The sequence below is a fragment of the Colletotrichum acutatum genome (assembly GCF_030867785.1).
Source record: "Colletotrichum acutatum strain CBS 112980 chromosome Unknown BDZ83scaffold_81, whole genome shotgun sequence".
In the NCBI taxonomy this organism is placed as follows: Eukaryota; Fungi; Ascomycota; class Sordariomycetes; order Glomerellales; family Glomerellaceae; genus Colletotrichum; species Colletotrichum acutatum.
In genome coordinates this window covers 1-131230 of record NW_026849075.1, presented here as the reverse complement: position 1 = coordinate 131230, position 131230 = coordinate 1, and the positions used below count along the sequence as shown (strand labels likewise).

The 131230-nt window shown below is 53.2% G+C and overlaps 34 protein-coding genes across 34 annotated transcripts; 16 read left to right on the top strand and 18 right to left on the bottom strand.

The window, feature by feature from the left end:
* Positions 1-886: 886 nt before the first annotated feature.
* On the bottom strand, positions 887-1578 carry BDZ83DRAFT_654032 (uncharacterized protein; the record flags this gene model as incomplete). Its single annotated transcript, XM_060510688.1, has 2 exons — positions 887-1427; positions 1466-1578. 2 exons carry the CDS (start codon positions 1576-1578, stop codon positions 887-889), a joined length of 654 nt encoding a protein of 217 aa, XP_060362384.1.
* Positions 1579-2937: 1359 nt separating this feature from the next.
* BDZ83DRAFT_430938 (uncharacterized protein) lies at positions 2938-3628 on the bottom strand. Its single transcript, XM_060503048.1, has one exon. It carries the CDS (start codon positions 3521-3523, stop codon positions 3071-3073), a length of 453 nt encoding a protein of 150 aa, XP_060362383.1. The 5' UTR covers positions 3524-3628; the 3' UTR covers positions 2938-3070.
* A 2424-nt stretch (positions 3629-6052) lies between these two features.
* BDZ83DRAFT_430922 (uncharacterized protein) lies at positions 6053-6572 on the bottom strand. The gene has a single exon (XM_060503047.1). It carries the CDS (start codon positions 6394-6396, stop codon positions 6088-6090), a length of 309 nt encoding a protein of 102 aa, XP_060362382.1. The 5' UTR covers positions 6397-6572; the 3' UTR covers positions 6053-6087.
* Positions 6573-21903: 15331 nt separating this feature from the next.
* Positions 21904-24923, bottom strand: BDZ83DRAFT_430791 (ubiquitin interaction domain-containing protein). Its single transcript, XM_060503046.1, has 11 exons — positions 24860-24923; positions 24176-24666; positions 24004-24113; positions 23875-23947; positions 23653-23822; positions 23542-23579; positions 23385-23458; positions 23228-23288; positions 22956-23140; positions 22668-22858; positions 21904-22456 (listed from the first exon to the last, which is right to left on the bottom strand). The coding sequence occupies exons 2-11, from the start codon at positions 24575-24577 to the stop codon at positions 22063-22065; spliced, it is 1698 nt and encodes a 565-aa protein (XP_060362381.1). The 5' UTR covers positions 24578-24666; positions 24860-24923; the 3' UTR covers positions 21904-22062.
* A 2903-nt stretch (positions 24924-27826) lies between these two features.
* Positions 27827-30634, bottom strand: BDZ83DRAFT_654029 (uncharacterized protein; the record flags this gene model as incomplete). The annotated part of the gene is made up of 5 exons (XM_060510687.1): positions 27827-29154; positions 29651-29696; positions 29972-30036; positions 30234-30287; positions 30352-30634. 5 exons carry the CDS (start codon positions 30632-30634, stop codon positions 27827-27829), a joined length of 1776 nt encoding a protein of 591 aa, XP_060362380.1.
* Positions 30635-31130: 496 nt separating this feature from the next.
* Positions 31131-31649, top strand: BDZ83DRAFT_583211 (E3 ubiquitin-protein ligase RBX1; the record flags this gene model as incomplete). Its single annotated transcript, XM_060505633.1, has 4 exons — positions 31131-31238; positions 31291-31369; positions 31432-31502; positions 31551-31649. 4 exons carry the CDS (start codon positions 31131-31133, stop codon positions 31647-31649), a joined length of 357 nt encoding a protein of 118 aa, XP_060362379.1.
* Positions 31650-31882: 233 nt separating this feature from the next.
* On the bottom strand, positions 31883-32347 carry BDZ83DRAFT_721469 (microsomal signal peptidase 12 kDa subunit; the record flags this gene model as incomplete). The annotated part of the gene is made up of 3 exons (XM_060512386.1): positions 31883-32083; positions 32151-32210; positions 32297-32347. 3 exons carry the CDS (start codon positions 32345-32347, stop codon positions 31883-31885), a joined length of 312 nt encoding a protein of 103 aa, XP_060362378.1.
* A 1574-nt stretch (positions 32348-33921) lies between these two features.
* BDZ83DRAFT_583207 (cora-like Mg2+ transporter) lies at positions 33922-35839 on the top strand (the record flags this gene model as incomplete). Its single annotated transcript, XM_060505631.1, has 2 exons — positions 33922-35213; positions 35263-35839. The coding sequence occupies 2 exons, from the start codon at positions 33922-33924 to the stop codon at positions 35837-35839; spliced, it is 1869 nt and encodes a 622-aa protein (XP_060362377.1).
* Positions 35840-36433: 594 nt separating this feature from the next.
* BDZ83DRAFT_583329 (Tim10/DDP family zinc finger protein) lies at positions 36434-36873 on the top strand (the record flags this gene model as incomplete). Its single annotated transcript, XM_060505646.1, has 2 exons — positions 36434-36551; positions 36707-36873. 2 exons carry the CDS (start codon positions 36434-36436, stop codon positions 36871-36873), a joined length of 285 nt encoding a protein of 94 aa, XP_060362376.1.
* Positions 36874-37123: 250 nt separating this feature from the next.
* On the bottom strand, positions 37124-38595 carry BDZ83DRAFT_430282 (ribosomal protein L23/L15e core domain-containing protein). Its single transcript, XM_060503044.1, has 4 exons — positions 38493-38595; positions 38227-38272; positions 37894-37961; positions 37124-37768 (listed from the first exon to the last, which is right to left on the bottom strand). Exons 2-4 carry the CDS (start codon positions 38249-38251, stop codon positions 37388-37390), a joined length of 474 nt encoding a protein of 157 aa, XP_060362375.1. The 5' UTR covers positions 38252-38272; positions 38493-38595; the 3' UTR covers positions 37124-37387.
* Positions 38596-38720: 125 nt separating this feature from the next.
* On the top strand, positions 38721-39626 carry BDZ83DRAFT_583210 (nucleolus protein; the record flags this gene model as incomplete). The annotated part of the gene is made up of 1 exon (XM_060505632.1): positions 38721-39626. One exon carries the CDS (start codon positions 38721-38723, stop codon positions 39624-39626), a length of 906 nt encoding a protein of 301 aa, XP_060362374.1.
* A 742-nt stretch (positions 39627-40368) lies between these two features.
* Positions 40369-41719, bottom strand: BDZ83DRAFT_430523 (enolase-phosphatase E1). The gene is made up of 3 exons (XM_060503045.1): positions 41515-41719; positions 41353-41393; positions 40369-41147 (listed from the first exon to the last, which is right to left on the bottom strand). Exons 1-3 carry the CDS (start codon positions 41558-41560, stop codon positions 40509-40511), a joined length of 726 nt encoding a protein of 241 aa, XP_060362373.1. The 5' UTR covers positions 41561-41719; the 3' UTR covers positions 40369-40508.
* A 6158-nt stretch (positions 41720-47877) lies between these two features.
* On the top strand, positions 47878-48241 carry BDZ83DRAFT_754456 (uncharacterized protein; the record flags this gene model as incomplete). Its single annotated transcript, XM_060514481.1, has 3 exons — positions 47878-47943; positions 48026-48114; positions 48187-48241. The coding sequence occupies 3 exons, from the start codon at positions 47878-47880 to the stop codon at positions 48239-48241; spliced, it is 210 nt and encodes a 69-aa protein (XP_060362372.1).
* Positions 48242-52607: 4366 nt separating this feature from the next.
* BDZ83DRAFT_583193 (kinase-like domain-containing protein) lies at positions 52608-54578 on the top strand (the record flags this gene model as incomplete). Its single annotated transcript, XM_060505628.1, has 1 exon — positions 52608-54578. The coding sequence occupies one exon, from the start codon at positions 52608-52610 to the stop codon at positions 54576-54578; it is 1971 nt and encodes a 656-aa protein (XP_060362371.1).
* Positions 54579-56594: 2016 nt separating this feature from the next.
* BDZ83DRAFT_583244 (transmembrane amino acid transporter) lies at positions 56595-59054 on the bottom strand (the record flags this gene model as incomplete). The annotated part of the gene is made up of 7 exons (XM_060505638.1): positions 56595-56748; positions 56812-57206; positions 57263-57328; positions 57383-57543; positions 57603-58015; positions 58078-58767; positions 58888-59054. The coding sequence occupies 7 exons, from the start codon at positions 59052-59054 to the stop codon at positions 56595-56597; spliced, it is 2046 nt and encodes a 681-aa protein (XP_060362370.1).
* Positions 59055-62077: 3023 nt separating this feature from the next.
* Positions 62078-63350, top strand: BDZ83DRAFT_629375 (uncharacterized protein). The gene is made up of 2 exons (XM_060508756.1): positions 62078-62707; positions 62781-63350. The coding sequence occupies exons 1-2, from the start codon at positions 62310-62312 to the stop codon at positions 63283-63285; spliced, it is 903 nt and encodes a 300-aa protein (XP_060362369.1). The 5' UTR covers positions 62078-62309; the 3' UTR covers positions 63286-63350.
* Positions 63351-63487: 137 nt separating this feature from the next.
* Positions 63488-65827, bottom strand: BDZ83DRAFT_430011 (WD domain-containing protein). Its single transcript, XM_060503042.1, has 5 exons — positions 65540-65827; positions 65406-65487; positions 64447-65338; positions 63926-64393; positions 63488-63871 (listed from the first exon to the last, which is right to left on the bottom strand). The coding sequence occupies exons 1-5, from the start codon at positions 65670-65672 to the stop codon at positions 63644-63646; spliced, it is 1803 nt and encodes a 600-aa protein (XP_060362368.1). The 5' UTR covers positions 65673-65827; the 3' UTR covers positions 63488-63643.
* Positions 65828-69289: 3462 nt separating this feature from the next.
* BDZ83DRAFT_629362 (uncharacterized protein) lies at positions 69290-70091 on the top strand. Its single transcript, XM_060508755.1, has 2 exons — positions 69290-69656; positions 69708-70091. Exons 1-2 carry the CDS (start codon positions 69484-69486, stop codon positions 69823-69825), a joined length of 291 nt encoding a protein of 96 aa, XP_060362367.1. The 5' UTR covers positions 69290-69483; the 3' UTR covers positions 69826-70091.
* Positions 70092-72425: 2334 nt separating this feature from the next.
* Positions 72426-73593, top strand: BDZ83DRAFT_583247 (fatty acid hydroxylase superfamily protein; the record flags this gene model as incomplete). Its single annotated transcript, XM_060505639.1, has 3 exons — positions 72426-72673; positions 72748-73329; positions 73389-73593. 3 exons carry the CDS (start codon positions 72426-72428, stop codon positions 73591-73593), a joined length of 1035 nt encoding a protein of 344 aa, XP_060362366.1.
* A 1009-nt stretch (positions 73594-74602) lies between these two features.
* Positions 74603-74989, bottom strand: BDZ83DRAFT_583293 (uncharacterized protein; the record flags this gene model as incomplete). Its single annotated transcript, XM_060505641.1, has 1 exon — positions 74603-74989. The coding sequence occupies one exon, from the start codon at positions 74987-74989 to the stop codon at positions 74603-74605; it is 387 nt and encodes a 128-aa protein (XP_060362365.1).
* A 3017-nt stretch (positions 74990-78006) lies between these two features.
* On the top strand, positions 78007-78871 carry BDZ83DRAFT_654016 (ribosomal L28e family protein; the record flags this gene model as incomplete). The annotated part of the gene is made up of 5 exons (XM_060510686.1): positions 78007-78058; positions 78150-78244; positions 78315-78338; positions 78446-78570; positions 78688-78871. 5 exons carry the CDS (start codon positions 78007-78009, stop codon positions 78869-78871), a joined length of 480 nt encoding a protein of 159 aa, XP_060362364.1.
* A 2414-nt stretch (positions 78872-81285) lies between these two features.
* On the top strand, positions 81286-82662 carry BDZ83DRAFT_654015 (malate dehydrogenase; the record flags this gene model as incomplete). Its single annotated transcript, XM_060510685.1, has 7 exons — positions 81286-81298; positions 81358-81389; positions 81464-81574; positions 81653-81740; positions 81800-82259; positions 82312-82456; positions 82522-82662. 7 exons carry the CDS (start codon positions 81286-81288, stop codon positions 82660-82662), a joined length of 990 nt encoding a protein of 329 aa, XP_060362363.1.
* Positions 82663-82792: 130 nt separating this feature from the next.
* On the bottom strand, positions 82793-84325 carry BDZ83DRAFT_429851 (transport protein particle component). The gene is made up of 4 exons (XM_060503039.1): positions 83771-84325; positions 83520-83637; positions 83324-83413; positions 82793-83256 (listed from the first exon to the last, which is right to left on the bottom strand). Exons 1-4 carry the CDS (start codon positions 84148-84150, stop codon positions 83125-83127), a joined length of 720 nt encoding a protein of 239 aa, XP_060362362.1. The 5' UTR covers positions 84151-84325; the 3' UTR covers positions 82793-83124.
* A 750-nt stretch (positions 84326-85075) lies between these two features.
* BDZ83DRAFT_583322 (MIZ/SP-RING zinc finger protein) lies at positions 85076-87073 on the bottom strand (the record flags this gene model as incomplete). The annotated part of the gene is made up of 7 exons (XM_060505644.1): positions 85076-85523; positions 85573-85798; positions 85871-85976; positions 86050-86357; positions 86409-86477; positions 86529-86756; positions 86923-87073. 7 exons carry the CDS (start codon positions 87071-87073, stop codon positions 85076-85078), a joined length of 1536 nt encoding a protein of 511 aa, XP_060362361.1.
* A 1366-nt stretch (positions 87074-88439) lies between these two features.
* Positions 88440-89725, top strand: BDZ83DRAFT_629300 (uncharacterized protein). Its single transcript, XM_060508754.1, has 2 exons — positions 88440-88959; positions 89014-89725. Exons 1-2 carry the CDS (start codon positions 88657-88659, stop codon positions 89260-89262), a joined length of 552 nt encoding a protein of 183 aa, XP_060362360.1. The 5' UTR covers positions 88440-88656; the 3' UTR covers positions 89263-89725.
* A 5-nt stretch (positions 89726-89730) lies between these two features.
* Positions 89731-93225, top strand: BDZ83DRAFT_429501 (GPI ethanolamine phosphate transferase). The gene is made up of 8 exons (XM_060503038.1): positions 89731-90341; positions 90396-90440; positions 90495-90786; positions 90840-90967; positions 91020-91390; positions 91443-91678; positions 91738-92000; positions 92058-93225. Exons 1-8 carry the CDS (start codon positions 90130-90132, stop codon positions 93091-93093), a joined length of 2583 nt encoding a protein of 860 aa, XP_060362359.1. The 5' UTR covers positions 89731-90129; the 3' UTR covers positions 93094-93225.
* Positions 93226-93356: 131 nt separating this feature from the next.
* BDZ83DRAFT_754443 (nuclear condensing complex subunit) lies at positions 93357-96581 on the bottom strand (the record flags this gene model as incomplete). Its single annotated transcript, XM_060514480.1, has 2 exons — positions 93357-93811; positions 93869-96581. 2 exons carry the CDS (start codon positions 96579-96581, stop codon positions 93357-93359), a joined length of 3168 nt encoding a protein of 1055 aa, XP_060362358.1.
* Positions 96582-97087: 506 nt separating this feature from the next.
* BDZ83DRAFT_654010 (RNA recognition domain-containing protein) lies at positions 97088-99382 on the top strand (the record flags this gene model as incomplete). The annotated part of the gene is made up of 1 exon (XM_060510684.1): positions 97088-99382. The coding sequence occupies one exon, from the start codon at positions 97088-97090 to the stop codon at positions 99380-99382; it is 2295 nt and encodes a 764-aa protein (XP_060362357.1).
* Positions 99383-99878: 496 nt separating this feature from the next.
* On the bottom strand, positions 99879-101987 carry BDZ83DRAFT_654009 (magnesium transporter NIPA-domain-containing protein; the record flags this gene model as incomplete). Its single annotated transcript, XM_060510683.1, has 2 exons — positions 99879-101098; positions 101162-101987. 2 exons carry the CDS (start codon positions 101985-101987, stop codon positions 99879-99881), a joined length of 2046 nt encoding a protein of 681 aa, XP_060362356.1.
* Positions 101988-103717: 1730 nt separating this feature from the next.
* On the top strand, positions 103718-104887 carry BDZ83DRAFT_654008 (uncharacterized protein; the record flags this gene model as incomplete). The annotated part of the gene is made up of 1 exon (XM_060510682.1): positions 103718-104887. The coding sequence occupies one exon, from the start codon at positions 103718-103720 to the stop codon at positions 104885-104887; it is 1170 nt and encodes a 389-aa protein (XP_060362355.1).
* A 14036-nt stretch (positions 104888-118923) lies between these two features.
* Positions 118924-120857, bottom strand: BDZ83DRAFT_654006 (uncharacterized protein; the record flags this gene model as incomplete). The annotated part of the gene is given in 7 exon segments (XM_060510681.1): positions 118924-119187; positions 119296-119517; positions 119584-119635; positions 120090-120221; positions 120449-120548; positions 120568-120725; positions 120766-120857. The coding sequence occupies 7 exon segments, from the start codon at positions 120855-120857 to the stop codon at positions 118924-118926; spliced, it is 1020 nt and encodes a 339-aa protein (XP_060362354.1).
* A 2439-nt stretch (positions 120858-123296) lies between these two features.
* Positions 123297-125915, top strand: BDZ83DRAFT_754438 (uncharacterized protein; the record flags this gene model as incomplete). The annotated part of the gene is made up of 1 exon (XM_060514479.1): positions 123297-125915. The coding sequence occupies one exon, from the start codon at positions 123297-123299 to the stop codon at positions 125913-125915; it is 2619 nt and encodes an 872-aa protein (XP_060362353.1).
* A 1594-nt stretch (positions 125916-127509) lies between these two features.
* On the bottom strand, positions 127510-128889 carry BDZ83DRAFT_429117 (uncharacterized protein). The gene is made up of 3 exons (XM_060503035.1): positions 128859-128889; positions 127891-128587; positions 127510-127755 (listed from the first exon to the last, which is right to left on the bottom strand). Exon 2 carries the CDS (start codon positions 128415-128417, stop codon positions 127923-127925), a length of 495 nt encoding a protein of 164 aa, XP_060362352.1. The 5' UTR covers positions 128418-128587; positions 128859-128889; the 3' UTR covers positions 127510-127755; positions 127891-127922.
* On the bottom strand, positions 128302-131007 carry BDZ83DRAFT_429152 (uncharacterized protein). The gene is made up of 2 exons (XM_060503036.1): positions 130809-131007; positions 128302-130202 (listed from the first exon to the last, which is right to left on the bottom strand). The coding sequence occupies exons 1-2, from the start codon at positions 130866-130868 to the stop codon at positions 128484-128486; spliced, it is 1779 nt and encodes a 592-aa protein (XP_060362351.1). The 5' UTR covers positions 130869-131007; the 3' UTR covers positions 128302-128483.
* Between the last annotated feature and the right edge of the window lie 223 nt (positions 131008-131230).

The window sequence follows — 131230 nt, the reverse complement described above, 5'->3', positions numbered from 1 at the left end:
TATAGAGAGAGAGAGAGAGAGAGAGAGCGTGTGTGTGTATGTGAGAGAGAGGAAGGGAAGAGAGTGGAGAGAGAAACAACAGTGCAGCGAGAGGAGTGCCTTGGGTATCCATCCATCCGTATGAGAAAGAAGACTGGGCAATGGGAGGAGAGGAGTAAGTAAGAGACGTGCGGGCAGAAAAAAGAGAAGAACGACAGAGAGAGAATATTCGGTATGTGTGCGTGTGTGTGTGTGTGTGTGTGTGTGTGTGTGTAGTGTGTACAAAGTACATACCCATCCATACCTTGGGTGTGGGTGGTGGGTGATGGTGGTGGACCTGGAGAGAGAGAGAGAAAAAAAAAACGGACGTGCCAGATGCTGGGGGAAACGCTCGGCGATCAGAAAAAGCAGAATGGGAAATACCTCGACCAAGTTCCAGCGGGGACCAAGCCGGCAGGGCAGGCAAAGGCAGGGTAGGTATCGTATCCGAACAAGACTAGGTAGAGAGACAGCGAGAGAAAGAGAGAGAGAGGCAGAGATTCACTGCCACAGAGAGAGACGGGTGAGAGAGGTACTGCTGTGAGTACCATCATCCGTACCTGCGCCAATGCCAATACCAGTTAATGCCAACGCCATCCTTGGTGTGGAAGTCACAAGGCGTGCAAGAGCATGGACTTTTCCCCTGCTGTTCTTTCTGCTGCTGTTGCTCATCAGTGCTCACTCACTCACTCACTCACTACCTTGGGTTACCCCCCCCCCTTCTGTTTCCTACTTCTCATAGGATACCAACCTACGGATACCCATGCAGCACAGCCTTGAGATGGGTACTTGTCAAGACCAATGAATGAGTGGGCGACATAGATGGCACCAGGACTGGACTCGACTCGACTCGAGTCTAGTGAGTCGATTAGACCAAGCCTGCCAAGACTTGCTGCGCTCTTTCTACCCGTACGGTATCTCTGGGCGTGTTATTGCTGTGGCTCTTCCACTCTCCAGTACCTTGTGATGCTATCTCATCAACCGCCATCTCTGGCTTGGCATTTGTGCCGGTGTTGGTATTGCTATCCGTAGATGCTTGGCATGAGTTGGCCGTTCTGCTGTAAGTCGGCACTACCATGAGCACATTATGCCGAGGACCAGAGGATGCCATATGGCGTGTGCAAGGTCGTAGGCAGAGACCAGATGCTAGTCCTAAGCAACTGCTTCTATTGTTATTGTCGTCGTCGTCGGCCACCTCGTCATCCTCATCCTCTTCCGCCTGCCTCGTTGCAGTATTGGTGTTGGTGTGGGAGGCATGGTCAAGGTTGGGTGAGGGAAAGAGTCCGACAAGGTTAAGCTCAAATGCCTCAAGGTAAGCTTCCCACACAAGGACCAAGAGGGGGTAAAGAAAGAGCTTGGGCAAAGCAAGGCGACGGGATCGAACGACAACTGCTGGCCGGTGCTTGATGCTTGATTCGGGTTGTTAGCCATAGTTTGCCTGATTTACTTTTTGGCTTTTGATGCCAACTGTTTGGCGGGTCGACAAGAGCGAATCTTTTTCTCTCGTATTTCTGCTTGACCTCTTTTGCCGTGCCCGAAGCATTGGTTTAAGCCAATCATCACATCTTTCGACGACGGGTGTCGATACCAAACACATCACCATCTGCAACGGAACAATACTGAGTATGATTGCGACAGTGACAAGGAGCGCGAGAGCCGAGACGGACAAAAGTAGCTGACACTTGGTATGAGCAACGGCAAAGACACATGAGGGCAGATAAAACATGCAATGATGATGTTGAGGGATCTGGGTATGAGGAGAAATAGTGGCGCTGCGGTAGGTGGTCCGGCGTCATGGCAGAGTACAGAGGAACGGCTGTGCAATTGCAGAGCTGGACACCTAGCCATACCTACCTACCTCTTCCTGGCAGCGGGGAGCTACCCGACGGCAAGGAAGGGGGAGTGTGACGCCTATGTGTGTGTGTGTATACGTTTGGAGCCTCTTCCGCTCCGATACTCAAAAGACCGCTTGAGGGCCTTGCGAGGCCATGCGGTGCTGAGCACCTGCAAGTTGAGGGGAGTAGTAAACCACCGAGCGCCCAGTGTCCGTGAGGTATCAGTGCCAAGTTCGTGCTCGGATTGATCCATCAAAATCGGGAAGGGAAATGGTCGACATGGACGAGGACGAGGGCAGGGACAAACACGGCAACGAACGGTTAGATTGAAGGGAAGAAAGAGGATGGATAGACAGGAAAGGCAACTATGAGCTAGATAGGATAAGGTCGGATGGACGGGATGGGATGGGATAGGCGTTAAACGGTCGGGTGGGAGTGAGAAAGGAAAAGGTGAGAAGAGAAGGGGGGGGGGGCAGAGAGATGAAGATGCAAGATGGGCACGGCCAAAGGTATCAGGAAGAGGGAAGAGGCGTGCCGGCGGCAACATCGATGGTTGAAACGAGAAAGATGGATGGCGCAGGTGATGCAGTATCTGTCATGTCATCGGCAATTACCGGTTGCCATTGATGTTGAGTCTTCATGCTTTGGAAATCTGTATTCGTACCTTAGCTTAGGTATGGCGGACGAGTATGGAAGTCGCAAGAGGTGATGAAAAGACCTCTTCGGGACGATGCGCACGCCCCACCAAGATGCTTCTGTCAAAAGGAAGGTACGAATACAGAGCAGAGAGTATGGGGACGTATCGTCAATAGGAATTCTTCTTGGGTTCTCTCTCCCCCCGTTTCCCCCTTGCAGTTCCCGTCACCTTCCAAGTTCCCACTCTTTATTACGGATACATTGTTCTTAGGTTGCCTTGACGGGAGAATTAAGACATCTGGGCCCCGGGTCTAGCCAACCCACTCAAGGGAGAGATGAAGGCATGCACGTGCCTGCTAGTGCTGCTTCAGCAGATTGACTACTTCTCTCCTGCGTAGTACACTACTTCCGCTCCATGCCTCATGTAGGACTGTATAAGGTAAATTGCAATGGGCCAAGAGGCATGAACCGCCAGGTAAAGCACGGCGTCCGACATGCCATCGCTTGTGACATCCATCCCTCCCAATACACAAGGACTCTCGACACTGACATTATGATTGATACCTCTGATACCGTAACGTCTACGGCGACCCAACGGCTGGCCCTTGCACCATGCCTTGGCTGCCTGACCTTATGCTACATACAACACTGGATGGAACCTCCTCACCCATGACCCGCCAGCCAAGACGAGAGCACGGTCGAGCCGATAGAAGGCGGCAGCGGTGGGGGGCGCCGTGGCAAGACGAACAGAAGGTTACGGGAAGGGAAAGGCAGCGCAGGGAGACCACAGGCGGCGGGCTCGGGAGCCAAATGTTGAAGAAAACAAGGAGGGCAACAGAAGAAAACAAAGCCAGCCCGTCGTCCAATTCCAAGCTTCCTTGTCTTGCTTTGCGTGCCGCGTGAGAGCCCAACTTGAGACAAGGAACATGTCTGCGCCGAACATGTAAACGATCGCTAACTACACGCACACAAGCCATCAGATGCGCCAGAAGTAACGAATGGCCCAAGGATACCAAGTTCATTGTAGCTGTCATCAAACAACCAAGCGCTCAGACGAATAATATTCAAAGATAAAATACATTATATTCGAGGGACAGCAGACAGTAATCAGAGACGTCGGAGTGCCTTGTATCTGTAGAGGAGAAGCAGGTCTGGACGCCTGCGCTGAAAAGTTGGGGAAGAATGTAGAGTAAAATCAAAAGACAAGGGGGTCGAGGGGCCGCTAAATTTCATCTCGACGCATCCATGGCGACAACCAGCCTCTTGGCTACGGTACCTGGTCCCCTACCTGCCCGTTGGCAAACCTCGCCCGTTGAGAATTATCTCATTTCGTTCAAGGCGAGGCTAGGCTACGCCGAGGGGAAAGATTCAGCAAAAGAACATAACCATGGCAGGGTATGATGCGAGCGAGGCTGATTGATGCCCCCCTCCAAGAAGGACTATCGGTGCAACTGCCGCGTCAGTCATACCACGGTTGCGCCCCAAGATGCTTGGTTATGGACGAAGTGATGACACTAAAATGGAAAGCGAGAGGGGAGGAAGAAGAAGGAGAAGAGAAAGGAGGAGTGCGTAAGGACAAGTGAACAATACGTAAGATGAGGCATCATCGACCATCGAGACAAACTTCTTTAGGTGAGGCGAGCACCATTGAAAACGCTTTGGCTCAACATAGCCTAGGTGTTCCTGTATAGTAGCAATAAACAGTGGATGGGTGGGTGGGTGTGAAGGAGTGATCCCGACTGCAAGGATACATTTCATCTGTAGAACCATTCCACGTTGTTCCAACACTACCTTGGCTTGGGTAGACCGCAAGAAGCGGAGCATCGAGACCACAAGAGGTACGTATGGACCCGTACGTGCGTCCCTGCGGGTGATATCTTCTTGGTCTTTCGTAATCGAGGACTGCCACCGCCAACCACGTCTATATCGGCAGACGGGCTCTTTTACCCCAATTCCGAAGCGCGTCAGGGACAAAGCCGAAAGACAAAGCCGGGCAATGCAGAGTCAGCTCCCATCTCGAGAATCCCTCTTTCGTCCTGGTTTCGTCCCGCAGTCTCTGGTGTTTGTCCCGACTGCGCCGGACTGAGACTGGACGGTGCTAGGCTGATGCCCCCCCCCCCCCAGCTTCAATCTATACTCCATCCGGTGCTTGGGTAGTATACGAAGAGTTCATCGTGTCCTCAAGGTACTACTAGGTAATGACACAGGCATATTAACGCAACTCATTAACTACACGTCAGATGCTAGTAGAAGTAGCGTGATGTGGTGTGCGGCGGGTACAACTAGAGATTGGCTCAAGCACTTGCTCTCTGGAGACTCAAGCTTTCTCGCCGTCGTTGACCAATGCACCTTTTCTTTTCCTTTTCGCCAATAACCAGCCGTGTGTGCCTGCTGTTGGTGGAATTGGGTTGTTTTTGACATTGCCAATCTTCTTACCGTCTTGGTACCTTTCCGGTCCCTTGCCCTCCCTCGCCCGCTTCCCGCGTGGCATGCTAAATTGACCGCGGCTTTGCCTTTGGTCGATGTCACTCTAATAGATTGTTATCAAGAAAACTTTACTCCGTATTACCACGCCCCAGTGGTTTGGTGTAGCCTGTAGGCTCAGATGCCTGCTGCTTTGCTTCCCACCCAGCGCGGCTGAAAAGTCGCGCTTCTTGTGCTTAATTGGAAATAGAAGAAAACCCACGTAAATTTCGACCGCACAGCGCATAACGGCGTCTGGCAACAGACTTGTGTTTGGGATTTCTAGTCGATGCCGATAATCGCACTTGTGTCGCTCGCGAATATCGTCGGCACGGTGCCGGAACCATTGGGGCACATATCCTAGCATGTACGTCGCCGTGAAGAGAGACAATAATACGTACTGTGAAGCCAGAGCGAGGAAGGGGTCACTCGGTGTCGCGTGGTACGTCTTAGGTAAGACAGATGGGCACACTTGGGATGGGTGACGGTGGGATCTGACTCCGTAGTGTACCATACCTGTGCCGATGCTGATGGCTCGTTTTCGCGGTGCCAAACGCCTGTGGCTTTGCGTCAGGGAATCAGGGTAGTTGGACAATGCGTACCGATGGAGACGAAAAAGGCCTGCCGTGCCTGCGAGCCCAATGGAAGAGTACAAAGTACGGGATACACGAGTGTCAGTGTGTGAACGGCACAGAAAAGGGACGAGAAGGGGGGGAGGGGTACCGTGGCTTGCTGCGTCGGCTTCGCTGATTTGCTTGAGCTAGAACTCCGCGCGGGTATTGATTCGTGCCTGACCAGGGGCCAGGCTTCAACCATAGGTAGCTAGGATCAGTGGAAGGGTTGTGAAAAGACCTGGGGTGATGAAGATCGATTCGACTTCTCGTCAGTCGATACTCCCAAATGTTACAGAGTTGATGATGATGGAACCGATGTTCAAATTGTGTCTTGCTGCTCTTCATCCCCAGCCGAAGCTCATGCTCCCATATTCGCGTGTTCTTACTCTGGTATTCCCAAGTGGATTTCTGCTAAGAAACTCGTGGGATGGCTCTACGAATACACTTGGTAAGGACACACAATAGTAGATACTTGAGTAAGTTTCGAGGGTTGAGGAGACGAAGAGACAACGGCATGGCTTTCAAGCCGTGATGCGCCATGTGTTTGAGTGGAGAATGGGAACATCGTGAAGACATGGAAGCATGCGCTCCCACTTGGAGCCAGCTAAGTATTGTCGGAGTATCCGTATACAGTAAGGCACAAATGGGACGACACCACACAGCACTAGAGTCAAGGTAGGCTCATGGCGACAATAGCTGTGTGGACACCATGCGAAAGAGTGCCAAGATATGATTGATTGTACATTAGGAATAGTAAGGCAGATAGAAGGAGATGAAACATACAGATACGGGGCTCTACTATGGATGGACTCGTCGCGGCAGCTTCGCATTGGAGTGCAATCCGAGCAACGAACGGCGGGTCCGCGGGTTTGCGAGTCCGGCCAACAGCCACAGGCTTAAGTCAAGTAGGGACCAACGTCTGAATAGCAACAGGCCGAATTTCCATTAACGGGAGAGAACACCCATGTCAGGGCTCCCTAGATCAACTTTGCCAGGTACAAGCTCGCGGCAGAATTGCGTCTACGGGTACGGATAGACTTGCATATTTACCACCTTAGCTATATCCGTGGGGAGGAGTTCGCGGATAAGGTGAGGGGGATGGTCAGAAGGAAAAAGCAAATAAAGATAGGGAAGATGAGAAGAGAAAAAAAATAAAGCAGAAAGACTATTGCCATCAAGCTTGTCACTTCGGACAGGGAACAGGGTGAACAGGATCTTCCATGTCGTCTGCAGAGAGCAGACGCAAGCCGAGCCAGTAAGTTGCGAGCTGCAGAACAAGGGACCACAGGCCACCCCTGCTCATAAGCACCCAACGCCAGGAACCCAGGCGGGGTGGGAGGCTCAGGTCCCCGAGAAATTGAAGAATGATCAACACAAGGGTGGGAATAGGGTGGGTGGCCGATGGAAGGCTGTGCGACGTGCAGGTGAAAGAATGGATGGCTGGATGGTAATGTGAAGTAGGTGGTGGCGTTGGTGGGGTTGTTGTTGAAGGAGCGAAAGGGTGAAGCGGGAGCAGAAGCAGAAGGAGATGGATGGGGGGGGGGGGGCGTGGATCACATGAATGATGGTGTGGGATGTCTGCCAAGTCCATAAGTCGCGTTGAGAAAGCACGGTTTTGAAACACACGTGACCTGACGACTGCAGTACGTACCTCCCTCTTACCTTACCTGAGCTGGTATGGATAGGTATCCGCACTCCGCATTCCGGAGTGAATGGGAACAAGTGGGAAGAAGACAAGCGCAGGACTTTTCGTGACTTCCGAGGTAAGATCGGGCGGATCGGAACAACACACTCCTCCGCCCTTTTCTCTTCCCTCTTGCCGGGCCTCATTCTAAGAGCTCCCTGCCTGCCTCTGAATGTGGATAGGATATCAACTTTCCTGCTCCTGTCTCTGCCTTTGTCTCAAACAAGGCTATCTGACAAACACAGCGGTCTGTCATTCCATCCTACATACTTCCTACGCAACGCTATGTGCAGATAATGATATCCGTACGAGCTTCTTCTTCTTCCAAGACACCAAGCCATGTTACTTGCTGGGAAGACTACGGCTGACACACGGCCTTGTTGAAATGGGATACTGGGGGGTGTGGAGTCAAGACCAGGGGAGCTCACACCACCGGCACTGTATCGTCATCCTCCATTTTGAGAGTCCTGCCTACATACTTTCCGAAACCGATGGCTACAACGACAAATTTGACTACAACCTATCACATTGTCGTATCAGCTAAAGAACAAGGTGCCGAACTGACCGAACGGCCGGGAGTAGATCAAAAATTGGTCGCCGGGCATCATGCAACGTCTAACTTACACAATTGTACACAACTCCCTCCATCAATCAAGACTTCATCTGTTAGACAGCAAGCAAGCACTGGTTCATTCACTCACCTATCGACTGTGTGAATGAAGCCAGGCAGCTCTATTTTCTAAAAGAACCTAGGCACATACCCAACGCAAGCTGGACCGTCTCATCGTACCTTGAGATGGTGTGGTGCAAGTGCCCACCCGACATCCGAGAGCCCTCTCTCGCTTGACCAACTGCTCTGGATTTAGCTTCAAGAAACACCCAGCATGTTCCTCGACAAAGCTAACCTTATTGGTTTAGCAAGGCGAGCCGATACCAGTCCTGAAGATGAAGGGTCAACGGGAGAAACGCTGCGGCATAACTTCAACATGTTCTGATCCGCCTCATTGCCATCGGCGGGGCGTAAAGCCATGGCATGCTCATGGCAGACATCATTGTTCATAGTCGGAAGCACTTTCTACGTTCAATGGCGCCACATTATCAGCCGGGGCACATTGACTGTGCCCAATGGACTTTCCTTCCTCTATCTTACAATATTGCCAGATCTGCACACGATGCCTCCAAAGTCAATGGCTAGCTAGATTCTGAAACTAGGCACGGGAACGTGCATGGCCTTTCATGGTAAGCCGCTGGCAGGCGGTGTACAGACATACATAATTACGTACGTGTGTGGATGAGCCGAGAGTGATGCACGATCTGTGAATTTGGTGCTCAGAGGTAAGCCATATCTGTATCTAGTCACATACATTCCAACCATGCCTGTGCCTGTACCTGGCAAGAGTTCGGTCCGGTTGGGTCTGTAGCAGGCTGTTGCACGCAGAAGTCAATTCGACTGGTGGTAGCGGATGAGGCCATGCGTCCAAACACGCACGTTGGTTTGCAGCACGACAGGTTACCGCGAGTCTGGGCGGAAATTTACCTACGTGTCAAAAAATACCAAGACTCATCCAATTGCATCGGTCAAAGCTACATGGTCAGTTGGCAGAAAACGTTAGCATACTGCGCACAGCAAATAGCCGGGAGCGGGAAAACTCTCGAGATATGATCCACGGCATTCACGACTATCTCACTCACACGCCAGCCAGCGTTGTCGAATCGTTGCCAAGATTTTAGAGCAAGCTCTTCCGCCGCCTGGTGATGGTCGCAAGACCCCGGGCCCAGGGCGATCAGGACAATGCTGTGATTATCTTGGGATTAAGCAGGGGAGCTGTGTCGCGTCAGTGACCGGGAAAGGGGATCGTGGAGAACGGCAATATCCGTTTGATTCCATCGAGACATGCCCCCAGCGTTGCTGCGACTGCTAGGGATGCCAGCTTGAGCTAACGTCGGCGGCATGGCAAGTGAGGGTGCCATATGGGCGACTGTGCGCCCCGGCTGCCGCAGCATCATCCGGCACCTACCGTGTAGAGCGTGTGTGTACCTTACTGGATTGCGCCCGCGTGGCTTTGAGGAAGGGAAGGTCGAAGCCAACGCGCCAAGGAAACCGAAGTGCATGTGGCAGTACTCCGTAATGATGGAAGCGTGTGCCTGCCCGGGCGCTTTGTACGCATGATTGTGGGAGTGCGCATACGGGCTGCCGCACAGCGAGATGATCAAGCCAGATCTGATTTCCCTTCGGTACAAATGCACGGGCGTGGTGTATGCATACCGTATTGCCTGTCCTGGGTACGAATACCCGTGCCGTAGAGGGATGACAGTGTGAGTACGAAGTATGGATATGGATAGCTGTCGTGAACATGGATGGACCAAGGCAGAAACGAACTCCAACAGTCTCCATCCAGCTTGCCGCAAAGGTATGGGGTGTGATTGAGCGACGGCTATGCAATATCCAGGCCAAGGTACCCCCTACCCCAATCAATCTTTGTGCGCAGATATGCGGCATCCCAAGGCGGCGCGTTTCAAGGTTCACCCATACATCTGGGCAGTTCCATTACGCAACGGCAGGCTCTTCATCCAGAGTCCTGGAGCAGATTACATTGGGCATCCAGGTATCCGCTGAATTGGTTTTATTGGACACAGGAGCTACGTCCGATGATGGATGTGTGATGATGGTGGTGCACGGCTGAGGACAACGGGCGCGCGATGCCTGGAGTTGAAGGCAAATGGCTCATGCTCTGAACGGCCTACCTAATGACCCGACTACGGACACTAGAGGTAGAGGGGCGTGCTGGTGATTCGGCGTTTGTCGGCAGGAAACCGGCGATGGACTTTATTTTCAGATGCCGCCGCCTAGGAGGGTTGAGATTTCGGGATGCAGGGCATTCTTGGCATGTTGATGCCTTGGTGCCTTGGTGCCTGGATTTATGCCCTCAGTCACCTGCAGGCTGCAAGTGGTGCCTGAAATATTTGCAGCCTGGCCGCTCGGATACCGATCCTCAGGCAGCCCGGATGCGGCGCACATAGTACCCAAACTGAGGTAAACTGATGGGGACTCGTCCATAGGTACTCCATACCAAGGTACCGAAAGAAGACTAAGAGGTTCATACTCCGTAGACAGCAGGCGATTATGACCTACGGTCTACCTGCCTTATAGTCAAGGGACGTGGGTACCTACCTCACCGACCTACCTACCTTACCAAACGGATACAGATATCCCATCTCGCACAGGTGCAAAGTACGTATCCGTACATGCCTCGTCTGGTTTGAGGCACGCCACAGCAGAAACTAGAACTTGGAAGAAGCTCGGGGCATCAGCGTTGCATCTTGGTCCGCATCGCAGCAATTCAACATCACTTGCAGTTGCGTTGCAGTCCTGCAGTATTCACCAGTTTGACTTTCTCCATCTCTCTCAACGCCCACAGATAGCCGTGCCTATTATTGACAGGTGAGCACTTTACTTTGGCCCGACGTGTGCTTGGATCTGAAACTTGACACCAATAGCATACCACTCTTCCCCTCTTTTCTTTGCATCTTGGGCTTCATCTCACAGCAGTTATCCTTGATGGTTTGCCTGCATCAACCACCAATATCGCAACTCGGCTGTGCGGGGCCCGGAGCCGGCCCCGACGACACATCCTCCATTTGTTTCTGCGGCCGGACGGGGAACACTGGGGTTGCAACTGGAAGGGTGTCCCCTACCACGCCGCTACGGATACCTGGCAGCAGCACCCATTCATCTCGCAACCCACCCACCCAACCTTCAACCTTCGATCACCTCTCGCATCTCATCTCATCCTACATCAGAACCGGCCAGACGTACGGATACTGCTCGTGCTGTCTGAAAACTCTCCATTGAGGCACGATGAACGCTCCCGCATTGGCAGCCCGAAATCGACGAGTTTCTCCCTGTAGCATCCTGGACCTAGGCATCCCATCAGGTCAAGCTGATGCTGGAGCCGTAGCCGGAGCCGGAGCTCAGACAACATGAGTTCCAACCAGCAACTGGACTCTTCATTCTTCAACGGGATACCCGTACCATTCTGCCATGTTTCCAGGATGTGTCCTCAATGGACTGCATGTCCCAACTCACAATCCATCCCCACGTCGAAAGGGGCAAATTGAGAAGACAACGCAAGTACCGTATTCATACCTTGCGAGGGCGAGCGAGACTCGAGAGCGGGAGCGGGAGTAGAAATGTCTCCTTCGTAGCCCTGCTAATTAGCCCGACCCCCTTCCCCGGGGAACTTGGAAGGCCATGACCAGGGCTAGCCCTCTTATCCCGGTTCATTGTCTATCCCCTCGAGGCCTCAAATTCTGGACATCGCTCCCTGGGCCTGGGTCCTGGCTCCCTGTGAATACTCCCTTATAGTAGCCGAGGGGGGCAGCGACTGCGAGCCTGGGTTCACGCTCAATGACCAGGGAAGAGCCTGAGACAAGACCTACACTACCAACCCTACCACACCTACCTTGCCTGACCATCTCACCGACGGCCTTCACGTTTACTACTCACACGGACCAATGCAGTAATCAAAGCCCGATGTCCGTGGGCAATAATAGAGACTCGGCCGGACGGACTTTGATCAAGGACTGTAGATATGCAAAGACTGGACCACCACTGGCCATCGGCCGTCGGCGATATCATCCTGGCTTGAGCCGACCAATCATTTACAAAAGCGACGAAGAAGCCAAACAAGGCCGCCAATCGCCTCGGTTCCCGACCTACCGGAAGCGTGCCTAGGATGCCGAACCGGCACTCTGTCCTGCAAATTCAATTCTGATGACGGCACCGGCTCTTGAGTCTTACTGTTGGGGCTAGAGCTCCACGCCTGTCTCAGTGAATGCGCTGGGGTCGCCGTTCATCTTCAGACTCCATTCGGCACCACAATACCTACTCCAACTCAAACCCCATGGTCGGTCCTACGTTGATCGAGTATCTGTAGGCAAATGAGCAGGTTCCTCAATTTCGACTACCGTGTGAGTTTACTACCCCAATTTGGCCAGTTCAGTCTCACTCCGGGCAGGCTTCACTCGCGCCCGCCGCCAAGTAAACGAGGCTGGGGTTCTTAGCTCAGCCCCGGAAAGACGATGGGGATGAAGTACGGATGTAAACAGCATCCGCTTAGTCAACAGACAAGAAACCATCCACAACAGACGCTGACAATGGCCTGCGTCCGCATTGGAATCCCTACGCCCCACGAGTCTGATTCTTGATCCTTGGACATGTCATTTCTTCTCTGCTCTGCTCTCATTCTTGGCCCTTGAGTTACCACATTGGTACCCTTGAGCGGGCGCGACGCATATCACACTGGAGTTGACTAGTGTCTGGGGCCGTGGTTTGTCTGCCTGCCTTGTGTACGAGTGGCCTGATTCTGTATCGTTATTTAACAAAATCTCGCGTCTAGTGGTGTCATAGCCTGATCAGCCTGAAAAGGGCCCGAGCACGGTTCTGGCTACTCGACCGCTCGCCTTGTTGTCTGACCCTTGGTTCGCCTCACGTGGTGAGGGCCTTTTGAACAGATGGGAGTTGGGTCACCAGAGCGTTTCTCACACTAGGTACCCAGATCCCAGGCATGGATGATGGATGGGGGTTGACTGCAAGATGCACTAGGCGGGCAAGACAGCAGGCCTGAGGCGGACGCGGGGCTCCCGCACTCCGCGGGTCTCCGCGAAGCGGTCGCAACGCCAGTCGTTCGGCGATACTGCTTTGTCGTGTCCGAGCAGCCGTTTGTTCGACCCTAGACTCTTTCACCCACCCGCCCTAGCTAAGTGGACGCTGATGCTCCAGCTCAACCGTCTCATCCCCTATCGACATCAATAGACCATGATGCCTTTCTTGTCGTGGTCTTTTCCCCCTCACTTCAATCCCCTCCCTCTTAGAAGAGACCAGGTGTTTCTTATGTACAGATGAGGGGGCCGAGAAGGGTTCAGGTTCGAAGACCTGGGTTTGAGGCAAAATGGGGCTGAAAGGCTGTCCGCTTTCGACGCTCGAGGGTCGAGAGTTCGAGGGTCGAGAGTCGAGACGACAGGGCCGATATAAGCAGAGGGGCAGAGAAGGCGGAGAGAGCGAAAGCTAGAGAATGAACGGGATGGTCTTTTAGCTTTCCTTGTTACACTGGGGTTGCTATCGAGCGCATGGCTATACCCTTTCAGAGTCCGATACACCCATAAGTGATCAACAAGATATGGACGGAAGAGGCACGAGAGCGAAGAAACCCCATGCTCTCCTCTCGTCCCATCCTACTGGGCCATCCATGCCCACTTCACCGGCCTCACATTCGTCTTGGCCACCTCTCATGCGCCCGCCCGCTCGCTGAGCTCCCCGCTCCCCGTTAGCAAGCTCCCCGCCGACACGCGCCTTGTAGCCTCGTCAAATGCCTCACGTCCCCGACCCCGCCCATGGCGCCTTGTCGCTCTATGTCGCACTTGTTCCCCGAGAACGCTTGGCCTGGTCCTGTGGCGATGATGGGCAATGGCGACGTTTCCGATGATTCCCGCCAGGCAGGCAGGGGCACCCAGCCAACCTGATCACGACTCGCGGAGGCACGTCCGTAACACCCAAGAGCTCCATCATCTACGGACACTTTGCATACAATATTATCCGTACGGAGTAGTGTGCGGATACCATGACTCCATCTCAACTTCTCAAGGAGTCAAGTCCTTAACGCCTATCCTCGGCCCCTCACTTGGTTGCCCTATCCCGGTACGCTAAGGTACCGGTAGCGCTCCAGTTCTTTGCTGGTCATGTCCAGATTGAGCTAGGTTGAAGTCGACCAAGCTACCTCCTACTCGTTGATGGCTCAGATCCAAGCCTCGAAAGACATGGTGTACACGTCCAAGGTCGCGCATCTGTTGCCATTGGTCAAGGAGATGTCGAAGACCTGAGCTAAAACAAAGCCAAACAAAAATGGAATGACGGCCAGAACCGAACCGGCCGAAATGCCAGTGCGGCTGCAGACTTTAGGCCTGCATAGGAGATGTTTGACGTGTCGTGGTTTCGCAGTTCACTGTAGACCAACACGACAATGGCGTGGGCACAGCGAATTTCTCCATCTAGACCCGATGCATTGTTGTCGTGTTAAGCCTTCCGGTGTCGCACCTAGCCTGCTCCACGGGAGGCGTCTTGTCTGCTGTGCCACGTTGAACTGCAGCTCGAGCACGGCACAGACACCTACCCGCAGCTGGGAGAAGATGGGGGTTCTGGACTGTGTGGTAGACAGAGAAAGATGGTTTCAGCCAAATCCGGCGCGTAGCCTTGACCCCATTGGACTCCTGTCGAGTGGTGGTTCCAAGATACAGTCAGTGTATTACCATCTTGCTGGTCTTGTCTTACCCGACTTTAGCTGTCCCAAATACGGGGACATGGCTCTATCACTGCGAACGAGTACGGAGTACTGTGATACATACGGTTACACACACACACACACACACACACACACACACAAACAGTGTTTCCACATCCTGGGGGCTGGAGAGAATAACAGAGTGTCCGAATGTCTGGCTGAGCTTACCGGTAGCTTCTCGCCCCTTGTCTTACCCACAATGGCCCGGCATCTCACCAACCTGTCAGACCAGGATCCCATATGAGCCAATGACGGGCCTCCTTAACTCTCCGTACGACAGATGAGAGAATGTCATCGGTCCATCGTTCTCTGTTGTCAGCAGAGAGGCTCTGTTTCGACCCCGACCTCGGTGTAAGCGTGTCCCGAGGGGCTGTCACGGTCCACCGTTGACCGTCCAGGCCACGAGTGGAAGATGCGAATCGCCCTGCGACATTACTCCGTACTTGCTTATGAGAATGGCCGGCCGCCTTCACCATTTCTATATCAGCGTTGATGAGCCTCACTCCACTGCACCTCACAACGCGTAGATGTTACTTGTGTTTCCTCATCTTTTGCACCCAGCTCACCTCACCGATATTTCCACAGCCTCACAGGCGGTCTGTCGGTCTGTCTGCCCTTCTCCGCTTGACTTATTTCCTGCCCTTTCCTCTTTCCACCCCAGTCATGGTGCTATCCAGATTCCCTGCCCGTCACGACCCATCTCGGTTTCTCTTTCACGCTCCCTGTCTCCGATTTGCATCGTGGCCCCTCACCTCTCCCGCTTTTGCTATTTCAGTCAGTCTCTCGACTCTCGAGGACATCTGAGCTCAACCGAGGCCAAGACAAGGACATGTCAGATCAGCCAGGGGGGTACTAAGTGACCAGGGGCGAGGCTCTTGGCACATATTCAAACATGAGGGAATCGACCGTCCCAGAGGGGGGATACCCCCGTCTCTCATCATATATAGCCGTAGTCAAGTGACTTGGGTCCCAAAGGATACCCACAGACAGCCTGGTCTGCCATTCGCATCACTGCCATGTTGATCCCTTGATCCCAGCTCCCGCCCGCAAGGTCGCCAGCAGCCAGGCGAGCAAGCAACAGCCGCCGTGACCGCGGCCGCGGCCGCCGCGCCTTGTAACAACCTTGGTATGGGCCCTGCACATGGCCTTCACCGCAAACTGACGGCGGCGGGCGGCAGCAACGGGTGCGGAAAAGATCCAAGCCATCTTAAACTTGCCGCCGTGCCGCGATTATCTTGGCGTGGGACATGGGGGAGGGGCCTTGTCAAATTTGTCACTCTCAGAAACTAAGGGACCGTCACCAATAACACCATGGAATCGTGGAACAAATCTAGGTACGGATAGACGGATGAGAGGAGCATTCTAGACTAGCGTAAAGGAGCAACAAGGTGTTGAGACTAGTTGAACCCTCGTCGCACATCGTCAGCAGTCTGACAACGTCTTCTTGTCTGTGGCGGTGGCCATTGAGTCTCGACTCTGGCATCCATCACCAAGCTTGGCATCAAACAGCTTGGCGTGGACTTGGCTGGTCATGACCACAACCTCCCCCCTCCCTTCTCTAGTATTGACCTTTCGTCATCATCAAACCCCGCCCCGCCCCTTTGGCATTGTGACAGTATCAGGTCGAGTGTCTCGCTTGCCGGTCTTCCCACCTCCCTTGCCCATCTCTCCCTCCGCCTCCACCTCCCGGACGGACTGTTACGTCTGCCCGCCGGGCTTCCGGAAGGCCGGTGCCGGCACAGCCGCCGGCGCCGAATGACCACCACCTTCAGTCACCACCCCTCCCCGGCCCTTGGTATCCTCCCAAGCCATTTTCCCCTCACTTCTCGAACCATGGTCTATTAATTCTTTTTCTTGGCTCGCCATCAAGGTGATCCTACGTGATGCCGTGTGATGCGAGATGTAGCGGCTCGGGCGTGGCGGAGCGAGGGTAGACAAGTCGAGTATGGATACGGGTACTCGCGATAGCGAGGCGCATGATGATGAGCAAGTTTTTGCCAAGATCCAAGCCTCTCTCTGCCAACTTTGCCAAGTCCTCCTTCTCATCACCCAAAGTCCCAAGCCCTCTCTCCTCAGTAATTGATCACCTTGTATGCCGCATATGCGTACGCGTGCCACGAAAGGAAAAAAAGTCATCGTGCCAAGATATATCTTGGCGCGCCTCTTATTTGAGAAGCGTTCCCCCCCCCCCCCCAAGAAGCCGCTAGACCTGTGGAAATGATACGATAAATGCTTATGCGGCTACTAGCCAGGAGCGCGAACAAGCCACCGCTTCGTCTGTTCGTCGTCATCGGGATGGCTAAGGCTCACGGTCCAATGGACTTTCTCTATGCTTGTCTATCCGTCGCCACCCTAACTCCCCGCCATGATCTATATCGCCTAGTCTGCGGCAGTGTTGCATGAGCTTCGGGACCCCTCCCGCCAGCCTGACGTTACGGTAGGTACATGATCCAACGCCACACCAAATGTAATGGTGTCCTTCACCAAAAGCCAAGACAAGCGCGATATCGCCTCGCCAAGTTGTGTACCTACGCATGTGTGTGTCCATAGCTCCGACTCCATCTTGGCACTCGAGGAGGTCGAGAAGTTGGGGCTTGGCTTTTTGGCGCCTCGCCTTGCCCACATTCTCTCTTAGCATGACCGGGGCTAAACCGCAACAAGATCTAGCAGAGAAACGCGAGCAAAAAGACGTCTCATGAATAAGACAGGGAAGTATTCGGCGAAGTTGGTCAATCTTGGGCTCTTGGCGGCCCCTAGCAATGAAGGGCCAAGGGTTTGCAGCAAGAGCACACTCGATTCCCAGCTAGCAAGATTAGGCGATGCGGGCAGCGGATGCACCTCGATCGGCTTCGCCATATGCATACTTGTTGATCACTCATCAACATGCCTAGCTCCCCGTCTACTGCGTAGAAAACAGAGGAAAAGGACTATGACGGACAAAGGTTAACTCCCACAATTCCGACCTCGCTCACAACGACCGGACCCCCCTCCCCTGGAACGCCCCCCCGCCGGCCAACCCCCTTGCCCTGGTTCAGACCTCAACCATTCCCCTGGGCCCGAAGCCGCCGCGGCTTACACCAAGACCAGCGGCCAAGCTGGTAAGAACCAATGTCAATCCCGGTGCAGCTCTCTGGGGCCCTACATAGAGGATTCGGAAGTGGCGCGCCATATGGCTGCGTGGAAGCGGGAGCACTGGAAGCTTAACAGCATGGCGGCGAAGCAGCTGCCGAGACATGGGCCAAGGAGGTCCATCACGTAGGTACTCGAAAGAGGCAAAAGTACTCTGTACTTTTTCTTCCTACGAAAGGAATACCCACGGATACTCAGTACATACTTCATCATTCTACGTATGTCTCCGCCATGCTGCCCCTGTCCCTGTACGCCCGTTGAGTGAGATGTTTCCCCATGGTCTTCGCCAGGGCCGCTGTAGCACAGAAATTGCCGTGTAGTAGTTGGCGGGGTGCAGGTAATTAGATCAACGACAAAAGTGCCCGTCTCCGCCTCTTTGTCTGGTGCCAGGACTGAGGCCTGCCTTGCGGACTTGCCCTTGTTCCTTGCGTAGAGTCCAGTCTCCAGTCTCCAGAGTCCAAGGGATCCGTAGATCAGATCAGAGAAATTCCCATGCTCTTCCCACCCGCGGCAAAATAGACTAAAATGTCTATTTTTTGCTTCTATTCCAATTTGCGGCTTGCCTGCAACTTGCTTGGCTTCCCTCCCTTCCCCCTTTATGGTATAGCGCCTTTCATTTTTCTTCACAGCAGAGTTGAAACGTTTGGTCCCCGGTGCCCTAGACCCTGTCCGATGAATTGGTTTGGATCTCATCTCTGCCATCATCGCCTCCTCCTCCTCTTAGTCCAACTCTTGATTCTCGAGTCTTGACATTGGTATGTACCTCTCTTACTAGTAGTAGTCAGACTGTTTGTCTCCATACCTTACTTCCCCTTGGCTCAATCTCGTTGGTTCACATAATATCTGTCCGGGCAGACAGGCAAAGGTCCCCCGAGAACCCCCCCCCCCCCCCCAAGAAAAAAACTCGGCCCATCCGGTATGAGTGGGTTAGGTAGCGGCACCATGTCACAATGTTTAACTTTCAGGAAGCCCTTGGCCGGCTAGCGAGCAGTCGGGTAGCGTGAGGTGGTTGCAGTGATGCGACTCCATCACGTACGTTGTCCCACTGCAACTAGATGACACTTCTTAGCATACATAACCGCGCGCCGGATAATAGCATTGCTAGTTACGGAAGGGAACTAAAAGGGACGACACTTGTGACTCTAGAAGTTCAGACACATCAGACAGGCCAAACCTACACCAAATGGCAAGGACCAACAGCAAGGGGGTGGTGGATGGTGCCGGTGCGTGCGGCCGTGACAAGTCCGCATCCCGGCGCCGGACCCCCTTCTCTCTCTCCTCCCTTCTCCTCCATCTCGGCCGTTCATCTGCTTGCAGTTGCACATCCCCCCTCTTTCTGGTGACTGTACCTACAGTGGTAGGTAGTAGGAGGCTGGGATTCCGGGAGGCAACTCAACCCAACTCTACCCACCATCTCTTTCCTTCAGCATCTGTACTTCGTACCCAACCGAGTTATCCCATCTTTGAACCAATCATGCCCATGTCGTGGTTCCGGCAGAAAAGTTGATCGCTGCTCCACCATCTCCCCGAGCAGAAATATCCGCCAAAACGTTTGGACGGGGGCTCCATACCATAGCCCCAAGCTAAGGAAAGGAAACGAGTCCAAAGGCGGCAACGATCTGGTGCTTCACACGCAGAGCGATGTCAGCGACACATGTGGCTCACGAGGCTTGTGGACGACATGGTCAAAAGAGTGGGAAGTAATAACTCCGTAGGCTGGATGTGGAACAAAAAGAAAACGACAGAAGAAGAGAAATTGGACAGGCCATGTTATGTCAGTGCTGTGGCCCTGTCACTGCCAATAAGGACCCTCCATGCATATTGACCCTTTCCTCTTCTCTCCCTTCCCTTTCTGGGCTCTAGGGATGGCAGAAGAAAGGAATTAAGAAGAAGCATGTGAGCTAGTGAGTAGACTGCCAGACGAGGGGTAGGTATATGAGAGGCAGGGGAGTAGATGGAGAGGAGATGGAGTTTTCCTCCACATACTGTGCGAACAGCCAGCCAGTGACAAGAGAGAAAGAGAGAGATGCCCTACAGAGATACGCTTCTATATGATGCATAGAGACTAATAATGAACACTGACTGTCCACGTACATTCCACTCTCTGTATAATGTATGCATACGCAGTACGTAGTAGGTACACTAGCTGACTAGGTAGGTAGCTGGTAGGTATTCGTACCGAGAGAGAACGAGAAAGAGAGAGAGAGCGAGAGAGACTGAGAGTGAAGGGGGTGGGAGTGTTGTCCGATGAAGGAATGATTTACACTACGCCCACACGACACCCACGCATGTCCAAGGTCCCGCCCACGCACCACTTTGCTCCCCACGCAGCACGCCAACCCCCATCCATTCACACCACAATCCGAAAAAGAAAAGGGAAACCAGTGTTTGGCACCAGAAGAGCTGCGATCTCACAATCTGGAGTTCGCACTAGCGGCCCAACTTGACAAGGACCCCGACTGTGCCAAGCTTCCAAAGCGGGCTTGTACGTTGTAGTATATCCGCACTACACCGCATCCCAACCCTCCCTTCTCACCTTTCACCTTGGATTCTGGAGTCTTGGGTCCTGGATTGGGGACTTGGGGGACCGTGGGACTTGGACTCGTTTGCTATGCATGTCTCATCCACATTCGGGGGTGAATAATGGTGAGACCTCATCTTGCCTGTGTGCCTGTGTACCGACCGGCATTGCAATACCGCGCGCGTGCCACGCTTGGATTAGAGTCTTGGCAGCAAAATTTGATCAACTTCAACACCAACTTCGCTTCCAGCTTTGCCTTCATCTCGACGTGCCAAGCCAGCAAAGCAGACCATCACGGCACGCAAAACTCGTTGCCAAGACGTCGGTTCTCGCAATGCTTTCCTCCTGCTCGACACAGTTTCGAGGGGGTCGGGAAACAAATTTCCAGATGACACGAAACGTACAGAGTAGACAAGACAAAAATAAACAACAAAAAATCACCAATCATCATCACTCGCTGGCATTCTGTATAACTCGCCGTGCCATCTACGGATAGTCATAATAGCCGCACAGCCATAGACTAGTAGTGTTCATTCATATGCTTCGGTGCGGCTACTGGTACGGACGGTAAGTCCAACTCCATGCTCTCATCCCCGTCCCTCATTCGCCGCCCACTTCACGCATCACGAACCATCAAACACCGCCGGGCTTTTCGGGTGCCACTTTCTCTTTCGCTTTCTTCGTTATCCTCATATCTCTCTTTTTTTTTCACTCTCTCTCTGACCCCGATCCATTTACCAATGCCCATCAAAGCCAAGCATCATCCAATCGCCGACGAACGTTACCTCCCCTACAACCAGTATCTCGTACTTCATTGTCCGTACGGATACACATGTTTGCAACACACCTCACCGTTGCCTTCGATAGATTCACCCCTGGTCAACCGGCCACTTTCCAATCGATCCCGCCCCTTACACACATCGACTGCTTATTGTTTCCATAGACCTGACCCCTGACTGACAACAAGCCCCTCCCATATCCTCTGGGTCCCTGGGGGCCCTCTGGATATCTCCATCATCGATTTGTATTTAATTATATTGCTGAACTGCAACATCGACAAGGTCTGCCTATCCATACCCAGCCCACCGGGTTTGTCCGGCATGTGGGCCAACCTGTCCTTCGGTATCGTGGAATACTCCAATGTGCGTCTAGCAGTCCGTCAACTGCGCATCGTGCAGCAGTCCCTTCGCCTCATTCGGATTCCATACACACATGATGAAATGGGCTCTAACGTAAGTATCCGTAGCGTCTTGTTCTTCTCGCTCACTATCTGCAACCCGATAACGGCCGCTACTAGGCGCCATGGAGAAGGAAACGTACGAAGGCATTCCCACAACTTCCTGACCATAAACCCCTTGCCCATCCAATTGCAGGATTGCTTAGGAACGCAGGGACTTGGGAAAGGTACTCCATACCGTACCTTTCCATTCGCTATCTCAGAGCAGACTAGTTCTTCATATGTGCACTGTTACGGAACGCTAGACAGATCAAGCTGGCTAGCAAGCTAGGTACGGCAGGATTGGTACCGCCATCGGAGGGCTAATTAGCCCGGCCGACCCGGGGCTTGCTCCAGGTTGAGACGACGCCATGCCATCCATGAAGATCCACGTCCGTGCTCTGCAGTCTGCACACGCTTAGCTCCATGCTGTCTCTCTGTCTCTGTCCCTCTCTCTCTCTCTCTTTCTCTTTCTCTCCCTCTACCTCGCTCTCCATGCTGCATGCTTACTGGTGCTGCTGCTGTTGCTGGATTTGCTAGCTGCCACTGGTCATCCTTCAGGATGGTGTCTCAGCTGAATCACACCCCCACCCCCTGCTTGCTCTCTTCTCAGTCGGCCTTCACAAAAAACCATGGCCGGCTGGCTGCCGATTCATCTGACGTGTAGCGCCTCGCCGGCACCCTCATTGGAATGGGCATCGTCGCTCCAAACACTCCATCGAGGCCCACCGATCCGTCCTGATCGAGCTGCTGATGCCGCCGCTTCCCCATGCTCTCTGCCGCTGCCGCCGTCATTCCCTCCTTGCCCCCCAATGTCTCCTCGCTCTCGGCATGCCCCTCCAGCGTCCCAGTTTGCGCCTTTGCCCGCGGACGCGACTGTGCCTGTGCGTCTTGGTCCCCAGTACCTGCCGAGCTGTCCTTAACCGCGACTAACACGCCGCACTCCCAGTTGCGACAAGTGAGCTTGGCCGTTCCCGACTCCCGGTCCTTCACTAATCGGCCCCTAAGAGTTCAATCTAGGTCAGCCTTATGATCGACCCACGTCGTTTCTTCACGCTGCTCTCAGACAGTAGGCTTTGCCCCTTCTGTGCCGTATGTCCCTCACCAAGACGAGACAGTACACAACGCTAGACTGCCCCTTCACTCTTCGTCACACAGCCCTTACCACTAAGGGTAGCCCGCAGGCCAATCGCGAGGGTTCCTGTTTGACTTACCATGCGCTCTCCGACAAGTTTGCACTCCCCACGTATGCCCAGACTGCGCCGTCGTGCGCCCGCTCACGGACGAATATGGCTTTGCTATGTAGCAACAGGCCACCTCTGGCGCTTTGGCAATCTCGCATCAATTCTCGCGGAAATGTTGAAGAATTCCACCATTTCTCTTGCATGCAAATGGTGCCGGCAGACTAGATCACGTAAAATGAGCATACGGGGAAAATACATGGGGACTTGGGCAGCAGGATCGACCGGTAACACGGCGATCCCGGCCGGCACACAACTTACAGATCTACCGCCCCGGCTACTAGAAACGGTCTTTTCGGTAGGGAAATAGATGCGGAAATGATGCTGCAATTGGAGCGGCTCCTTGTCAATGTCGACCGGTCTGGAACCCCCCAAGCCTGTTTTTGCAGCCTTGCTCTTGGTCGTTTTGGACTGCCTGGCTTCGTATTCTTTCATGCCTGAGTCGCCTGCAAGGAGTGCCAGCAACGGGGCGTTAGTATGCTGATCTTTTCACCCTGTCAAACCTCAGCAGGCTTGATTGCAACCACACGCACCTTGACAGGCATAGTATATCGTCGTTAAGAACCCATGGTTCAGCGATCCCAGTGAAGATGCCTGGGATGACAAATTTGTTAGCAACACCCCTGGTCACCGCTCGCCAAGAGCTGGGCAACTTGCTCAGCCAAAAGACCGCGCAGACCACCTACGTACCACATAGTCAATGTCAACGGCATTCTCGGTTGCTAAACCCAAGCTTCGGACACTGCTCCCTAAGCCGCAGTAGCCTAATTGAAAGTCTAAGTCAGCACAATTTTGACTTGCCACGAACATGAAGTCATCGCGTCCCGAGCGGAACGGGTAGACTGGCCTATGTGTTGCCAAGCTTCCTTCGTATGGCTGCCAGAGCTATGGGTCGATGTCAGCCGTCAGTCAGACTATCATCTTATATCGGGCTGCCCTGTTGGCTACTACTACTGACATGGAGTGGATGAAACCATAACGGCTTGTCTCGGAGAAGTCGTAATTGTCCAGACTCTTCACCAATTTCTCGTCGAGGCCAAGCGCTTTCAGGAATCGTCGGAGCTCGGTGCCGAATGATGTCTTGATAAGTGGCCCATTGAGCCGGGGCAAGTCGATCAAAAAGACCATCTAGAAAGAGTCAGCCAGACCATTAGGAAAAACTCAAGTTGGAAGCCCAAACGTTTTCCAGCTGGCCCGTCTCTCCCCAATCGTAAGGAACCAGATTGCCGGAAGGTATTACAATACGGAGGTAACTGCAAGTTGGTGTTAGATAGCCATTGGTAGCTCAAACAATGAAGATTCAACTTACCCTTCATACTTCAAGATCTGCAACTTGGAATGCATGTACCCGCCGTGCATTGGCGGAAAGCAGAATTTGATGAGACTACCGGCCGGAATGTTGGAGCGGATGTTGGCTTTCTAGAACATGAATCGTAAGCTCAGCACTCGACCCAGAAATATAAGATAGCATTCCAACATACCTCGGCATCGTTGTTTGCGTAGGCGACTAGAAGCATTTTGGTGTTTCGGGCATTGACCTTCGAGAGAAGCCATTCCTCGTCCCATTGGAAGGATGAGAGCACGGCCAGCTGCAGTTTGTCCCTTTGAAGGACTTCCTCAATCTTGATATCTTCCCCGTTTCTGGGGCAGCCGTATGCCCAAGTGCGCTTGAATGCTCCTTTCGGAAATGGTAATTCCAAAGCATCTGCGACTGGTGTTGCTGATATTGCTGGTGTTGCTGCCTTGGACTTTGCGGTACCAAACACCTTGTGGCTCTCGGAGGCTTCAGGGCGTTGCAACTTTGATCTCTGTGAATATTGGGTATCGATACCAGCCTCGGTAGCTGAACGCTTCTTCAGTCTTGCTATTCGTTCCTCTTCCATCTTCTTGCGGTCGAGGGCCAACAGCCCCAATGGGCCTGTGTTAGTGGCCGCCGACGTCGGGAGCTTCGTTGCGGATGACGCAAGCTTAGCTTTGTCGTCGTTAGCGAGTTCCTCTTGCTGCAAAGAAAGCGCAATGGCTAATGCAAGGTCTGGATCGTCATCTGCGCTGGGCGACTGGGATGGCGCCCGATCATTGTGCGAACTCATGTTTGGTCGCGATGGCGTTTGCTGCCTTTAGCTGCAATTGCTGGCTTGAAGTAACGGCTGCAATTCCCGGCGAACCTTTGCGATATTCCTGGACTTGGATCTTTGTAAGATATTGAGTGCAGTGATTCGTCGGCAACAGGGCCAACTTGTGGTGATGATGGTGAGCATTTAACGACGTCAATTACACGGCTGACGTGTAACCAAGGCCCAACTTTCCGTTCGTCAACTCGCGAAGTCACGTGCTCTCGTGTGCAATGATTCCTTTTGATGCATGTTTATCTACTTACATATCTATGCTCGACCGGCACTTGTACTATTAGCGTTACAGCGATATCGAATTCGAGCGGGCTTATTACATCCAGTGCCGCGGATTTACAAGTTGATCCCTGGTGTTTGCGATCTGGGTCGATTTAGTGATTGACTATATGGTCAGTTCCCAGTATCTATCTCTGTTGGGAGGGCTAGCGCTGCCAAACGTGAAGGCATGCTACCCGGTGTAGGCATCAGACTCGCGTTGGACGATTTGTTGCACTTCAGCCATGGTGTTTTTGAATCACTAGCCAAGTCTCCTGTAAATGTTTAGAGATTCTATTGGATTGCAGAGTATGTAATTTTCTTGGTTGGTTACATGATCTACCACATTTCTTCAACTATTTGTGAACCCCTTCGGTTCTATCGTGATGTTTTAGTTCATCCACAACGTTGACTGTAAGCTACATCACAATTTGTAAGTGTCACAAAGAAGTTTGATACGAATTTAAGGCTGGCTGACAATCTTTGCGAAACTCCACGTCGCAATAAAGTGGTCACGAGACTCCATTTGTAGCTTTCAATGGCTCCGAAAACAAAACGATCTTACTTAGAGACAGCCTTAGACGAACGATACTTTGAACTCCGGCTGATTATAAAAGTTGCATTGAGCACTTCGGGCAACAAGTGTCTCGGCGTTTCATGGACGTTTAACAGGTGTCAAGTTGCCCCGATTTGATAACACCGTTGATTGTGTTTTACCCGTGATCGAACTCAAAAGTCGAGGTACAGAATATTCTCGTCTGTACTTCGATATTTCTTATGCCTTGATCTCGTGGGTAATTTGATTCAACGTGAGACTATCTCAGGCACGTTGACAACTCAGATTCAGGCTGAAGCCGAGAACAAGCGGGTGGGAAATATTGATGGAAACGTTATGGGTCCATTCCCTCGCATGCCACACTGGCGGAATGAACGAAGATTTATGTCAATTCAGCTCTTAAACAGATCAAATTTGAAGGCTCTTACTGTAACGTGGAAACTTTCTTGTTTTGTCACTTCTCTCGGCATCACGCCAGGCTGAACAGAGCCACCATACCGACCCTCATACATTTATTGCGGGTGAGGCCGCCACCAACAGAGACCTCGGAGATGTTTCTCGGGACCTGAAAGACTTTTACTTAGACCCTCAAACACAAGACCTGCATATTGGAGACGACTTAAAAGGTCTTTTCACTGTCTCGGCACCGGATGAGTAGGCTAGCCCGAACAAGTATAGAATGAAGCTGGGTCATATGTATTTGTAGATACCATGCAGCGGTTGGATTATCCAGTATGGTATGGGCGTGTATCTGTGTGCGAAGATAACAATATTGTCTTCGGGTAATCGTTCAGCACCAGCATGGGCATCTAATAGCTAGCGGTCAGGGGACGTCCGTCAGGCTGTCTCTCATATTGAACTTGAATTGAGAAGCTCCATTAGATGCGTCCCGCAAGACACCCTCTCCGAACCTCATAGGCAAACGGATGCTACTGGAGTGAAGCTCATATCTACATTGGAGTCTCCAATGCACCGCCATCGCTGGAGGACGGAAAGGCAGCGATTGATTTTGGAACATACAGTTGACAAATGCCTCCCCGAGGAAGGCGGACTTAGTCGTGAGCAATCAAGGCGTTCGCCGATAATGAGCATTCAACTAAAAGTCGGCAGCGTGAGCCTGTTTCTTGACGAGAGCACACTGCTGCCCCCATGTTACGTTATGCCTGGCGTTATGTCCTCTTCAAGAAGAGATGATACACTTGGTATTTTGGGGCACGGCTCCTGGTTAATGAACGAGCATGGTGCGACACGAGAATCATTGAATTGACCAGAAAGTTAACAGCTGTGGCGGCCGCAGCCTCGCCCTTAGGGGCTGCAAAAAGCCTCTCGCTGCTCCTTTGAGTATCTAGTTCAGAGTCCTCAAGCTGTGCTGCGTCTATATCCCGTCATCTGACTTGGTCTACGGACGATCTCTGATATCCGACATCAACTTACTCTTATTCTCTCAAAGTTGGCGAAGCTGAGAGAGTTCATCACAAGAAAGGGGTCGGGTGACGTTGGATATTGGACAGGGGGGAATGTTGCTTCGCAGGTGCTGGTTTGGAAGTTCGCAGTGAACTCCAACATAACAGCAACCAAGATTGAAAATGTCTAGATAAAGTGATGTGTAAGGGCTATAGGGTAGCCTACTTAGTCAAGCAGCATAGCCACGGTACCTCACCAAGGACAGAAACATCACTGACATAATGTCTGCAGAGAGCCTTTCCCCCGAATATTTTGACAACGCCCTATTTGATCGACCGTCCAAGTACGGCGAGGGTGAAAAGGATTAGACCAAAGCTGGACCACGAACGCCAATAAGTATACATCTCAATGGTCTTTCAATTCGACTGGATACAAGCATAATCGGACATGATAGATGGAAACGGAATATGAATTGGTCCTTAACTGAAAAGAAAACATCAACATCGCTTTCGGGTATCAAGTAGAATCTCAGGTAGGCACGTAAAGCAACTGCGAGCTCCTGCCGCTTTCCCGCTTTCCCGCAACCCCAAGACACCCAGCAAGGCAAAGTAACAAATCATATCAAATAGAAGCAGCGCAGACACCCATTTCCATGCCAGATGAATTCCAGTAACCCTGCGTCTTCCAAAGAGGAACGACGGCACAAAGCCAATCAGCCAAGTGACGCCCCAAGTACCAAGTGTAATGAACCTTGTTGTTGTTGTTTGCAATTGACAGCCAATGGCCGCCTAAGAGTACAGAGGACGTTCCCCAGATTGTGTAGATGACATAGGCGACTCGAGCTTCAGAATGCGGCGCAGGTTGTCCTCCATGGCGCGGAGATCGGCAGATTGGTCGCCCTGAGGGGCCGGATTATTTCCCATGAAGCCGTTATGGACGTATTGAGCTGGCGGAGCCGAAGCCGGTGGCTGGGCAGCCGAAGCCAGACCTTTGCCCCCAAAGAGATACTTCTTCAGAGCCTCAGAGCGGTCCTCAGCAGGCGAGACCTGCGTGGGTCTCGTGCCATTCGGGGACTGGTTGGGAGTGGCACGGGCAGCGCGGATTCGCTCCTGGTACGGGGTGGAGAAGGCAGGGCCAAGGGGCTTTCCCGAAAAGCCGTCGAGCTCCTGGGCCGAGATTCCACTAGATGATCTCTGGAGGGGCATACGATGCCCAGGGTGAGTATTGTAAGGTTTCGCAACGAATGAGCCGTGGTTGGCCTCTCTCGGCGAAGGGGCAGCGGTTGACCCAGAACCGTCTGTTTGAAGGGATGAGTTGAGAGAACTTGAACGCCGCGCCTGTTCCTTTTCAGCTCTATCGGCTCTGAAAATGGCGTCAAGAGGCGACTCGCGAGCCCTAGGTGCGGTCGCAGGATGTTGAGGTGTGGGACGTTGTCGTTCGGTTGCCGGAGGTGACGGCTGCTGTTGAGCTTCCGGCCTGGGTCCTGGAGATTCGGGAATGGACTTTGAGTAGAAGCTAGGCATAGGCAGGGCTGACGGGGCAGGCGAAGCATGGAAAGTTGCGCCAGCGAAAGCGGCCGCTGCCGACTTGTTCACCGGGATGCTCTGAGGGGTCGAGCGGCGATTTTGGCGGGTGACGTCGGGTGAAGCTACGGTATTGGGATTCCTAGCCCTAGGTTTGTTTCGCGAGCGCTGTTTGGAGCCAGGCTGGTTGCCGTTGCCGGACTGCGGCTCAGGTGAGCCAGAGTATGACTTCTGGGGCGTATGAGGATGACCGGCTTGTTCGAACGCCAAGGTTGAGACATTGGCTACGTCGGTCTCTGATGCGTACATCTTCTGTCCAGCAGCCTTGCCGCCACCGCCCCGATTCTGTCGGCGACGAGTGGGTGTTGGCTTTGCTTGATTTGTTGTTTCTTGCATTCTGAGTCGTAGGAATGGGGTAGTAAGTTGTGTCGCAGCGACCGTAGGGTGGAAACCGGCGGCAGTCAGGGTCGACAAAGAGGGAGAAGTCCTAGACAATGGTCGCTGGAAGGTAAAGAATGCGTTGATTGAGAAGGTAATGATACGATGGTGGCGAGAGGCAGGTATCTGTCGGTCGCAAGGCTTGGATACGCTGGCTGTAGCAAGATTAGATATGCTGGGTTTTCCTTCTTCCGACGGTACTGTTTTGTGCTACGTTCAAGCGCCAGGAGGATGATCTGTTTGAGGAAGCGGATTGGGTGAAAGTGAAAGCGAAGAGTAGAAGCCAGTGTCTGATGCAGGAAAAGCGCGTGTATATTCTCTGCTCATGTTGCCGTACAAATGAGTGACGGGCTGAAGAGTCGAGTAAGGTGACGATGGCAAGTGTCGGGGGAGGAGCAAAGCCACAGCATGCGGCGAAAGAGGGGAGAGGGGCTTAAGTAACCCCGGTGCTAGGAGACCTTGAGCTGAGTGGAGATGTTGGGTGAGTGAGTGTGTGTGTGTGTGTGTGTGTGTGTGTGTGCCTTGCCAAACCTGCCTAGATTGGGCTTGTTCGCTGAGGAACCTGCCCGACTCTGCCTCCTCCTGTCCCATGCCCAGAGGTATCTCGCCATACTAACAAAGCGCGACGGGTACCTAACGTGCCAGACCTACCTAAGGTAGGTATCCGTACGCAGGTAGCGAGCGTAAGGTAAGGTACCTAGCGCGGGCGGTGGCAGGTACATCATCCCGTCCCCTCAGTGTCACTGTCAATCCCATCCCATCCCATCCCATCAAGGATGCCATCCAAGTGGGTACGGATACCATTCCCCTTCGTTCTCCCCTTATCAAGTTGCCTCTTACAGGCTACAGTACCTAAGGTAGTTACGCGTGGCTCAGGAACCTCCGATAAGGGAGAGGTGGATCTTCGTGTTGACCCCTTCACGTGCGCTTCCAGCCTTACTCCTGTCTTCAGCTCCAGACGGCTCGCATTACCTCACCATCCTTGTTTTCGTTGTCGAAATTGGCTACGGGTTGCTGATACGAGTCACGGCCCTGGACTTTCGGAAGAAATGCGTCACTCCGACTCCTCAGGAAAGCCCCAAAGTAGGAAGCAGGGGAGGGATCAAAGACTTGCTTGATTGGTATCATGAAGCAACCGCAATCTTCTCAAGTCAGGCCACTCACGTTTGTAAGATACCTAGTTTCAGTGCCTGAGTGCGATTGTTAAGTCAGAGGCAAATGCTGCAGTTCCTACCTAATGTGACTGTCACTGAATCTGCGCCGTCTTCCAAATCCGCCTCCCATACCACTGTTGTGTCAGATGAACGAAATCGCTGCAAGACTCTCTATTGAAGATTATGAATTCATTATACTTGCTGCCATGGAAAGGGCTTCCAAAAGTTGTCCCAATCCATGAGGTTTTGTGCTGACTTGTTGCTCGGCCCAGTGCGCATTTTCGTAACTTGAAGAGTGTCTTCGTGTCGTAGCAAGCTTAGGTAAAACACTCGCCTGTTCACTGTTTGCTATGGGCTTGCCACTCTCAGGCAGGGCGGGCAGGCCTACCTTACAGGGCACGTTACTGTGACAGGCACCGAAGTCCCGGTCCTGAGAGGCAGGCAACGACCGATTTCCCGCACTGTAGGGGAGGTAGGTCATTCTACGCCTCATGAACCCCGCCAAGGCAGGCGTGGAATGAGGCGCCTTACGGACCGGGGCCACTCCCGCTGGCAGCCTTTCCTGCCCGCCATTCGCATACATCACCAAATCACGGAAACCCGGCCTGCAAACGAGACACGACAAATACCGTGATAACCCTCCAAAGCTCCTTTCTCTTCTCCTACAAACTTGAGGAGTTGCTTTGAGCCATCTTTGTGAGATAATCACCCGCAACCCGGAAGGCTTGGCATAGCCTAGCCTACCCGCTTGCAACCCTTTTGACCTCATTTGATCGGACTTAGCTGACCACCTACAACGACACAGAAAAGGTACGCTTCTCACGTCTTGTCCGCAAGCCTTCCATACTACCGAACCGCTGCTTCCCCTTCGACTTTCAATCTACCATCCTGAACTTGACCGGTATTGCTCAGTCGCGCAGAATTCAAACTTACCGCCTCAACCGTAGCCTGAACCGCAGCTCGATCCATATTCCACAATGGCCGATGTCGATATGACGGATGCGCCCGGCACTGCCGTCGCCAAGAAGGCCGCCGACGGCGAGAGCAAGGCAGTAGACGCAAAGAAGCGCTTCGAAGTCAAGAAGGTGAGTAGATGAGGAATTGGATAGCTTGACCCATGCTGACAAGTGCCTTTAGTGGAATGCCGTTGCACTGTGGGCATGGGACATTGTCGTCGATAACTGCGCTATCTGCAGAAACCACATCATGGACCTCTGTGAGTCGGACGCTGAGACGCAAACCCGATATTTCGCCCTTACGCATGCTAATGATGTACAGGCATCGAATGCCAGGCAAACCAGGCCTCTGCAACGAGTGAAGAGTGCACTGTGGCCTGGGGTATCTGCAACGTATGTTTTCTTTGCTCCATTTGCCTACTCTCGCTAACCTATGTGTAGCATGCCTTCCACTTCCACTGTATCTCACGTTGGCTCAAGGCCCGACAAGTCTGCCCACTGGACAACCGCGACTGGGAGTTTCAGAAGTATGGTCGCTGAGATGGCGCAAGGCTATTGAATGGTGCGAGGATCTCCGTCGATGGACACGCAGCATTATGGTGTCATGGCTACGCAGAATATGGGTACAATAAGAGATACTCTCCTGACGAGCGAGGACTGCGTCCAGCTGGCGAAAACAGCTAGCTAGAGAGGCCCTAAAGGGTGGGCACAGCTACAGATGCAGGAACATACATCACAATGACTTGATGAACAGTTGACGTCTTTTGTCCCGGCTATCCCGACTTTTCTATTGTAGCCACGTTCCGTGTCGCGGACCCGGAGGCGGATCCAGGTTCTAGCCACTTGACTGGGTGTTGCTTGAAAAAGGGCCAAGGAGGCACGACCAAGAGAAATGTGAGTACGGTTCCGCCCAAGCCAACGTAGACTGCGAGCTTGATGTCCTGGAGAATATACCCGATGATGAAAGCAAGAACCTGCAGGGAAGGGCAAGTCAGTATCGTGTGCTATCATGTTCGAGATCGAGCGTTTGTCGGAACTTACTCCAGATGCCGAGAGAAGTAGAGTCGCAAGGAGATCTGCTAGTTTCTGGCCCTCAAAGTCCTATAGGGAACACATTGTTAGCGTCTGGGAGTTGGACATGCGTCAAAGAAGCCAAGGGGGAGGCAAATTTCCACCGGATGACGTACGATCTGGCCCTCCGCGATATCGCGAACCTGGTCGAGGATTTGATCGGCCATTGTAAAAGCACCCGCGAAACTGTCCAACAGAGTTGTCCTTTTTGGTCGTTGGCCGGTTGATGATGGGGAACGCGCTGGAGGATGGATCGGTGTGGTGAATAGCCCCTCTGCCGAGTCGCAGGTGCAGATTGTCGGACCGTGAATGTGTATCCGAATACTTGGTTCTGTGTGCGATTTCGAGGTGATCAGCAATTGATGATCTGGTATTATGGTGGCAGGAGCAAAGGTCTCCAACTAAGGCACCTTAGGTAAGGTAAGGTTAGGTAGGGAACAGGTATGCCGTTTCCGAAGCAAGTCAAGCACGGACTCTGGTCCTCAGGTCTGGTTTTCGAGCTCACTTCGGCACCATGTTCCTGCTTCAGCAGCTGCTATTGGGTGCAGCCCAACCACAAGGCGAACGATGGGGAACGGGCTAAACAGGCTAGCGGACTGTGTGGGGTCACACGGTGCTGTCGCGGCTCCACACCATGGCATGACACACCCAAACATCCTGGCCTGGAACCTGAGAAAAAAGTCTCTCTCGGCTGGCCTGTGCCGCCACCTACCTTAGCGACTCACTGGCTCCAAAGTCGGATTTTCACTCAGAACCGGGAAATCTTCCCTTGCATTTGATCACCTTCTGGCCGTCCCCGTCATCTTTCGGTTCCATTCACCACCAAAAATTTAAAAAAAAAAAACCCTCAACACGCTCAGGACAACCGAAAAACTTGTCGTCCCAACTCCCTTTTTTTCTGTGCAAACCAACCTTTTGCTCATTTGATTGTGCAGCAGTCAGAGCAGCGTTCTTCATCAGATTAGTCTGATCTTGTTCTGGTGGTTGATCTAGCGACCTACCAAAACAATCGCATACTGTTTCCGGACGACGAAGACAAAGTCCCGCATCCTTGGGTCACCATTCGCACCACCTCACCGACGACCATTGTTCCTCGATCGTTATCCGATTCCCTCAACACCGCTCGTAACAACAAACATCCACCTCGTCGACCTTACATACTGTTGTATCTTCCGAACTACTGCGATAAACAGTAGAATCACATTCGACTTTCGAGTTTCCCAGGTCGAAAGGCCCACTTGATATTCTACCCGACACTCCAAACCACCAAGTTGGCTTCACTCGCAGCTGACGCTACCTCACCCACCTGTTCACTCCGAGGTCCTGGTTTCTGGGTCTACAGCGGAGTGCACAAGAAACCTCCGTAATCGGGTTTCAATATCGAAACAGAAATAATTGGAAACATCACACTACATCTTCAGCATTCTTGCGCGTTAACGCTGTCTCCTCAGCGTGTACGCATCTTCTAGGGACTGGCACGACCATAGCCACCCTGGAAGCTCGCTACTCTTTCAGCGCACACCGCGCCGGCCGCGCGGAGTGCGATTCGGCTACGGTCTACATTGAACACGCATCAGTTATGGGTATCGCCGCCTGATTCAAGAGTTGCGGAGGCCTTCGAAGAGGAACGAGTTTGAGACTTACAACCCATTCCATCAAACGGGCTACCCATACAGGCGGGTTAATACTTTCGTTGGCTGTGACCAAGCAATATCATCAGTTTCCAGCACCAAAGCTCAACATGTCTGATCACGAGGAGAACATCTCTGAGGGCGGCTTCAAGACGCCGATCCCTGAGCTCGACGACCACCGCCACCAGGTTGCCACCAGCCCTCACCCAGAGCGGCCGCGAAGAGGCACTTTCGACACGCTCTATGGAGCGCGCCTGCTTGGACCCGACTCGGTCTCCGGAGAGCGATCGCCCAGTATTAGGGTTCGGGACTTTGAAGAGGCAATTGTCGATGACGAGGGAGGTGACGTTTCGCCGCATGCGCGACGGGTTCGTCGACCAACCGTTGAGACGGTCACTGACCAGAGATCCATCTCTCCACCCAACTCGGTGAAAGCCTTTGCTGAGGCGCGCCGTCGCGAGCGCGGTATGTCCTTCTCCGAGTCCAAGGCCGAGAGGAAGGGCAGTGAGGAGAATCTGCATCGCGCTGGCTCAATCAGCAGCCGTCGTAGCCACCGCAGTCGGCCTTACACCGTGGATGATGGCGCCAGCTTGGCTACCAACCAGTCAGCAGAAGAAGATGTCTGTTTTCCTCTTCAAGATCCCCGGCGTAAGGATCAGCTATACATCGACTTCGACTATTTGGAGAATTTTGTCCAGTCTGACCAGGCCTCGCGAACGGCTAGTCGCCGCGATTCTCTCCGAGCCTTCCCGGACCTACGACAGACACAGACGTCTGAGGGTCAGCCTCAATTGCAACTCAGCACCGTTGATGGAGATATTGTCAACATGCCATCTGACACCTCTGATGAGCAAGAGATCTCGGAGAAGGAGCATGCTGCCGAAGATGCTAAGAATAAGCCTGCAGCTACCCAGCAGCCCCTGGACCCCAATCGGTTCAGCTTCTTTTCTTCGGCTTGGGAATCTACGATCCACGCAGCAGAACTTGGGGACTTGGTTCTTCCCGGCGAGGATCTTCGGGGCCTTTTCACGCTCCCCGCTGATGAGTCCGATGGAGTTTGGTGGTTGAATGTCAACAGCCCTACCAAGGAGGAGGTTACCGCCATCTGCAAAGCATTCGGAATTCATCCTTTGACAATTGAGGATATTACGACGCAAGAAGCGCGGGAAAAAATTGAGCTGTTTCCTTCGTACTACTTTGCAAGCTTTCGATCTTTTACCCCGGTTCAAGAAGACGACGGCTTGGAGTATGAGCCGTACAACCTCTACGTCGTCGTCTTCCGCGAGGGTACTCTGAGCTTCAGCTTCGAGCCCAATGCCCACGCCTCTCACGTGCGCAAGCGTATTGCCCTGCTTAGGGACTACGTTGCGCTAAGCAGCGACTGGATTTGCTATGCTCTGATGTAAGTGGACACAGTCGAAGGCAATTATCAGTGCTAACCTGTTGAGTAGTGACGATATTGTGGATTGCTTTGCTCCAGTCATCCGCGACATTGAGTTGGAGGCTGACGCTATTGAGGACGGCGTCTTCGTAGCCCGCGAGGACGATTCAAACCAGTTCCTGCGGTCCATTGGCCGAGTGCGCAAGAACACCATGGCTCTCATGCGCCTTCTTGGAGGCAAAGCTGATGTCCTGCGAGGCTTTACCAAACGTTGCAACGAGAACTACAAGGTTACACCTCGTATGGACATTGGACTTTATCTCGGCGATATACAGGATCACGTCGTCACCATGGTCACCAACCTCGGCCACTTTGAAAAGATCCTATCTCGCTCCCACAGTAACTACTTGGCTCAGCTTTCCATCAACAGCATCTCTCAGGGTACACACACGAACTTGGTACTCAGCAAGATCACGTTCCTGGCGTCGATTCTCGTTCCGCTCAACCTTGTTTGTGGACTGTTCGGCATGAATGTCCCGGTCCCCTTTGCGGACACTTCTCTTGTTCCGTTCTTTGTCATCCTTGGAAGCTTGATTCTCTTCAGCGTTGTGAGCATGACCTTGGCTCGCAAGTACAAGTACATCTGAAGATCACATGAGGGCGCTGTCGTCAAAGTTACGACTTGGATTCCTTCCGTGCCGTCATACTAGTATGGCTTGAAGCATAACTGTGATGGCTTGTGCAAGCAACAAAACAAGCAATGGATTGGATAATAGTACTGTTACGTCGGTAGTCGACTTTAGTCTTAGTCTTGGTAGATACAAGAGAATACGAATTGGCTTCGATGCTTTTCAAGATGTGTCTCATGTAAACCTGATACTTACTAGTTCTACAACTCAGTAAGGCTTATTCAACCTAAGTCGTCATTACAAAACTGAGAAGTTCGTGCTTTGCACTACTCTGTAATCTTGAGGAGTACCTCGATGATGACCGTCCCTTAAGGTCAGATAATTCCGTAGTAACGCACAGACTCAGCCAATAGGAGATGCCTAAGTTATAGTGGAGACCAAAAAAAAAAAAAAGCTGGATGCCAGAAGCACGCACTGAACGGCAAATACTTCCAGCCTTTTGATCTCTACCATACTATCATCGCAACCGACATAAGCACCTCCATCCCGCACTCGCAATCCCTAACGAACAACGCATTGTCGATTACTTGGCAAATTCACAAACACGCAACAATGGACTCCTCAAGATCAGCGCTCGAGAACTCGGACCTCGACAAGCTCAACGACAAGGACAAGCTTGAGCTCCGCCAATTCCTTGCCAACGAGCAGCAGAGATCCCAGATTCAGTCACGTAAGTATACTTCTTTCTCCATGAAATCCTATTATAGGGGGCCACGTCAGATTGAAGGTGATGGGAGCCTATGGGAGGCATTAGCACATGCGCGCGGTCCAATCTGATGGCGCAGAAGAGAAGGGAACTGGTAGCTAATTCAAATCCCGGAACAGAAACCCACGCCCTCACCGAGATCTGCTGGAAGAAGTGCGTCAGCGGCTCGATCCGTGGCTCGAAGCTGGACAAGGGCGAGGAGGGATGCCTGGCCAACTGCGTTGACAGATTCCTTGACGTCAACTTCCTGACAATGAAGCACCTCAACAACATGCGCTCCGGTTAAAGGGGTTCAGAGACAACCGTCGGATCAGGCACGCTGGAAAAACAAACAGGAAACAGGCAACGGAACACTCCATAACGACATACTCGTAGGGGATACGGTAGACCGGATTAGGAAGGGGCGTAGGGGAACTTCGGATGGAAGTTGCTCATGTACACGCATATGTATAACTATGTTACGAGAAAGAATGGCAGTCCCATCATGTCAGAACAACATCTGATGTTTTATCACTACTTCACGGTTGCACCTTTGCGTCCGAGATACGAGAATGGTCACGGGAGGAAGCGAATTCCGCATTCATGTGCATTTTTTGAGACTGAACACGGTCATGGTACCCCAGCCTGAGTACCGGGAGAATCGATTGGTGCCCTCGAGGAGATGCCACTCCTTGGGAAACTGTATCAACAACCTTGAGACGCCCTTGCCAATGCCTTTTACAGTCGATGAACCCGAATCGCTTTTTACTTTTTCATTTCCCATTCCCATTTCAGTCCCTCGCGGAAAGTGAGTATCCGCTTTAAACGAGAGCCAGCTTGGTGGCGGCGATGTCAAGTGCATCGACGTCGGGGGTGAGGCGGGCGTAGGCCTTCTTGGAGCCGTCGGGGCGGATCAGGGTGTTGATCTTGACGGTGTCGATGTCGTAGAGCTTCTTGAGGGCCTGCTTGATCTGGGCCTTGTTGGACTTGACGTCGACGATGAAGACGAGGGTGTTGTTCTCCTCGATCTTCTTCATGGCGGACTCGGTGTTGAGGGGGTGGACGATGATCTTGTGCTCATCGAGGCGGGGCTCGTGGGGGATCGACTTGCGGGGGTACTTGGGAGCGCGCGAGACGACGAGGGTCTTGGGGCGGTGGAACGAGGTGGTGTAGCGGACCTTGTTCTTGTAGTGACCGTGGGCCTAGGTAAGATACTGTCAGCTTTCTGCTTGGTCTGGCAGACAGTGCCCGTTCTCCCTCCCTCGACTCCGAGAATCTTTGTCGTCTTGGAAAGTCGCGGGGCAGAGGAGTGTTTGTTTGTACTTACACCCTTCAGGGCAGCCTTGGCAGCGTTGTTGGCCTGCTTGGAGCCCTTAGGCGCCTTGGAGGCACCGCCTAAAGTAGAGATGTCGCATCAGCAATCGCTCTTTATTTTCAAAAGAACTCGCAAAATCTGCTGTAGCATGATGCTCCGGGAGAGAGGTTCCGGCGTAGAGATTGTTGATGTATCCCCCGTTCCGTCACCGTTCTACCCGTCGCTGTCGACGAAACAAGAGATTTTGTCGAGTCGCCATTGTGTGCGTTTGTGTGTATGGTGGTTTGGAATGTTGCGCTCGCAGGTGTTCAATTCCTGCTGCTGCCGGAAGGTTGTTTCAAGTACCTTTCTTCGAGTCCTTGGGGGCCATTGTGACTGATGGGGATGTTGGCTGGTTGGGCGGGTTAGCTGGGTTGTCGTCGGTGTCGAGGTCGAATGCAAAAAGAAGAGATTCCGACAGTCAAATGTTTTTTTTCTCTTCTGTGGGCTTAGGGTTGAACTGGTCTGTGCATTTCGATTCGTTATCTTATCTTAGCTGGAGGGCGGAAGCGGGGGGAGGTGATGAGGAAAATCATTTCGCCGTTGCTGGACTGGAACTGCGCTCAACCTACCTAACCCGGCGCTTGCCAAATGGAAACAAACCGCTTATGCAATGCTTGACTTACACTCTACGAGCAGGGGAAGGAAAAAAACCCAAGCACCTGCAAAGCCGACTTTGATATTGATCTCACTGAGTATATCCAAAGCTCACTCAAAGTACGCGACCCAGAAGTGCAACTCAAAGCCTTGCTATTCCTCATCTTGTTCGCTCTCCTCCTTCCAAAACGGTCGTCAGAACCATGGGAAGAACCAAGCCCCCCAACAAGCTGTTGTCCAGAGGCCGCCCTCCCACTACCAAAAAAGCAAAGTCGATATCTCGCAAGGAGACCAGAACGCTTATCAACACTCATCACACCTTGCAGAAGAAACGTCAGCAAGCATTGGCTCGAAATGATGAGAGAGAGGCAGCAGCGGTTGCAGCCGAAATTTCTGCCCTCGGCGGGCTCGAGGAGTACCAACGAGCCAGTCTCCAAGGCCAACGAGTAGATCGCGGCGGAGACAGCTCGAAAGTCCTACTGGACTGGCTGCGATCAGCCAACTTGCAGTCATCGAAGTCCAAGGACACTCAAAGTGAGGGGAAGCGCGAGGGCGGGGCGCATCGCCGATTGCGAATGCTCGAGGTGGGCGCTCTCAGTACTGATAACGCTTGCTCCAAGAGCGGCTTCTTCGATATGACTCTCATCGACCTCAACAGCCAACGGGCGGGCATCCTTCAGCAGGACTTCATGGAGCGACCTCTGCCAATGGACGACTCGGATCGGTTTGACATCATCTCACTCAGCTTGGTGGTCAACTACGTTCCTGACCACTCACTCCGTGGTGAGATGCTTCTCCGCACGCTTTCATTTCTCCGCCAGCCCGAAGACGATCTATCGGATACAACTCGCGCCCTGTTTCCCTCACTATTCTTGGTCCTTCCTCGGAGCTGTGTTGATAATTCACGCTATTTCTCTCAGGATCGGTTGGTTGAGATCATGACGGCCTTGGGATACGTCCAACTTGAGGGAAAGGCCACCAACAAGCTGGTGTACTCATTCTGGAAGAGGGCAAATACTCCAAGCAAACCGTTGCCCTCGTTTACTAAGAAGGAGCTCAACCCGGGCATGAATCGTAACAACTTCACAATCACCCTGAAGGGTTCATGATTACATGCTACTAGATTGGATCAACTTTTCGGCCCATGGAGCCGGCTAGCTGATCATCAAGTGTTTTGAAAACAGGACATCACTATTGCCATTGTGACTAAAGACGGGACCCAATCACGATTCTGGCTGCCTTTTTGGGGGCAGTACTGGGCGATCAGACGCCGAGGCGGGCCTCGAGGTGTTGTAAGTTCCAAGCGTTCTCCCCTCACAGCGATCGACAGGCGATCGTCCATATTCTCGCTTCTGTTTGGACGCCTCGAGGAAGTCACGTTTCCAATAAGCCAACGATGACCTATATTGTGGGACGAATGTCGTCGGCACGACGAGCTCACGATAAACCCCGCCGTCCGGGCATTTGGCAAGCGCCCGTTGCAAGCGAGGGCCCGCCGCGGCTGCTTTCACCTGCCTTCCACGGGACGGACGAGTCCATGTTCTACATCTGGATCAACCGGCAATTCATGCGAGACAATATATGGACTTTGTCGGCTGCCGCGGGCCCTCTGGCGTTTGGAAGGGGCGTCAAGGTCTCGAGCTCCAGTGGTGACAGCTTCGACCTGCCTGTTTCTCACAAGTTGACCATCCCGTTTCCGGCCTCTTCTTAGCTGTTGCGGGTAAAGCTAGGTATGAGATCCCGCGTGCCTGGAGCCGAGGAATGGGCGACGGGCATCTAGAACAGATTTGGCTTGAAGAGTAAGGGATAGAATGGACGGGACAAGAGATGTGGAATTGGGCAGTCGACGGAGATGGGAAAGCTGAAGATGGTGTTCACCGGATGCAGACTGTATTCGAGGCGTTTCCATGCCGGTTTGTCTCCAATAGCGCTACCAAAGTCTAGGAGGAACATTCGTCGTCGGGTACCCCGCAAGTCAAATTAGTCGCGTATCAGTGTTTTGATCCAAGGCCCTTGAGTTCGTTGAAGTCTCTGATCGGCTGCAACGTTGGGCTCAGGTCATCCGGGAGTGGAGCGTTGCCGGGGCGGACGACGGGAATGCTGTGCATTCCGGCCTTGATTGCGGCTGTGACTTCGTTGGGGTTGTCACTGAGGAAGAGCCATTCCTCAGGCTTGGTGTCGGCAAAGCTTGATAGGATGGAGGCATAACTGCCGGGCTCAGTCTTGAGGCCGGCGTTGACCGTGTCGAACCAGCCCGAGATGAGGGGCGTCAAGTCCGCCGGCTGAGCATCTGTGTAGCCAAAGAAGAGCTTCTGGGCGGGAACAGAGCCAGAGGAGTAGATGACGAGGCGTAGGCCGGCGTCCTTCCAGGACAAAAGACGTTCAGCGACATCCGGAAAGAGAGGCGCCTTAATTTCACCTGACTTGTAGCCCTCTTTCCAGAGGTAGCCCTGGAGGGCCTTGAGGTACGATGCCTTGACATCGCGTTTGACAAGGTCGCGGAAGTGCGCCTCGAAGACTGATCGATCGGACACGCAGTCCTCAGGGAACGCATTACGGTAGACTGCAAACTCGGGATTGTCCCACTGCTTGTCTAGGGTAGCCGGAAGGGCATCGACGGCATACGGGTACTGGAAACCGAGACATCAGCACGGGAATGAAAATCGGCGGGACTGTGCCGCCGTGGGAGCAAGCGCACGGTTGCCCGGCTCGGAATGAAGAAATCACCCCCGTGCCATCGGAGGAGAATTCAAGGAAGTCATCCGGAGGGGGCCGCAAATTACCCGATGGACCAGGGGGTGGGTGGTTGGTAGGAATTGGGGTGAGACGACATACCAGCACATCTTTGACGAAGGATATGGGACAAACGGTTCCTTCTGCATATTTGGAAAGTCTCGAATCAGCATGGGCAATGTTATCGAGACTCGAATCCACCAATGCAACAGAATCATACTGGATGCGGTGAGTTCGGCATCGGGTAGGTAGGAAGGCGCTCACCGATATCGAGCAATACGACACTAATAACGCCGAGGTTGTGGGCCATTGTGTGAGCTGTCTATAGAGAGAGAAACTTGATATTGTGGGTTGTCGTGACAAGGTGAGGCAGCAGGAAGAGAAAAAGTTCAATTCCCGGAGTGACACGTCGAGACGGTGAGACTTGGGGGCGCGACGCGCGATCAGACTTTTTTTTTTCCTCTTTGCGGTTGTCTCTTCTCGCTTCTAAAGTGAGATCCTTCAGCGGCGTTTCGAAGAACTGTTTACTTCCCACTTCAAGCTTTCCGCATTTCAACGGAGGCAGGTTGACAGGCGCTAGCTAGTTCATGCATGAAGGTTGTGACGGCGGGAGATTAGAAGAAGGCGGTCAAGCCAGCGTCCGGAAGTCGAGTAGGGCCGGAACGGGAAAACGCGGTTGCAGACCTGCAGATTTGCCGTACGGCTGCCCGGTGCAGGTGAGAGTTGGTGCGAGGTGTGTCTTGTGTGTGTGTGATTCTGTGTGCCCGTGTAAGAGAGAGAGAGAGAGAGTTGGGTTGCGCAACGCCGCAAAGGTGTGTGTGAGTGGAGATGGCGAATAAGGTCGCAGAGGGCTACACCAACCCAGGCGTGCCATGGTAACAGCCGGTGACTTGGCCCAATAGCAGCAGACTGTTAAGACATCGATTGCATGACCAGGACAAGCACTGAAGCAGCGGTGAAGACTGAAGAGGGAGGATTCAATTGGGGGCGATATCAAGCGGTAGCGGCTGGAACGAGTCCGTCGTCCGCGGACCAGCCGACGACAGCGGCAGGGTGGCTCTCTCTCAAGGCTCATGTAGCGAGTAGGTGGATGAACATTTTGCGGCCGGACGGTGAACTCGGGGGCCGGAAAGGGGGAGCCGGCGTGAAGCTGGTCGCGAGTCCGTCACGCATTGTCAGGCGGTCTGGTTCCCCACCATCGTGAGAATTTGACAGGTCACCGGTGAACTCGAGAGAAGCGCAGAGAAGGTCGTCGTCCGGTCCTCGTACGGGCGTCGACGGACGCAAGGACGATGCGCTCGGGTACCTTGCGTGGAGCACGCCGGCCTCGTTCCCGAATTCTTTCAACGGAACGCCTGGTTCAGGTCACCGGCCGAGAAGCCTAGGATTTGACATCTTGGTTAGGCCGCTTATGGGTATCGAGAACCCCACACCTGCCCAAAATCTATGGAGCGGGATTCTAGAACCAAAACGAGCACGCCAGAAGAGACTGGAGCTATCTCTTGGCTTTGGTTGGAAGTTGGAGCTCCTGGCAAGTTGACAGGTCGAGACTCGGAGAGTTGAGAGGACACACACAAGCGCTGCGGTTAACAAGGCTATTGGGCTGAAGTTCGAGGTGGCTAATAGTTTCCTTACTTTTTTCCTAATCGGTTCGGGCCCCCCTGCCGATTGAACCTCCGACACACATGCCGTGCCCTTTTCGTGCAGTCTCATCGTTGCTGTGCTTCCATCCAATCGTGCCTCTCTGCGATATCGATCCTTGTCACTTATGTGATCTCGTGGTACGACTATCTCCCTACTTTACGAATACCAACGCCAGAATTCCACAAGGGGCATGGGGAATCGGGATGCCACCGCAATGCAAACAAACATTGCCGAAACGGACTTGGAATGGAAACGGCGATGGCGGCGTGGGCATCGCAACAGCAAGGGTCCAATGCATTGGCGCCTTGAATTGACAAGCCGCACGACATTTGAACGCATTTGTTTCTGAGTTGCCAATCTGTATGAGTAGCTTGGCCTAGAGATGCTTCTGTCCGCATTCGAACGTGTGGCAGTTGAGCCAGACTATCCGCCAAGTGCGCCATGCCGTTCTGAATTCTGAAGCATTCTCAAAGCTCGAGCTTCGGAGGCGTCCCGCTCTCATGAGTAACGTGTCTCGCTGACATATGATGGTGATGAGCGGACCACTGATATTGGTATATGCCAATTAGCAAGCGGCGGATTGAGGCCGAGCAGGCGGGTGCGGACGGCGTGGATTTCGCCCAATGCTGGACGGACGCAAGATGTACTCAACATCACAATAGGTCACGCCCTCTTCCATCTACTTTGCCATTGTGGATTCATCTGCCTTGACTGGCCTTATAGTCTGAGGGTCGAGATGCGTTTGCTGTCGTGCGCTAGCACGTCCTCGTGCTAGAGTCCCAACGGTGTGAATCAACGGGAAAACCTGGAAGCTTGATGGAAGAAAAAGCGCAGCGCACGGCCTGCTTCGTGGGATCTAGTTGCACCCGCGAGAACGAAGAAAGTCACGAAAGAGCGAGGACGGAGAGATACTTCACGGTGAAGCATCTGGACCGCGTGGCCAAGAAAGAATGAACTTGTCGCGGGCCTCGATGAACACGCGCGGCGGCATCACGGACCCTGGCTCTGTTCCGATTCTCGCCTCCCTAACACGCAAGTGACGAGGTGGATAAGCCTTTTTTTTTCTGCTGGCCACATGTGCTTTCGCCGCCGCCGCCGTAGCTTGACACATATTTTCACGAGCCTAGATAGATATCTGGGGCCAGAGATGTTGATGGAGCGGTATGAATGACGGGGCGGAACATCAACGTAGTACGGATCTGATACGGTGGTCGAAACCAAGGTACCTAAAGGACTCAACACCAGACAACTCAATCTACCTGAAGAGTGACTTCATGACACGCCTGATAGACTTAACGAGAGTCACTCCATTACGAACATTGTTGACAAAAGTCACCGCGTGCTTCCATCACGTCCTGAGCACATGGTAAAACGTACGGATGCCCGGTGTTCATTCCCGTGAAGCTCGCCGCTCACGGCGGCGGGGTTATCTCGAACGCCGGCGACGATCCGTTGCGCTCGCCCGCCTGTTCCGTGTCTAACGTATCCATCACCCCATTCGTATCGCGGCCGACTAGTCACTTTGGCCGTTTTGACTCGCCAGCAACGAAAGTAAATGTTTTCTGCCTGCCAGCCGCAAAAAGCAAAACACCTGCAAAACGCTCTAACTTGTCCAGAAGGGGGCTGTATGGTTGGTTGATGATGGTGGTGGTGGGGTGGTATCGTGGCATCTCTCCTGTCTTTGCAAGACATTCTGTCGCCTAAGCGAAGTCAGTTTTGTGTAGCCATTTCGCCCCATGTATCGCCAGATAGGGCGGTAAGACGAGACAAGCCATGGAGGTCCATCAAACGTTGAAGCGAGACATGGTAATCAGCTGTTATTCGGAGTTCTGATTTGTTTCTCTAAGTCGATGTCTGCACCGCCTATGTACTAAGGTACTTGGAGCTAAGTCCTGACTGGTACTTTGCAAGCCCCCCCAATTGCCTGCGGTAATGAGCGTGCTGCGGCATTGAGGCTTTCGTATGTTCCTCCGTCTCTCTCGTGAGGCGTGGGGATTGATTCCCGGTGACGGAGGATATTGCTTCAGGGTCATTCATTCAGCAGTGAGACCACTATTGCACAGTCACCCGACCAAGTCGTTGGGGAACGGAGTGGCACCGGGGATGTGGAAAGGCGTGGTGACTCGTGAGAAGCACACAAACGCCGACTGCGGCCCCCCCCATTTCCCGTTCGAGTGGGAAAGGAGGTCATGGTTGCACTCACGTTATGACTGATACCTTTACTTGATTATCCGTACCTTCATCATCGTCAACCCGGCCTGCCGAACCATTGAGCTATGCCAGGGATGCGTTTCCACGCGGTAGGAGTCAAGTTGGCGAACTCCGCGATTATTACGTCGCCTGGATGGCACACACATACCGGTTTGGATTGTACACTTGTTCACGTCCCGAGGTGCACATGGTAAACTGAGATGAAGAAAAAGGCTGCGGCCACACCTGCTGCGAACCTTTTCGTAAGAACCAATTTGGGTTCATGAGGGGATGACGAAGAGCGTCAACGTCTGAAACACTCTCGAGGAGCGGCCATGATCGGCATCAGCCAAGGCTCAGCGTCACGGGCGCTAAGTACACATAGCAGAAGCATCAGCTCTGAGCCTGTGAACTGTAGAGGGCCTCTTTGGGGGCCCAGCTTTCGAGGTGAGGTGGCCTTGAGAGCACTTGGGGGTCACTGGGGAGTCACATCAGCGTTCAGTGATCGGACGAAGGTTTGACGTTAAGGCCCCCTCCCCAGACCTCGGACTGGGCCAGATTATCGATACGAAGCAAGGGGGGTGGGTGGGTTCAAGGTTTCAATGTCGCCATGTTGCGAAGCTGTAATCTCAGGGACAGTCTGAATTGGACACGCAGATATAGAATAGAATGCAGATCGGTTCGCTTGCTTACGGCCAAGATGAAGCGTGAATCGGAAGGAGGAACCGTGAAAGATAGCTGCCTCATCTACGATAATGCAAGATAAAGCTCTCCGCAGGACCAGTGTCCCACCCGTATCAACGGCCCACGGGTCATCTGAGATAAATCACTCTGGGGTAAGTTGTACATAACATGTAAGAGAGAGTAAGCAAGGAGATTGGGACCCTTCAAATGGAGGAGGGAGGTTAGACACCATTTAGGAAAGGACCCATGAAAGCCCGTTTTCTTGTTCTGGAAAGTCGATGGAGAAGGATTTGTGGCACAGGGCCGGCGGCGCTTGGGGACCTCCCAAGTTCGTGGGAAACTCTGGGGAATTCGTGGCCGTCCGTGAGCATTTCTCTTTCCTTTACCCCCAAGGCATGAATATGGGAGTTCAGAGGGGCGCCTTTGAACAGATAACACTGGTTGTGCGAACAAGATACGGGACGGGATTGACAGTAAGGATACTTTGAACAGGTCCGCGACGCGATAAATGATGTCGAGCGGGCGCGATTAGACTTCTGTCCCATCTGCAGGTCGAAAGGAGCGCAGTGTCATACGACCAATGAGACCAAGGCAAGTGAGCAGGTGAAACAGAACCCCAAGGAATCCAGTCGAGAGATTGTACGAGGTAAACAGCTGGCGTTGTCGGCTGGCGTGCTGACGGTCTGAGAGGGCACAGAGGCTGCCAGGAAGGAACTACACAGCAGGTTCCGTGCACCGTCTCTGGACAATACCTAGCTAGGTACTGTAACGGAGGGGTCGAGAGGACCGTTAGGAAACCGTCGGCCAGCAAATGTTCTGATACCTACCTGTAGGTATACTCCGTGATAATGTTCGGCTATTGACTCTGCCTCTCTGCATTCTCAAGAGTCTCGAACTCTCAGCCCCAATTCCAAGTCACCAAGCTCTTCACAGTCGCCTCTATTGAGAAGGAGGCAAGAGTAGGCAATAGCAATGACAATCTGGCAATGAGAGTTGGACAACTGTCCTTACTCCTTACTACGTGACTACTCTGACATATCCACCAAGACTTTTTGTTGGGACGGGAGTCATAGGACTGGGCAACTGACGTGACGAGTTGCAAACCTGCTACTATTCTTGTTCAGGGGACTTGGGGACCTGGGGATCGTGGACGTGGCCTGTAGGCTGTATCCGTACCGCGGCAATGCACTCCAATTTCGGTCCACGGCCAAATGACCAAATGACCAAATAACGATATTCTTCAGCCATGATCCAGATCCACGTTTTCCGAGAATACTGGATCCCACATTCTTTCCGAGTAAAGAGAGAGGGAAATCGGGGGACCCGTTACGTTGCCACTCTATCTTTGGAAGCTAAGCCATAACAGGCACGTCCATTCATTTGAGATATCCAGATCTGCGAATCAGCATAGATAGCTTATGTAAAAAGATACCCAATAGGAAAAGCCGTGGTCGTGGCGTGGATGCTAAGCAGTCACGGGGTCTTCCGAATTCCAGGGACGGATAAGGCGACCTTGCCTAACCAGAACGATGAGAGTGCACGATGAATGGAAATCCACTGAGAGCGTGACATGACATTCAGAGAAAGGGCCTCTTTTTTTCCCCTGATAATATCCACACAGTGGCTCATTCCGGCACCGCGTCCACTGTCCGAGGGAACGCCTTCGGCAGTTTGCCATGGTGGAATCGTACAAAGTGCTCCGTATACGAATAGGATAATGCAAATGCAGGCCCAAGTCAATGAGGCCAGGAGTCTCTGGCGGCTGGCCAGCGCTGCTGGTACCCGTACCTGGCAGGCGAGACTTTGTGTTGGCGCCAGGAGCGAATGAGAAGTTGGCGATGGTTTGCTGGCACTACGAATTGTTAGTTTTGGATCTAAGGCCGTCTGGACCCCGTCGATCGCCTTCCCTCATTGTGTGAGAAGTGCAAGAAGGTTGCGCGCTTCCCGCTGCGACCGCCCTACACTGTGTCTGTTCGTCGATGCTGCAGGCGGCAGACGATTTGGAGCGCCGTCGCAACGGGAAGGGAAGCCTGGCTTGCCTGGCACCCCGGATTGTCGACGGGCCTTTGACTGGCTGGCGACGGCTGCCGTGGCAGAAGGAAACACACAATGACCTGGAGCATGGCTTGGCTTTTCCTGGCGCTGGCAGCCTGCATGCATTCCGCTGGTTTCGCAGTACGCGGCAGTCATGTCGAGGTTGAAGCTGTCGACGCCCAGACATTGCGTGAGCTGTACTTGCTGACCACGTACCCCCCAGAGCGGTGTGGCGACTAGCGATGCATCTAAGTGGATCAGGGTTTCCAGAGACGGTCGGCACTGGCTGGCTGTGTCCGTGGTGGCTGCCAGGTACGTAGCCGGCTGTGCATCGACGACGGCCATGCAATACGCTGGTTTTCGACTCTCTGTACGGAGTTGCAGTACTTCGTACGGTCACTTGGCTGGGCTACCTCCCTACCAGCTCACGGGACGGTAGGCCCTCCGTCAAAACATGCTCACCGTCTACTATCGCCCACCGTCCAAGAATGATCTACTGTGGAGGAAGAAACGTTGGAGCACGTTCCTTTCTGGGCATTCGCAATACCTTGGCTTCTCGGTGCCATCTATTGACTTTGACTGTACTGTATGTCTCTTCTTTCTAGGCCAACTGTCTTTCTCATTCGCACGTCTACTTCCATAACAATTCACAATAGGGCACTACTCTGTAACAACGTATCATCACTCGCACGCAATACTGTCGTCCAGGTCTCGCCATACCAATCATCAATGTTGCACGAAGCCGCACAGCAATAGAGCTAACGAGAAGTTAGAACAACCAGAGAGGGGAAGATAGTTCGAGACCTCGAGTGTTCAACCCCAGACGGTCCCTTGCAGCCACCTCGCACATCACACCTTAGACCTTCATCGTCAGCGAGTTTGCGAACGTTCCCCCCTCCCCCCGGTCGAGCAGCCTGCCAGCCATTCGCGGATTCATGCCCTTCGCAGGGGTTCGCCCGCTGTCTCAAGGAAACTTCCCACATCTCGAACCAAGTTTCCGAGAGGCCCTTGTCAGTCGCACTGTCCCGCCGGTCAATCTCCCTTGCCTCCCCTGAGCTTGGGTGTGCGAGATACATCTGATCCCACAGAGATTACCTGCCATCTCCCGCACTGCCAGTCCCCTCCATGGTGTACCTCGCTACCGGGCTTCGTCATAGTTACGCTGCTGCACGAGTTTAATTGCCTTGCGGGCACCCCTCGCGCCAGCGTTCTTCGCAGGTTGTTATTGTTGCAGCAGCCGTATTGTTGATGTTTATGTTGATTAACAAAATTATTCGGCGCCGACCCCGTGTCTACTTGGTTGTGTCAGCCAATCTACACAACAACTACATACATAGCGGCAACGCATTCTCGTCTTACGTATCAACACAGTGGTATCACCGGCTACCCAGAGATTGCGTATTTCGGACACTGCTTTCGTCTTGGATTCGCCATCCATCGAAGCCAATGGAAGTCACGGCGGGCGGTTTTCGTGCCGTGTACTCCGTTATGAGCAATCAAGTTTATCAATCAAAGCGGTCCCGTTGAATCGTCCGCTCCGACGATGAGTAACAGCAAAAAGCCCCGTCTACTATTCGCCGGAACGGGCACCGAGTTACCTCTTTGCGCTCTCCTTTTTCTCAGTGGATTCTGGAGAGGATCCCGACAACTATGACTCTTGCTTCCTCGCTGGCAGCTCCCAGTTCCAGCAGGTTACGGGGCCGGAGAGATGATGAAATGGGCTCTCAAGACGGGGCGGACGGGTACAAGTTGGGCGAGAATCGCTGTGCCGGGACCCGTTGATTATCCACCGTGGGTTATGTCAATAGTCAGCTGGTCTGGTACACCTGGGCCTGGCCGCTGAGTGATGCAGACGTGCTCCTCTGTGTTCCTCTGGGCTTGGCTCAGTAGATGAGGTACCTCACTCGGCAGACGGCTGCCAGCCCATTCAGTACCTAGCTCACACCAACTATTTGCACTAGGTTTACCAAGGCACATGGTTGACTTTCCAAGTTGACCTCGAGGCTCGTCAGTGCGTCAGACTCAGCCAATGCTGGGCACCGTGAACCCGTTATGACACCGCTGACGGCACAGTGTCACAGTCTTCGCACCCTCAGCCCTCACCGTCAGAGGTCTGGACCTCCAAGCGTGGAGCCGATTAACGGAGTTGTAAACGGAAACCAAAGTAGTGTATGTACAATGTCTACATGCGTCTCGAGAGAAGACACAAACATCAGAACAGGCCATTCAGAGACAGCAAGTGGGGCTTCTGGGCTGACCCGGCCTTTCACTCACTGGCCGTCTCTTTCGTCTGTTCTCTGCATAGGCATGGAGAGAGAGCTGCCTCGCCCCCTCCACAGTTCACACGCCTGACTGCTGTCTCTGTCTGAGGTTGGTTGTCGTGTGTCTGGGGAAGCAACAGAGCCAAAAGGGGGGCTGAGATCTGAACAGACTGGAGCGAGCAATCGAAGTGTCGGTCTGTCGGTCTGGCTGACTGGAGTGTTTTCGGGCATGGCTGGGTTGCGTTGCATCGCGTCTGGTTGCCAGCCCAGCGAGAAAGCAAGCCCAGTCGTGTCCTGCAGGAGGATCAGGATAACATAGGATAGTGCATGGTATTACTGGGTAGCTACTAAGGTCTACATACGGATAATATGCAGGAGACAGTTGTCTGGTGCTGGGGATTGGAGAAAGATGTGAGAGACAAGCAATCCTGCTTTGAATGCTGTCTGCAAGTTGGTCAAGCGTACGTTCCGGTCGTCCCACTCCCCTCCCCCCATCATTCCACGTAGCGCGCCATGCTTCCTGTCGACTTGTCCCAGACTGCCCAGTAGCTGTGCCAGGTGCCAGCCCCGTGAGTGCTGAGGATACGTACTCTTCCTCCACCGCTTTGTCGACCGTCCGTCACCCTTTTCCAAGGATGCTACCTAAGCAAGCTCAGCATTGCTCAGGTAAGGAACCTATCCAGGTACCTAGGTGGCCCCATACGCACGCGGCGAGGTAAGGTACCTGACTGTGTACGGATACTGCGTGAGGCAAGGTAGACTTTCATTCCGTCCCAGTTCTCTCAGTTCCATCTGGGGCCCCCGTCTTGTCGGTACGTATCGCCGTAAATGTAGGTACTTGCACCTCACCGTCCCGGAGCTGTCGCGACACGCAGTCCCCGGTACGTACTCCCGCGCTCGCCTTTCCACCCCCGGTCTGCCTATCTCGCTCCTGGTGTTCCTCGCTCTCTTGTCGCTCTGTCGCTGTCTCTCTCTCCCCCATCCCGTCTTATCCAAGCCAATCCATCCTCGTCCATCCACCTCCATCTTCTTCTTTGGCCGTCTTTTGCTCTCACACTCTCTCTTCACTCACTTCCACACCTCTCTTTCTCTCGCCTTGTATTCCCTGTCCTGCACCAGCCTACCCACCACCACCCATTTGCTTCGTCCAACCTACCTTACCGTACCGTCCTCTCTGCCTCTGCCTGCACTTACCTACTTTACTCTAATACTCCCCCTTCATCATCCTCGCCCCTTCTCTTGTTTGCTTCCTCTACTCTACCATCCTTCAATCATCGTCGTCAACGGCCTCTCTTCCTCTCCTTGCTTGTTAGCTTCCTCTCCCCCGCCTCCCTTTACCACCACCCTTTCGCTCCGACCTCCTTATCATCTACCCGCCCATCAACAAATCCACCGATACTCGCAACGCCAACTCCCGCGTGCCCACCCGCGAGTCATACTTGCAAGCAATCACGCAATCTCCTGTCACGCTCTGCCGTCGAGTTGAACAGTATATCAATCAGTCAACCCATCGACAGAGATAGGATAAGAGAGGCCTCAGGGACTACGATTTCCGTACAAACTCCACCAGCCTCGGCAATTTGCTGTCATTGAACATTGACTCACACCTCGTGTCCTTTGACTCACTTTGGCCCTCGCCTTTGTCACTCAGCATTCGTCCACGCCTTAAGCAACGACACCTCCCTCACCCATCCATCGAGACAAGAGCTACCATCTCCCATTGACCGACACTTACCAACGATCCTCGTCTGTCGATTCGTTGTCACACTCCTCAACGCTCGAATGCTTCCGTAGCCACTACTCTCGCCGATCTCGGTAGTCAGCTTGCTTGCAAGCCGTTGCAATTCACACTTTCAACGACATCTACCTACGGCCATCGACTTTCACGTCAACCGGCCTTTGTGCCTACTAGAGCCAGCAAACCAACGACCAACCGCATTAGCAGTTGGGTGCCGTCTCGAAACACTGTCTGAATCCTCTAGCTAGGAATCGGCACCTTCATTTCTCCTGCGAATCAACTATCCAAAGTTGATCGCGAACCCCTACTTCGACCTTCGGGCGCCACTCTCTACACTTTTTCCAGCAAGCTTGCTCTATTTCAATGTCCTCATAACGATACTTCTTTGTCTTTTCCGGACCACATCGTCCAACCTCATAACGACCAATCGACCAACAACAACAGACTCTCGCTTTCATATGTCCGTCTCCAGCAAAAAAATACCCTCAATGAGCCTCTGATAAGTCAACGAAAAGGAGTTAGAAATTCGTCTTGTTTCCTGTTAGATTTGTTCTTTCAACCCTGTACATTCTTGGTAACACCCAAACCCACCTCATTCTCGATCTACAACTACAACAACAATCGACACGAATCCATCGTCATTCACACCCATCCTTCTTGATCCAGCAACCCCTCGAACCCTCCTTCCTCTGCAACGACGAAATCTCGAAAAGCTTGCTTCAAGGCTGTAACATCACCCTCGCCGCTACATCGTTGTTCCTCAATTCGATACCCCTTGCTCCAAAGCCTCTTTTTCCAGTTTCGATATGGCATGCTTGAGAGACAACTTTCAGAATGGCGTGCTCCTCGGTGGTCGATATGAGACCATATCTCCCCTCAACCATGGTTCCTTTGGAATGGTCTTCATGGCCAGGGACACGAAGACCAGCGAGACTGTTGCCATCAAATGCTTGACTAAGAAGGAAGCCGCCGATGAGTATGGTTTCGACTTCGCCATTGACGAGAAATCCGAGGAGCTCGTCCTCCACAGCCGTCTTGGATCCCACCCCAACATCGTCAACCTCCTCGACACCTTTGAGACCGATGCTCACCTCTACTTGGTTCTGGAGTTCTGCCCTCAAGGTGACTTGTACGAAGCTATTCGCAAGGGCCACGGCCCTCTCGAGACGGAGCATGTCCGACAGTTCATGCTGCAGCTCGTCGATGCCGTCGACTACATTCACTCGAAGGGTATCTTCCACCGAGATATCAAGCCGGAGAACATCTTCCTCACCCAGTCTGGTGACATGAAGCTCGGCGACTTTGGCCTCGCTACGACTGAGAACTGGACCTTGGAGAACACTGTTGGCAGCGACCGTTACATGTCCCCCGAGCAATACGACTCTGCAGGTGCCGGCTACTCTCCTGCCCAAGCAGACATCTGGGCCATTGGCATCTGCCTCCTCAACATCCTTTTCTCGCGGAACCCCTTCACCACCCCGACCGAGGCGGATCCGCTTTTCTTGGACTTCTCCAGAGACAAGCAATCCCTTTTCGATGTCTTCCCCTCGATGTCTCTGGACACCTATGAGGTCATTGTTCAGTGCATGAGCTTGGATCCTAAGAAGAGATCACTTGCCGGTGCCCGTTCTGCTCTCCAGCGTGTCATCAGCTTCACCACCTCCGAGGAGGATGATGATGACTTCTGCTCCGCCGAGCGTCATGTCATGGCGAGCGCCAACCGCGAGCCTCTCCGCACTCCATCCATCCAGAGCCCTCAGGTCGATCAGGGCGCGTTCCCCTGGGCCAAGGCCCTGCACGCCAGCCCTCCTCAGCCGATTCGCCAGCTTAGCGCCATTCCCGACGAGGACCTGTTCTCCAAGTCTGGTGAGACCCAGAACTCGGACTGGTTCAGCTCTGCTCAGGCTCCTTCAATTTCATCTACACTCAACTCTAGCCTCGGCATCTCCATGCAGTCCCTTCACATTGGCCGACCCATGAAGGCTGCTCCCCGGCCCATTCCCAAGGTTTCACCCATGGCTGGCTCCCTTCCCATCAACATGGCCAAGCCTCGCAGCAACTTGTCTTCCATGTCCTTGGTCTTCGGCCGTAAGGATGCCGTTTCCAAGAGCTGGAGTGACATGTGGGATGAGGACGAGGAGGAAGAGGAGGCCGAACGTGAGAGAGAGATGCAGTCTCTGAAGGATCTTAACTCGAGGACCTGGAGCCAGGATGGCAAGTCGGATGACAAGGAAGACGACTGCGAGACCGTGGATGCTACGCCCCTTGCGACCACGCCTCAACGCTCTTTCCATGACAGTCACAAGCTGATTCACAACGACATCGACAGCGACCTCGCTGCTGACGGATTCTTCTTTCAACAACCGTCTCCGCCCAAGGCGAAGCCCATGTTGCCCACATATCAATCATCACCCCCTAAGCGGGACAACGTTGACAAGTGGGCCGCGCTAGGTCAGCGTCGTCGCGGCCTCACAGGATCTTCATATTCCCACATGTCACCAGAAGTTCCTCGACAACGAGCAATTGGCTTAGGCTACAATTCATATGCGGCTGGAGCCAACTCTTTTGCGACCGCGGCTTGGGAACATAGCGGACACCACCACCACCACAACAACCATAACAACATACATCACATCACACAAAAACAATCACCGAAGGATAAGGTCAAGGACTGCCCCTGGAATAAGGGCAGAGATTGGAATTATTGGCGCAAGGAGAAGCGCAACGATCTCGCAGACGTCGAGTGGGTTGGTGGCTGGCAGGAAGCGCATTCCTAGTCGGGTCACCTCTTGTGGTTGGGTTATCACCATCAGGACATTGCCGCTTCCACCTGACTTTTTAGTTGTGGCAGAAACCACGACTTGACTGTCGTGGAGCTTCTATTTGGCAAGACAAAACACCTGCTTGGATGAAGGAACTCAACTCGCTTTCTGTGTATAAGATATCTCCAGATTAATGAACAATACCAGAAGTTACCCACTCAAAACATGGTTTCTTTGCTATTCACTGTGACATGTCTTGACATATAAGAGGACTGATCGCTTTCTGACTGTGGCTAACTCCCGGGTCATTGTGAGAACCTTTCTGAGTGCCGTTCTTCCTGACTGCTGGCTGGGTAGCGTGTCGTGTTACCCCTCACTTGCCTCGAGTCATGAGCGATCACCAACCCCATGATAGACCATAGATAACAAGGCCCGGTATCCGTGTATACTGGACAGACAAGAAGCACCATTCTCCACAGGATCGGCAACCCCGGAATTGGCTTAGCACAGTCTTGAACCCCCCGCCCCCCCAGCTCTATCTATCGTCGGTAACCCAGCAAGAAGGGGGTTGGTTATATTGATGGTCGGCGGTCAAGGCCGTGTGTATGATCGACTCCATTATCTGTTGAACACGCATTGTTGGACCTTTCCTCCCTCTCTCTCCCCTTTGTTAATACTTGCAAGTTGTATGGTATCGGATGGTCCGAGAAGAGCTGATAACGGGATGCGTGACTGGTTGCATGTTCGAGTATCAATCACTTTGTATCTGTGGATGTCGATGAGGCTCATGTGTCGCTTTCGTCGATCTTTTTGGTCATTTGTTTATCGTGCCCATATAAACTGACTCGACGCCATATCTACTTATCCGGTTGAGTGTCCAAATGCCACACGATAGAGGCGACACGACATAACATGACATGACGGTGTTTCTCTCCAGGCTTCTCGCGAGAGAGCTTTCGGGATGGGGGGTTGCTAAGGTTTACTAGGGGGCTTTCTGAATCTTCTTGTTGAAGATGGCTGTCATTGGCTGATGTGTGTGTGTGAATGACATCGTGTGCGTGTGCGTGTGCGTGACTTGAGGAGGGCGATGGTGTTACCTTTGTCACTGGCATAAATAATGACATTGCCAGACTTGGGGAGCTAGTCACTTGAGAATAATTCAGGAAGAGCAAATTGTGTACGCGTTGGTTAGACCTCGTGTATTTTGTATGCCTTTTACACGACTTGGTTATTCAAAGTGCGGTGTTTTATGCTACTCGAGAAGCGGACGAATGTCAACGTCGTTCTTGTCAAATGTGCAATTTCCCATGAGGATGGCTTTATTGCCTGCCATTCAATTTCACATGAGTGTGTTCTTCCCCCCCCCCCCCATCATCGCTTGTAGTTGACGCATTACTGAACACAAAGCAAAGTTGGTAGATAGGTGGGTAGGTATATAAGGCAAGGATTTTTTCATCCTCAGCTTACCCATCTCATGACAGTTGCGAGTGCCTCTGGTAAGTAAACTTGAGCGCGGACTTTGCGTTTCTGAAGTCAAGGGGCTTTATAGTACGGCATGATACAGTCTAGCAGCCAGTGACTGGTTAATGGTCTGAATAGCCCTTCAATGGTGATGACAGAGACGAGCCCAAGACCACAACTTCGTTTTCTACTAGTGTGGTACTCCTTAAACAATCCTCGCCTCGCAGTGAGTGCAAATCATGCTCAGCCATCATCTCTGATGGAGAGAAGACCATTTTTGCGACTAAGGGACATTCCATCAATACTGCGGTGCAAGTGTGTACTAATGATATTACTTGAATAGATGTTTCATATATGCCTCGTCACAAGAGACATGCAGCTCATCAATACATACTATCAACACATCATATACATAACTATTTACTACCTTAGCCAAGCCAGCATTATTCCACACTAGGCACCCAAAATCAGATGTCGCCAGCGCCGTGCAATGAGAGCCTAATTGATCGCAATGTGCGAACGCCGATTGATGCCAGAAGCTATAGCAAAACAGTGACGGACCAACCACACTTACTCTGCACCAATGAGGCTCTTGGGCAAGAACGCCCAGACTGTGCCCACGACTGAGAGAATCGTGGAAATGGTCATCAAAACATAGCAAAGCAGTCTCTCTTGGGGAGAGATCTCTTTGCTGAAGAGCTTTACGTAGAACGCCAAAGGTAAACTGGGGGTATGGTCAGATTCGTTGTCTCACCCGACAGTGAAGATTGGATAGGGGCAAACTTACAGCACGCAAATCGTGAAGCACAAGGCGCTTCCCATAAAGGCCATGATGCTATCGAACGCCGGGAACAGGATGGAAATGACGAGGAATACCAAGACCGTGACGACACGGATGGCAACCTTCATGATACCGCGGAAGGTGGCAGAGCGCCCAACCATAGCCGAGCTGTCGGCAACAGCCTGCTGGTGGATACCGGTCAAAACTTCCAACGTGGCAACAATGGGTCGAGCATTGAGCGGAATCTTAGTCAGGGGAATGATGGCGATGAAGATGCAGAGCAGGAAATTGAGGGCACGGGGGTAGCCGCTCGTCTGGAGGATGTTGGCCGTGATCTCATCCATGACACCATCGCCGTACATCAGCAGACCGACAACGGCCGTGAAAGCGTCCAAAAGGTACTAGTCAACGGTCAGCAGTGAGTAGAGGGATCGGGAAGCATATTATGGCTACTTACGACGGACGTGAAGACCGTCTTGACGGCCCTCGGGTATTTGTGAGGATGGCGCATGTCTCTGTAAATCTTGACAAACAATTAGCATGCCGCACTTGCTCACCAAGACAAACGAATACTCACATTGGGGAATACACTGTGACCACCCCACGGGCTCATCAACAAGCCAAAACTGAGGGGCAATGTACCCCAGTTCGCAGGGAACAGGTAAGTTGTGGCCGGCTCGATGAGAGAGCCCGGAGTCGTGGGCTTGATGAGTCCATCAACCACCAAAATCAAGACGACTGGCCTCATGCATTAGCAATCAGAGCTTGGCGCGGAAAGAGAGAAAGGAGGAACTCACTGCTGAAACAACACACAATGCCAATAACGCTGGTAAAACTCAGGAGCCGCAGCGGGAGGAAGTTGAGGGGAATCATGATGATCGAACACAGGAGCTTCCATGCGTTGACGCTGAGGAACCCCGGGAACAACAGCGTCAGCGAATCGGCAAACAGGACGATCAAGGCAACGCAGGCAGCCAGCAACTCGAGGGTGAAGAGAATACTGGTGGCGATACGCGCGTTACGACCGTAGGAGATGTAGGCCAGGTCGGAGAATGTGATCAAGCTGGCGTCGAGATCCATGCACTTCGCCAGAAGCTTGGCCGTATATGCTGTCACAGCCGCAGAACCTGCCAAAACGATCATGCCGCAAATCCAACCGGCGTACTTGATGCCCATGGGCAAACTCAACAGACCAACACCGATCAAGACGCTGTACTGCAGGTTAGAATCAACTTGTCTTTCAATGCGCGCCACAACAGGGGTACTACTCACTTGATCGAGTTGAAGATGGTTTGGGGAAGCGTGGACTGTCCCTCCACGGTCAGGATAATCTTTCCGTCTTGTTCGACCTCCTTCACGAGAATGGGCATGTTCTCTCCATCAGGCACATTGCCCCCTGCCTCTTGCTGTTGGCGCCAGAGCTCGCCGGCCTGGGCCATTGAAGGCTCATCGACATCTGCTATCGTTCCATACGTCCTGTACGAGCTGAAACTCCCGACCAGCGGCGGGGTCGCCAGGTGAGGCGGGACCGCGAAAATGGACTGGGAAGGTCGACGACCGCTTCCAAAGCTGGAACCACGGAAGGCTCCAGACAGCTCCGCCTCGACTGCCTTGCGCTCGCGGTCGCGGAAATCGGTCTGCACGGCGCTATCGTCTGCGCCAGAAGCTGAAGAACCATTCTGGTACGATGCGCTCGGTGCCGTCTCGGGGGTGGCCTCGAGGTGCTGCCTCAGCAGTGAGGTCCTCGGGTGGGAACCGGACTCGACATGGCTGCGAGAGTAGTCGAGGCCATCTGTGGACGACGAGGCAATCGGGACTTGGTCAGGCGCGAAAACAAAGGACGGCCGTTGAGGAATGACCTCGGCAAAGCCTGCGGCACGCGCCCAACTGCGCGTAAAGGAGCGGATACTGTTGACGCCACCGATATCTGTGATGGCGGCAAGGTGTCGCGTTACTGAAGATCTGTAAGAGGGGTTGGTTAGCGGGGTGAACTGGGTGTATCGTGCGCCGAGTTGCAGCGACAGAGACAACGGCAGCAAGCTGACGTCAATGATGTGCTACTCGGCTTGGGTCAGGAATAACAACCTTCTGCGACGAAGTCCGTGAGAACTGCTGCCGTAGTCACCGTCGTCATCTTCTCCCAAGAGCGACTGGTCCTCAGCTACGGCATTGGAGTCGATACTCACGGAGCGCTGGGGGGAGGCGCCCCGTTCGTATTCGTCCCAGGTGGACGGGTTTCTCGAGGGCATGGGGAAAAGCTCGTGGTTTCTAGCAACAACAAAGGTTGATTAAAGTCGTTTCCACGGCGTTCTTTTTTTTACAACGACGATTCGTATGCAAAACTGTCGCGACAAGAATAGAGGAAAAGAGGGAGAAGAGGAGGGAGAGGGAAGAAAGAAAAAAAATCTGTAGTCAACTCTTTGGGCAGGGTAGACGGTCGCGACTGGGCTATTGTTCGCGCGGGCGTTTTGAGCCTTGGAGGTGGTATATAAACCTGGTCGGGACGGAGTAGTAGCACACGGCGTAGGCGCGGCACCTTACTGAGTACGTACGGGAGTTGGTAGTGTAAGGTAGCAGCAGGTCGAAAAGACCGTGTATCGATAAAAGGCAAATGTGCCTTTTCCCTCTTACGCACCCCAAGCCCAAAGCAAGCAAAGGCTGCAAAGCAAAACCAAGGCACCCCTACTAAGGCCGGCCCCAAGTGGAGTCGTTGCGGGAGATGAGATGGGTTGCTAGTGCAGTGGGTTGTCGAAAGCGCAGGTTGGGTCTTGTCGCAAGTGTCTGCTGAGGTCCGACTGGGTTTTTTCTGTCCTGTCTGGCTCCAGTCTCCACGTCCAAGTGGATAGGAGGGCGGAACGACAGAGATAACAGCGGTCGGTGGGAGTGGTTGTTACGTCGTGGCGTTAGGAAGATTTTTAGACTTGGGTTGTTCAAGACAAGAAGATCCAAGAGTAGAGGAAGTCGAATGGATGGATGCTGGCATACTCGGTACACTATTTGTGTGGCCGTGTGTGTACTAGGTAGTGTGCCATGGGTCACGAGTAAGGAAGGAGTTTGGCGAGAGGAAAGCTGGAGAAAAAACTGGAAGGAGGACGAAGGCGAAGTTGACCTGTAAATGTTGGAAAGCCAAGGAAGGAACCCTCCTCCTTCTCTGCCTCTCAATCGAGTACTCAGTTAGGTACATGAGAAGGACCACCATGATGCCCAAGACAGAAAGAAGTCAATGCTTCTTTCCCCTCTTTCCCCTCCATCTTACCTTTCAATACGTTCAGATGAAGAGGTAAACTGTTGATCCCCCCCCCAAGGTGCCCAATTACCCTATTCAAGATAGAGAGTGTATGTAGCTACCTTATGGCATTGGCATCTTGGAAACACACTGACACAGGCCACTATCTAATTCTTAGGTACCTTAGGGTAGGATGGGGTCCGGGGGGCGGGCTGGCTATTGCCGGCCATATCTGCAGATATGTCATGACATGCATTAACGGAATCCGAGAACGCAACCCGAGACCATGACGACGAATAGCAGTCGAGAGATGGCTCGATGCGGGAGCAGAAGGAGAGGATCGAGAGGGGTACCTCTGCCGTGAAGCGGACGTGAGAATGAGGCATCAACTGACAACCGCCAAACACCAACAGGAAGCGCAGGGGAGACACGGGCGATAGAAGGGGGCTCACAGGGGAAAGTAAAGAAAAGTCAGCTGGACGTCCAACCTTTGATTTTCATGACGCCGTCCGCATCGTCAAAAGTTGGTCGGCTTATCGCGCCGGCGCCTCTGGTTGGACAATGGCAGAGAATGGAACGGCGCTCCTGCTGCACGTCTGCTGCAAGTGGCAGGGCCTGTTGCAGGGCCTTTGCAGCGGCCAGAACCTGCAAACTTTCAAACCTGACCCAACCCTGGCTCTGCCCTCTCCACCATCACCTCAACTACCTACGTACCTACCTTACCTTACAGTACGGAGTTGGAGTACGGAGTACAACCCCCCTCGACCCTCCCGGGTTGCTGCGCCGGCCAGCCTGCTTGCCTTTTCTGGGCCTCTTTCTTAACCGTACCTTCCCAAGGTATCACGGTACTAACTAAGATACTACTGCGTAGGTAGGTAATAGGTGGCAGACGTCTGCAGTACGTAATATCGTCCTGCAAGTCTTTCGACATCATCTGCCACTGTCTCTGCTTTCCTTTCTTTTTGTTCCCTACCTCCACATGTTTTGCCTACTTACGGGACGATTGTGGAGTCTCGTCATCAAACGGCTGACGGGCATTTTCTTAGCTAAGGAAGTTGGACAATACCTATCCCAATTATCATATCCATAAAGTGACTCTCGCCCGATGTTCAGCGGCCGGATGGTTGAAGACCTCGGATATCGATGATTTCTATCCGTCCCTTCAAGATACCTAACCGCCCGAGTCCCCCGCCCAGATCTCTCCGCATCCCATCTTACCTTACCTCGTTACTCACCGCTATTTGCATACTTTCCCCCCAAAAGGACCACATGACATGTCATCCAAATGCCTTGTTGAGACAGGTTCATGCATGGAGGTTCAGATGCAAATGATGCCATCACCACCCCGCCAAGTAGCTAGCTTAGTACGGTACTATGTAGTCGACTTCGCAACCTAGACTTTCCAGAAAGTCAAACGCAAGAATCCTTGCAACTAATCATCTGCCGCCGAGCCTCTCAATTTTTTTACACTACCGCAGTACCCCAGATGCTCGAGCCTCGCTTCACATGCCCTCACACATTTCGAGCATCTCATGACGAGTTTTGCACCAAAGCAGCTCAGCCAGATGGATGGTGTTACACCCCCCGGGCCTCGGACGAATTTGCGATGCACAGACTCTGTTGCCCTTTTCTTTGTTCTCTCTCGCTATTCCATGAGATCGCCGTTGCTCGAGACTTTGCCCTACGTTACAGGGTAGATGTCTTTAGGGAGTAGTACATGCGGTAGCGTACGTGGACTGACTCTCTTCTGCGCCAGCCGCTGGTCCTGTTCCACGTAGCATGCGGCTCAAGCCTCCTCTGTCTGTGTGCCCCTCTCTGAAGAGGGCGAGGGAATATCTTCAAAAAGAATAGAGAGAATATGAAGGGCAAATTTGGTGCCTCGTGATGATCAGTACACACTACTCCGTAAGAAGTGCGCAAATAACCTTCATTAGGTACGTTACTTGAGGCTAACCGCGCTCCGATCCGCACCAAATCGATCAACGTCCGGTCCGTCGTTTCTTCTTTTTTTTTTTTTTTTTTTTTTTTGGAAAGTGCACGGTCCCTCTATCATATTTCGCACACCACTTGCACTCTCAACCTACCAACCACGACCAAGGGTACCTGTAGTGTCAAACTTTGAGACTCAGGCGCATCACATCTGACAGCAGCCATCCGCGCCTCACACCCTGGCTATTCTTCTCACTCTGGCTGCTTCATTTTGCTCAGAGAACTATATATCGCTGGAGCGCAAAAAAGGAAAAGGGGGAAAACAACGAGGAAAAGCGCATCACATGATATGAAGGCAACCACAACCACAACCGCCGCAACAGCAGCGAAAACAACACCCAACGAAGAAACAACCCCAATCGCAACCCTCGTCTCCGTCCTCGCCATCCTCGACAGCTTCAACCACCGCAACAAGAATCAGCACCGTGTAGCCCGCTGGTGGTCCGCCTTTGACCTACTCCGCCGCGTCGTCCGGCGCCTGCACGACGTCCTCGAGGCCCAGGCCCGTCACCGCCGCGCCCTCAGCTTCAAGTCAAAGTCTCCTTCCTCGTCCTCCTCGAAAAAGTCTGCCGTAGCCGCTGGGAGTAAATCCGTCAGCAGCGCAGAACGTCGTCAGAATGCGCTGGACGAAGATTTTGCTGCTAGGGTGCGGATGCTGCTAGATTCCACCATCCCCTCGTCCTTTTCGTAAGTTTCTACCTCTCCATCATATGGCTAAAACTTGATATATGTAGTACCGATATTGACCCGAGGACTACAGAGCCTTTACACAACTAGCAGCAGACAACCAACACGCAGCCCTAGGTCTGGTTCTAATAGGTCTTCTAGCACGCATCAACTCCGTCGTCACACTCCTGGCACCTACTCCCGCTCCTCGGGAAAAGGCCACACCAGCAGGCGATGTCACAACTACCTCTTCATCATCTTCAACAAACAAGGGTGCTACTGCTGTCGCTGTGGCAGATGAGAGACATCACCAGCAGCAGCAGCAATCCGATTCAAAAGGTCTCGGCGTGGCCATCTCTCGGGACCAACTCAGGCTAGCTGCGAAAACTTCAGATCACCACCCCTTAACATCTTCATCAACACCACGAAATTTTGATGGAGCATCAGCTGCCATCTCCCCAAAGAAGCGCAAGTTGGCGAGTGTGCCTCCTCTTGAAATTAAATCTAGCAGGCCAGCAAAGGAGGAAAAGCCAGTAAAGAAGAAGAAAAAGGCAAAAAAGACGGACGACTTTTCCGATTTATTCAGTTCCCTCATGTAGACATTCACATAACAAAGATTCCCCAATGATACCAAACAATACATCATATAGAGATAAGAGTCGTATAAAGCTTCAAATCTTTCATTAGCGACGGCTATTTGCTACGAGATTCCGACGTGTCCCTGCCTGTACGCCCCCTACCGGCCTGTGCGTCTCTCTTTGAGGATATTCCTAGACATAGACAGGGACAACCTGTTCCACCGCAAACGAAACCCTCCCTAGTCACAGAGCAACTCAACCTCTTCTCTTCGACATCCACTGCTTGGTATACATCTCTGGCCACTAAACAAGCCTTCGCCAAGAAATATCAACTTTATCCCACGTACATGTATCCGAACCATGGACGAGCGACATTTTCCTACTGGACGCTTCGGTAAGACCAGATACGCGCCCGCATGTCACCAGAGCCGGTGGCGAAATAACCGCCAGTTGGGCTAGGAGCAACTGAAATGACCGAGTTCTTGTGGCCCTGGAGCATCAGCTGCGTGGCGCCAGTGCGGGGATCCCAGAACTGCACTCCACGGTCCTTGGAACCAGACATGACCCAAGCGGCATCGGGCGTAAGCGCGACGGAGAGAACGAAATCCTAAGTACATTAGCGAATCTGTTGAAGAAGTTTGCAGGCACACAAATTACTTACCCTATGACCCTCGAAAGTCTTGACGCAACGGCCCCCCTTGGGTCCGGGGTTGGGCAAGCCGCGAGGGGTGCTGAGCTCCCACATCTTGATCGTCTTATCCAAACTGCCACTGACGAGGTCTCTGCCATTGGGAGAGAAGGCAACACTGTAGACGCTGTCCTTGTGGCCATCGGGACCTTCAAGACGCTCGAGCAGGTATCCCTGGTGGATATCCCAAACGCGGACGCTCTTGTCGAGAGAACCAGCGGCGACATACTTGGTGTCGGGAGAAATGGCAACAGTTGTGACACCATCCTCAATAGTCAAGGTGAGAGTGTTGGTGCCCTGCTCGATATCCCAGAGACGGACAGTTCTATCTCCACTGCCAGAGGCAATCGTGCGACCATCGCGGGCAAAGTCGAGAGAGTAGATGTCCTGCTCGTGGCCGGAGAAGGTGTTGCGAATCGTTCTAGACTGAATGTCCCAAACCTAAGAAGAGTCAGCTGAGCCCATACCAAAATGCATTTTCGGTCAAAACTTACTCTAATCAACTTGTCCTCAGCACCGGTAGCAAGGTACTTGCCATCGGGACTGAAGCAAACGCTGCGAATGTACAGATCACCAGTGATATCCACAGTGTCGTCCTGAAGGACACAGAGCTTCTCGCCAGACTGAACATCGTAAATCTGAGCGGAGCGGTTGCAGCCGGTGGCTACGTACTTGCCGTCGTGGCTGAAGCGCACGCAGCAGACTACACTCTCGTGTGCGAGAGTGTGGACAAGATCGACATCCAACATGCGAGGCACGTGTTGGTTAAAGATGACGAACCAGTCGTGACCCGATTTCTTTGAGTGAGGCGGCAGGCGATCAGGGTCAAGATCGCCAAGGGCGTTTCCCACCGGCGGAGCGTGGGGGCCCCCCATCCGCGCGTGGTCGGGAGTAGGATGGCTGACTTGAGGCGACTGAGTGGCGCCCGGGAAAGGAATGGGAGTGTTGATCTGGGGCGTAGCCGGACCGACAGCTGCAGGTGGTCTTCCAATTCCACGTCTGCCCGGACCCGGCGATGCGGTGGTCTGGGGGGGCTGGGAGCCGAGCCCGTTAGATACAGGGCCACCGGGACCCGGGGGGTATTGCTGGAAAGGCTGCTGCGACTGAGGCGGCGGCGGAGGCGGGACAGGCAGACCCGGAGGTCCCTGGGCCATCTGATGCTGCGGGCCCATTTGCTGGTCCTGAGGGGGAGGAGGGGGCGGAGGAGGGGCCAGCTGGCCCTGGCCACCACCGGTCATGATACCGTTGAAGAGACCGGTGCCGGGGGTGATGGAGGGGGGCTGTTGCGACGGGCCCGCGTGAGGAGGAGGACCGCCAATGCTAGGAGGCGCGTTTCCACGAGCTCCCTCGAGCTGGCGGCGGAGCATGGCAATTTCCTCTTCGTACCTGTTCAAAAGCTCGCTGTTAGCTTCTTGTGATGGGACTCGGCTCGCAATCATTGACATCAACATACTTTTGCTTGAGGTTCATCTGCGCTTGCTCCATGGCGTACACCTTTTCTCTAACAAGCTGCATCTCCTGAACTTGAGCCTGGACTGGACATTCGTTAGCGTGAATGACGATAGGTGTCAAGCGCAATTGTCTTACTCTGGTGTTCATAACCCTCCGTCTGGCGCATCTGGGTGTCGAACTCGGATCTGATTTGGTCGAGGAGCTCATTGAGCCGGGCCGAGTTGTTGGGGGGCACCGCGCCCATGGCGCGATGCGGATACATGGACATGGTTGCGGTTGGAGTCGACAAGATTATTCAAGGTTGGAACCAAACAATTCGCGCCGGCGGGGTACGTGGTGTTGATGGAGATGGAGTAACGGTGTTTATTAGGGAAAATATAACCGTGGGAAGCTGCAATTCGAGTGTCGATGATGGAAAAGATCCGTCGGGTTTGGTCTTGAGATTGTCGTGGCTCGGCAAATTTAGCTGTTGCGGCTATGGGCCCCCCTTCAATCGACTGGATGCACTGAAGCACAAGGCGCGATTTGCCTTGGGTAAGGTCTAGGGCGGTTGCGTTGACAGCGGCAGAGCCGTCCAGTCAGGAAAACGCAGATGGGTGCTGCGCGACGCGGATGGGATTCGGTTGGCGTAAGGGGATGATGAGATGGAAAGGCGTTGGGCTCGCGATTGATGATGTTATGTGCGCGGCGCGCGTGTCGAGTCTGTCACGGCGGAGATGGGGAAAAAGAGAGGAAGGGGAAGAAAAGTTCGGGTTAGGCAAGGCAGGTGGAAGGAGAGAAAGAGACCCGTCCAGAAGAGGCTGGCGAGTGGAACGAGAGGAGACGGTGCAAGGTGCAAGGTGCACAGGCGAAAAAAGAAGACGGATGGGAGCCGCCTGGGGATTTGATCCAAAGGTGGGTCCCCCATCAGAGGTGAACTGCTCTGTGCCGCCCCCCCCCCCTGGATCCAGGTGCACGCCAAGCTAAGGTAGACGACCGGGAGGTAGCTGGGTCAGTCGAGATACATGCTCAGGATGCAGCGGTACGGCACTAAGGGACCGCAAGCGAGCGTTGACGGGTATGGAGCAGGCATTACGGGCGACAGTCATGTAGCGTCAGGTATCGACGGGGACATCGCTACAAAGGTGGAGCACAGGTCTGTGCGTCTCTGTGTTTTTTGTATCTTTTTATTTTCTGGTGAGCTGGCTTCAAAGGTGGGTCTCTTTCCATGTGGCGCTTGCTCCCAGCGGGTGTGGGTGGTTTCAATCTGCCCAGGCTTGGGATATGGTACATGGGTACCTACGCGGCGGCGACTGAATCGATTCAGTAGAGCAGGGGTGCCTTAGTGTTGACGCTAGCTCTCGGAGCGGGGGCGTGCTACTAATGGGGCGGTGGGGTGCAGGTGCAGCCCGCACTCCGTACCTCGTGCGTACCTAAGTCTCGCAAACCTTCAGGTCCCGTCGTCACCAGCTTCTATTTTGCTCCTGCCTACTTGACTTGGTACATACATTGCTCAGCCTGGTAGCAGTGGTAGGTAAGCAACAACTTGATATAAATCCCTGGGTTGGTTAATCTCGCAGTTTTGGCGTGGCATATTCTGCCTCTGTTTCCATTGGCTGCCAGATGCTTACATTGATGTTATATCCGTAGAAGACCCAGATACTCAGTCAGGTGCATCTGGCCAATTTCGTGCCTCATGAAGCTCTTGCTTACCTACCGGACGTACTCACCATACACTGATGAGGCCGAATTCCTGCTACGGCGAAGAATTCACAGTATTGCCCAAGTCAACTGCTGTGGTCTGGTCAGAATTCATACCCTGCGTCATTGAGCGGGATGAACAACATCTTCACATCATTAGTTCGGGATGTCAATATTCCGTAGTATTTACTAAACACCACGGACGACAAGCTGAATATATCCAGCTGGTCGATTCCAAAATCGGAAGCGTCACTTTCTAGCACGATCATCGGACAATTTGCTCTGTTCCACTCGTCAAGAAACAATTTGGATCGTGACAGGAGTACGAAGCAGATTCTGTCCGGCAAAGAAAACCCGCTCGACCGTTTTCCCAAACATCGGCAGAGCTCCGTGCAAGCTCGCGGCCCCAAAAATTTCGGACTATGTATGATAAGTGCTGTTTATTCGCACGTACGCCGCTGCGGACGGATATCACAACCCTGGCCCAGCCAGCAAAGAATAACCTGTCCGTTCATAGCCACGTACTACAGCGAGCGTATTTGTTATCAGCAAGTTCTCGAATGGTTGTGACATTGAGACAAGAGATGTCGTGCGGAAATGGGAGTTCGCCTGCATGCACTTGTGCTGGGCGATAGCCGCCAGAAAGAAGCCGTCAGCCAGCAAAACCAACAGGCCAAGTCCGGAAGGGTCACCAGAAGTAAGGCAATGTGGCAGGATGGATTGAGGGAGGAAGGTCAGGATGGGCAGGCAAGCAGGTGGCTGAGGTGTGATGGTAGGTTTGGGTATCGCGGAAGAAGGCAGTTTGGGGAGTTATCGTGAGATGCAGCGCTGCTGCATGGAGATGCGCAGCATGGAGATGTGGCCGACGAGGTGGCACCCAAAAAATGGCATGGCAGTGAGGCACCCTCCAAAGCACCAGAGCACAAGCATCCAAGCACCCACTGGGCCAGGGCAAGCCGCAACCCACCGGGGGGGGGGGTGAAAGAGAGTGTGGATAATGCGTGGTACAGGGTATGAGGGCGTGAAGCTGTGAAGTGTGGATGGGTGAGCCATGGGTTGTGGTTGCGGGTGCGGGTGCAGATGCAGAATGTTCCATTGGAAGACGTGACAGGTTTCTTAGCCTTGAGGGCGGCTGCTGAGGAGCGAGGCACGGCAAGGGTTCAGCGAAAGGGGTGTGTGCGTGAGAGGAGAATACCTAACAGAGAGAGAGAAACGGGAGGGACAGAGGAGGGAACCTGAGTGAAAGGGGGGTCGAGGCACGAAATGGAAGTATCCGTGCCGTACTGCGTACAGTATAGCACGGAGTAGTGTACAGGATGAGAGGCGTGTGGGTGTGATGACTGTGAGTGAGAGGGTTGTGTCCGTGGTGGATCGTCTGGTCTGGTATCCGCAGAGCAAAGATGGAAACGAGGGAGAGTTTGACGACGTCTGAGAACCGGGAGAACCTGCGTCAACCTTGCTAACTTGTTAGCGGCCTAGCGCCTGCGCGTGCGCTTGAAGCCTCCCTGTTCTCTCCTCCATACCTTCCCAACTTCCTTCAGGAGGATTATCTGTATCCGTACGGAGTAATGTAGATAGTAACGCAGTTTTCGTATATACGAGCGAAAGAAAGTGGTAAATCCGCACCAGAACACAGATAGGTTTTGGTCAGAGTGAACGTTGATAGCCGCTTCGGGATGTGACAATTCTTCGGTGAGCCAAGGTGAGAAGACGACATCTCACCTAGGTGACCTCACCTCATAGCCACACCGTATGGGTAGTTGTAGCCGCTGATCGAAGATAACGTATCTTAACCGACATAAACCGCCCAGAGAGAGCACTTTCCTCTCATCTCATAGTTGGGGCGTGTCGCGGACATGATGAGTGATGAAGCCCCCCGCGGGCAATAAGGTTGGGAGGGCGACCAAGCATGTTGCGTTCTTCGGCCATCCGCCCGCCGTGTCACACACCAGGGATCATGGCCCTTGGCCTATGGTGTGGCCCATCCCATCGTGCCATCCTACTTTTTACCATCCATGGAAGCTGTCGAAACGTTCCATGCCCGTCGGGCTCACTAGCCTTTGGATGTTGTCAGGTTCTAACTTTTTCTGATATTTGCGAGAGGAAGAGGATGTCGAAGGGGAGAAAAGGTAAAAAACAAAATCCATCGGTATAGACCCACGTACAAATGGGAGGACCTTCGGCGCCCCCCCCCCCCCCCCACGTCTCGGCATCGCCAACACAATGTCATGGAGGCATTCCCGTTGTCGCATGCATGCGCCATGCAATGCCATTATTAGCGCGATTACGGTGGTACCAGGTAGACATTCATGAGCGCACACACAAAAGAAACTTTGGGGACTTTGTTGGAGCTGTTGTGGTAGCACAGGTCTTGCCCCATTCCACGCCCTCTCTTGACGATGATTTCTTTTTTCGCTTCGGTTTCATTCCTTCTTCCACAGACGTACATATTCTGCTTATTACTAGTACGCGCGCAAAACCATCCTATCGACAGGAATATGACCAGATTGATCAAAGTGCAACACACTATCCGTAGGCATTGTCAGCGGCCATACCATGCCACACCACACTGCTGCGGAGGCTGTCAACAGCGGCTTGGGTTGCAGATGAGGACGCCTCTTACTATGTCGCCGTGTCTGAGATTCGAGAATAGACAGACAACACACGGTAGATCTCGATGGGCGGGCGGGGAAATCGTTTTCGAGCAACTCAATACTGTGTCTTCTTGTCTGCCATATTGATCGCTGGGCCAAACGAAGCAGGAAAAGCAGGCTGTCCTAAGTTCCACGTTACTTTGGCGTTAGTTATGAACCGTCATCCTATCTCGTTAATCGGCATCAATTTGTTTGATCCCCGGTTGACAGACATGCCACGACCACAATGTATTCTGGACAGGTCCATTGGCTATCAGCGAATTCGCCCCTTTTTCGGAGTGAAGCTCCAGACCGCTCAGGAGCGTGGCTGAGGCAAGAGGGTCAACAAGGAGGGGTGTGAAGCGCGGTTGACGATGGCCGCATGGTGAGGTGCCCCCCAACATCAGCTGGCGGTCCCGGGACAAACAAGGCGGCGGTTCTGGGTGCCTTAGCGTTGGGGTTCGAAAATCGGAAGGGTAAGGTGAGTTCGGGTAGAATCAGAACGCCCAAGCCGATTGAGCGGAGAAGATGTCTGGCTGAGGTAAGCTGCTCTGGTGGGTCCGTCGTGAGATTCGGTCAAGGACGTGTCACCGAGGGCTACCACCTTCCAGGCGTGCCTGTAATACCACTGGCCTTCCTCTATCTTCCTATTGGCGTATTTCCATTCACCACACTACAAGTGGTCTAGCAACTACCTACGTTCCAGACATGGCGCTCGCCCATAAGGATATGGAGACCGGCGTAATGTTCATTTCCTCTCGACTCTTCACTGAATCAAGGCTGCGAGCAAGGACACTGCTGATATATCTCCAGCTGGAGGCTCACTGAGCTGAATCTCGACAGGATAGCCATAGAGCACGACCCCAGTCACTTCGCTGAAGCGCCGGTGCTCAATGGCCCACCTTCGATAGACACGCCTCGTTTCACCGTTCAACAGCCATTTTGCACACATTCTAGACACTCTTCATGACTGTACAATCCTCAGCAAGGGCGCTATGATCAGCATCCATGTAAGGGTGACCTTACAACAAGCTGTTACCCATGCCAACATCCAACGTCTACTTGACCAGCGTTGTGAGCTTGTCGCATCATTGAAGACTTGTCTGTACTGCAACACACCCGAAGGAAACCTCCGCAATCCTGCGCTCTATCGGATCCCAAGCAGGCGGCACCAACGATCTGCCCAGCGCGCATCGTCATTTCCTCTGGCAACAATGACATTGCTTCCATTACGCCTGGCAGCGGTCTCGCAGTTGCCAGGCATGCCCGCCTGATACGGCCTGGAATATGCTGGGTGGATCTGGACATTTTGGGAGACCATGCTGCCGAAAGCATAGAATCACCACAGGCTAGCTGGATCCCGAATCACTAACTGGCAATGTTGGTGATGCAGAATTGCCCTACAGCGGCATTCAGGTCGGTAGACTGGGTTCCGCCACTGCTACCTCACACGCACCAAGGAATGGACCTTCAGTAACTGTGTATGTATGCTGCACTACCTAGTTAATCGTCTTTGCATGTGAAACAAAACAGATGACACACGCAGAGAGATGGCACTTACCAATGTGCCAGGGCATCCAGATCTTGGGGCGCAAGTATCATCAAATCAGACCACCACCCCAACCACAGCGGCGGGACATTAGTGGACGACTTGTCAGGAAACCGAATACGAGTTGGCTGCTTCTGATTCGCCAATGGGTTGTTGCGCCAGTGGGCTCCCTGGCCTTTCCACCCGACTTGAGCCAAAAGTCCAACATCAAAAACTGGTCAACGCGGGCCCTGGAAAAGCCCATCCCGCTGGATCATGCGATTTCCCAAGTGACGAACTGCCCACTGGGACATTACCTCGGACGACTCTCAAAGGACACAATGGGCTTGCGTACACCGAATCGCCCGAGTTTCGCAGTTGCCTGCCCGCGACTGGAGACGAGTTGGATACAGTTAAAAGAAGGGCCAATCCCGCCCAGGGAAATCTGCTGCCTCTTCGTTGAGAGCTTGTTCGGCCTTGACTTACAGCAACACTTGCCATCTTGACGCCCTTTTTGTGTTCGATTGTCATCTCAGCTGGACCTTACACCCAAACTCTAAGATCGGGTACGTGCCAGTGTCGAGGGACCTCGACAGAAGCGTTGACAACCTTGACACCTTAAACCTAAGTGTTCTGGTCCCCTTTTTCTTTGAGCCTTGCCGTTCAACCAACATCCGCCATCTTCGGAGTGGAAGCCATTCACTGTCGACGCCGGCCCAGTCTCTCGGTGCCGACACTTCGTCATTCGACCGCCGGCCTTGCAAAGGTCGGATAAGCCCAGGTTGCAGTCTGCAACAAAGCTCACAGCAATATCCCTGTCCAAGTCTTCTGCTGGAAGCTCTGACCGACGTGAAAGCAAACGCTGCCGATCCCGCCCCTGGCTGTGTCTCCGTCGCTCGCAAGCCAGGTCCATTAAACCGGAGGTAAGGCGCATCTGCCCACCTTCTCATGGCCCCAGGATTTCCATTAAACATTCGATGATCTTAGACCCCACCGAGTTATCCCGGCCGCGACCCTCAGCAACTTTGCGACCTCGACTCGTCTACGACTTATATCTCGTGCTGGTCCGTTGCGCATACGTGACTACCGGTCTTTCTCCTCTCAACTGCGATCGTTGCTCTAGACATTGCCGCAACAACACTACTGGTCATCCACCGACTGCTCTTCGATTCGACAAATCATGGACGTCGTTCTCGAGGTGGTCGACACCTTTGTTGGCGACCAGTTCTACGCCAAACTCCTCCCAGCCGGTTCAGCTCCGTACGACTTCCCTCACCATGCCAACGCCACGGCGCAACCACTCTCGACATGGCAGTATAAGCCCTCGACACAAATGCTCTACCTCGAGCCTTCCGAAGCCGCATATATGAGCGCCTGGCCAAGAGACAACATCTTCCGACAGTTCACATCTCTCTTCCTCGTCACATGGTACGTTGTTGCTACAGCTCCGCCACCCTCATCATGTTCCTGACCGAGCTCACCAATACTGCGAATGATACCAGGTTCTTCGGCATCCTCAACTACTTTGTCTTCGCGACTCTCTCGTACATCTTCATCTTCGACAAGAAGACGTTCAGCCACCCAAAGTTCCTCAAGAACCAGATCCGTCTCGAGATGAAACAGGCCAACATGGCCATGCCGGTCATGGCAATCTGCACCGCGCTCACCTTCGTCGCGGAGGTGCGCGGCTACTGCAAGCTCTACGATACCACAGAGGAGGGCCCCGGCCGTTGGTACGACTACGCGCAGTTCCCTCTCTTCATTCTCTTCACCGACCTGTGCATCTACTGGGCTCATCGGTGGCTACATCTCCCGCTCGTCTACAAGCACCTTCACAAGCCTCACCACAAGTGGATCATGCCCTCGCCCTACGCCAGCCACGCCTTCCACCCCCTCGACGGCTTCGCACAGTCGGTCCCGTACCACGTCTACCCGATGTTGTTCCCCCTCAACAAGCTGGCATACGTGGCCCTGTTTGTGTTTATCAACTTTTGGACTATTCTCATTCACGACGGCGAGTACATTACCGACAACCCCATCATCAACGGCTCCGCGTGCCACACCGCCCACCACTTGTACTTCAAGTAAGTTTCTGACCATGTAAGAGAGCTGAGAGCTTCACAGTTTCTGACAGACTTGGCAGCTACAATTATGGCCAGTTCACCACTCTCTGGGACCGTCTCGGTGGCACCTACCGCAAGCCTGACTTAGCCTGGTTCAACAAGAAGACCAAAATGGCCAAGGAGACGTGGGAATCTAACATGAAAGAGATGGAAGACATCCAAAAGGAGGTTGAGGGCGACGACGACCGCCAGTACGTTGCCGCCGAGGCGAAGAAGACGAACTAAGCATCCAGTCCAGAATGTGCTGGATACGCTCAGCGCAAAAAGTCAGCCGCAAGCGAGGAGCTGAAGAAAACACTTCCTAAATCTTTGTAATACTTTGGCTCTTGCCAAACCTTTTGACTGTATATATATACATATATATCTAACTCGGCACAATCGAATGCTGGGCGTAATGCGGACGGATGATGGTGATATAATGGGAGCAAAGCCATCTGACGGTCTCTAGGCGTGGATGGATCAAGGGTGTAATAGCTACTAGCGCAACTGTATCCTTGAATCCAGAACGCCAACTACAAAATGATATGAGTCTTGAACAAGAACACACTGGCAAATGTCGAAGAGAAGAGGGACTCGAATATCACATCTAGCGGACTACCGGAAGCCATGCAACCCCGTGGCATTGACAGGGAGAAAAGTCGGGTCACAAAGGCAACAAAGAGAATGAAGATCTGGACTGGTAACAAGAGTAAAATCCGTTGAAACTGTATCACGCAAGCTCTACGTTGATAGATAATACCAAAAAAGACGCCGATCCATACCGGCGCAAGGACGGCTTTGTCAACTGGAACCTTAAAAACGTCCACCACCAGGAGCCCAAGAACATAGAAAACAGAAAACAGAAAAAAGAAAAAAAGAAAAAGGGTAAGCCCGCTGCAACGCCTGTTGCCCTAGGAAGTAGTGGTATGTCGAATGGTTGATAAGCAAGGAAAGGTAATCGGTGGCCTGTTTCGGCGCATGATATGGTAGTTGTTGTAGGTAGAAGCTCGGAACATCGAGTGATGCTCTACGGTGCAAAGTGATCAGAAATGATCCTTCGTGGCCATTTCCCTCCTCGGATGAGATATAATGGTTAGTCGTCGGTAATCCGGATCGCAGTTTAGTGCAGATGTATGCTGCAAACGACGTTTCCCGCCTACCCGATCTATGTCGGGTATCCCCTTTTCGTCTGTCTCTCTCTCTCTCTCTCTCTCTCTCTCTCTTCTTCTCTCGAGGTAGCTCGTATACATCACGCCTAACTGAACGTGACGGCCTTGGGATCCAGAGGCCTTCCATCCGGTCCGATACCGTTGGCCTTGAAGCGCTGCTCCATGTACACCCTGCGCGCGTCGTCGAACTTCATGCGGCGCTTCTTCATGATCTTGAGAATCTCCTTCTTGCTTCGATCGTCCAGACCTGCGCGGCTGTCGCCGGATTCGACATTGCCCGCCAAGTCAAAGGTCGAGCTCGAGAGGCCGGCGTCGATGTCGCCGACAAAGGAGGAGGGCAGGCGGGAGTAGATGTAGTCGCGGCCGGGGATCGGGAGGTCGGGAACGAGGTGGAGCCAGTGGCCGCGGGTGAAGTAGAGGGCCGTTGCGGTGATGAGGAGGAGGAAGGAAACGGAGTAGAGGAGATACGACATTTTGAGAGATTTTTCGCTTTCGAGGGCGCGGTCGAGATGGAGTGACGTTTGGCTGGTCGCCGATAAGCTCCGTGTGGTTGCTTCACGATCGCCGGCTGCTTAGGTAGCTAGGCTCCGAAAAGCTAGTATTGGCGGTGATCGTCGCGGTTTAGAATGAACAGAACGGAAGGCAAGGGAAATGAAGAGTGTGGAAGAAAGAAGTCACAAAGAGAATGGTGTTTCGGCGCAAACGGTCAGGGACTGCCGTTCGAAAGGATCAAACGATCATGTCGGGACCTGCAAGGAGACAGACGGTCGCGTTTGACTCCAGGCAGAATGAGGTTATGCGGAATGGAAGTGTAAGTGGTGAAGTTCGGCGACGAGCCAGGCGTACCGACCGACGTACGATGATGTGGAGTGCAGTGATGCGGGCTGCGTAAGTGCGCTGGACACTAACACCCCTCAGGCCCCCAGTTGGCCTCTTTTGGGAATGGAAGAGAGCCCTCAGAGACTCAGCGTCGCTGGAGGTGGACTCGGGCTGTCACTCCCCCCCGTAATCCCGTCTGATCCTGCAGCTTTTGGACTTCCATGGGGATCCACTTACTAAGGTCGGCTGGGCATGGAGCCAGGCGTACGTAAGTTGTAAGGCTTGGGCGCAGGGCAAGCGCAGGGTACCGCGGCAGGGGCCAGGGCCGCAAGGGAGGCCGCTACGGATGCCGACGGGCAAGCATTGCATCACGTGAGCGGTTCCGCCCCAGCGCCGGGGTCCCCCACCCACCGGACCACCTGCCCGTGCTGCACCTGTCATGTATCCGTACCTCCCATTGAGAGCAAAGCTGGAGACCACTGAACGGTACAAGGGCCAGCTCAGTACTTGCATTGCGTCCCTGGTCTTCATTGAAGGTGGCTACGTCGAGTTCGTTGATAACTACTTGTAGACGAGTTACTTCAACTACCTTTTTTGTGGACATACTCTCAACAACACTCTTCGTGGTTGGGGCCACGCAACGAGGAGGTGAAAGGCAATTTGCATGACACACGCAACCAATGCTTTCGCATAAGAGAGTCCCAGGAGATACTCCAAAGCTCGGCCCCTGGAAACTTGATCACCCCGGAAGCTGAGGTCAACCGGCGCTCGCAACTTGGAAACCTTCGTCCAGCCCGAGAAAGGTGGGCAGCCTCCGATGAATATTTGCTCCTGAAGAGCGAATGTGCCTCAGCTTTGGCATCTATATAGGAACTACTCACGACTGTGATGAGGTTAGTGTTGTCTGAATATTCAATGATAGCGTGGCGGTACCTACATTACACATTATCTCATCGGTTGTTTCAACCTGAATGCGGGGCTAGCCTCTGAAAAGCAATAGAGCTGTTTTGACATACTGCCTGGGAGATGGTTCGAGTTCTGGATATAAGCGATGGTCTTCGAACATATAAGTGCAAGCTGCCGTTGGGCCATGTATGTCATGGTTACAATCTGAGAACGATGCTACCTATGTCAAAACAGTGGCTTGCTGGGATAACATGACGGTTGCATACCCACGAACAGGAAGTATCGCTACAAAATCAATTTCCAGATGTATAGATACTTTCGGTATAGATGCTTTCTCCCGACAGGAGACCAATGTTATAATCTACCTCAACGCATCATCATATTCCTGCAGCCTAGCGATATTGTGTATTTAAGAGTGGAAGCCCCTCAAAAGTGCTCAAGAGGCAACCATCTTTGTCGCCATTATCCTTCTGGATGGCTCACGAATAGCAACATCATCGACTGACGTGATGAGGTGATATAACAACATAGAATAGTTTCTGAAAGAAGATAGTGACCCAGGTCAGAGACACAGGCCGGCGACTTTTACCTGCTTGGCATTGTGCACGTATACAAAGACGAATCGTTGTATCGAGGCGAATGGTGAAGTGAGCCATAGTGCCTACCTTGGTAGTCCCTCTCACAGACGAGTTTGACTGCTCTGCTTTGTAGAGGAGGATCGACAAATGGATATGCAGTGTCTTAAATACCTTGAGATTGGCAAAGTCGGCCTCTTTGTCAACGTACAATACCTATTGTAACGAAATACTACACAAGAGACTGGATAGATGCGCCCATACAAGACCAATGAGTTTTGTTAATGGGAAGAGAAGATGCTATGGCCTGGCATTGGGGCATGTCTACCGGGTATCTAGGCTGGGCCCTATGGCATGACATCGAGCCGAATGATGGATATGTATGAATCACTTGAACGGTAACCATCAGCTACACTCGGTACTAAAGAATTGGCAGTCAGCGAAGGTTCTCCGGAGAGATGCCTAAACTTTAGGCACTTAGACGCTATATAGTGCGTCGGTCTCAGATGTGTGGTTCACTTTTGTGCGTCGGATCAAACACCATGAATATCTCGCTCATTGGATACGTATCTCGGACATGCTGTCAACCGGGGAATTTGGAGAGACTAGAAATGGTATAGACACACAGGCCTTATCCAAGGACCGCGCTCTATGATATTGTCTTGCGAATGTCGAGTTCTTGAGCCTAGTCACGGATGTTGCAACAGGTGCAACACTCGACTTTCTAAATCCTGAACCGATCGAAGAGAGAGCTTGAGCCTGCCACATGCGAGTATATTTGAGAACCAAGTTCATGCAGTCGAAAATTCTTTATGGCCACATCGTATTGAATTTGACTGGAATACAAGAATCACCTAATGACCTCTGCGGTCGACTTACATGACGAGATCCATCTTCTCTCCAAGGGAACGAGGTTGTACTTGGAGCCGGTTCAGGATGCAAGTGCACCGCCATCACCAGCCACATCCATACCGGCCCGCCGAGGAGGGCTTTTGTGCCCCGGAGGGGAACTTGGTGTGGCGTCGCCGATTGAATGAGTGGACCCAAGAGACGCTAGTCCGCAAAGCGACTGCTAAGCGATAGCCCACACATTCAATTCAGGCCATTGAATTCTACGAACACGCAGACCGGCATCAGAGCAATCGTGAAGGTATTCATCAACCATTCCGTGATCCCTCAAATCAGTCAAAATGGCCGCCACTCTGCCCAACGTTTCCGCCGACCTGATCTGGGAGGTCGTCCGTAAGTTTCACCGCGGCGCTCGGCTGCCAGCGATGGCGCACACGGCTTGAATGCGCAATTTTGCTCACAACTACTTTTTTTCTCGATACAGGCGCCCAGAATGCGTTCCTGGTCAACCGCAACGACGCCGGCGGTCTCCAGCTCTCCCGCGACCCCCTTAACCTGGTCAACAAGCACTCCCGCAAGGTATGTTGAGATTGAATCGTCAGAGCACTGGCGGGGTTGAAGGGCATCTTTGGCTAATTTGGGATCGCAGTACGCCGGTTTCGTTAACGACAAGGTACGATTACACCCCAAGCCGATCGAACTCGGAACTCCTCCCTCGCTCGAACGATTCGCTATTCGCAACACCACCTAGCACAGAGATGACTGACATGTGACGATTAGGCCATCGGCGTTGTTCCCAACGAGAAGGGTGGTGTCAAGGTGATCAGCAAGAACCAGAAGAACTTCAACAAGCCCTCCAAGGGTTACACCGAGGTCACCTACGGCGGCAACAAGTCTTCCCGCAAGTGAGTTTTGGACCACCGCTTCAACCACAATCATGTTGTCGTAACACGGCACATGGAACGGGGAAAGCACAAGGATTCAGGAGAATGAACAAATGACTGACGGCTGTCGAACCATAGGACCTACTCCGCCGTTGCCCGCCAGGCTGCCGCCGGCGGCTACCGTGGCGACCTCCGCGAGGCCGCTGTCCAGCGCGTCTCTGCTATCCGCCGCTCCCAGCGCGCCGTCAAGGCCACCCCCGAGAAGAAGCCCCGCGGTGTTAAGGCCAAGGCCGCCGCCGCCGCTGCCGAGGCTGAGGCATAAATGTTGAAATGCTGATTTAGCGGGACGAAAAAAGAGAAAGAAACAGGCTTGGTTTAGGCGTTACGTCGAGCAAATAGAGAATACCTTTTTGAGGGACACAGGCGAAACAAATCAAAAGCTTGAGTCAAAGGCCACAAAATAATGACTGGGACTGGTTTTTCCTTTGCTCCAAGGAGTGTTGCTACTCCCCCCTTCGCATTTGGTGCCATGCGTGTGAGGGATTTGTGAGGCTTTGGGCCAACGGCTTGGGCGGGTGACGATAATGCATGTTGGAGTATACCTTGTCTTATGCCACGACGTGCGCCTACACAGAAAGGAAAAGCTCGGAGCGGAAGTGGAGTCACGGTGGTCGAAGAGGCCGACGTCGAGAAAGCACAGTAGCCGGACTACGGGCCATGGTATTGTCGATGCCGTGGTCCTCGGCCCTCACCCGGAGTTGCCCGACTAGAGTAGAGGGCGAGTTCCTGCTGAACCTCGGGACCACGGGCAAGCATCGGGATGTCGAGGGTGCCGTTCGGCTTGATCCACACTGTCTTCCTACGTTACCTCCGAAAAATATCGTGTAGCGGAACGGGATTTTGATTGTAGACTGCTGTTTGGGTATTGATGAACGGTGACAGACAGAGACGCGTCTACGTCTTGCGCGGAGTAAGTCTTCGCCGACATTGACCTGATCGAGATACGTGGAATGGCACCCGCGCATACATGGCGGGGTAATTTTGCCAGCCGGGGTTGCATAATCGCCCTTAACATGGCATTTCTAACACTACGGTACGTACTCTTGATATTGTGAGTAATTCGTGCCGCAATGTAGGTAATTCTCACATTTTTCATGAGCAATATCTGAATCTTGCAGAAGGAACAACGAGTGAATATGTATTTTTAGTGAGCTGTCTCGCCCGCCCAAACACCACAGACAGGGCCCGCAGCTTATGTTTTGCCGAGCTGTCTCATCGCCGAGGATAATGATAGCTATCACGGTCTGAAGCACGTCACAGGCTTTCCATAGGAACAACGGGGGCCCGCCTTTGCGTTCTTGTTTCTACCGTTCCCGCACCCGAGTTTTGGCTATACATAGGAACAAGCTACCCCTGGAGCTCGGGTCATCGGGACGAGGACGGGGGACCGTTCATCAGCAGGAAAACATCGGAAGGCATTGGTCCAGCTGGCCGGGAGTTGACGGGGGGAATCGAGCTTCGAATTACCGTGTTAGCCTCGTCCGTCTCTCACATGCATCAGACCGGAGGTGAATGGCGAACAAAACGGGTTGACGGCGGGTGTTGCAATTGGTTGCAGGACGTTGGTGGCAGGGGATTGGCGCAATCGGTGCTAGGTATTGAACAAGCACTGGGTGATGGACAGAGAGCACCAAGGGCACCTAAGGTACCTGTAGAATGTATCGTTATCTTTCCTTCAGTGACTGCTTCCATGGGCTGGGCTTGTCTCAGTGGCCGCCTTTGTTTGGGATGAATGACGAGGTATCTGCGACAGCTATTCCCTGGTGCGGCAAGCCGAAAGGTACCTTGCACTTGCTTCTCTCTTTGTCCACTCTGCAGCTCCGATTCCCGAAACAGCAGCAGTAGGGCCATCAAGCAAGCAGCAACGCAACAACTGGTCCGGCTAATAAAGCACCGCAACCGAGCAAGTATAAGCTACAGGATCGGGCTTGCTGAGTGCAGCGGCGCAGTACATGAGGTACAATGCCGTAAGGTAACTACACCCGCAGTGCTGCTGTCGAGTCGCTTTTCTGCGCATTACTGGCGCCTGCCGCCGCTACCACCTCACCTCGAGGAGCCATGGAGGAGCGGGCAAGAGCTACGTACAATGGAAACTTGAACCCCCCGTGCCTGCCCTGCCTCAGGAGCGGCCCCCCATGGTCCCCTTCTCACCCCTCCAAGTTGCCCCTCTTTTTGACCCCTCCATCCAATAACACAGGCAAAGTCCCACGGGACGAGGGGTGGGAAACCAAAGGTCGCAATTCTCCCCGCGGTTGAACCTACGTCCCCGCCGACAGCCTCCGGACTAGGTATCAGCTGGCTCAGACTACTTGTACGTAACCTTGGCTCGGTTTGCTTCTCCTCTCTTGCTCTCCCCTTTCATACTAAAGCAAACGATCTCCCGCTCTTGTGAGAATCGTCTTCACACATCTTCCATCTTACAAGCAAAACCTTCAGTTTATCTGACCACTGTACGTTTGATGACGACCTCTCCCCCCCCCTCACCTTAGTACTTGACAAGCTTGGATGATTGTAGCGAGAGCTCCCCACACTTGGTCTCGTACCATGCGCCAGAGCTCGACTTGTTAAGCGAGCAAGCTCCAAGATCACCCCGCTAATCCGAGAGAACCCTTCAGGCCACCCTCCTCCTTCATCCATCTCCTCTCCCAAACCGAATAACAAGAAATCACAATCAAAATGGTCAAGGCCGGTAAGTTCCCACCACCTGAGACTATCGCGCAAAGCCTCGTCAATCTCACCATTTCTTAGTTGTTGCTGGCGCCTCTGGCGGTATTGGACAGGTACAGTGAATCCGGAACCCCGCGTGGTCAGCAAATAACGTGCGCATTGCTCACCATCAACCTGTCTACTCTAGCCTCTGTCCCTTCTCCTCAAGCTCTCTCCCCTCGTCGATGAGCTTGCCTTGTACGATGTCGTTAACACCCCCGGCGTCGCCACCGATCTCTCTCACATCTCTTCCAATGCGGTACGTTTCATCGCAGTCTCAATTGCCTCGTGGCACTCGTAGTATCGATAGCTTGCTGAACAAAGATGCCACAAACAGAAGATCGCCGGCTACCTGCCCAAGGATGATGGCGCTAAGGCCGCCTTCAAGGATGCTGATATCATCGTCATTCCCGCTGGTATTCCTCGTGAGTTACACCTGCGGAGCCTCGTCCGCTGCTTCTTTTTAACGGAAAATCCACTCTAGGCAAGCCTGGCATGACCCGCGACGATCTCTTCAATATCAATGCCGGTATCGTCAAGGGCCTCATCGAGGTTGCGGCCGAGGTCGCCCCCAAGGCCTTCATCCTTGTCATCTCCAACCCCGTCAACTCTACCGTCCCTATTTCCGCCGAGGTTCTGAAGGCCAAGGGCGTCTTCAACCCTCAGCGTCTGTTCGGTGTCACAACTCTCGATATTGTCAGAGCCGAGACCTTCGTTGCTGAGATCTCCGGCAAGTCCACCAGCGAGCTCAATGTTCCCGTTATTGGCGGTCACTCCGGCGAGACCATTGTTCCCCTCTTCAGCAAGGTCAAGCCTTCAGTGTCCATCGCCGACGACAAGTACGATGCTCTTGTCAACCGTGTCCAGTTCGGTGGTGACGAGGTTGTCAAGGCCAAGGATGGCGCTGGTTCTGCCACTCTCTCCATGGCCTACGCTGGCTACAGGTAAGAAATCGGACGCTCGGCAACTTAAAGGTCAGGGACTGACGTGTGATAGATTCGCCGAGAAGGTCCTCAAGGCCCTTAAGGGCGAGAAGGGTCTTGTTGAGCCAAGCTACGTCTACCTCCCCGGCGTTCCCGGCGGCGAGGAGATTGCCAAGAAGACCGGCGTCGACTTCTTCTCCGTTCCCATCGAGCTTGGCGTAAGTTGCACAGCAATCTATCCTGTCCCCCCAAATCTAAACGGGCCATACTGACATATTCGTAGCCCAACGGCGCTGAGAAGGCCATCGACATTCTTGGCGACATCACAGAGAAGGAGCAGAAGCTTCTGGAGGCTGCGGTTGCGGGATTGAAGGGCAACATTCAGAAGGGTGTCGAGTTCGCCCACAAGGCTCCCCAAAAGTGATTCCCCCCTTTGTACACTTGTTTTCAGTAACAGCCCCCGACCCCCTCTCGAGGAAGCCGCATGACGACAGCTTCCAACGATGTAGCCAAAAATGGTGATAGATGAAATACAACCGAGGGAGAATTATGGCTGATCGACTCTTCTTTTTCCTAGGCTGTGAGGTGTTGTTGGTCTCGCAAGTGTATGTTTGACCAGCGTATATAACACCAGTTGAGATCTCTTGAATCCGCGGTACGTAGGGCAACGGCGTCGGTAATTTTGGATATGGCGATAATTGCTGCTGGTTTGTAATTGGAGTTAGACACCTTGGGCATCAACTCGAATGACCAGATCTTTGGTCGATATTCTGCAATAAGTCTAAAATCTTTCAACGCTTGCCTGCTGTGTCATTGACACTTCCATATGTTTTCCCGACGCGCCATTTGTTTGGGACAGGGGCTTCGCAATACGTGAAGTTGGGTATTATGTGCTCGACGGCAGGGTCTTGATTTGGAAAATAGCTGCGGGTAGCTCGTTTGTCTCGGCCTGGACGGTGGCATTGATACCAAGCGCCGCCAGCGCTCCGCGCACAATGCCGCACGGGAACCAGAGGAACTATAGTCGGACAAGTCAGCATCCTGGAGGTTGTAGCATTGTTAGATGGGCGAAGTTTTAAGCGTACCGGCTGTGCCCGAACAACCGCCTGTCCGCCAGCTTCTGTACTCATCCTCGAGAACGGTTTGAACGAGTTGTCTGTCAGTACATAAACGCCCTATTCCAATGGACCAGATTAGCCATGCAATTCCCAAGTCGCTCGTCTGAAGTGTCGCCCTTGACCAAAACTTCCAGTAGGCAGGGGGGAAATATCGCCGACGTACCCTGTGATTCGTCTTGAGGTTGTCAATCTGTTTCCTAAACACAAGTGACCAAAGGTCCTTGCAGACAAACTTGATGACGTCGAGCGTATCGTTGAATCGTGGCCGGTCTCTCGAGAACCTAAACACCCAAGTTCACAGACGGTCAGCTTCCAATCGTTGTAAAATCCCAACGTTGTGTCTTCATCCGCCCCTTGCTATCGTCGGAGACGGCGCGGAGAAAGAAGCGGAAGGAGGCACAACAGGAAACGTACCTCTCAACAAGCCCCTGCCCAACACGATACCCCAGCGTCTCCAACCGATAAAACACCGCATCGCGCTCTTCGTCCTCATCCAGCTTCCTGACTGTGCTCCCGCCCGCAGCCCCGTCCGCGCTCGACGGCGCGGGACCTCCGTCTGCTCCCCCGCCCTGGCTGTGGCTCACCGACGACAGCGCGTCAGCTGAAGCACCTCCTCCTGCTGCACCACCGCCACTGGTACCATTCGCATCAGTCGGCGCGGCTTCGAGGTCTCTCGTCACGCGAAAGGCCATGGGCACGAGCTCGATGAGGAGGAAGTCTAGACAGGAGGAGTTGAGGAAGGAGGCTGACGGGTCCGTGGCGTTGTACGGCGGCATGACGCTTTCGAAGGACATGGTTTCTTGCTGGCTAGGATTCTGATTGTGGTATGGGGGTGAAAGTATAGTCGCTTTGCTTTCTGGCTTCGTCGAGGAGGGCTTCGCGCGGTTATTGGCTTTCTCGAGTATGCTTCGTTTGTCTTTCTAGAACTCGATTGCGGTGGAAAGCTTGGTGCTGATCCAAGGGCAATGGAGATTGGGCGACGAGGTTCGTAAGATTCGGCTCGGCGTGGAATCAGAGATGGCGTAGATGCAATAGCTCTTGCAGGAAATCGTAGGAGTACTTTTGGACTTTGTGTCGCCGGGGCTGTGTGCGGTTCAAGGTAGGTAGCAGGTAGCTGGAGGTGGATGAACGATCGAAGGCGCTACCTACCTTACCTTAAGGTAGGTTACCTTCACTGAGGTACCAAAGAGCGTGGCCAGGTACGTACCTGCTTTGACAATGCTGTGGAGCTCTTCAGGGTCCACCCACCAGAGCTTCAATTGCGCTTCGACAGGAATTACAGTAGACAAATTGAGCGTTATATTGGGACACGATTACGACGAGTAATGATGGACGTGGACGAAGAGGAGAGCCCTCAGTGTGATTTCATCTTGTTGTACGGATGTGATATCCGCAGCGTAGTTTTTGGTATTTGTACCTCTCGCTTTCCTAAGGTACCAAGCTGGCAAAGTCTCTACCTCACATCTAAGTAAAGCTCGTTGTCGCCCTGCTTCATGCCTACTTATGGCATAAGGCTGCTAGGGCTGCTGGAATATGTTTTGCCCCTAAACGCCTGGACAGCTATCCATCCGTCCCTTTCCACGCCGAAAGAAAAAAACGCATACATGAGCCACAAATCCGCCTTCATTAGGTAGGGAAGTATGTATGTGCTGACTGAGGCGACCAACCTCATGCTCCGTATCTCGCAACTCATTGCTGAATACTGCCAGGGTAGCCTCCTCAGAACATGCTGCTGCTGTAACCATTGCTGTTATAGTTGCTTGAACCCGGCCCCTGTAATTGCTGCCGCTTCGGAGGCGGTGCAGCTGGCTCATCATCGTCTGATAGGGTCAGGTCTATCGTCACCCTATCCGAATGTAATCTCTTGGCGCTTGTTGTGGCCACGCCCCGCGGCATCGTGGAGCTTTCTCGAGACATCACTGTTGTCGTCGGAGTTGCCGTGCTGGCGACTGACCGATTGGGGGTTTCGAAGTTTCGACTGCGAACGGGGTTGACCTCCACGATACCCCAGTCGTCGTCATCATCATCGTCATCGTCAACAAGGCCGCTTCCACCATTGGTCGGCCTGTTCTCGTCCTGTCCTGTGTTCACTCGCCATTGTCCGTCTGGTTCAATGGTGACCTGATCGAGGGACTTTGACGTGTTCGCTAGGATGTCTCTGACGTACCTTTGACGGCTGTTAGCTAGATATCATGGGGGTGAGACATGGAACTTACTCGTCAACGGCCAGCTGTGTGTATGGCGCCGGTTTATTGCAAATCGGGCAAAGCCACTGAGGACCCTGCTCTTGCAATTGTAGGTATGACGTTGCGTCGAAACACTGAATGTGCGAACAGTTGACAGAGCGGCACGGGACATCGAGACGCATGTAGGATAGAGGACACTTAAGAGACAGGACTTGAGACGTCGTGACGATATCTGTGTCCGCCGCTTTCTTGCTGACTGGAAGGTTTTAGTCTCTTATTGATAGTATTGATAGTATTGATAGTATTGGAGTAAATCGGCAAAACTTACTCTCTTCAATCACCTTGTTTTTGGGGATTTTCTGCCCCTTCTTGATGTTGTCGGCCAGGTCCTGCGCCGAGGTGATACGGCAGACGTTGAGGACAAGATAGAATTTCTGCAGACAGACTGAGTGTCAGCGGCAAAAGACGAAGCAGAGTATTGAGGGTCGTTAGTTTAAGGCAGCCCACCTTTTGAGTCAACGCGTAAGTGAACTCAACGAGATTTCTGTTGTCATTTTTCAGACGCAAATAGCTCGTAATGTCGACTGGCCTCGTCGAACCTGGCTTGTTCTTCAAGCCTCTGAGATTCGCCTTGACTTCGTTGCCGTTGACCTTGATCTCCGACTGATGAGGAAACGCAATGTCCTGGACGCCATTGCTGTCTCCGGCGCAGAAGACCATGATGCGTAGTGACTTGTCATCGAGAACTCTATTCAGATGAGGATTATCGCTGACTTTGACTGGAATGGAGACCATGTTTCTATGCTGGCTCATAGCTGATGGGTAAATTAGCAACGGCCAAGATGAAACTTGAAATGGCGGCCTACCATCGCACGAGCGCACATCGCCAACCCGAAACTGGATCTCGTAGAAGGGACTGTTCTTGAAGGAAAGCCCTGCATCAAAATTAGGCGTTTATTCAAAGGATTTTTGAGCGAATGGCGTACCGCTTGATCCGTAACCGGGCAGAGCAGGGCCATTTGCACCGCTGGGACGGGCATTGCGCCCCCAGTATTGGTCTTGCCGCATCATTGACACTGGCGGAGTGGCTGTGGCAGGGCGTCCACCCTTCTGAGAAGCGGGCGAAGCGGAGGAGCCGGTTCTTGTGGTCTCGATGCTTCGTTGTATTTGCTGGAAGCGAGTCGCGTCGCTGTTCTTGAAGGCTTCTTCGATAGCTGACGGGCAAAAGACATTAGCCATAGGTCGTTCTGAGAAGCAAACTTCGCTGCCTGGAGCAATGCTCAGACACAGCAGTGCCCGTGAAAGAGCTGGAATCGGGGAAGGAGCGCAAAAGGAGGTATCTCAGGCGGCCGAAAGGGCTCAAGAAGGAAAAGTACTCACCACTGACGATGCGACTTTGCAGAGCCGCCTTAACGCCGCTGCTAGTGAGCCCGTTGAGCTGACAGATTTGGGATAATTGGCGGTTCAGAAGCTGGTTGCTGTTCACCAGCTTGACCAGAGCCTGGAGCTCATGCCTCTGTATGGAGGTCATGGTTCTCGGGCGAGGTGAAGGGGTTGTGGTGGTGTCTTCGGTGACAGCCTCATGAAGGTTCGCGGGTGCGACGTCGGATCGACTTCGGTCGTTGGTACCTAGAGGCGCCGTCGACAGGCCGTGGGATAATGCGGCGGATACGTCTCTGCGTTAAAGTCGTCGGCTGAGGAATGGGTGCAAAGCAAAGAAGAGAAGAAGAACGACGGGCCCGAAGTGAAAGTAACAGTCATGGGCGCGACCACACGAGGCAGGAGCGACGAGGCTCGTGGTGCGCGCCGACAGGCAAGAGCCAAAAGTGCGTGGGGAAGTTGCAGTTGGGTCGGTCGAGGAAGGCAAGGGCAGGGTAGGTAGCTCCCGTCCCGTCTGTACTGCTTGGTGGATGGTGGTGGCGGCGGCTCTGCTGCCGTGCTGCCCTTTCCGCCTTTTTTTCTTCTTCTTCTTCACTCTCCCGTCTGCTTTGCGATGATGGAGACAGGCAGAGGGATATAACAGTGTTCCCAAATGCGACAACAAATAGCAGATAGCGATCTTGATGTGTGCGAAATAGGTAATGCACTCACCCACCGATACGAAATTTAGTGCATCGAGCAGTAGCACCTATGAATATGACATCGATGCCCAAGGCAAGAGCAATGGCATCAGTCGAGCGTAAGGATGAAGTGAGGTCAAACTAGGCCATGGGCCATTTCTTGGGTCGGCAAAGGTTTGATGTCATTCGCGACTGTCGGCCTTTTGGGGCTCTGTGAAGACGGTAGTCGCTGAACGGGTAGGAGCCCACCACAGCTCAATACCTTGCGACTGCAGCGGCAACCGAGCCTTACTTTGGGTGTGGGCCTAAATTAAGGCAAGTGAGGCGTGAAGGTGAGATATCCGAGTGAACTGGTGAGGTGAGATACACAATTGGCGAGACTCGATGATGATGTGTACACTGGGAAGTATGATAGGCACGAAATGGCGGCTCTGTGTGGCCTTTCTTAGGGGAGAGTGCGCAGTTAAACGTCCCCGTCGGGCAGGTGAGAGCCTGAATCGATCGCTCTCTAGTGGGTGGTCCGTCGTTGTTTCAGCATCTGTGCCCCCTAAGAAGCGGACAACGCAGGCGAGAAACCAAAAGACCTACCTACCTATCGCCCGTCCCATTCTGGAAACCACCGTCAGCCAGAGGCGCCTTCCAGGTGTTGAGGTTTGGACGGATGTGGGGGTGTGAATAGCCGGCAGCCCCCGCGACGGCTTATGGACTGAGGTGAAGGTGGTCTAGCCCATGTGAGTGAGACGCCAGGGTGGTGGATTGCTGCCGTCCAAAGCGCTGCGGCCTGCATACCCTTCCTGACTGGACGACTGGATTGGCAGGCGGGGCACGGCTGCAACCACCTGTGTAAAATTTCCTACCATCACTCAGTGAAGACCGTTTGCTTTCACATGGTCACTTTCACCGACTTTGAATCCTCGACGTTCCTCAGTAATCCAAGCCATATTAAGGTTGTTTTTCATTCAGCCTGTTGCTCGTTTCTTGCCTGTATAGACGCAGCGAGTCGTCACCTCAAATCCTTCATAAACACCACGCCGCCCGGCACATATCCGCAGCAATGGCCAAAAGCGCGAGAGCCAGCGTTATCAAGAAGAACAACCAGAGACTCAAGGCAAATGTCTTTGGTCCCGTTGAGCAGGCCAGAGCCGAGCGTCTCTCGGCGAAGCTGCTAGAATTGGCAAAGGCTCCCAAGCCCGAGAGGGAGGCAGACACCAAGATGGATGTTGAGGAGGACGACGATGGTGAGTTCCCAGCCATTTTCCAAGGCCATTCCATGAGGCAAAAAGTTTCGAAACTGACGATCCTAAAGCGGAAATCAACGGTGACGATGAGAAGAAGGAGGCCAAGGCGGATGATACCTGTAAGCTGAGCTCACACAATAGTTCCGACTCACAAAGACTGACTCTCGTCACAGCCATGGATGTTGACTCGGCGAAACCCAAGCGTCGCTCTGGAAGAATCCAGAAGCAAAGGAAGAAGACTTCCAAGGTCGTCTTCCCCAAGTACAGCGACCGTCGTGGAGGCTCCAAGGGCGGAGTTTCCAAGAGAAAGTAAAGGCTTGTGTCCTTTCACTGGTCGTTCCCATCGCCTTTTGCAGCATCATGGGCGAAGAGTCGCGCTCATTCAAGAAAAAAGTAGCGCGCTCACCCGGCGAGTCTCGTGATGAGGGACTCGTTCCTGGAGATATCCAATTCCTTTTCCGGCGTTCTTGTGAATAGTGGGATACTAAAATTTTCATCGGTTATTTTGGGGGGTCATTTCACACTTTTCACCCCATTGAGAGAGTACATTGGAGAAGCGGTCAAAAAGTTGATAGACGGGTAGACATGGCACTGGGCATGGCCAAATAGCTGCCAGACGAATAATGAAGAATCACTATCAACCCCCGATTTCTTCACGTTAATAACCCTTTGAACGTACTTCAATCGTTGATACTCAGTGCTGCGCCGGGTGAAGCGGAAGAATACCTACTGCTCGTGTCGGCTGGGGTTCTCTCTGCTCGGACTCTCCTACTATGTTCTCGGCCAATCACCGTCCAGGCGTCACTCCCTCCAATTCGGTGTATGTCATCCCTGTGCAAGAGCTGTTACAGTGTCCTCTCAGCTCCCGAGGTCCTGTCATGTCCATCATGCCTAGCGATGTACCAGGGTAATTATCTACCTGATTACTTCGTACCTCGATACCTTACCATCCCTACGGATACCTTACGCATACTCTTTAGCTCTTTGCTCCGCCTGCTGGACACTCGCTTTGCCCATTTGGGGTTTAAACGACTGGATCCCGAGAACCTTGACGGAACTGCCACCGTTGCCTGCAGATTGGCGACTTCACCCGTCTTCCATCTCACCGTGGCTTGCCCGCCGTTCATCCCTTGTCGCATCATGATCGAATAAGCCAGCTGCATTCTGAACGTGATGACTCTGTTTTCAAGCCACCAAACTCGACAGCTTCAATAACACACCGAAAGTAAACGTGGCCTTCTTATTGCTATCCTGCGGCCAAAGGTCATCTTGATGGATACGCGACGAACATGTCTTTTCGGTACGGCCCGGGCTTCCTGGCAGCTCTTCTCACAATCGCCAACATCCTGATTCCCCTGGCGGTTTTCACTTTTGCTACCGGCTTCTTTCCGTATAAGCCGGTTCTACCAGGTTTGGCTCAGTATGAGGCTCTTGAGTATGGCCCGCCGCCATCGGCACCCTTCGACCGCCTCATTTTTATGGTTGTCGATGCATTGCGAAGGTGAATGCTGCTCACACTACCCCTGGTTATTCGATAATGTTAACATAATGACAGCGATTTCGTGTACTTGAACGGTACCGGCTTCACATACACTCAAGAGTACGCCGACAGGCACCCTACCGTCTCACTCCCACCGTATTAACCATGTTATAGACTCATCCGCGATGGTGCCGCCCTGCCTTTCACGGCGTATGCGCGGTCACCAACCGTCACCATGCCGAGAATCAAAGCCATCACCACCGGTTCGATCCCGTCTTTCCTGGACGTCATCTTGAACCTGGACGAAGCAGACTCGTCCTCGACTCTCGCTGCTCAAGACACCTGGCTTGCCCAGATGAAAGCCAAGGAGACGGGGAAGATGCTCATGTACGGCGATGACACATGGCTGAAGCTCTTCCCGGGCACTTTTGACCGTGCCGATGGCACCGCGAGCTTCTTCGTAGCAGTGCGTTGTCTTTATGGTTCATCCCTCCCTGTCCCTTAACTGACTGGTTCAAGGACTTCACCGAGGTGGACAACAATGTCACCAGGCACATAGACAGCGAATTGAAGAATGATGACTGGAGCACGTTAGTTCTCCACTACCTTGGCCTCGATCACATCGGGCATAAATCAGGACCACGAAGGTAAGATCAGCTTTGCATTGCCTTTTGAGCCCCCCTTGCTGACTATTGTCAGCTCACACATGGTACCAAAACAACATGAGATGGATGGTATCGTGGAGCGTATATACAACGCCATGGAATCACGAGAACACATGTCTTCCACACTGATGGTTCTCTGCGGAGATCACGGTATGAACGATGCTGGCAATCATGGAGCTTCTTCCCCCGGAGAAACCTCCCCAGCGCTCGTGTTCATATCTCCCAAACTGAAGGCCTTGGAACGGAACCTTCAAGCCCCTGTTCCGTTTCGAGAGGACTTTTCCTACTACACCAAGATTGAGCAGTCAGACCTGGCACCCACTCTCGGTGCTCTGCTGGGCTTCCCGGTGCCGCAAAACAATCTCGGCGCCTTCATATCCGACTTCCTCCCTTTTTGGCCCGACAGTGAGTTGATGCGGGCCCCCATTACGATTGCGTAGTAGCTCACACTTGGCAGGAAATGATCAAATCCAATTGCTCGTCCGCAATGCCCGCCAGATTCTAAACATTGTGACAGCAACTTTTGGCCCCGAGATGTTTGACCTGGGGTCTGCCTTTGACCAAAAGACGTGCTCGAATCCTCGAGATGATGCCCAGGAGCTCGCTTGTGAATGGCATCGCGTCAACGATGCACTTAAAACCATGGATGACGAGGCCGAGCTAGATCCTGCCTGGCGTGAAACCATGTCAAAGGTACGTTAACACTCTGACTTCGGTGTATCAAACCATGGAACTCTGCTGACATCCAACAGTGGCTCAGCAGTGCTCAGGATCTGATGAGCAGTATGGCCAGCAACTACGACATGGGAAGGCTACATATCGGCGAAGCAGTCGTCGGCCTCGTTACCGGCTCCCTAATCTTCGGTGCTCGACTTAGTCTCATACCGCTGCTGGCCATCTCAGTCACATACGGCATCATGATGTTTGCGAGTAGCTACGTCGAGGAAGAACACCATTTTTGGTATTGGGCTACATCGGCCTGGCTGGGCTCCATGGGCATCAAAAAGATGCAGTCGTAAGTGCCAAGCATACTGTTAGCACCCACAATCACAAAAACTGACATGAACTACAGGACCCGGTCGCCATTCGGAACACTCGCATCTCTTCTCATCGCTCTGACAGCAACCAGACTGATCCGGGGATGGAACCAGACGGGCCAGAAGCACGCCGGCGAGCCCGATATCGCCAAGACCTTCGTCGTCACACGCCCTGCCGTCCTTTGGACCCTCGTCAGCGTAACATATCTCTTCCTCTTCATACAACTCCTCAGAAAACTCCGCGGCCTTCCTCGCGCCGCCGTGACAGCTGCATCGGCTCTTCTAGTCCTCTCCGCTTTCACTTTCAAGCTCGCCTTCACCAACGAAGACGCTCCGGAGCTCGTGACCGGCCCTTTGGCAACCCTCAACACCCTCGCCCAGGGCGTCTCCCTCGTCGCCCGAGCCCGCGTCGTCTTCGTCGGCATCGGCGCCGCAGCCCTTTACTCATCCTACCTAGCCCTCTCCAACCCAAAAACCGAAGCACGACACACATCTCCCCTCCTCCACCACCTCATCACCCTCCTCCTCGCAACTCAATCCCGCGTCACAAACATCCCCCTCCTCCTCCTCTTCACCCTCCAACTACCCCTTCTCGCCTCCCTCGACCTCTCTCTGCCCCTCCTATCGACGACCTCCCTCCTCCTCCAGTACGCCTCCTTCTTCGCCTTTGGCGGCACAAACGCAATCTCCTCCGTCGACCTCTCGAGCGCCTACAACGGCGTGGCGGGTTTCAACGTCGTCGCCGTCGGCATCCTGACCTTCGTGAGCAACTGGGTGGGCCCCATCTACTGGGCGTCCGCGACGAACCTACTCCTCCTGCAGTACCGCAACCGCAGGGCCGGAAGCGATGAGGGCAGGCATGTGTTTTTGCGACACGTAGGGCACATGACCTTGTTCACGGCATGCAGCGTGGCGTTCGTCATGGTGGCATGCGAGGCGCTGCGGACGCACCTGTTTGTCTGGACCGTCTTCTCGCCAAAGTACCTGTACTGCTTGGCTTGGACCATTGGGCAGCATCTCCTCGTTAACGTTGTGTTTGCTGGTTTGCTGTACCGCTTGGGATCGGCTTGATATACGAAGCATTCACCACTTTCGCCAACTACCTACTGTAGGTAGCAGGCTTGTAATACTAAGCAGGACGTTTGGAACAACGAAAAAAAACAGCAAAGGCATTATCAATCCTGCAAGGAGTTCATCATTACTAGTACATAGATCATAAATTCTTGTAGAGAAACCCATTCCGCAATGCTCCCGAGACCCGGGGATAGGTATCCGTCAAGCCAAAACATACCACCCGAATTCAAAGAAGCCGTCCCATTTGCCATGACACTCACTCACGCGCCCTCCTCATCTGAGAGCAGCTCGCTCACTATAGAGTCACCGTCGCCCTGCCGCGTGTTCTGAATCACGGTATCATCGCTATTCTCGTCTTCCTCCTTAATATCAGGTTCCATCGTAACAGTCTTGTCCTCGTCGGCGTCGTGCATCCTTGAGGACGCAACAGAACCGGCGACAGACGGCGCGACCGAGTCCGCACGCGACATGGCGACGGAGACGCTCCTGCTCATGCGGCGCGGCTCGCCGTCCTGCTGCTCGCCGAGGTTGGCGACGATCTTGCCTAGGCTGACATGAATCTTGTTGAGGGCGTTGCGGCCCGTGGTGTCCGTGACGAGCTTGTCGTTGACGGCGATGGTAATCTCGTCGTATACCTCCCTAATCTTCTCTTCCGTGCTCGTGGGCGAGATGTACAGCTTTCCGAGGAGAGGTGCGACCACCTTCTTCTCTTCCTCTGAGATGATGGGTTAGCACCAGTGTTTTTTGAGTGGGTAGCAATGAAATGACTTACTGCTCAAGTTCCCGCCTAAACGGTCCAGAATGTCCAGTGCAAATTCCAGGTGAATATCACCATTGACAGTCTTCTTCTCCAAGTCAAGCCCAGTAGCAGGGTTGAAGCACTTGCGAGGATCAGTCCAGTCCACCAGGCAAGCACCAATCGTCGTCAGACTCTCCATCTCCTCATTGACATCGGCGTCATCGTCTTCCAAGTTCTCACGGACATTCAACAAGGCATGCAGGGCGTCCAGAGCGACGGTGCGCATGAGATCCTGGTTCTCCGCCCGTGAGTAGCAGAAAACGGGCAGGAAATAGTTGAGAGCCTGCCTGACGCTCTGGTTGGAAGCAGTGACGGGATCGAAGTACTGGACAACCAGCGTCTTGAGCATTTCCGCGGAAGCTTCCTGGTCCGTGACAACACGGCCCAAAAGCAGCTTGGATACTGCCAAGGTAGCGGCAGCCTGGACCTCGGGCGATCTGATGCCCGACTTGAGCGCCTTGATGTAGATCTTGAGCAAAGCTGGCGTCGAGCTCAATAGCTGAGCGCCATGGACGTTGAGGATATCAGTGAGAATCTGCAACGCGGTGATTTGGAGGGCAGTGTGGCCCTTGGTAAAGAAGTGCATGAAGAGCGTCAGGTTCTCCTCGGCCAGTGACCTGTCGAGCAGGGAGCAGAGACCCAAGCAGACGAGGCCCCTCTCACGGACGGGTGCTTCGTGACTTCGCACAGCTGGGACGACAAGATTGTTAAGCATCGACACCAGGTGGTCGTTCTGCTGCAGGTCGCCAGCGACATTTGATAACATGCACTGCACAATATGCAGACACTTCATGTTGATCATGATTTCCTTGACTGCCTTTGCCCTGGCCTCCTCTTCACTGAGCTCGGGACTCTTATTCCGGCTCCCACTCCTCGTGGGAGTGGTGTCACCACTGACCTCGGACCTCGCTGAGTGAAAGCTGTCATCCGTACGGTCATCGGGCGCTGGGTCGTCGACGATAGTATCGTGAACGTCGGCAACGGCCTCCAGCACCACCGAACAGAACTCCTTCTCGCCGGCGTTGTCGGGAGCACAAATGTCTCGGAGAACATTGATCGTGAGCTTTGTTACATCGTCAGGGAGCTCGGGGACTGAGAGGGATTGACGGAGGAGCGCAAACATCTTGCGACGGCCAACCTCGTCAGAGTAATCAAGAGTGATGGCAATGTGGAGCATCTGCTCAACAATGAACTCTTGCTCTACCGTGTCCTCCTCTTCATCCTCTTCGCTATCTGCCTGAGAGACTCTCTTGATAGCCTCAATCAGGACGCCGAGATATCTTTCGAGATAGAATGCGAGCGTAGTCACTTCAGGCAGCTTCTCCTCGACCAAAGACTCGTACTTGCCATTGCCCTCGGTTCTGCAGAAGTCGTTGAAACTGCGAGCGGTGAAGACTGACTCTGCAGAAAGTGTCTCCCAAAAGTTCTTATCAAAGGTGACAGCTTCTCTGTAATCGGGTCTACCCTCCCAGAATCCCTTCATCGCCTCGAGGGCGACGCCATTCTCCACCCCAGAGTTTACGACGTCGATGCGCTCCAGGAGCTCATGGAGACCGTCGAAATTTGGTGGTGCAGGTTCAGCGGGTGGCGCTCCCTCCTCAGGCGGCGGAACACCAGCACAGTCCTCGATCCAACGTTCGCGGAACAGCCTGCCCGCTGACTTGCGGACATTCTCGTCTCTGTCGCGGAGACCCCATCGGAGGAGCTTCTCTCTCATTGAGAGAGAAAGATGTCGGAAATCGCCGAGGGCGGGTAGCAGTCGCGAGTACACCGCTCTGCGAGTCAGAGCATCTTGGTCTCTAGCGCGTTCGAGCAAGTATGGTAGGGTAGATGGGAGAATGGGGAGATTTACGAGAAGTGACCTTCTCACATCTGCGCTTGGATCGTTCTGTATAACCTCTAGCAGCTTCTCGAGAAGGCCGCTAGCCTCGTCGTCCTCGCTACCGTCCTCGTTTGCGGCCGCATCAACCTGGTTGCCGGCCAAACGTCCTAGACCCAGGACCGCCTGTGCACGAACCATTGCCTCCTTGTCACGGATACGCTTAAGAAGACCATGGCGAAGTTTTTGGAAGAGATCGTCGTCGATGGCGTCGAGGGAGTTGATGATGTGAGAGATCAACTGGGTGGATCGGTATCGGACAAACTTGTCCTTGGCCGTCATCAGGGGCAAAATCGTGCTCATGAGATAGCTGGTGAGTCTTGTGCTTGGAGTCTCGGGCATGATGCTAGCATCCTCGTCGACCTCTCCAAGAATCTCGTTGTCTTTGTCGTTGGCGTGTCGAAGGAAGAACCCGACAAACCGAATTGTCTTCTCTCCGACACTCTCTGCCTTCTTGATAGGCATGACTCTCAGAACACATCGAACGAACTCGGAGTTGAAGGCTTCCTCATCGAAGTCGTTTGCTGCGGTCTTCTTTAGACTGGTCGGTTCGTATGCGCAAGCTTCCTGAATCTTGCGCAATGTGACAACCAACTTGCGGTGCGATGCCGTATTTCTTTGCGCATCGCGGAACACAGCGCATACTTGGCCACGGAGCTCACTGTCCGGTCTTTCGGTCGGGATATCTGCGGCGACTGATGAGGAGCGGGACGCTGTTGATGCTCGGGAGCCTAGGGTCGCTGCGGAGGATTTGTGCGACACTGCCGCTGAGGTCCTCGTGGACCTCGTCGATACTCGTGCCGGCATAATGAGGTTTGTCGTCGTGTATTGTCGTTATATGGCGGCGTATCGGTCGAGACCGCGTGAAACGTGGGAAAAGTTGTCGTTGTTAATGAAGTCAAAAAATGATGTGTTTGTTGATTTGTCTAGATGACGGATGACAGGCGTCCCGTTGGCGAATTAGCTGCCAACGCACACAATTACAGTGGGTGACTTACCCCCCGGCGCGTTTTTGTTTTTATCCAGTCTGCAACGGGCAAGTCAATAGACTTCCGAAACAGGTATAGCGCGGGGTCGGTCAACTTCATCCCCGCTTCCCGACTCCAAGTGCCCGCACGTGGTGATAAGCTCAGAAAAAAATCCTTATCGAAGAATTTGGCAGCAACGAATTGCCAGCCATTTCCTGCACAGAGAATGAAGCCTCTCCACAACCTCCTACGATAGTTGAGGTTTTCAGCTTTTACGTACTGCGTTTTTTTTCTTCGGAAACCGCTCGCAGAGGTTTTATTTTATTTCAATTTCTACTGCACAACATGTCGTCTCCCGGAAAGCCGCTCAAGCGGTCACGAGCGGAGGAAGACGAGCACGATGCTCTCGTCGCAGCCGCCGTCGCAGAGAACATCGCCGCAGACGCTGTGTCGGAACCGAAAGCCAAGAAGGCCCGAACAGAAGCCAACCGCTCTCTTTTCGTTCGCTCCCTGCCTGCGACCGCCACCAGCGAATCGCTCACCGATTTCTTCTCCGAACATTTCCCTGTCAAGCATGCGACCGTCGTTCTCGACAAGGCGACCAAAGCTTCCCGAGGCTATGGCTTCGTTACATTGACAGATGCTGAGGATGCTACGGAGGCCAAGAAAAAGCTCAACAACATTCTTTGGGAGGGACGCCGCATCAAGGTCGATGTTGCCGAAGCTAGAACTCGTGACGCAAAAGAGAGTGCCGTTGGCGCCGCCGCATCTAGCGCAAAGCAAAAGCGTGCGGATGATCTTGAGGAAGCGAGGAAAGCCCCGAAGTTGATCATTCGCAACCTTCCTTGGTCTATCAAGTCTTCTGCGCAGCTGGGTGCGCTTTTCCGCGCCTATGGCATTGTCAAGTTCGCGGACCTTCCCCAGAACAAGGGCAAGCTCAAAGGATTTGGTTTCGTTACCCTTCGCGGCAGGAAAAATGCCGAGAAGGCTTTGGAGATGAACGGAAAAACCATTGACGGAAGAACCATTGCCGTTGATTGGGCTGTGGGCAAGGATGAATGGGACAAGGCCAACGGCGCCAGGGAAGAGGAAAGAGATTCAAAGAAGAAGCAGAAGGATGAGGATGAGGATGAGGATGAGGAGGAAGATGCAGCCGAAGACGAGAATGCCGGTAAGGAGCTCACCGGAGCTGACGCAGATCTGGAAAACTTCATGAAGAACCACATCATGAACCTCGAGGACGAGGATGACGAGAATGAGGACGAAGACGAAGACGACGAGGATGATGAGGAGCTTTCCGACGGAGAGGAAGACAGCGAAGGCGAGGAAGACAAGAAGCCCGCCAAGAAAACGCAATCTACCGACAACACATCAACACTCTTCATTCGAAACCTGCCCTTCACCGTTACGGACGACCAATTAAAGGAGCATTTCGCCAAGTTCGGTGCCGTCAGATATGCTCGCGTAGTGATGGATCGGGCAACTGACAGACCGGCGGGTACCGGGTTTGTCTGCTTCGTCAGCGAGGAAGACTCAAAAGCCTGCATCAAGGGCGCGCCGCGCACACAGGCCAACACCCTGCCCACAAAGCACTCTGTGTTGCAGGACGAATCCGCAGACTCCGACGGTCGTTACACCTTGGAGGGCCGTCTGTTGCAGGTTGCTCAGGCAGTTAGCAAAGACGACGCCGAGCGCTTGGCTGCCGACGGCAGTGCCAAGAGACGCGAGAAGGATAAGCGTCGTCTTTTCCTGCTCAACGAAGGCCAACTCGATACTAGATCTGCTCTGTACCACAAGCTCACGCCCAACGAGGTGAAGATGAGAGAGGACAGCGCCAAGCAGCGCAAGAAGCTCGTTCAGAGCAACCCTTCGCTGCACATCAGTCTTACCCGTCTGGCTGTCCGCAACATCCCCCGCAACATCGGTGGCAAGGAGCTCAAGGAGTTGGCCCGCAAGGCCTGCGTCGAGTTCGCCACAGATGTCAAGGAGGGCAGACGTCAGCCCCTTTCCAAGGAGGAGAAGGTCAGAAGCGCAAAGGAGGATAAGGAGGCCGAGCACGACCGCAAGCTCAAGCGCAAGGGTATCGTCCGCCAGGCCAAGATCGAGTTCGAGAGTCGCGAGGGTACCAAGGTCCCGGAGGCGAGCGGCGGCAAGTCCCGTGGATACGGTTTCATCGAGTACTCGTCCCACCGCTGGGCGCTCATGGGCCTGCGTTTCCTCAACGGCTACCAGATGGAGAACGAGCACGGCAAGAAGCAGCGCCTGATTGTCGAATTCGCTATCGAGAACGCCTCGGTCGTCGCCCGTCGCAAGGCCAACGAGAAGAACTTGGACCGCAACAAGCCCAACGCGCAGGCGGCTCCTCAGGCCGCGCAGAACGGAAAGAAGGGCGGTAAGTTCGACAAGAAGGCCGGTGGCAAGGAGCTACCCAACATGGCTTCTATCAAGGACCAGAAGAAGGGCAAGAAGGGAAAGAAGGGCAACATGAACAAGGGACCCAAGACAGAGAAGGAGGAGAGCGGAGAAAAGTCGGATGGTGACAAGACGCCCGCGGGCAAGGTTGATCGCGAAGATGTCAAGCCGCTGCTCATTGCGAGAAAGCGACTGATGAGGAAGAAGAAGGCTTCATCCCGAGGTTAGGTGATTTGATCAAAGGGCAGTTCTTGTATGGGGAAGGTAATCATGGGCGACTTGTTCTTTAGATGTGTTGTGCATCACCAAGGTTATTCAAAAGGAACAAATTTCAACTTCACATGGCAAATACTCTCTACTCTGTCGTGGACCTGCCATCTTCATGCTCACTCAGGTAAAAAAAAAACAAGTCGATGTTGAAGAAGACTTCATACGCACACGTAGTACGCGCGAATTCCTTATTAACAAAGTGTCTATATACCTACAAGGGTTTAACCAAAAACGAAACCCAATTTCCCTCCACACGCGCCTCCAAAAAAAGATGGACAGGTGTGATGTGAGTGTGACACCATCACACGCAGTATTCCGAATTGCAAACTTTCTCTCTACCAGGAACGCCGATATGCAATGCTTGGCGGGAAAAATAATAATGACGCCTCCCTTCCAAAATCCCATTTGAACCCCAAATCATCGACGGCAATCCAGGTTCACTCTTGGGCCTTTCTCATACCTCCTCTTCCGGATCTGTACCACCGTCCCTTCTCTTCTTCTTTACCCTGAAAAAGTCGCCCAGCGTATCACTCAGGCTCCGCTGTCTGCCAGTGACTTGTTCGCGAGAGGCGCCCTCGCCCGCCGTGCGACTGCGCTCCGCGACGCCACCATCTTGGTCGTCCCCTCTGCTTACTAGATTTTGCCTCTCGGCGTCAACGTCTGCGCCCTCGCCATTGTCCTCGGGCATGAAAAGGCTCGCTCTGATGCTGGAACGCAGGCGACGCACCGACGGCCTACGCAGGAGCGGGCTCTCTGCGTTCCTGAGAAGAGTGTCCTTGACGACGGCGCTCACGGTAGAGGAGAGGGGGGATGGGGAGAAGAGGGGCCCAGGGTAGTTGTGGCTGTGAGGTCGAGGCGGTAGTGATGTGCGTGGTGTAACGGGTCTATCTGTGGGATTGGTAGGATATCTAGGTTGAATCTGGCCGTCGTAGTAAGGCGTTGTCGGCTCTGACGGTGAGAAGCCGAAGCCGGGGAAGGTATGAATAGACTCGTCTGATATGGTCCTGACGCCTGGCGGGGGGAGGATTTCTTCTGTCGCGGAGTTGCTCCAGGGGTTGGCTAACAGCGGTTCTGACTCGGCGCCCGTAATGTTTCCCGCTGAAGCCGCTGTGGGAACGCGAAGGGATGGAATGCCGGAATCACGCTGTAAACTAAACGGCTTTGACCCGTTGTTTGCGTTGTTCCCGTTCGAGGCTCGAGACGACCGGCGTGAAATTGACGAGGGAATGGAGGTGGAAGAAGGCGCCAGCGGTTGCGTCGGACTGTAGCCGTCTTGCTCAGCCAGGCCAATCGTCTCCTCCACACCATCCACATCAGACATGCCATCATCCAGGTCTTCCTCGACTCTACCACTAGTAATGAGGAAGACGCCGAAGAAGGTAAGCAAGCAGCCTCCAACGAATTTCCCGGCTTGCTCAGCTGAGGTTCTCTCAAAGTCGCGGTACAGTACGGCGCTGCCAATGATGACGCTGAGAGTGAAGAGGACGAACTGGATGGGGATGACTTGGGTCGAGCTGAATCTCTGCAGCGACTTGTTGACGTAGCGCACCTGCATCACTGCCGTGAAGAGCAAAATGAAGATCAGTGCCCATGCGACGGGGGTCTTGAAAGCAGCCAGGAGAGTCGTCGATAATATTGAAGATAAGCCCTTGGTCGAAAGAGCCGTGAAGCCGCCTGAAGAGAATGAAGGTTAGAACATGATCGTCCGTACGCCCGTCCAACATAGAAAGTACATACCAAATAGTCCCACCAAGCCCAGATCGATCAGGATAGTCCGGTGGCCGTACCTCGGGCTCGCCCACATAAGGATAACAATCAACGAGATCGTTACCGCCAAGTATATTTCGAATGCCAAAGTCGTAATCGCGTCCCACACGTCGTCGGGGTCGAGCTTTGTCTCTTCTTGCTTAGCACTCAAAACCACAACGACCACTCCCGCCACGGCGATGACGACACCCCCAAAGTCGCGCCGCCTGAACTTCTCGTTGAACAGGATCGGCGCAATGATACAGTTGGAAATCAACGCGACGACGCCCAGGGGCGACACAATGGAAGCGGGCGCGAAGCCGTACGCCAAAAAGTTGCCCAGCTCGCCCAACGTAATCAGGATCTGGCCCGCCCACCAGTACGGCGACTGGAGATACGTCGAAGGGGCCTTCTCCTCCTCGCCGGAGTAGTCGGAGCCAGCGGACTCTTCGGAACGGAATGATCTTCTCAGAGGCTCGGATTCGCCGGCATCGTGGTCCGTGTTCTGTCCGTTCTCTGGTAGGTCTCCATCTGGATCTCCTCCTCTTCCACCTCCGCCAACGGATCCATATGGCCCCGTCTGGCCTCCGCTCGGCGCATGCTTCAAAGCCTCTTTCGCCCTACGTCGGACCCGGATGCGTTCACGGTGAAGTCGGAGGTGGGCGTACCGTTGTACGTTGAGAGCGAGTGCGATAAGGACGTTGCCGACGATGGCGGTGATGATGCCGATAAGGGAAGACCAGTTCTGCAGGTCCTTTCCATCGTCGCCTGGTCGTGCCGCTGGCTCAGCGGCGATGACCGCATCAGCTACGGTCATGACGACTCGCTGGGTCGTGTATGTCGAGGTGAGGTTGAATGGGACAAAGTCGTATCGCGGTCGGTCGGATCACAAGCTATTTTTTCGAAGCAGCTGGGATTTTGGTGCTAATTTGGCGCAGGCTGGAGATAATGACGACGGCGCGAATTGAGTCGCCTGTCATCCAAGCGCGACGGATGGTTGGACACGGCCAAGACGCAATATCATCTGGACGGCGCAAAAGATGAGGGGGAATCGGAACCTCAAGTTCTGCGGAAAAGCAAATCGTCGTAGCCGGCCATGAGGATTTGCGTCAAGAAGATGAGGATTTCAAGGTAATGTCGTAATGTTGGAAGGGTAAAAGATAGCTTATGGTACGTAGGTCGTAAGAAGGTACTTAGGTACGGGACTGGAATAAGATGGATCAATCAAGATTTTAGTACAGGCGTTTAGCAGCCGCTACTCCGTACTCCCGTTCGATGAGGTGTGAGCCTGTGAGGTACTGCTACTTGGGTGACGCTCCTTCCGCCGCGACTTTCTCCTCTTCTGGGTCCGACACTCAGTTTCGACACATCGGTCGACAACACAGGCCCGACCCGACCCTGACGCGCGGGTCTCGGCATTTTGGGAGCATGAAAGTGAAAGCACGTTCCCACATTCAACCAGAGGGGGGCAATCAATCCCCCGGTCAAAGGGCCCCCAAAACTACGTTTTCCTCAAAGGAGGTCCCTGAAAGAATCAAAGACAGTGAGCATCGAAAGGTGGGGCTCGGCTTGATTCTATTAAATGTAAAGTGTGGCTCAGGCGACATGTGGGGGTTTCCAGGCTTTCAGCATTTGCTGCTCAATGCTGTCATTTCGTGGGCGGTAGAGAAGATTGCAGGCACCTCAGTTGAAAGAGCTCCGAACAATAGTCAGTCGCCTTGGCATGTGAGAGCAAAGTGCTCCAAGTAGGTATTCTGGTGTCTCTGGGTTACCTTAGTCTCGTTCATCCAACTAGCAGCCACGCCGACCAAAAGGGAGCTAACTCTAGCCACAGCTTCAAGTGAGAGGGAGGTACGGATACCTTTTCTCAGGCACTCGCCGAGTCGCCAGAGACAGCGGCTCGCTTGGAACGTAGCCGGCCGGGGCAACCGGGTCAAGCCTCGGGGTCCATCCGCGTATCCGCATTCTCCTGGGCCGACGTATTCGTAGCGGTTATCGAGGCGTCTAGTGCCTCGTTTAAACGATTGCACAGTGCACCTGAGCCACTTAGCAGAGTTCGCCACCACATGTGCCTCCCAGCCTGTGCCTCAGCCATGGACGAGCTGTGGCTTGCGCGTTGCACCCGGGCTTCTCCTCCCGTCGTTCACCGTCAAGCCGTGCCGTCACCGTACTCTCCACCAATCCCAGGTTGTTGGGAAATTGTCGGAACTTCAGAGTCTCCGACCTATCAACTGACTACATACCTGCTTGCAGACCCCGCCGTCCCCCGATCGCCACTGCCGGGTGACCTGATCTTAAGTCGACAACGTCGTCATTTTCATCAACTGTTTTTTTTCGTCAATTGGTTCCGCAAACAACATCTCACGTTCTCCTATGTAGGCCTCGAGCCTTTGACTGGCAACCGAGGGCAAACTTGCCAATTGCTTACTACAGCACTACAGCAGCAGAATCCATTCAACAAAGCGTCTCATCAACTGAGACGCATACGCGCGAAAGTCATTGACTTATAGCCTCGAAATACACCAAACAGCCCATCTCATCTTAACCATGTCGAACGGCAACTCTCCAGACAACGTCTTCGTCCGCTTCAAACAGAAAGTCGACGACCACGTTGCATCGGCCTTCCAGCGGTTCCTGGGCATTCCCTCGGCCGTATCTCGCCTCAATAGCTCATGGCCGGAACCGCCTCTGCCATCCCGTGACCAAGAGCTTGAAAGCAGAAGGCCGCTCGCCGACGACAACACCAGCTTACAGCCCCGTGTGTCATCTACGCAGCACCCGCATCCCACCGTCTTTGACCTCTTCGGCCCAATGTCGTCCATCTCAGCCCTCTTCAAGGCCGAAGAGGTCACTGAGTCTCTGTACCAGCTCATGTGCTTCTCGTTCATCATCGATTCGCCCTATTCACCATTACGACTCCATGATATACCGCAACCTGTACCTCGGGACCTTCCCAACGGCGAGGATCCGACCTTGTTCGGATTCGAGGATGCGTTCGAGGATCTACTTATGGTGAGCAGCGGTCAGGGTCTGCCGGATATTCACGAACGTGTCCGCTTCAAAAAGGAGGTTCGCGACTCATTCCCTCATGGTCTGCCTCCGATGCTTTGGCTTCACCAGCTCACTCGCCAAGGTCTGTGGGATGGATGGGAACCAAGGCCAGAGGTGTTGGAAAGGGCCGTGAGTGAGCGTTGGCAACGGTGGTTGCAAGAGCAGAACGACCCATTCAAGGAGCAAAGGACACATTCTTCCCGAAATGACTGGGCCCCGGAGGAGAGGCGGAGATCTGTCACAGAAGAGAACCCGGCACAGGAATCCTCAGTTCGCCCCCAACAGGACCACGGAGAAACGGAGGAGGATTCCTATGTATCAGTCATGGGGTCAGCTCGTCTGAACACCTCGCGAGAGACGTCCACATCTACGCCGCCGACCCCTAGAAACTACTCCTCGACGAAGGATCTCTCACCACAAGGTCTACCCCAAGGATGGCGCGTCGTCGAGAAGGTGCAAGAACGGGAGGACGGCAAGGGAAATGTACACATCACCAAGACTGTCACGACCTACAATGAGAGTGGCGAGGAGGTTGGTAAGCAGACGGAGAGACAGTCCAACTACACTTGGTCGGCGAGCTTCTCGACCGGCGGCTACAAAAACAGGGACCGTGACCAGCGAGAGGACGACGGAGTTGACGACAAGGGCAGCTGGTTCTGGAAATGAAGCTGGATATTTTGGGTCTTCTATGTCTTCATATCATGGCTTGAGGAGTTTCATTGGGTCGTCATTGGGTTGGGTTGGGAAATGAATGGAATTTGTAACAAACCCCGAACTAAGGATTTTGTATGTTTACAGGTCGGGCAAAAATTGAATATCATTGACAGTCAAACAGAATGAGAACACATTAAAGAAACCTTGCGAGAAGCATCCCTCTTCTGATCTAAGAGAACTCGCTACTATGACTTGGACCACTTGGCAGCTGGAGATGTGTGCCCTTTCGAGGTCCTTGATCGAGGATATCACGTCTTCTTCGAGAATATGCAGCAATTCGCATTTACTAGCCAGGAGGATCAAGAGATATACGATCTAGCATAGCATACAGGATTAACTTAAAGAGATACGTATGTGCCAGCAGGCACTTTTCAAGGGCAGTTATGTATAGAGATACTCGCAAAAGGCGAGCTTTCCTAGGCACGTAGGAACCATAACTAGGACTAAGCATTCATGCGAAGTTACACGAAACGGCATAGACACGATTCAACGACAGGACATACACATCATGGCCCAAAATCGATTGAACAACCTCAGTATAGGAATCCTGAAAATCGTATCGAGTAGATACCATAGGCCCAAGCCCAATGTGAGATGATCCTGAACTTCAAGTATCGACGCCTGCAGATTGACCCCAGACTATCTATTGCTAGAGGCCTCGCTACCATCTGAAACAAGTAACCTCAGCTAAGCCCTTCCATCACGGCTGTAGCCGTTATACAGGCGAGATGGATATGCCTCTTGCTTCCTATGTTTGCGAGAATTCAAAACCACGATTTAGTACCGGTGACGTTTGTCACCGTCCAGGCTGATCATGTCCAACTCCTGCGCTTCACACAAGCTGGGACTCAGATCTGGACTTCGCCTAGCTTACTCGGCCCAATTGTAAAAAGGGGCCACGAGACACTCATCAGCTGCCTCTCGCCGGCCGTGGACGAGGATGGGGCATTCCAGCTCTGAGAGGGCGGTGCGCGCCCTCGATCGCCCCTGGTGTAGTCAACATCATGGAGGCTTCAGCCCCTGTGGCCGTGCTGTATAAATTGCTACCAAAGACCGAGTGTCAGTGGTTATTGGCCCGCGATCCCTTAAGAGGCTCGTGATGAGAAGGTTTTCCCATCCCAGGTTGACAATAGGTGCTGAGGACAGCTCACCCTTTGCAAACAAAGCATTATTTAACACAATCTCCTCGGATGTATGTACACTAGCATCAGAATCTCATCCTTTCGATGTAGTCTATCAAATGATACTTCTTGGAACTCTGTCTGATATTGAGGAGAGAAAGCCTTTTCCCAAAATGTCAATAGGGCCTCAACCCCTTTCTGGATACTCAGTGTCCACCAACTCATGCGCTTTCTTTAGAATCATCACGTCAGCAAAGTAGTCAAACTTCACGCATGGCTTGGTCTGTATGACGAAAAGAGTAATTAATTTTTCTAAATATCGGTGTATTATCTTGTCATCCCTTCTTTAGGGCGGACACCCAAACTCCAACATCACACGTCCTCAACCAGTCGTCCACATCCCGCCTCTCCTAACCCAAACAGCCGTTCTAAATACCAAAGTCTCCCTAACCCTCATGAAGGATTTTTTATTATCGGGTTCCCGTCCTTGGCGTGATGGACCCACCATCGGAAATCCAAATCCTTCTCAAGCCAGACAGCCGATATAGTTTTCGAAGAAAAACCCGCGAAGGAGATTCTCCCACCCCCTTGTCCGTCGTCTTCATGTTCGATATGTAAGGGGGGGCGTTTATACTTCATGAAAGTTCTTATGCAGCTAATTCCCGTCACTCCATTCTATCACGCCACATATTGGACCGAAGCTTATCATAGACGATTCACAATGAGCAAGTTTCCTACATGGCTAGCAACGCTATCTAACAAACCACCGAACGCCTCGCAAGCCTCTAGAACCCGAATCAACGGCACAAGTGGCACGCCGGAGCCTTCCCTCTGGACTCTAGTCACCTTAGCTCCCCATTGCTCCCTCGTTCCCGCGAAGCCAGCCGGTCCTCCCCGTGATGATCCGATGTTTACGGTTTACCTAGTCACCCAACATAAGGCAGGAAAAGAGAACAAGGTCTTACCAACACACACTCAAGGGGCAAAGCAACCTGCACTATGCAATGCAAGCTTGGGAAGCCGTTGCCAATAATCACAAGTTCCGGCTCCCCAAGTCCGGTTTCGCAGCTGAGGGTGTCGTGCGCAAAAAAATATTTCGTCATTTCCACACTAAAGTAGTTTCCAGCGAGGAGACCAAGACTACTGTAAGTAACTAAGCACCATCACCAACCCAACCAACAGAAAACCTCGGAGAATCGGATGGGAAACAAACCAAGGCGGATTGGCGAGGGAGAGGGAGCCGGCGTCAAATTGTCAACCGGTTGATTCTAATCTCTTCTCTCCGTCCTCCAAGAGAGTCCAAGACTCCCAAACCAAATACCCTACTAGTAACCCAACGCTCGGCATTAGCGTGCTTTCCTGTTTCTCCACGAGCGGCCCCCAAAGGACCGCAGACGTAAGTCGAAGCGGTCTAAACCAAAGCCAGATAGTTCGAGAAATGCCCCTCAGGGGGTGCCTGCGGCACACGATTAATCCCCTCTCGCTCGTCAAAAGAGGTCCATGAAGGAAGCTCATGCATCTGTCTCGGCTTCTTCGCGGCGCAAGAAAACCTCGGTGGGTTGCTGCAAGTCCCTGCGTCCTACGGCAGCATGTGAAGCCACGGCCGAGTTCACAAGTCCTGCTAGATGTAGCTAAAACTCTGGTGATGAAACAGCCCAAATATCGAGCAGGATTGTCACAGAATCCCCATCACTCGGCACCACTCTGCCCCCTTCATCGAGACGCCGTTGGCGTTGCCTCAGAGTAAGACATTCCCATCGAGCTATCTCGGGGACAGCTCCGATGAACCCCTGAAGAAGAAGAACGCGGGTTGCGATATCCGTACGGAGTACCTACCACCGAACCAGTACCACGACCCAAATCCACACGGAACAGGCGAACAGACACAGCCTACTTGACAGCTGTCCGTGGACCCGCGGTCTACTTTGACTTTGGTCCAGCAGCTTGTTAGGCTGTTAGCTGCAGGGTGGCGCGGCGGGCTCGCGTTAGTCGCGAGGCTACGGGTACCTTAGCAAAGCCCAACAGTCGTCGTCGAGACGTGAGGGGAGGCCGCAGACCGAAAGCCACGTTATGCGGGAAATTCTCCCTCAAGTCGCCTCATAAGAGCTGTTCTAGCTCAGGCGGTTCTTCAGTCACGTCTCTCTCGTATCGTCAGAGGGTCCTCAAGAAGATGCGGCGGTGGGCAACAAAGAGCTCCAAGCTCTAGCAACTGCTAGTCTGCCTCGTGAGTCGTTGGTCGAACTGGCAAGAGCGCGTTCAGCGGCAAGCAGCAGGGCCCCCGTCCTGACGCCGACGACGAACCCCATCGACAAGATTGCGGACCAATTTCCATCGCGATCAAAAAGAGAACACGAAGATGCAATCCTGGACATGTCTGTCGATGGTGGCTTGCCCACTTAGAAAGGGCCCCTCACCCCCCGGCTTCTCCCGCATCCCAAGCCAATATCCTCCGAATTTGGGGCGGACGATCCCTCGAATTTGGCCGAAACAGGTCGATCCTTCGCATGGGGGACGTGAAGGAGAGTAGAAGCCTGAAGGGAAGACTGTTCCGCCCACGCCGCGCTCCAATAGTTTTCCTTGACCCCGGCGACGAACGCCGGCAGTTGGGCGAGCAGATACGGCACCAACATGCAAGCTCAACATTCACTGTTCGGGTTCCCCATCAACGACACAGCCGGCGTCGTCTTCATTGTCTGTGCGGGCGGCTCGAATCGTTCAGTCAGTCCGTCCGTCAGTTTGCCTGGGAGCGGGTTTTGGGCATCAAGCTGTCCCGAGACTTACAATTCGCCAAACACCAACGGGCCGGATGCGCACGGCCAGAGTTCGGGCTGTCAAGGGTGCCGGGGGGATCTCGTTGGTCGTATCCGACAAAGGCAGACCCCAAGCAAGTGTGATATCGAATGAGATCAGATATCAAGATGACTCTGCAGGGCAATGTCGACGCCGTCACCTCGTTTGTGTGTACGCAGTACGTATATTCAAACGCTCTCGCATCGGATCTGCTCTGGGGGCATCCATAGGCCAGCACAGGGAATAACGTTGGTGGCGTCAGGTCCAGATCGTTCGGTTTGTCATCGCCCGGGATGCCAGAGACAATGGGGAAGTATCATGAGATCAGAAAGTGAGACCAGAGAGACAAGAATAGCCGCCGCTGGTTCGACCAGCGTCAGACGTTCGACCTCATGGTCTGGCCTTTGCTGTTGACTGACATGGCGTTGCCCAAGTATTCGTAGAGGCCTGCTACTCTAGGGCAAGGATCGACAGACCCGAGTCTGAGCGCCGGCGGAGAAAAGTTTTCTCTCCATCCCACGCACGCCTACCTCCTTCATATTTTCTGCTGATCACTACCGTCCGAGCGTTAGCGGGCAAAGTTTGACAGGACTGCCTCTGGAAACGTTACGCGCTGGTTTGTAGGAGATTGACAAAGAACCTCTGGGTTGTGCCTAGCTCCTTGATGGACAATCCGAAGGTGGGCGCCCGAAAGCCATACGCCGCTCCCGGGATCGACGGCTTTGGGGGCCGGAGGATGCCCGGGTTGTTTGAAGTATTGATGAGCCGGATCCTCTCTGACGGACGCGGCGATAACCTTGGTTCGCTGTCGCATCGCTTACGCGCTGCGTCGGCGATGTCCCCATCATCTGCACTCGATAACTCGGTATATATGCCGTCTGTATAAGAAGAGGCTGGTATGCGTCGACGTGATGAAACTCCAACGTGACAGTTGAACAGTGTTAAAAAATGCCAGAGACGGACGAGAAAGCGGTAGGAAAAGCGCTATAATAGAAAAACTGCTATTGCAGATATGGACTCCCAGAAGCATGGGCAGAACTCTGGGTCCAAGCACCGCGGAGTCTGACAGGGAACATCATTCGATCCGCGATACTACTTCAACGGTCGCCTGTTTCTGGAGAGGGATTGCTTGCCGACAAGGCCTCACGGCGCTCAACTAGGCAGAGCAGATGAAACGACGGTCCATTTCTGGAAAGCTGGGCCGCTTGCTATCCCGTGGTAGCATGACCCGAGTCTGGCTTTCCATTGTCTTCAAGACTCAAAAGCGAAGGACTGGATGCAGCCGGACACATCAACACCGGGACTGCAGACGGCACATGAGGAGCCGGCGCCGGTTTGGATAAGCTATCGGGATCCCCCCTGCTCGGGACGTGGTCGCAATGCGGTTGAAACTCTCGATCGATGACACGATTGCCTTGAAGAATCCTCGCTGTAGTGATAGTGTAACACCTCCAGCCTTTGCAAAAGGATCGACCGTATTTCTAACACAACGGTCAGAGGGAAGTTAGTCACGGTTGGGTAATCCGCGGACGGCACTGATGAGGCATGGTTGTTGAGAAGCGAGCTGGTGACTGTGGCGTGATGTTGGAAGCATGTTGGGACTTGGGGAGATTGGGGTTACGAGACGGCCAGTCAAGAGTCCAAGCTTCTCTGCCAGAATTGACAGCTACTCAGGAGCACTGAACGCGAACCCTTCTCACCAGCATCTCCCCGGATGGAAGTAGAGGAGAAGTGTGACACTCGGTCCACCTGTTGGTGGTGTGTGCCTGAAGTTGGAAAGGCCCAAGTTTGGTGTAATGATGTGTATCCGTACTGAGTATTGTACAATGATTACTGCCTCGACCTAGAAACTTCGTCCACACTGTAAGATGGGTGTCATCTGGCCCCAACAGAATTGCTGAGGATTGGGTTATTGTATCTCGCGGCGATTGCCAGCGCTGATACAGGTACGGAGTAGAGACTGGCATTTTGGCAATATGCTCATGCATGCACGGCGTAGCGTAGGCCGCGAAAACAGGCCATCTGGCCTTCTTTGGGGCTTCCATGTAAGCTTCGCGGGACCTTGCAGACTCGCAAGGCCGATCAGCGCTTCTTTGAGGGCATCGGCAGCACGCAGCTAGCAGTTGGACCGTCACATCGACTGACGAATCTGTCGTTAGCTTACGCTGGTTCAACAATGTGCTCGATGCCTAGCTGTGGCACAGTGCAGAGTCATGTATCCCAGCGAATCCTCCAGGGTACGCGGGGGTTAGAAATGAAGCGTCGGTCATTGATCGCCGGTCCTCAGCAGAGACTCTGTTGAGATACACCAAATACCGTTCGATTCCAGCATTTGCGAAGTGAAGAAAGGGAAGGGACTATCTGGCCCATGTCGAGTGCAGCAGCTTCTGTGATCCTCCAATTCAGCCATTCATTATTCGCGGGTACGGACAGCAGGGGAGACAATAATTGCGTGAAGCCGCGGCTATTTGCAACCAATGTGACACTACCCTGGGGTTGATCGACGGAATACCAACCGCAGTCCTGAGTTTAGAAAAGGAAAAAGGAAATGATGTCGTTCCTCTCCCGGGACATAGGCGCGGCGTCGAGAAAGCGACAGTCGAGCCCTTGGAGATCGGTCCCTTGAAAGACGACTTTGAAGACACTGCTGCAGGCATGTCTTCCCCGGGAATCCCATCCTTCTCCGCATTCAAGGCCATAGACAGGACAGCCTATTCCGGATTTTGTTCTACGTGCAGCGACGGCACAAGCAATATTGATATGTGCCTGCCTTTCGGTTGACAATTTCTTTGTTGCGCCCGAGGTCTGGAATAAGAGCCTCGGCCGGATGAATGAGGTCGGCTGTTCGCCCTTTTCGTGTCTTAGTTGGCAATTGCCACCTCAGTGTTTCCTCAGGATACGGTTAATTGTGTTCTTCCTTTCTATGCCTTCTATGCCTTATCCCGCGTCCTTCGGACCGATCATGCAGTCTGACAGGAGTGGTTGATCGTTGTGGAACCTGTGCGGATATTCGTTGCGTTGAGCGGCGCGTCTGCGGATAGACTTGCTGACGGTAGCTCGCGAATGACGGCGTCGGAATCGGCCGTCCTAGCCGACTGCCCGGCCACGAATCTCGAGAGGAGAAATGCACGAATGCGGCAAAGTCCAACAACGTCCCAGGGTTTGCGTTCTGGAAATGACGGCGTTGCAACCGCCAAGGTTCAACCCGCGAGACAGCTAGCTACAGCCTACAGATGAGTTGACAGTAGCTGAGTCGTAAGCATGACTTTTCTTTCCTTATACCGTCGGCCGAGGCTGCAAGTCAGCTAGCTAGCTTTCCGTAAGCTGCATTGGAAACCTAGTTGTTGTCATGTGTGGTTTGATGAAGAATGGCCCCCGGTGTTCTGGCATCCAACTGGCCTGAGACGCGACCCTCCAACACGACGTATCCAATTTCCCAGCCGCAGGGCAGTAACTCTTGGATGTCCTGCAAGGCAGCATGCGGAAGGATCAGCATAGAGAGAGAGGGAGAGTAATGATTGGTAATGGCGTGGGACCAACAACAATGGTCAAGATGAGCGAATAGCAACATAGGTGGCGGCAGGTTGGTCAATACGCCAACGAGAGATGCCCATATCGGTTAGAAAGGAACAAACAAACCAGAGTTCGACCGCCACGAAGAGCTACCCTTGCGAGTGATGGCTGATTTCGCTGTAGTTCGGGTACTTGCTGATGAGGCCAGTAGTGTCGAGTATTCTTTATCAAAATTGAGTCAGTAGGGTTGGGTAAGGTACCTTGGATACTCATCGTTGTTCTATTGAGCGTTCCAAGTCTTGCCAATTGCAACAAGCCTGTATTCGCTTGACTCTCGCTAAAGTAATCTTTTGGTCCGCCTTGTGGCCTTAACAAGACGTCATAAACCTTATTGTTTCCATTTCTATATCAGACCCCAGGCAGGACGATAACCTACGGTGACATAGGTTGCCACAAGAAACACAAACAATGTAGCAAAGTGCTGCGTCAAGTAGAGGGTGGGCAGAAGAAACACCACCAGCACGAGGAACAATTGAGAGATTCCAACCATATCCATACTGTACGGGAGTGCCTTGATCGTGGTCTCCTGCTGCCACTGGCAGGTTAGCGCAACCTACCGTGCGTTCGGTTGAGCAAGGTAGCCATAAAAGACAGGACAGGCACACAGGCTGGTGCTGGAGGGGCGGGAGAGAGCGCCGTCTAGTGTACTGCAGAACATCCTTGACGTCCAACCGTTGCAACGTTGACATGGACCGGCTTCATGGTCCCCGTTTCTTGCGAAGCGGCCTTGCCCACAGTGCATTGAATTCCATAGCACCCGCCCACCCTTCTTCCGCGTGTCGCTCCAATCGAGGGGTCTGACGTTCGAGCCAATGGTGAGCTGTAGTAGTATTTGGTGATATAGATGCCGGACTTGGCTCGAGAAAAAGGGTCGCTTGTGAGAAGAGAACAAGGGAGCTTTCTGACAGGCACAGGCACAGGCACATGCGCAAGCACAGGGTTGGCGGGCTCCAACGTCGGGGAGCTTTCCATAGGAACCTTGGCCCGCCAGAAGGATGAGAATGAGGAGGATGTCGTTGCATTTGTTCTGGGGTAAACGGACCTGTTTCCCTTCTGATTCGGGTGAATCGTCCCGCCGTTATTCCAAGGTTCTACTTGTGATGGTAAGCAGCTACAGCCTTGACAACCAAAGTTAAGTTGACAACGAGCGTACTGTGAAGTCAGACAAGTGTGTGTGTGTCGAGAAGCTTAAGATGCCGAATTGCGCTCAACAACCAAGGCTCGCTCTCGGTATCTCGACTACTAAACAACTGTCCGCCCGCCCGCCCGTCTGTCGACCATTGGGGCTTTGAAGACAAGGCTCGGGAATCTCTCTGACTCTGCAGTTCTAATTACTGAATATTACGCCGTAGTCCTGTGCCATCCCAGCTCTCAGGTCCCAACCTTGGGCCGAAGAAAAAAGCAATGGCCTAGGCCTAGAACTCCGTGACCCAGAGATATCGCCGATTACCCCACCTTAGTTGCGGCAACGCAAGCCAACCGCCGCCTGTACCGCCTTGGGCTCGAACCGAGTGTCAATATGAAGGATTTAATTTGGACTCTGAAGGCATGGCTTGGTGACCAAGGGTTGCTCATGGAGTTGATGGAAAATGCCACATGGATTGAGTGGACAACTCGCGAGCAAATGAACGGCCAGGTACCTTGATAATTTGTGTGCAGCATGTACGAATATAGAGAGCGAGAAAAACCCCAAAAAGACTGACCAGCCGTGGGTTAGTCATGCCACGAGTTGTAGACCTGCAGTTGCAGTTGCAGTTGCCAACCCAAGTTCCTTTCAGGTTCCATGTGTCTGTGGATTCCGTCTACCTCCACTTACTGGGAGGTGGATTGAGCAGACACGCAGGACCCCTGAGTTCTGACTGGGTCGAGTGGATCGAGTCGTGGAGTTCAGGGCAGCACGCAGTTGCGACTTGCAGTTCGTCTCCATTCCCACATTTTGCCTGCGTGTGTTCCTCTTCCTGATCCTGCCTTCCTCGTCTTGGGACGGTGAAAGTTCAGCAATCGCACTGTTGAGAGGACCACGTACTCCGCAAACTGTGAAGTAAGGGTAAACTCGAGGTCGAAGGTACTATTAGTCGCTGTTTAACACTACCGTTTTATATTACTAGAGGATTACTATAGCATATATAAACGCTACCCTGCCCTCGAATTTCGTATTATTTAATTTTTAATTTTTCTTAATTTTTTATTTTATCTTCTCTTTTAATAAAGAAGTATTAAAATTATAATTTTAAGAGTTTATTAATAAACTAAAACTATTGTTTAAACGTAAGTAATCTAAGTTTACTTATAAATATTAAGAGTTTTACTATTATAAAATTAATAATAAATATATTAAAGAATTCAAATATGGTTTTTAATAAATTTTAATATTATTTAAAATAATAATTTTTAATTGGAAAAAAGCTAAAGCACTATATTAATATAGCTTTATATATCTTATTAATATTGAAAATAAATTTCTAATGTATAATAAAATAACAGTACTTTATAGCCGCATTATTACGCTTCCTGAAATGTATTTAATATTAGCGAGTATTTTAATAATAATATAAAAAGACAAGTAGTATGCTGCGCTCTTGCTAATTGACTTAAAAGATTAGTTACTTTTAGTACTACGTGCTAAACATGCACTATACGTAGGCTTAAGTAAGTTGCCCAGCCAGGGGCTTCGTGCCTACCTACTGGCACCCTTATAATCAATTACTACTTTTATATATATATATAAAAGTTGTTATTATAAGGTTAATTTAATTATTAATATTTTAATAAATATTTTATTACTTAACTTTATAACTCTTATACTTTTTAAAATGAGGCTTTTAAAAAACTAATAATGAGACTTTTTAATTATTATAATAAAGCTATGATAATTAAAGCTATAATACTAGTTACAAACTCTAATAAAAATAATTAATAATATAATTATTTTTCTTTATAGCGAGCTTAAAAATTATATTAATACAAGTACTAAATAGGTACTATACTATTTTATTAAACTATATTTTATACTTATAACTTATAAAGAATCTACTTTCTTTAACAATAAGGTACTAAGAAAGGTGCTGTTGCTGCTGCTGCTGCTGCCGTCTGCGTGCTTTCTGCAGCAATCCAGGTCTACACAGTACACTAAGGCAGGTGCAAGTGTGGATACTCGAGATACGCTAGGGCCAACTGGGACTCGTGGGAGAGAACGGTGTGGAGCGACGGTTACTCAACGGCGGAAGGAGTCCTTGGACTCAAGGGGACTGAAGTTCAAATTGGCAGGCGCAAGATACCTACTCAGGCACTCGAGCTCCCGTCGTCAATACACGTACCTTTCTCAGGCACCTTGCCTTGTCTTACCTAATAACATACCTAGAGGAATGGGCAAGGATATGCAATGAGTAGGTAGGTACCTTACGACATGCCTTCCCTCCTTGTGCCTTCTCTTTTCCTTTTGACCCAGGCTGTGTCTCTACCTCTCTGGTCCAGGTACTCCCCGCCGTGCCCGCCTTGGACGTCTCCTTCGTACGCAACGGGTTTCGCTTTCCCGGACTGCCATGTTTCCCTTGTGTCCGTCTTCCTTCCGGAAACGACCACTTGGACCGACCAGTAAGAGTCATGGCCGCCGGAGCCAAAGCCAGAGCGGAAGGCCATAATCAGATTGCAAGCTGCCGATCCGATAGAGCTTGTGATACGCACCTACCTACCTAATAAATTGCAGCAAGTTAAGGTACCTTAGGTACCTTACCTCACCTTAGGTGCCTGCATCTGAGTAAGGCACGAATGCCCCAATGTCAGGAAAGGTACGGGTAGGCAAGTACCTTACGAATAGAGAAATGAAGCATAGGTGGGAGAGGAAATTTGAGCAGGTGCAACAAACACGAGTGTTCATAGTTCCTCTCCCAATGTGGCAGAGCGTTCATCTCATTCTCAATGTCACGACTCCCGTTGCCCACTGCACTTTCTCCGCAAGTTCGTTCGATCACAGCAACGATGGCACTAAGTAATCCCTTTTGTCGCGTCTGCATCCCCCAGTCAGTCGCCACATTTGCTAAATTCTCCTCACTTGGTCCCGGAAAGACATGTAATTTACCAGACAGCTGCCAGACAGGCTAGCCATGACTTACTATCCGACCGTCTGGAAAGCTTCATTTCGTTTCTTCAATTCGCCCGCCTTATCCGTCCATCACTTTACTCTGTCCGGCAAACTCAATGTCAATCAATTCCCCAATCAGAGCGACTCATTACAACCGCGCTACCAACCCTCAAAGCAACGTTCTGAATCAGTCTGCAGTAATTTCGATGCGAGTCCCCAATCCGACCTTCACCTGGCCGTAATCTTCCCAGGAACCCAGAACACAGGATACGGGATACAGGATACGGCATACGGGATCCCAACAACCTAAGCACCCGCGTCTCTTGTCCCGAACTGAAGGTTCTCACTCGTCGACGCATCCCCGGAGCCCTGGATTTCCCTCCCGTCCTCTCGGCCAACCCTGGTGCCTTCTCCAGCCGGCCGATACTACGTGGAATCCGACCGGGATCTTGTTCCTTTTCTCTTTCCAAAAGAGAACACACCGCGTACGGTCATCTGCGGACTACTGCACATTGCGTCGCCCAGTTGCGTATAGCAGCCAAGGTACGTAATAAGGGCCTGGCAAACTTTCTTTCTTACCGGCTCGATACTGGACAGCCGAAAGCCCCGTTCTGCGGAACCTGGCAGTAGGCTGTACTGATACGGATAGCATTTCTCGTCTCTCGGGCTCCGCAGAACCTGACTGTGAAGTACTCCGTACCTACCACTAGTCCGGCCATCGCCAGTGTCAGGAAGCCAGAACCCAATCGAAGCCACCACCATCACTCTGCATCTTTGGGACCTTGCTTGCCATGCCTATTGGATATCCAGGCCGTACCTAGTCCGCTGCCCCTGCAGATGGCCTCGGCTTCGCTTGGCGGCCTACGGATACGCTACGCAGTACCAGACAAGCCAAGCTCCCATGTGCGCTTGCTTTTGCTCTGCCGCACCGCTGCACCGTCCCGTCCCCATCCTCCCTTCGCCTCGAAAATGGGACTGGCCTACGTCCGTACCTACGCAGCTTTGGATAAGTGTACTACTCCGTAGTCGCCCTCGGTCACTTACGTACCCGCCTGCCGTGCTGCGAGACGCGATTTGAGAGCTGACCTGAATTGAGTTGCATATTACGAAGCAGCATACGTACAGAGATCTACCCTGCGTATCTTGCGGTCATGGCCATGGATACTGTCACACTCACTGCTGGTCCGCCATACGAGCTGGAAAGACTCCAATGAGCCACTAACACTACGTACACCATCCCCGGCCCCCGCCTGTCTGGTCAAGCCCGCAGCTTTGCTTCTCCATTGCCTCTACCATTGAGCGAATAGGCAGTCGTCCCGCCTCTGTGGGACAGTGGAAACAGAAGAAAAACGGCTCTGGCGCCGTCGTCTGTGCGTTGGGTGTATGCAGGCACGCAACTCTGGTCCGCCTTTAGCCAACCCTCAGCGAGTTGCCCAGCAAGGAAAAACGAGGGAAAGAAAAAGGCGCATTCTCGGATGACATTCTTGGTAGCCAATGCCTGTCGAGAGTTCTGACGAGCTTTGGCAATACCCGGTGCCCGTAATGGAGAAGACACGAGCAACATATGCAAAGGCGAACAGCATGGGGGGGGGGGGGGCAGAGGGTCCCAAAAGCTCGGCTTGTTCGCGACTCAGTCAATCAGTCCCTCTTTGAGTTCCTCATACCCATGGGATACTCGACAGGCAGATAGACCCGGCCGGCGGACTCGGAAATACCCAGGTTGCTGTTCTCGCTACTCGGGCTGCGGAAACCCCCTCTCTCTCAATTGTGCGAAGCGCTGGTCAACAAAGTCACTCATGTTGAGCAAGCCTGCGTGTTAGTGTACTCCATATTCTGATTATGACTCTAACAGTCTACCCGAGTGCTAGCTATCCATAGGAACGTGACCAATGCTCAACTACTCAGGTACCCAGGCGAGGAGGATTTAGTACTCCAGGAGAGCATTTGGGGCTTGATAACGCATTTCTTATGATCTTGCACCGCGGATCGGTTTCTTGCGAACTACGGCAACGCACAGTAGCTTCCCAATTCTTCACCTTGGTCCCTCCACTCCGTAAACCTTCTGTCAAATCAAGCCAAGCCGAACCCCGCTGTCGTCATCTTCCGGTTCAACGCCTCAAAGATGACATTTTTGACAAAAGGACCTGTCCGACCGACCTTACTATCTGGGAGGGATGGGTCTTGCGTGGAGCTCAAAACATGTGTGATAGGGAATAAGATCTGGAAATCAACATGGCAGACATGCACCAGCTCCGGGAACCCCGTGGAGCAAATGTGGCTGGTCAAGTTCAAGCCCCAGCTGCCAGCTGGACGTAGCCCTGAGCTTGCTTGCCCTGGACAAGGCTCGGCGTCGCCTTGCCTTGCCTTGCTCAAAGGTATCCGCACCCTGGCTGGGTTCTTCCGCCCACTCGCGTTTGGGCAACCTAGCTCGAACAGGGTCTGACGGGGAATTCCAGAACCGACCGACCGACAAATATCGACAGGGCAGAAGAGACGCGAGAGAGCTTGTCAGTCGAGTTTGCCCTCTTGCGCCTTGCAGTGCCAATCAATCGTGGATCTGGGGCTAGGGTATCGGCCTTCGGGGGACTGGGAGTCTGGCACGCGGGTCGAGAACGAGGTATACCCGTCCCCTCGCGCCCACCCACTGACCGCACTGCCATAATGCCAATAACGGTCGTTGTCTCAAGCTACGCAGAATGACTGGGCTGTCTCAGAGCCCCCGTTACCACCGCAAACCTAACGGTCAGGCCAACGTCGGTCTTGAAACTTGAGACACTCAATTGTACGGCATTTACCATGAAGGCCGGGGGGCTGGCTCCGTTGTGAGCTTGACCGCTTCGTTTCTCATACGCCGGACGGCGCCCTGCATCTGCCCGACTTCCAACCGATTGACTACCACCTGGATGGCGGAGGCCGGATGATGGTACACGGCAGCCAGCGGCAGCTCGCAACCTGCCCCAGGGATGGTCTCTCTTGCGCTGCTGCGCACGAAGAAGCAATACCGTACGGCCGGCAACCTACAAAGCCCACAATTGCGTGGTCCCTTGTTCACCGTGTCCACTCCAGCGTCCATGGACCCAGACCTCCTCACTATTCTTGACACTGGGAAAGTCCTCTGGCGGAGACCACAGCCCTCTGGCAGTCGTCGATCATGATCTGTCACAATCTGGATCTAGCGCCGCTCGACGCGCTTTGAAAATCTTCAAACGCCTCATACAGATGAGTATCCACGGACTAGCCACGTCAATGAGAAATAAGAAAACTTGGGCTACGGAGACGTCCCGCGGGCCTCACCTGCTTCCAGATCTGACATCAACGATTTGCTGCTATGTGGAGCAATTGCAAACATCTCACATCATCTCTGCATTGATACGAAATCAGCCTGGCAAGGAGCCATGCAGCGAGAAAAAGATGCTGTGTTACAGCCTACGGGTACCGTAGGCCAATTTACTGGCTGGACCATCGGCAATCTTGCCAGAAATAGCAGCATCGTCAATTTCATTGTCTGCTCAGGGTTGACGGAGGACATATCGCCAGCTTACTGAGCTTCCCTCAGGTAATGCAACGTCTTCATCCCATGAGCACTTACTGGCCAAAGCTCTCAACCTTACGTTCACCTCGAGTGCCAAAGTTCAGATGAAAGAGATCAACGACTTTGTCTTTTGCCGAGGTAGGGATCTGAAGAGTGTCAGAGCTGCGTTCAGAGCATGGGTTGAAACAGCTACTCGATGTAACTTCTATCCGTCCATCTCAACGCACGACTCAAGAACCTTATTGTGTGCTTGGGAGGCCAAATAAATGCCTGGCCAGTTCGGATGAAACTGGTGAAATTTTCGATACGTCAGGGTTCGAATGGGTTATCGCCTACGGAGCATCTTGGGAGATCAACTCGATCGAGAGCATATTGAATTCACTGGACGGCTTCCCATAAGTGAAAATTGCACGCACGGTCCGTGGAGTTTGCTTGTCGTTTTCGAGCTTCTGAGACTTGTGCCAACGGGGACGTTCTTGGGTGAAAAGGCGGAACCTCTTTGGTAGAGAGATCGACCTGTCATCAACAATCTTACCACAAACATGCGAGCGGTTTGTGCAAGCAACGCATGAGAGACGGTTTGCCAGCTTTTGGCTAGGATTACCCTGTTCCGACCAACCAGGCCAGTGGTAGTGCACAATCACGCAGAGACCTACACCACGCGCGCGTACATACACGATAAGGTCCCTGTGGCTGATTCGAATAGTGCATAGGAGTTGATACCACAACTTACCGAACAGACACTAGGCAGTAGAGTATTGAATGCCTCTCGGCCACTGAGCGCACCGCCATCGTCGGCACATCGTAGCTTCCGAGTCTTGTCATGGCGACGGCGTCAACTTGGGGGCAAGATCGTTTCTAAGACCATCTGCCATCGACCGCCAGCTTCAGGGGCAATCCTTTCAGCTTCGCGCCCAACGCACAGGTACAGGAGCGGTCCTGAAGAAAATAGGCCTCAGAAAGGAAATGATAGGGAAAAGAAGAAGCAAGTGTATGCAGAAACGCGTCACGCTGAAAACGACAAAAAGAGTGACAATTCGAACCGCCCACTGAAAACTATGGAAATCTTCCAGACTTCCGCGCGGTGGACCTCGAAGGCGAAGCAAGCATCATGGCAAACTGCAAGTAGAAACTCTGGTCAGTGGCCAGTCCACGGTCCATACACCGCACTAGTGACCGACTACGCATCTGTTCCCTCTGTCACCGTGAAAGCCTTTGATGAAGGCGCGCCCAACGAATCTTCGTATCGGAACGCCATGCTCCAACGTTATTGTATGGATATATCGAGGCGGCACACGATATTAGTGGCGAGTATCGACGACACGACAAATCGACGCCATGTACAGGAGTATACACGGCACGGCATACACACGCGACACACAGTGCATGACAGCCATTAGCTAGCATCTCGACGCGCTCGATTCGTAACTCTTTTTCAATCTATACTTGGCGTATACAATATTCGGATGCATCAAATTCTCATTTCCCTCCGTCATTTGGCGTTCCGGCTGAATTCAGGCCGCCTTTTTCCTTTTGTAGGAATCATTTCACCCACTACCCACTCGCCCATATTCGTCTCGTGCTAATAAGTCTTCTCTCATGTCCCTGCATCTCCACCTGTTGCAGGAAGTCAGGCAGTCCTGGGGCTACCAGGACATTACCTATTCGCTTTGCCGGAATCCCGCCGTTCAACAATTTGTTCAGTGCATCAAAGTCTAGAGTATGGCGGCCGGAGTCCAACTATGACCGAATAAGGCAAGGATACGGATATCACATCTACCGTACCAATCCCGACTGACTGGCCAAATATTGCTCCAAGCGTCTGCCAGCCTGCTTGGGTCTTCGACTCTTCAAACGCTCCGTTCAGTATGCACGGCCTTAGCCAGCCGGTCGCGATAATTGCTGCTACTATCGTTGCATATCTGCATATACGCTTCGCCTTTCACCCAATGAATTTAGGCACACGACTGGGAAGCGACGCAGACGACTGCTAGTATGCAGTGCATCGGTCTGTCTGCAGGTTGCAGGCAAAGTCTCAAGCCTTGAGGGGAGGGATAATCAAGACCATTCTTCCCCGGCCAGCATCTCCCGGGCCGTCAATGGCCCATCCACTCAGGACCGCCGCATCCTGCATGCCGCCTTCACACTCACACGACCCAGGTTGCTGCTGCTGTTGTCGTTGGCAGTGGTAGTGGCAGTAGTATTGCGTGGTACTAATGCTGCTGCTACTGTTAACACTGCGTTGCTGCTTGCTTCTTTGCTTGCTGCTGCCGTCTATCTGTCTCTCCTCTCTGGTCTCTTCGGACCACCAACGATGCAGCTCGCTTCATGGGTGCGTGAGAGAGTTCGTTTGTACCCTGCCTTACACCCACTCACCCACATCGGCCGACAGCCCCCCTCAATCCTCACAACAAGGCATCCTGGGCGACTACACCACACCCCTGGCAGCACCTCCAGAGCCAGATCCCTCCATCCCCCCTGACCCCTTGTCGGCATCCTGGAAGAGGGGACATACGGGGGGGAGGGGGGAGGGGGGAAGAGCTGCTGCGGTGTTGCATTCTGGGACTAGACTCTGCAAGAGACTCTGAACATTGCACAAGGCAAGGTTGTGACGGGGCGGCGCTGACATCCCTCCCCCGGTCTCTGGCTCTGGAGACTGGTCCCTCTCCTTTGGTCTGGTCCATGTCCACAGTCCATCTGCGTTGAGCGCTCAAAAAACTCACAGGCTCGACGGATCCCAATGTTCGGATCCCGACCCCCGGCTCACAACGCATTGAAAACAGCACCATCTTAAATATATTACAGTCCCAAGCGCTTCCCCCACAGTCTGGTTGATCTCTTGTCACCTGTTGCTCTCTTAGAACGAACAAAAGGGCGCTGGACGGTTGATGCCGGTTGTTGTTTTCTTGTTGTGCGCGCTCTTCCCTCCTTCTCGGCTCTGCTCACTCTGTCTATCATTCAAACTTTTCCAACTTGGCGCAACGTAACGCAACGCCTACACACCACAACCCAACCTCTTATTAGTCTTACACAGACCACACTCACACAGACACATTCAAGCAACTCGCATTCTCTCATAACATCCCCGATCCCGACCAGACAAAGATCCAGAGCGGCCCAGTTTTAAAAAGTAAACAGGAACACCAGCAACGAAAAAGCCTTGACTTGCTCAACCCTGTTCACGGCACGCTGGAGAAGAAGGGGATCCCTTGAGAGGGGGCACGCCTGGCTTGACGTCGCCCTCTGCATTAAGTCGAAAACAAGATGTGGGCTACCGCTCCACTGCCGTACTACTCGGCCTACAAGCCAACCCGGAGGAAAGAGAGGGCAAGCATCAGCAACAAAGGTGGCTCATCGCCGTCCGCTGCCATCAACTCACAACCTCCCCTTCCTCTTCTCTCAACCCAAGACCATCCCGACAACATCACAGATTTGTTCGAGCCTGCTCTTGATGGACCGCCCTCGCCGGAAAGGATTCGTGCCTTGAGCAAGCAGATGCAGAGGGCCTCGGCCTTGGACAAACACAAGAGCCATACAACCACCTCCTCTGGCTCGACGTCCTCGCTGCGCTCACTCAACTCTGATCGATCGTGGGAACACACCCTGGAGACCATTACTTTGTCAAGACGTTCTTCTGGCCGGTCGACTTCCAGCAGCATGCCTTCCCGAGACCGCCCCGAGAGCGTGCAGCTCTTTGGCAAAACTATCTTCAACCGCAGGGCCAAGATGAAGCGGGAAAGCAGTGGTAACCACAGTTCCTCTGGAAGTTCCTTATACTCTGGTGAGCTTGCCCTGGATGGCCCGGCCTCGACAACAAACAAGGACCACTTCATCCCATCAATTTTTGGTCGTCGCAGAACTCTAAGACAGGACGACTTAGGTGAAGACCCAGTTTCGGGACGCAAGTTGCAAATATCAGGCCCTTACAACTTTCAACATGTCACCCATACCAAGCGGGATCACTTACCGGACCTTCAGCGGGGCAGCCGCGCCGAACTGGTCTCCGAATTCTCAGCCATCCGCGCTGGCCAACGGCCGACCACCGGTCAACTCAAGGGAATTGACGTTGAAGATTTGCACTTTTCCAACTTTTCATCCGAAGCCTTGCACACGCAGCAGGACAACGCGTTGACGTCCGAAACTCAGCCAGAGATGTTTGCGAATCGCCCACCTGCCATTGCCCGGCATACAGGCCCGACTTCTGCACCTCGACGGTTGGTCAAGCACACACGATCCCAGGAACAACTCCGGTCGAGCCCGCCGCGCCCAGCACCTCCGCGGCCACCCCGGTCACCCATTAACGAGGAGATTGTCTCGCCAACTCTGCCAGGCTCGCCTGTACCTGTCCCTCCCCCCAGATCGTCAAGCCGCATCATGAAGCATTACACCGTTTCAGAAGACTCGCTCGCCACCATTGATATGTTCCCAGAACGCCCCCAGACCAGCAGTGGCTTTCACTTGCCAAGCACTCTCGATGCACCGATCGAATTCACTGAATCTACAATTTCCGAAGAAGCAGAGCCTTTCGCAGACCCGAGATTCTCTCATGCGATCACCACTCCCGACGATGCTGCGTGGCCACTCACAGCAAGCTCCAGTGTCTCTTATGAGATGGCATTGCCTGATGTGCCTGAAGAGGAGGAGCAGTTCGTTTTGTCCCGACAGTCTGGCCCGAGCTTGGCCAGCACTCGTTCGTCGCTTAGAGGAAGCCAGTCTGTGCCTGCTCTGCGCCAGAGTGTGCCTCAGACGCCAGAGGACGAGTTTAGGCGGCCATCAAGCGGCGCATCGGACACGCTTGGCAGCTTCGACATGCTTGCCGCGCAGAATGCTCTGAAGGAAGCTTTGGAGGTTGATGGGCCGTCTGCTGTTTCTCACCGAGCCAGCTGGGAGGATGATATTGACTACTGCTACGAGCACGAAGCTGAGGCTGATTGCGACTACGCGTGGGACCGGCCGTCTTTGGATATCGTGAGGGAGGACTCTATAGAGACTTCCTTTGACAACGATGGCATCTTCGTCGCACCCCTCTCGGCTGATCTGAAGCCGGCATCGACGTTGGGACACTCCGATATGCCAGCCCTCAGCCCCGCCAGTCAGACTTCCGTCAACGGACACGAAGCAATCACTCCTACCATTGCCGCGCTGCCTGTAAGGTCAAACTTTTCTCATCCCAGAAAGGAGACGAACTACCGGGGCACCTCCCATCTCCACGTGAGGACAGCGTCGCGAGCATCGAGCTTTAAGGAGTCCCACGGCTTCAACCTCTCGCCATCTCTTCTCATTCCAACGGATTTCCGCCAGCAAATGTTGGCAGACTCGGACACTGACGCGTATCCCATGGATGTGGGGAGACACGACACCAGCCACTTCGCCTTTGACGAGGAGCCCGTCTTGACGATTGAAACGCCTGGACTATTCGCCAGAGACCGTGCCAGCACTTCAACAACCGGCAGCAACTCGTCCAGCCAAACCAGCCTGACCGAGGCTCGCCATACATCGACCAACTCGACATGGACGGCGCTCACCAGATATACGGGAAGCACAACTTTTGAGGGTTGGAACCCGAAGTTTGAGGGTAGTGACCATTCGCGTTCCTTCAGTGCCGATGACTTTGCGGATCTCGGGTCGCCCAGAGGACGAAAGTCCACCATGACTCCGTTGCCGGAATCCGAGGAGGTTCTTACCATGTCGCGTTCCACGGGTGACATCCGCGCCGCTTCCGGATGCATCGACGCCAGCTTGTCTCAGGACTCTCTCCCGCTTGCCAAGATGAAGGAGCCGGTGAAGCAGCACCGACGCCAACGTGCGCAAACCCTGAGCGCCCCGCCCCCGCCTGGGCAGTACGCCCTTTTCCCGCCTCTCTATGCCGGCAGCCGCATCTGAACGACTGCTCGCGACTGAGTACACCTTCCGACCCATGACACCACATCACGACCTCACAACACATCTCATATATCTTGCTCCATAGACACACACTCACACCTGAGCGCGCGCGCGCTCGCGCGTTCCCCGTCCCGCAATGGCGGGGCGACGCACCACACTATCAAACCTTCTACACCTTATTGTTTGTTTCTCGACATATCACGGCGTTTCAAGACGGTCGTGATTCGTATAGACTTTCTTGGCATATCTCGGAGGAGTTATCACCTGGGCTCTCATCATTTCGTTTACAACATAGACCAAAAATCCGGTTTGGTCATTCTTCTATTCCGACCATCAACCATCACTCGCTACACACACACACTCACATGACGCCCACCAGCGCAACGCACACAACGATCTACAGTTTCCTTACATCTATCTACAGTCCGCTCCGAAGGATTCACTCTTACTATACTACCACCACCACCACCACCACCACCAGCACTACCGCTACTACTGATACTACTGATACTGTTATTTTGTTGTACAAAAAAAAAAAAGAAGGGCGCGGGCACAAAAACCCACCGGAAGGGATTTTAAACCTCCGCCGGGGTTATGATTTGATGGATTATGACAAACCGCTTGTTGTTTTCAAGATGGAGAAAAGCAGGGTTGAAAGGGAACAGAAAAGCAAAAAACAATTGTTAAAAAAATTGGGAGGAATGGAGCCGCGGAAGAGAGCGAACCCAACGGAGGGATGGTGTTATGCATCTGTGTGATCACGAGAAGGGTTATCTGCGCCCCTGGAGGGGCACGCAGAGCGAGAGAAACGAAGTTGTTTCCCAGCTTTGGAAGTTTTGGGTTGAAAAAAGGAGGTTACCTTATTTCATCGCGGTTCGGATGCAAGCCTTTGATCGCTCCGAACAAGAATTTCAACCAAAAAAAAAAGAAAAAAGACTCCTATTGCTTGTCCCACTCACTCTTGCTATTGATTTCTGTCCTATTCAATGATTTAATTTGCGAAGAGCTCGCCAATCATCGACTTGACTGTTTGGCATATGATCAGACTTAGGTACATTGCAAAGAGGCATGAACTTGGCGAAAAGGTGGGGTTGAGGGAATAGCAACACACCACAAACCAGTCCACGCGATCAAAAACATGCCGAGGTTTTGGTTATTACTAAGGTAGAGCAATAAACCCTTGTGACGCTTCGCATGAAAAATACTGACATTTTTTGGGGAGATGCATGCACTCTCTTTGCAACCATCAGGTTCTGGCTGGGTACGGTAGAGCTGTTGGTTGGCGTGCTGCGTAGTTTGGTGATGGGCATTATGCATTCGGTAGTCGACACACCTTTACCTCAGTAGCTTCGATGCGGAGGAGGAGTGGGAACCGGCTATGTAGGTAGGTTGGTCTAGACTCGTGCCCGCATTGTGTACTCTGCATGACGAACACATCGACTTGTCAATACTTCGGATGGCTAGGATAGACAGACATACTTGGAGTGCAAACCAAGCTAATGTATACCACCCCCGACTTTGCGGAAGATGTTCATGAAGAGACTGCGGCGTTCACCGTTTATTTTCTACTGCAGTCAGTAGTCAAGCATGGAAGAAGCATCGGCAAAGTCGTGATATGTCTCTTTCTATATACTTTCGTGTGACCAAATGAAGTTTACCTCACCCTAATTGACAATCCCTCAAGAATTTTTTGCAGTTGGAAAATGGCCCTAGAACCAAAATCCAGAATCACCGTCAATTACAAGCTCCGTCCAACCCTCATTCTGACGGAAAACACATCCTCAGCCTACACACCACGCCCTATTTCTTCCTCCATCCTCCTGAAGCACCTTGTTCATCCCTCTGCCCATCCGCCCGTGAATACGCATGCAGGCAGAGATGCACACCACCTCCCTCTCCTCCCGCTCTTCTCTTCCCACCCACCTCTGTAACCCCTCTCCCTCGCGATGTCCTCCTGTATCCCGCCTGTGCTTGCCTCTCATCCACCACTTCAGTCCACAACCTATTCTAACCTTCTCTCCTAAAACCCCCCGGCATGCGGGCTGCCGATATCCCGGTAGTCATCATCTGCGTCCAATCAAGCTTGACTCTTCCCGCCTTTATGAAACTGATTTCATCCGCCGTCACAATTTGTCCGCGGAGAAAAAACATGGAGAACAGAAAGAACTGACACCAAAAGCAAAACTTGGCGGGACCAAAGGGTAGAAGAAGAGAAGACGGAGAAAAGAAAAGAAAAGATCCTGGACCCGTGGAGCGGGATGGCACCCTCCTGCCAACCGGCGTCGATATCTGAGACGGGAGCAACAACACCGCCGCTGCCAATGTGATGGTTTGATGTTTCCCTCCCCCCGCACGCGGCGTGTTCTCGGACGGTCGGCGACACTCCGAAAGAACCCTTCCCCCCACCACCCCCGGCACCCTTGCCTCCGAGATTTTGAGCTCACGCGCTCCCCCCTTTCCAGAAGTGCACTGCATTGGCTTCACACCCACCACCACCGCCATCAAAGAATAGTCTCGCAGCAGGCAGGCAGGGGGGGGGGTTCGCGCAGGTGTCAACGACAATACACTTCAAGCATTCCTCCACGACGAAGACGACTCGCCTCTCTCGTCCGGAACCCCTTCGACGTCGAGGAACTCGTCCAACCGGCCGCCCCCGCCGCCATTTACGGCCACTTCCCGCTCGAGCGTCTCCAGATTGCGCAGCAGCTCCCCCCTCTCGCGGTGTAGCGTCTCCCGCTCCCGCTCCAGGTTCTGGATGTGGCGGCGGGCCATGTCCAGCACCTCGGCCTTGCTGACCCGCCTTTCCTCATTCGCCGTCGCTGCCGCCTGCGGGTCCGATTCGTCGCCGTCTCCGGCGCCGGCCGGGCCGCGGACCTGCTCCGGTAGGGCATTGAGGAGACCCTCGAATTGAGCATTGAGCCGATTACGGTACTGCTTTTCGACCAGGTTATGTGATGCGCGTGTTCGTCGTTCTTCGAGGGACTCGGTCGGCTTTTGCAGCGCGTTTTTGGACGTGCGGGAGGCACTGCGCAGTCGGGGTGCCGGTGCCGTCTTGGTGCTCGACCCGGCGGATGAGGCGACCGATACCGACTTGACGGATCGGCCGCTGACGCTGGTTCGGCCCGCGGGGCTGGTGGGTTCGTCATCGTGCTCGTTGCCACCGGCTCCGGGATCGGCTACGGCACGGCGCTTGCCCTTTCGCTGCGGCTTCCGGGTCCCGGGCGACGATGACGACGACGACGCCTTCATTGCCACAGCTCCGGCCCTTCTATCTTGAGGCTCGTTATCATCGTCATCCCACGAAGGGTCCTTGACGTCGCTATCAGTCTCCATGCTGCTTTTGCTGTGCTTGCGGACGTCGTGGTTCAATTCGGCCGCAGCGACTGCTGCAATATTTGGTGTCAGTGTGACGGAGCTGCTGTCTTGAAGCCGAGGCCGCCATGGCGAAGCATGGAAATCAAAAGTGGTCGTGGGTGGTTGCGGGTGAGCTGTTACAGCTACCGTGGTGGAAAGTGGCGTGATGTCGGCATAGACTCCGCTGCCCAGGAACGACTGCTCACTCGTTGGCGGTAGTGGTGGTGGTGCGAATCCGAAATCAAATAAGTGACCACCGCCAACACCAACATTCTGGCTTCTGCCATCAGTACTCAGGCCGGCCGCTGGAGAAAGAGTGACAGGTGGGTTGACACCTGCTGCTGTTGTGGAGGAGGATGTTGCATCAACATGCTGCTGCGGGTTGTTGTGGTACACCGGGACTCCATATCCGGGCGGAAGCCATGCGGCGGCGGCGTGGGCGGGTGTTCGTTGATGGCCCTGCAAATGGAGATGCGACGACGTCCCCTGCTGATCAGCAGCAATATTAGGCGCAGGCGCTGCCGCTGGACCGAATTGGTGCTGAAGACCCTGGTTGCCCTCTGCATGTGTCAACCCCAGAGTACCCGACTCGAGACCCAGGCCCAGGGCTGAAGGATGGAGCTGAGGGTGGTTTTGCTGGTGCTGCTGATTCAGGTGCTGGAGTCCTCCGAGATTATGAATTTGCGGGAATTGCGCCGTCGGTACGGATACGGGTATGGGTAATCCAGGAATACCTGCAATGGCCTGGACCTGATTAAGTGGTGTCGCTGTGGTCGATTCATTGATGGCGTTGGGCCGATTGTGGCCTGGACTCAGCTGGGTGGTCTGATTACCGGGCCGAGTGGCGTGGTGTTGGCGGTCGCCGACGTCGAAAGCCCCTCCGAAAACTTCGGGAGAGAAGTGCGGGGACAACGGCGTCGAAGCTATCATCTGCTGATAGAAATAATCGTCAGACTTTTTTCTCTCTTCAATTCTTTTTTTCTTTGGCGAAAGGACCTGTGGTTCTCGAGAACACGGCCTGCTCTACTCCTTTGCGCCTCATCGCCGTCTGTCTCATCAGTTTGCCGAACGCTTGTTCAGAGAACATCACCTTGCCATCGCCCCATCCCGGGTGGCACACAGACTTTCAGCTCCTTGATACTCCGCCGCCTCCCGCCCATATCCCATACTAAGCACCGGAGGCGACCACCGACAGACAAAATAATGTAGAGAGTCTTGCATGGTCCTTGCATCGTGGCTTGACTTCTCATTGCGGAGGCTTACGGGGGAGGGGAGGAATCTGGCCCAGCTTGGTGCTACCCGCGTGGCATCATCTACTCACTCGCGCCTCTGATCGCTTGGTCTAGCGCTTGCCTTGTCACATTCATATGCCGCTCAGGTCGGCAGATGAAGAAGGGAGCAACGAGGTATGGTGTGGAATGAGCTGGTCGTTTGATCTGAGGCCTGACCGCAAGAAATGAGAGCCCCTGAAGGCCTCGCTCCCGGGAGCAAGGCACCGAATGGAGAAAAGTGGAATACAAAGCCGGTTGAGATACTTACTTCCGGGTCATCCACGAGATACTCGTAGAAGGGAGTGTTGTCGTTTGGCGAGTGCGCCATCGTATCGTCTTGCCGGAGGTGGCGAGGGGTCTTGGTTCGATTGGAGAACCCCCTTTCTGAATCCCACCGTCCGGCTCCAAAGCAACGCAAAGCCGTTGGTGATTTATACAGGTTTTGTTTGCTTTTCCGAATCTTCGACCTTGTTCCCGTATCTGCTTTCCAATCCCGGAACCGAGGAAAGGCCTCCTATCCGCGAATGGCCAAGATCGGGCGAGGAAGAGCAAACCAGCCACGATTGGGAGGCTCCGGACTAAGCGTGCGGCCAGACAATCCCAGTGGATGCAGGCCGCCGTTAGAAAGGACCAGACGAGCGTCTGGCCAGTAGTTCCGGAGCGGACGCCACGGCCTTCTCAGGGATTGCC

What these genes read in the sequence shown, in the direction of transcription:
- BDZ83DRAFT_430938 (XM_060503048.1), bottom strand. Translation starts at nt 3,523, where the DNA reads ATGACAGCTACAATGAACTTGGTATCCTTGGGCCATTCGTTACTTCTG.
- BDZ83DRAFT_429501 (XM_060503038.1), top strand. Translation starts at nt 90,130, where the DNA reads ATGTCTTTTCGGTACGGCCCGGGCTTCCTGGCAGCTCTTCTCACAATC. An exon ending in GTTGTCGATGCATTGCGAAG is followed by an intron (nt 90,342 to 90,395) that starts GTGAATGCTGCT and finishes ACATAATGACAG; the next exon opens with CGATTTCGTGTACTTGAACG. An exon ending in GGCATCAAAAAGATGCAGTC is followed by an intron (nt 92,001 to 92,057) that starts GTAAGTGCCAAG and finishes CATGAACTACAG; the next exon opens with GACCCGGTCGCCATTCGGAA.
- BDZ83DRAFT_430523 (XM_060503045.1), bottom strand. Translation starts at nt 41,560, where the DNA reads ATGGCCCACAACCTCGGCGTTATTAGTGTCGTATTGCTCGATATCG. An exon ending in TGTCGTATTGCTCGATATCG is followed by an intron (nt 41,394 to 41,514) that starts GTGAGCGCCTTC and finishes CCAAATATGCAG; the next exon opens with AAGGAACCGTTTGTCCCATA. An exon ending in CCTTCGTCAAAGATGTGCTG is followed by an intron (nt 41,148 to 41,352) that starts GTATGTCGTCTC and finishes CTCGGTTTCCAG; the next exon opens with TACCCGTATGCCGTCGATGC.
- BDZ83DRAFT_429152 (XM_060503036.1), bottom strand. Translation starts at nt 130,868, where the DNA reads ATGGCGCACTCGCCAAACGACAACACTCCCTTCTACGAGTATCTCGTG. An exon ending in ATCTCGTGGATGACCCGGAA is followed by an intron (nt 130,203 to 130,808) that starts GTAAGTATCTCA and finishes TATTTCTATCAG; the next exon opens with CAGATGATAGCTTCGACGCC.
- BDZ83DRAFT_430791 (XM_060503046.1), bottom strand. Translation starts at nt 24,577, where the DNA reads ATGGAAGAGGAACGAATAGCAAGACTGAAGAAGCGTTCAGCTACCGAG. An exon ending in ACGCAAACAACGATGCCGAG is followed by an intron (nt 24,114 to 24,175) that starts GTATGTTGGAAT and finishes TTCATGTTCTAG; the next exon opens with AAAGCCAACATCCGCTCCAA. An exon ending in CAGATCTTGAAGTATGAAGG is followed by an intron (nt 23,948 to 24,003) that starts GTAAGTTGAATC and finishes ACCAACTTGCAG; the next exon opens with TTACCTCCGTATTGTAATAC.
- BDZ83DRAFT_629300 (XM_060508754.1), top strand. Translation starts at nt 88,657, where the DNA reads ATGGCCAAAAGCGCGAGAGCCAGCGTTATCAAGAAGAACAACCAGAGA. An exon ending in GGCCAAGGCGGATGATACCT is followed by an intron (nt 88,960 to 89,013) that starts GTAAGCTGAGCT and finishes CTCTCGTCACAG; the next exon opens with CCATGGATGTTGACTCGGCG.
- BDZ83DRAFT_430011 (XM_060503042.1), bottom strand. Translation starts at nt 65,672, where the DNA reads ATGTCCATGTATCCGCATCGCGCCATGGGCGCGGTGCCCCCCAACAAC. An exon ending in GGAGGGTTATGAACACCAGA is followed by an intron (nt 65,488 to 65,539) that starts GTAAGACAATTG and finishes ACGAATGTCCAG; the next exon opens with TCCAGGCTCAAGTTCAGGAG. An exon ending in CAGATGAACCTCAAGCAAAA is followed by an intron (nt 65,339 to 65,405) that starts GTATGTTGATGT and finishes GCTTTTGAACAG; the next exon opens with GTACGAAGAGGAAATTGCCA.
- BDZ83DRAFT_629375 (XM_060508756.1), top strand. Translation starts at nt 62,310, where the DNA reads ATGAAGGCAACCACAACCACAACCGCCGCAACAGCAGCGAAAACAACA. An exon ending in ACCATCCCCTCGTCCTTTTC is followed by an intron (nt 62,708 to 62,780) that starts GTAAGTTTCTAC and finishes CGAGGACTACAG; the next exon opens with AGCCTTTACACAACTAGCAG.
- BDZ83DRAFT_430922 (XM_060503047.1), bottom strand. Translation starts at nt 6,396, where the DNA reads ATGCGAAGCTGCCGCGACGAGTCCATCCATAGTAGAGCCCCGTATCTG.
- BDZ83DRAFT_429851 (XM_060503039.1), bottom strand. Translation starts at nt 84,150, where the DNA reads ATGTCCTTCGAAAGCGTCATGCCGCCGTACAACGCCACGGACCCGTCA. An exon ending in GGGCAGGGGCTTGTTGAGAG is followed by an intron (nt 83,638 to 83,770) that starts GTACGTTTCCTG and finishes TTGGGTGTTTAG; the next exon opens with GTTCTCGAGAGACCGGCCAC. An exon ending in ACCTCAAGACGAATCACAGG is followed by an intron (nt 83,414 to 83,519) that starts GTACGTCGGCGA and finishes CCATTGGAATAG; the next exon opens with GGCGTTTATGTACTGACAGA.
- BDZ83DRAFT_629362 (XM_060508755.1), top strand. Translation starts at nt 69,484, where the DNA reads ATGATTTCTTTTTTCGCTTCGGTTTCATTCCTTCTTCCACAGACGTAC. An exon ending in TACCATGCCACACCACACTG is followed by an intron (nt 69,657 to 69,707) that starts CTGCGGAGGCTG and finishes GACGCCTCTTAC; the next exon opens with TATGTCGCCGTGTCTGAGAT.
- BDZ83DRAFT_430282 (XM_060503044.1), bottom strand. Translation starts at nt 38,251, where the DNA reads ATGGCCCCCAAGGACTCGAAGAAAG. An exon ending in CCCCAAGGACTCGAAGAAAG is followed by an intron (nt 37,962 to 38,226) that starts GTACTTGAAACA and finishes TCTCTACTTTAG; the next exon opens with GCGGTGCCTCCAAGGCGCCT. An exon ending in CCAAGGCTGCCCTGAAGGGT is followed by an intron (nt 37,769 to 37,893) that starts GTAAGTACAAAC and finishes TATCTTACCTAG; the next exon opens with GCCCACGGTCACTACAAGAA.
- BDZ83DRAFT_429117 (XM_060503035.1), bottom strand. Translation starts at nt 128,417, where the DNA reads ATGGCGGTGGTGGTGGGTGTGAAGCCAATGCAGTGCACTTCTGGAAAG.